The 137,694-nt window shown below is 37.0% G+C and overlaps 19 protein-coding genes, 1 long non-coding RNA gene and 1 other non-coding gene across 43 annotated transcripts; 6 read left to right on the top strand and 15 right to left on the bottom strand.

The window, feature by feature from the left end:
• Window positions 1,832-3,127, top strand: LOC109707327 (AT-hook motif nuclear-localized protein 23). The gene has a single exon (XM_020228501.1). It carries the CDS (start codon window positions 1,931-1,933, stop codon window positions 2,804-2,806), a length of 876 nt encoding a protein of 291 aa, XP_020084090.1. The 5' UTR covers window positions 1,832-1,930; the 3' UTR covers window positions 2,807-3,127.
• LOC109707925 (heavy metal-associated isoprenylated plant protein 4-like) lies at window positions 7,580-9,281 on the bottom strand. The gene is made up of 4 exons (XM_020229464.1): window positions 8,901-9,281; window positions 8,503-8,693; window positions 8,275-8,359; window positions 7,580-8,177 (listed from the first exon to the last, which is right to left on the bottom strand). The coding sequence occupies exons 1-4, from the start codon at window positions 9,031-9,033 to the stop codon at window positions 7,726-7,728; spliced, it is 861 nt and encodes a 286-aa protein (XP_020085053.1). The 5' UTR covers window positions 9,034-9,281; the 3' UTR covers window positions 7,580-7,725.
• On the bottom strand, window positions 10,709-18,039 carry LOC109707924 (AP-2 complex subunit mu). Its single transcript, XM_020229463.1, has 13 exons — window positions 17,750-18,039; window positions 16,440-16,617; window positions 15,574-15,664; window positions 14,944-15,038; window positions 14,690-14,779; window positions 14,568-14,616; window positions 14,299-14,437; window positions 13,569-13,685; window positions 12,442-12,532; window positions 12,227-12,369; window positions 11,761-11,875; window positions 11,165-11,209; window positions 10,709-11,069 (listed from the first exon to the last, which is right to left on the bottom strand). Exons 1-13 carry the CDS (start codon window positions 17,830-17,832, stop codon window positions 10,989-10,991), a joined length of 1,317 nt encoding a protein of 438 aa, XP_020085052.1. The 5' UTR covers window positions 17,833-18,039; the 3' UTR covers window positions 10,709-10,988.
• Window positions 18,917-19,303, bottom strand: LOC109707120 (late embryogenesis abundant protein 18-like). The gene has a single exon (XM_020228213.1). It carries the CDS (start codon window positions 19,301-19,303, stop codon window positions 18,974-18,976), a length of 330 nt encoding a protein of 109 aa, XP_020083802.1. The 3' UTR covers window positions 18,917-18,973.
• Window positions 19,665-23,113, top strand: LOC109708024 (uric acid degradation bifunctional protein TTL). Its single transcript, XM_020229592.1, has 6 exons — window positions 19,665-19,856; window positions 19,977-20,050; window positions 20,148-20,205; window positions 20,291-20,392; window positions 21,327-21,486; window positions 22,394-23,113. Exons 1-6 carry the CDS (start codon window positions 19,716-19,718, stop codon window positions 22,858-22,860), a joined length of 1,002 nt encoding a protein of 333 aa, XP_020085181.1. The 5' UTR covers window positions 19,665-19,715; the 3' UTR covers window positions 22,861-23,113.
• Window positions 25,253-27,977, bottom strand: LOC109708266 (plant intracellular Ras-group-related LRR protein 5-like). Its single transcript, XM_020229938.1, has 3 exons — window positions 27,379-27,977; window positions 25,594-26,507; window positions 25,253-25,503 (listed from the first exon to the last, which is right to left on the bottom strand). Exons 1-3 carry the CDS (start codon window positions 27,902-27,904, stop codon window positions 25,351-25,353), a joined length of 1,593 nt encoding a protein of 530 aa, XP_020085527.1. The 5' UTR covers window positions 27,905-27,977; the 3' UTR covers window positions 25,253-25,350.
• Window positions 36,625-43,475, bottom strand: LOC109707409 (DAR GTPase 2, mitochondrial). Of its 7 annotated transcripts, XR_002215484.1 has the most exons (11): window positions 43,230-43,400; window positions 42,452-42,556; window positions 42,265-42,342; window positions 41,932-42,079; window positions 41,767-41,837; window positions 41,357-41,453; window positions 41,094-41,275; window positions 40,658-40,895; window positions 40,476-40,577; window positions 40,214-40,327; window positions 36,625-38,205 (listed from the first exon to the last, which is right to left on the bottom strand). XR_002215484.1 is itself a non-coding variant. In XM_020228648.1 (9 exons), the coding sequence occupies exons 1-9, from the start codon at window positions 43,398-43,400 to the stop codon at window positions 38,120-38,122; spliced, it is 1,176 nt and encodes a 391-aa protein (XP_020084237.1). In that variant the 5' UTR covers window positions 43,401-43,472; the 3' UTR covers window positions 36,625-38,119. The 7 variants fall into 7 exon arrangements, 2 of the variants coding, with proteins under 2 accessions (XP_020084237.1, XP_020084238.1); XR_002215483.1 differs by lacking the exon at window positions 40,214-40,327; XR_002215479.1 differs by lacking the exons at window positions 40,214-40,327; window positions 40,476-40,577 and having other exon boundaries at window positions 36,625-37,613; window positions 38,054-38,205.
• On the bottom strand, window positions 45,604-49,179 carry LOC109707410 (NAC domain-containing protein 83-like). The gene is made up of 5 exons (XM_020228650.1): window positions 48,545-49,179; window positions 47,330-47,607; window positions 46,780-47,070; window positions 46,153-46,399; window positions 45,604-46,057 (listed from the first exon to the last, which is right to left on the bottom strand). Exons 1-5 carry the CDS (start codon window positions 48,699-48,701, stop codon window positions 45,948-45,950), a joined length of 1,083 nt encoding a protein of 360 aa, XP_020084239.1. The 5' UTR covers window positions 48,702-49,179; the 3' UTR covers window positions 45,604-45,947.
• On the bottom strand, window positions 62,150-66,389 carry LOC109707494 (protein transport protein Sec61 subunit alpha-like). Of its 2 annotated transcripts, none has more exons than XM_020228785.1 (7): window positions 66,243-66,389; window positions 64,851-65,199; window positions 64,294-64,521; window positions 63,594-63,948; window positions 63,384-63,508; window positions 63,119-63,254; window positions 62,150-62,760 (listed from the first exon to the last, which is right to left on the bottom strand). In XM_020228785.1, the coding sequence occupies exons 2-7, from the start codon at window positions 65,192-65,194 to the stop codon at window positions 62,521-62,523; spliced, it is 1,428 nt and encodes a 475-aa protein (XP_020084374.1). In that variant the 5' UTR covers window positions 65,195-65,199; window positions 66,243-66,389; the 3' UTR covers window positions 62,150-62,520. The 2 variants fall into 2 exon arrangements, with proteins under 2 accessions (XP_020084374.1, XP_020084375.1); XM_020228786.1 differs by lacking the exon at window positions 66,243-66,389 and adding an exon at window positions 66,071-66,163.
• Window positions 67,873-72,941, bottom strand: LOC109707493 (probable protein phosphatase 2C 26). Of its 2 annotated transcripts, XM_020228783.1 has the most exons (4): window positions 70,734-72,932; window positions 70,408-70,521; window positions 69,921-70,185; window positions 67,873-68,446 (listed from the first exon to the last, which is right to left on the bottom strand). In XM_020228783.1, the coding sequence occupies exons 1-4, from the start codon at window positions 72,270-72,272 to the stop codon at window positions 68,322-68,324; spliced, it is 2,043 nt and encodes a 680-aa protein (XP_020084372.1). In that variant the 5' UTR covers window positions 72,273-72,932; the 3' UTR covers window positions 67,873-68,321. The 2 variants fall into 2 exon arrangements, with proteins under 2 accessions (XP_020084372.1, XP_020084373.1); XM_020228784.1 differs by lacking the exon at window positions 67,873-68,446 and having other exon boundaries at window positions 70,170-70,250; window positions 70,734-72,941.
• LOC109707286 lies at window positions 73,600-80,873 on the bottom strand. Of its 3 annotated transcripts, XR_002215455.1 has the most exons (12): window positions 79,563-80,873; window positions 79,039-79,183; window positions 78,858-78,913; window positions 78,697-78,733; window positions 78,506-78,607; window positions 78,257-78,410; window positions 78,063-78,141; window positions 77,512-77,577; window positions 77,321-77,416; window positions 77,063-77,148; window positions 76,900-76,975; window positions 73,600-74,095 (listed from the first exon to the last, which is right to left on the bottom strand). It is a non-coding gene; the product is annotated as an uncharacterized LOC109707286 (long non-coding RNA). The 3 variants fall into 3 exon arrangements; XR_002215454.1 differs by lacking the exon at window positions 73,600-74,095 and having other exon boundaries at window positions 75,943-76,975; XR_002215456.1 differs by lacking the exon at window positions 73,600-74,095 and having other exon boundaries at window positions 75,943-76,975; window positions 78,257-78,379.
• On the bottom strand, window positions 81,761-83,902 carry LOC109707059. Of its 2 annotated transcripts, none has more exons than XM_020228125.1 (2): window positions 83,756-83,902; window positions 81,761-82,448 (listed from the first exon to the last, which is right to left on the bottom strand). In XM_020228125.1, exon 2 carries the CDS (start codon window positions 82,432-82,434, stop codon window positions 82,180-82,182), a length of 255 nt encoding a protein of 84 aa, XP_020083714.1. In that variant the 5' UTR covers window positions 82,435-82,448; window positions 83,756-83,902; the 3' UTR covers window positions 81,761-82,179. The 2 variants fall into 2 exon arrangements, with proteins under 2 accessions (XP_020083714.1, XP_020083715.1); XM_020228126.1 differs by having other exon boundaries at window positions 83,686-83,889.
• Window positions 85,833-85,905, bottom strand: TRNAA-AGC. Its single transcript has one exon. It is a non-coding gene; the product is annotated as a tRNA-Ala (tRNA).
• Window positions 91,101-106,116, bottom strand: LOC109707372 (pyruvate kinase isozyme G, chloroplastic). Of its 4 annotated transcripts, XR_002215478.1 has the most exons (14): window positions 105,600-106,111; window positions 104,666-104,926; window positions 104,272-104,437; window positions 103,727-103,861; window positions 103,435-103,545; window positions 103,250-103,338; window positions 102,212-102,274; window positions 101,759-101,934; window positions 101,263-101,365; window positions 100,938-101,113; window positions 100,660-100,768; window positions 100,429-100,547; window positions 91,251-91,310; window positions 91,101-91,154 (listed from the first exon to the last, which is right to left on the bottom strand). XR_002215478.1 is itself a non-coding variant. In XM_020228606.1 (13 exons), the coding sequence occupies exons 1-12, from the start codon at window positions 105,849-105,851 to the stop codon at window positions 100,434-100,436; spliced, it is 1,755 nt and encodes a 584-aa protein (XP_020084195.1). In that variant the 5' UTR covers window positions 105,852-106,111; the 3' UTR covers window positions 99,728-100,027; window positions 100,429-100,433. The 4 variants fall into 4 exon arrangements, 3 of the variants coding, with proteins under 3 accessions (XP_020084195.1, XP_020084194.1, XP_020084196.1); XM_020228606.1 differs by lacking the exons at window positions 91,101-91,154; window positions 91,251-91,310 and adding an exon at window positions 99,728-100,027; XM_020228605.1 differs by lacking the exons at window positions 91,101-91,154; window positions 91,251-91,310 and having other exon boundaries at window positions 100,225-100,547.
• Window positions 95,027-99,301, top strand: LOC109707371 (protein NRT1/ PTR FAMILY 7.3). Of its 2 annotated transcripts, none has more exons than XM_020228604.1 (6): window positions 95,027-95,233; window positions 95,421-95,601; window positions 96,017-96,234; window positions 96,362-96,927; window positions 97,808-98,294; window positions 98,634-99,301. In XM_020228604.1, the coding sequence occupies exons 2-6, from the start codon at window positions 95,472-95,474 to the stop codon at window positions 99,003-99,005; spliced, it is 1,773 nt and encodes a 590-aa protein (XP_020084193.1). In that variant the 5' UTR covers window positions 95,027-95,233; window positions 95,421-95,471; the 3' UTR covers window positions 99,006-99,301. The 2 variants fall into 2 exon arrangements, with proteins under 2 accessions (XP_020084193.1, XP_020084192.1); XM_020228603.1 differs by having other exon boundaries at window positions 95,030-95,207.
• LOC109708184 (protoheme IX farnesyltransferase, mitochondrial) lies at window positions 106,664-110,381 on the top strand. Its single transcript, XM_020229819.1, has 7 exons — window positions 106,664-107,164; window positions 107,713-107,842; window positions 108,075-108,212; window positions 108,319-108,452; window positions 108,891-109,016; window positions 109,106-109,209; window positions 109,709-110,381. The coding sequence occupies exons 1-7, from the start codon at window positions 106,740-106,742 to the stop codon at window positions 110,092-110,094; spliced, it is 1,443 nt and encodes a 480-aa protein (XP_020085408.1). The 5' UTR covers window positions 106,664-106,739; the 3' UTR covers window positions 110,095-110,381.
• Window positions 111,602-113,666, top strand: LOC109707439 (tobamovirus multiplication protein 2B). The gene is made up of 5 exons (XM_020228688.1): window positions 111,602-111,910; window positions 112,674-112,739; window positions 112,843-112,907; window positions 113,091-113,215; window positions 113,311-113,666. Exons 1-4 carry the CDS (start codon window positions 111,632-111,634, stop codon window positions 113,197-113,199), a joined length of 519 nt encoding a protein of 172 aa, XP_020084277.1. The 5' UTR covers window positions 111,602-111,631; the 3' UTR covers window positions 113,200-113,215; window positions 113,311-113,666.
• On the top strand, window positions 115,092-118,862 carry LOC109707438 (myb family transcription factor PHL4-like). Of its 8 annotated transcripts, none has more exons than XM_020228681.1 (8): window positions 115,094-115,838; window positions 116,228-116,822; window positions 116,907-117,057; window positions 117,172-117,248; window positions 117,329-117,368; window positions 118,017-118,071; window positions 118,176-118,251; window positions 118,428-118,862. In XM_020228681.1, the coding sequence occupies exons 2-8, from the start codon at window positions 116,325-116,327 to the stop codon at window positions 118,626-118,628; spliced, it is 1,098 nt and encodes a 365-aa protein (XP_020084270.1). In that variant the 5' UTR covers window positions 115,094-115,838; window positions 116,228-116,324; the 3' UTR covers window positions 118,629-118,862. The 8 variants fall into 8 exon arrangements, with proteins under 8 accessions (XP_020084274.1, XP_020084272.1, XP_020084271.1 ...); XM_020228680.1 differs by having other exon boundaries at window positions 115,094-115,963; XM_020228684.1 differs by having other exon boundaries at window positions 115,106-116,529; window positions 116,692-116,822.
• On the bottom strand, window positions 119,053-121,026 carry LOC109707440. The gene is made up of 5 exons (XM_020228689.1): window positions 120,831-121,026; window positions 119,811-119,907; window positions 119,688-119,742; window positions 119,444-119,584; window positions 119,053-119,331 (listed from the first exon to the last, which is right to left on the bottom strand). Exons 1-5 carry the CDS (start codon window positions 120,975-120,977, stop codon window positions 119,313-119,315), a joined length of 459 nt encoding a protein of 152 aa, XP_020084278.1. The 5' UTR covers window positions 120,978-121,026; the 3' UTR covers window positions 119,053-119,312.
• LOC109707509 (tobamovirus multiplication protein 2A-like) lies at window positions 122,457-125,555 on the bottom strand. The gene is made up of 6 exons (XM_020228821.1): window positions 125,029-125,555; window positions 124,662-124,761; window positions 124,090-124,170; window positions 123,890-123,994; window positions 123,404-123,610; window positions 122,457-122,836 (listed from the first exon to the last, which is right to left on the bottom strand). The coding sequence occupies exons 1-6, from the start codon at window positions 125,307-125,309 to the stop codon at window positions 122,729-122,731; spliced, it is 882 nt and encodes a 293-aa protein (XP_020084410.1). The 5' UTR covers window positions 125,310-125,555; the 3' UTR covers window positions 122,457-122,728.
• Window positions 126,886-134,760, bottom strand: LOC109707507 (putative ABC transporter C family member 15). The gene is made up of 11 exons (XM_020228820.1): window positions 134,671-134,760; window positions 131,365-133,718; window positions 130,746-130,832; window positions 129,880-130,542; window positions 129,623-129,787; window positions 129,099-129,393; window positions 128,463-128,677; window positions 127,920-128,225; window positions 127,756-127,819; window positions 127,395-127,634; window positions 126,886-127,291 (listed from the first exon to the last, which is right to left on the bottom strand). Exons 1-11 carry the CDS (start codon window positions 134,744-134,746, stop codon window positions 127,158-127,160), a joined length of 4,599 nt encoding a protein of 1,532 aa, XP_020084409.1. The 5' UTR covers window positions 134,747-134,760; the 3' UTR covers window positions 126,886-127,157.

Raw genomic sequence — 137,694 nt, 5'->3', positions numbered from 1 at the left:
AATATGTCCTAAGATCCAATAGTGTTTCTTATTTTAAAAGAAGATTCTATCGATTGAGTAATGCCATTATATTTTAACCGTTCCAAAGCATCGATCCTCTAAAAAAAAAGGAACCCTACAGAGAAATGGAACAATCTTTCTCATAAATTTGAGACCAGAAGTTCCTCACTTGTGTTGCTAATTTAATGATTCCATTATTGAAGACCTAGAGCCGCAATCAGCTGATTTTTAACAATTAGAGTACTTGGTTATCCAAATCGGAAGAGAAATATTGTTGATTATGCAAGCTTGGGAGATTGGCTATCCCAACGGGATCGCTTGAACACAAGTTGCTTTATTAGAGCATGTCTTGGCACTATTAGAGGGTCTAATCATGCTGTTTGATAAAAAGACTTACTGAATAAATAATACTACTAATAGAGTAACGTTTTATTATAAAACTATCAGTCGTTGATTTTTTTTCTATTTTTTCCTTTGAAGTAAAATTGAAGGTATCAAATAAGATAGGAAAATGCTATATGTACATTCAAAAGTTGGGTACGTATAAATTTTACATTTAATCCATCTAAGGGTTTAGATAGCCAGCAATTTTGGGCTTTAGTAGTAAATAAGTAAAATTATGATAAGATTAGCGTGAGAAAATAGATCTTTAAATGAAAAGAAAGTAAGATTTACAATTTACAAATTATAAATAGCATTGCGCAATTAGATATGCCATAATTTTTGAGGTTCCGAATTGCATTTGTGTTTTAAACAAAAATTTTAGATTCTTTTCTTTCCCAAGTTCTCCTACACGTTAATTTTAAAAGCAGCTAATGTTAAGCAGAAGGGCTAGGGCTTGGTGGCTTCAATTTTGACCAATGAGTTGCCTTGAAGTAGAGCTTGAATGGTTGGTGGTTAGTTTTGCTTAGGCCTTTTATTTTGATATACCTTACTTAAATGTTGTCTTTGCATGAGTAAACATAGCCAAGCTTCTTTTTTTCTTTTTCTTTTTCTTTTTTTTTTTAGATAAAATAGCCAAGCTTCTTACAATACATAATAGCTGAAGCCAAGCCACAGTCATTATATAGCACCTTACTAATTGTTAGCTCATGCAATTAGAAGGGAGAGAGAGAGAGAGAGAGAGAGAGAGAGAGGGTGAGGTGGGTCCCATACGCCGCATCAGCCTCCATCCCACTTGCCCTCCACTCTTTAACCCAACCCTTTAGTCAACTTTGCCAAAACCCTTGGTTAAGAATCCTCTAAACCCTGGTTTAAGTCATTTAATACTCCCTTGTACACACCACCATCACCCTTTATTACGATACAATATTGATACAATATTGTTCATCAGGTCATAACCTCTCCTTCTCTCTCTCTCTCTCTCTCTCTCTCTCTCTCTCTCTCTCTCTCTCTCTCTCTCTCTCTCTCTCTCTCTCTCTTTCTCCCATTGTTATTATTATTTTATCCATTACATCTTGTCCTGGGGAACCTCGCACCTCTCTCTTTCTCTCTCTCCTCCTGTCCCTTCAAGCCACCCTTTCCCTGCACTCCATCCTCGTTTTTTCTTTTTTGTATATTTCCTTCCTTCCACTATCTCCCATCCTTCCTGTTCTCCACAGCCCCTCCGAACAAGCCTTCCCTTCCCCCCACCCCCCCCTCTCTCTCTCTCTCTCTTCCCAGCTTCTTTATTATTCAATATTACCCATAATAAAAAAAAACTCCCATTTTAAATCGTTTCCTACCCTTTTCTCCCCTCTTTTTTTGTTTCTAATTAAACAAAACCCCTCCTCTCCTCTCCTCTCCTCTCCGATATATATATTTTTTCCCTTTTCACAGTAATAATTTTTTTTTTCCCTTTTTTTCTTTTTTTTTATTTCCTTGGGGTGTGTGGGGGGTGGGGGGAGGGGAGGAGGAGGGTTGCTTTTGTGTGCGTGTGTTGGATGAGGGCATGGCGGGGTTGGATCTAAGCACCGCCGCGTCGAGATACGTGCACCATCTCCACCACCGCCCCGACCTCCACCTCCAACAGCACCACCACCACCACCATCCCAGCAACCCCAACACCAGCAGCGGCGGCGGCGTGGACCGGGACGGCGCCGCCCTGCAGCAGGGCCTGGACCTGGCCGGGGCGGGGGGCGGCGCGGGGGACGTGGTGGCGCGGCGCCCGCGGGGGCGGCCCCCGGGGTCGAAGAACAAGCCGAAGCCGCCCGTGATCATCACGCGGGAGAGCGCCAACACGCTGCGGGCCCACATCCTGGAGGTGGGCGGCGGCTGCGACGTGTTCGAGTGCATCTCCTCGTACGCGCGGCGGCGCCAGCGCGGCATCTGCGTGCTCAGCGGCAGCGGCACCGTCACCAACGTCAGCCTGCGCCAGCCCTCGGCCGCCGGCGCCGTCGTCACCCTCCACGGCCGCTTCGAAATCCTCAGCCTCTCCGGCTCCTTCCTCCCGCCGCCGGCCCCGCCCGGCGCCACCAGCCTCACCATCTTCCTCGCAGGCGGCCAGGGCCAGGTCGTCGGCGGCAACGTCGTCGGCGCCCTCTACGCCGCCGGCCCCGTCATCGTCATCGCCGCCTCCTTCACCAACGTCGCCTACGAGCGCCTGCCGCTCGAGGACGAAGATCCACAGCCGCAGCAAACGCAGGCCCCGATGGCGGCGGACGCACCGCCGGGACCAGGAGCGGGGAACCACCCCTTCCCCGACCCCTCCTCGGGCTTGCCCTTCTTTAACATGCCGCTAAATATGGCGGGCAACGTGCAGCTGCCGGTCGACGGGCACGGATGGGCCGGCGCCGGGGCCTCGGCCGGGCGGCCTGCTCCCTTCTAGCTAGCTAGAAGATCGATCGATGCCTGTCGATGCCTGTCGATGTATGTACGTAGCGACTCTTACTTAAAAATCGGAAGCACCCTAATCCTAATGATATTGTACGTATATTATGGGCTTACTACTATTGGGGTACTATTAATTGGGCGCAAATGGAGCTAATGATCGGTGGATCCATGTGCACGAGATATATCATGGTATGGATGGGATGGATGGATCATCATCAGTGGCAACTCAGCTAGCTGCAGCAGCAAAAGGTTAGCATGCGTATTTGAGGATTTTCATGTACAATTAGTTTCTCTCTCTCTCTCTCTCTCTCTCTATCTATATCTCTGCGGCGTTGTAGTTTGTATGCGGGAAGCAACGCGAAGAGTAGTTGGCGAAGGCANTCTCTCTCTCTCTCGATATTCGGGTTCTTGGGCTTCATGATGGTATCTTTCCCTCCTCCTTTTATTTATCTTTAGAACACGTTGTTTCATGTTGTTGTTGTTGTTGTTGTTGCAGTTGGTAATGTTTCAGCTGTTCTATCTAGTTGTTGTTGTTGTTGTTGTTGTTCATGGCTGGCAAATCTCTTTTCATAAGCAAATGGGGTTTGAGGCTACAAGCCTTACCACTTGTTTATATATTATGATCGCGCCTATCTACTTAGCATTTCTCTTTCTATTATTATCTTTGACATCACTTGCATTTATCCACTTCTCATTATAAAACTACTAGCTATTCTTACTTCTATAATACTACTCCATACTACAAAAAAAAAAAAAAAAAAAAAAAAAATCCTTAACACAACAAATTCAATATCATACATACAGTTCTGAGTGGTGTGGTGTGATGTTTTCTAGCTTTCAGGAAACAATAAAAATCGAAGAAACGAGGTAAGACGCTATTCTATATTAATTCTTTGTGTTTTAGATTCTCTTCGGTCGGAATTTTAATACATAGATTTTTGTCTAGGAGCTAGAAGTAGGGCAATATGGGCTTGGTCTTTCTTTTATCTGTGAGAAGTGAGACATGGGCTACAATTTTTTCCCCACGTGTGCATGTCTTCGATATAAAGACCACAAGCTTTTACTTTCTTCAGACAATCTCCTGGGGAATCTTCACTCTCTCTCTCTTTCTCTCTCTCTTTCTCTCTCTCTCTCTCTTTTTTATATAGGCCCTCTGAAATCCAAGATAATGGTGGTTTCTTTAACATTTTGGAACATGAAATGGCATTGATTGGAAATGTTGGCTCCTTAAAATGTGCAGTATAAATTGATATCTTTTACTATTTTGAGAAACTGCAGTAATTATTATTATTGCATCTCGCACTTGTTGTTGCCTTCGTTTTAGTTAGCACTTGGTGCAAATTCTAGCTTCATAACATTCATTTTATTTTCTTTTGTAGACTAATTTTGTGACCTGCAACCCTTAGTAATGACTTATAACTTTGTCTTATCGAGAACAAAAATTGCTCCTAAGTTATGTTATTAAGAAAGATGATATTGCATTTTAGATGATTTTAGTTGAAACTTACCATTATGAACTTTTATTACCATAATCAATTGCACCTTGCATTGGTGTCTTTCGTTGTCTGCAAATAAAAGATTTTTAGCTCCCTACCACAATATAGTAAAAGTTTGTTTTTTAAAATTTCTTTCCTCATTGATCCGAGCTAAAAAGATGAGGCGTTAGATCCTTTGTTGCCAAGCATGTAAGGCCTAGCTAGTTGTGCATCACCTCATTCACTTCGTTATCCATTAGGTTTTAGCACTTAGCCAATCTCATCAATATGTGTTCATTACCTGCCTTGCTTGCATGATCTATCTTGATTCCTGTAGTACATACATCAAGTTTATATTGCCAAGATGCTTAATTTGGTCCACTTGATTAATTATTAAAAATTAATTCTTATCAATCATTTTATCCTTCATTACGACCTTTTGCTTTTGTCAATTTCAAAGACTCTTGCTTCTTAAGTTGCATGAGCTTAAACCAGTTATACCTAAAGTGACCTGATAAAAATAGTTTAGGAATAGTCTTAACATTGTGCCAGACATTCACAGTGGATATCATGCAAATGACCGATTAGGTAATTAAGACCATATGATCTAGATGAGGATTTGACCTATAAGAATATAATCTTTGAATTTGGTCTCTTAAATGATTATGGCCTGGGGGATTCCATCCACGATCTCATAGGATGATAGTGGGGACATTAGAATAATTTGATAGCAAATTGCGGACGAATTAATAAAACTTGCTATTAATTATTCTGAAGTCCTAAATACAAGTTCTTATCTCATCTAACTTTTCTTTGGCAACAATCTGATACAAAGGCAGAGGGATGTGTTAAGTTGAGAGCTAATCAAAAGACTTGACTGATCTTTTCATTGGCCTTCTTTTTTATTTCATTGTGATCTACACCACGACCTACATGGTCAAATTTATGAATTATCATGAGGATAGTATGAGTTGATAATAAAACCTCCTTTAATTGTGCATAACAAATGAAGTAAGCATGTTCCAATGACATTCAACTTGTTAATGGAGTGTGGCAAGTAAATATTTGAGAAATCATCCTAAGAATTTTTTTTTGAGAGGAAAATCATCCTAAGAATTCATAAGCATTATATTTTGTTTTCTGTTTGGAAGATTCGATCATCAACAAGCCAGCATAACTATATTAACTAGTGTATTGGACTGATGAAAGTTTAGAATTCCAATTTTTTTTGCTTCTTATAATGATGTATGAGTGTTAGGATTATATATGAACAGATTATATACAGGTAGATAACGTATATATACATGTCTAAACATCTTTGTCCACTTGTTTGTGTATGCATGTGCATGTGCATGTGCAAGTACATGTGTGCGCGTGTATGTGTGGCTCCAAGTATGCAACATTGATTGTTAAGTAATACATTTTAACTAACTTAATTATATATTGGGAAAACTTCGAAAACCCCCACTGTGGTTTTGTAGTTTCTCACTTTGCCCCCCTGTGGTTTAAAATGTATCAATTTGCCCTCCTGTGGTTTTGTTTTTCTCTTTTTCTTATCAATTTCATTATTTTTTTTCCTTAAATCAGTAATAAAGTTAAAATTAAAGGGTACTAAAGTGAATATTTGATAAATCTAGATGGATATCTGAAGTTTTTTGTATATAATTTAATGAAATATTAACGAAAAAGCTACCGAAAAGATAAAAACGAAACCACAGGGGGCAAATTGATACACTTTAAACCACAGGGGGGCAAAGTGAGAAACTACGAAACCACAGAGGGGGTTTTTGAAGTTTTCCCTTATATATTTGGTGCCATAAAAAGCACTAGAAATCAGATCCTCTAGTGGTGTTTCATTTTGCATAGTAAAACTTTTAAGCCATGTATTGCCTACCGAAAATTGCACTTTGCCCCCTTGATCAACTAAGTCTTTTATGCCTATGAATGTTTAGAGTTGCTCTTATGAATGTTTAGAGCTGCCCTTTGGTTGGAGGAGCATTAACTCAAAAAATTATCTTCCCAATAGTAAGAGTTTCATTCATTGCTTTTTATGCCTATGAATGTTTAGAGTTGCTCTTATGAATGCTTAGAGCTGCTATTTGGTTGGATGAGAATAAATTACTCAAAAAATATCTGCCCAATATTAAGAATTTCACACCTTGCTTTCCTTCTTGACTTTCCAAATGAATATTTTGCTTCAAACTGTAGTGTTGGCCGAATGATGTGTCGGTTGATCACTTGAAAACTTTCATGAATGTAATATATAGAAGTTTTTGTCATGCTCTATGGAGATTGGTATCTGAAAAACTGGCTTTGAGAATGCCAATGATGATATTGTCAATTTGTCATCATACTAATATGTATCTTTTCTTTTTTGGATTAACGTGCCATTGAAATATCTTTTAGTGAGTTTTGTCTGAATGATGAAAGAGTGTAATAAGCAATGTTGCTTTGTTTTGTCACTCATTAGTGAAATTCTTCAGTATTATAACTTGCATAAGTGAAACACTTTTCTTCCTCTATATTATGCCTTGAAATTCTTATGCTATTTAGCGAAATATTTCCATAAATTGCGTTTTTCATTATAATGCTTTGCAGTAATATATGTACCCTTATTCTATGTATGGTTTAAGTATTTAAATAGTAGATGATATTCATCTAGATGTAGCTGTGCATAATGATGGTAAACATATTGCTATAGTTTATTGTACGTAATTTCGGCAATGGTCTCCTTTCTAGGTGATCAAACAAGAACATATGTGTGAGCACTGATCTTAATTGCATTAATTTGTTGTGCTAAACGTTTTGTCTGTTTGGAATGATATAGATCATAGAGTAACGAAGCATGCATGAAGCTAAACAGTGAGAATTTTAGTTGTTCAAATCTATGATAGGATACTTGTTTCTTCTAGCCTTGTATTTACAATACTTCATACGTATTGCCAACTTTATGTCATCTTGATGTTGGTTACTATGATTAACAGTTAGCATTAATTGGTTTCTGATCCCCTACCAACACTTTATGGCATATCTTTTCCTTAATTTTCGTCGAAATTATCTCTCAGACATCAATAAATTTTAGCCATTTTTGCACATCCTTATGGGTAAGAGACTGTCTAATTGCAGTGAGTTAGCTTCATCGTTTTATTATCAAAGTATCTATTTCTGCCATTTAATTCTACTCTTTTTCTTACATGATCATTTTTAACCATAAGCGGAAATCTGTTATCTTGATTAGGAGGTAATTAAGTTTACTGATCACAAGAAAATAGGGAGAAAATTAAGGCTGGTTATAACAAACCGACCATCTATATATCAACAACAATTATACAGTGATAAACATGCATGAAACAGATAATAGAATATGAACTAGAAAATATCCTTATCAGGTACTACAAATGTCATTAATTCCTCACAGTATCCATTTACTTAATTCCTTCTACATCACAGAACAAGCGTATGGATTCTCTTCACTAAAACACTCAGGTGGATGTGAGCAGTGTACGAATGGAGGATATTGGTAGCTTTTTATGTCCAGATGTGAGTAGTCGACATAGTGAAAGGGAGGGTATTTGTGATTGAAGAAATCTGGATGTGAGAAGTTCATAAAGGTTGGATGTGTGCAGGGAATGAAGTAAGGCACAACTACATCTTTGCTCTTGATTTCCTCTTTCTCTTTCTTCTCGGTGATTTCTACTTTCACTCCGTCTTTCCCGACCTTCGCTTCCACTTTTACTTTCTCCTCTTCCTTCACCACCTTCTTCTCTTCCTTTATAATCTCCCCGTGCTTGCGAGTTGTCGCCCGAATGTACTCGATCAATTTCTTCTCCTCTATTACGCCCGTGATAGTACAAATATGCTTTTCCCGGTTAGTCTTAACGGTGTAAATATCTGTCGCATTACGAGCTAATCAAAGTTAGATCAAATAGGAAGATCATGTTATGTCGAAAAATAATGATGATCATGAAATGTTTGACTGATTTCATGCCTTTGTGCTTTAGTAGCTGCTCTTTGATGAAGGACTCGCATCGTCCGCAGTGCATGTAAACCCTCACATTTATGGTCTTGATCTCCTGAAAGGTTTAAAACATAAACAAATCACGATTCTTAGTCATGCAGCACAAAAAGAGCAATTAATTTGATGAGTTGTCCTTGAAAGCAGTAGCGAAGGAGCTAGATCGAGATTATTTCTGGTTCAGACGGCCGGGACTCCTACCACTTTCTTCTCTTCTTTCTTTTCGACTTTCTTCTCTTCTTTCTTCTCTTCTTTCTTTGGCAGGGGTGATAGAAGCTCGATCTTCTTTCTGGTCTTCCTCTCGATTCGCTCCTTTAACTTCGTCACATCAATGCCCACACCCCTAACTGTTACTAGTCCTTTCGCGGAGTCGATTTCAACCTTGCGGACCCCTGTCAAATTTATAACGAAATTCCTAAACTCAATCAATACATCCCCTACAAACCATCAATGATTAGAAAAATACCATGCATATATAAGGCAACTAAACTTAAACATCAATAGCGGCAGCACCGCCTAGCCAGTTAGAACTGATTAGCTAGGAATTAAGCATATATATATATATACAAGGTAATTAAGCCAAGTTGCGTGCGCATCACCTTCGTGTTGTGTGATGTGTCTCTCGACTACGCGGGCGCATTCGTCGCAATGGATGTGAAGCCTATAAACAATCGTGATCACCTCTTCTTTCTTCTTCTCCACCACAACCTCTTTCTTCTCGCCTTCACCCATGTTAACCAAAAACTCTTTAATTTCCCCAGAGGGGGAGGAGAAAATTAATTAAGCACCCCCCCTCCCCACGGAAGGAACGGCTTTTTTAGGACATCAAATGAAACCCGGAATAATGTGGGTTGCTGAAGCAATAATACATGGAGCTAGCGCAGTAGTAGTGTGCTTCGATCCTCCTATCCATTTAGGATACAAGAGGCCTGTGGTTTTTTTGGGGGGGGTGGTGAAAAGGGTTGGTGCGATTTGTTGAAGGTTGTTCACTTGCTGTGGAGAAGTTCGTACGTACACAAGTGAATCCCAAGAGGCACTAATTGGACCGTTTCTCGTGTACTGGAATGAGATGGGGAGTAAATTTGAAATGGTCCATTAGCAGTAAGTATAAGTACCGAAAATAAAGGTGCCGGGTTTGAAGATCTTTACCATGTGGGTCTAACTGCATGTAGATTTCCCTTTTTGATTAATTGGCGATTGTTAATTCGCAAGCTATATAGCAAAATCCCCAGGGAGAGATTCAATGGGCCGATCGAGGTTTGAATTTCCACCGTAGAGAGATTTTTCTTTTTGCTTTTTATTCAGAATTAAAATCAATTGAGTAGATGTTTATAATTTATTAGTTAGCATTTGACAAAAAAACGAGAGAATTGTTGCAGGTGCGCCCTCAAGTCGGACCAAAAGGAGGAAGGAAAAGTAGCTCCCAACTCAGGAAGATGCGGGAGTTGATATCTGACGGAGTTGATATAATGTTGGAAAACTTAATTCGACTTTCATCAATAAAAGTTTTTTAAGTTAGGCGTGTGGTGCGGTGAAAGCCCTAATGAAAGTGCATCTTTTCTAAGCCGCAACATCGTCCATACATTGTTGGTGAACCGAAAATAAAAGAGTTGAACCAACATCCATAATGTAAAGGCTTATAATTTATTATAACTGATGCACATATACGTACCAAAATATTACATAAATTGTCAACACTTACAGTAATACACAAGCATATATATATATACATCATTATAAAAGACATATAGCAATAATAATCTTGCTAATTTTACTGGCGGATTCCACGTGTGGGTCAGCACTTCCCGCCCCTAAGCATTTTGCTATTTCAAAATATGAAAGCTATCAAACGGACAAAAATACATAATAATAAAGAAAAAAAAAAATCATTTTGTACCGGTCACCTAGAATGCACCTCTTTCCACCATCGGATTTCCCTGTTTATGTTTTATGATTCGTGTACAATGAAATTGAAAAGATCAGTTCGATAGAAATATTCACCCAACACACAACTGCCACGGGTGATAACCAACCCATTGCTGCTTCACACAAATACAAAGACTACACTGCAAGGTGCGCATATTCTGGTAGCAACACGAACCCCATCGACTTTAGCTCTCAACAGCAACAAGAAAGAAAATCTTGTGACAAGTGACTAATTCATAACTACCTACACAACCAAGGGCCCCGAACGCAAATAATTATGGTTTCCAGGGGTCATGCATGCAGATACCCACCCTCGCAGTGTACATGCGTAATGTTGCACATTTGTAGAGGGAATGCATGCCGAAAGAACCCTTAGCTAACAGCAGAAAGCAAGTGAAATACTATTAGAAAGCAGTTCTTGAAAAATTAACTTAACTAACTTCATACTATGAAATCACAGAAATTAAAGAACACGTGTTCAGATCGTTCAGAAAATGCAAGCGGCAAAAGAATATCATACAATAATCAAAGTCGTCACAAAAGGAAGAATCAAATAATAATCAACTAACAAGATATGCCGTCGCATCTACATACGATACCTTCCACTACATAAAGTAAGAAAGAGCAACAAAAGAGAAATTATGAGATGAACTGATTTCTTAAAATAATACAGGAAACTACGCAGCATAATATAAAAGTTAAACATGAAGGTGATCCCTCGATTTTTCTACATGAGGAAGAGTCAAAACATTCGTACTCCCTCAACATCTGATTTCATATGATCCTGCTTTTGTGATATAGCGAACCCACTCAACAGTGTTATACCCACTCTTCTCCCATACCTAGAAAGAGAGATTTTAGAAAATTAAGCAATAAATAGATTTCAATAGCATACAAACAAGCAGGGAGAGCTGCTGCCTTTAGTTTCATAGCTTACCTTCAGAAATCTGACACGTAAACCTGATGCGGTGAACATTGGGACCTGCAAAATCATATAATTAATGAGGGATCCTTGTTTAGACAAATAAAAAAAAAGATGCAAGGAATGAAGCATGATGCATGTTTACACTGTGCAGCAATAAACAAAAAAAAAAAGGAACATTAAAGGAGCTCAATTGCCTCAAGCGATATGAAAAAAGCAGCATAGCTTAGAGGTAAAGATCACACAAATGAACATATGCAGGTAAATAGGTTTCTTTATAAGAAATCCTCATAGACCCACCCAGCTAGGCCCCATTTATAAGGAAATTACTCATAAGAACACTTTCAAATCTGCACGGGATGTCCATATCAAGAGAAAGTTTGATTAATTTCTGTTTGGCAAGAAAATTCTATCCAGATTTGTTAGTTTCTTGAGAAGTGAATTTGCAAAGAAAAACCAACATGGAACAAAAATATAGTAGTACAATTTTGCCGGTCTGCTCTGTGCCTTCTTCTTGAAAATAAAAAGAGGCTATGCTACTAAACACATCAATTGATAACCCTCAAAAAAGAAAAGCTGTAGTAAAAACAGTTCCAAATAATTTAAGAAACCTGAAATTCCATTTGTATTGGTGGCCGGGTCCAGGACTTCTTTTCACCCATGGTAGAGATCAATTCAATTTCCGCACTCATTGTTGACTCAGTCTGTCCTGGAAACTTTCTTATCCTGCAATTTTGTTAACTCTGTTAACTTTGGAGTTCACATATTCTCTAAGTTACAAAGGTAAGCAAAGAAATTTTTGAAAGGCACGATCAGAAATATTGTGAGCAATAGCCACAAATAGAGGTTTATGATAATTGATAAGGTATATACAACAACTTGATTTGTCCACTCTGAAAAGTACATCTCAGATCAACGTGATAAGTTCTTATATTTAAGTCACAAGTCTGAATCCATAAACACTAGTCATCGGCTCTTCGCTGTATGAATTATTCAGTACTACTTGCAAAATTAAATAACTGAAACGCAAAGATAAGAAAATGACAATACAAGTAGAACTAAAATTGAAGTACTTACTTCCAGACTATGGAATCAATAGATGCATTATATTTGGCTCTACCAGATGTTACTTGGAAACTTGTCTTAGCAGTTTGCTTAGGAACCGGAACTTTAACCACGACACCAAGTGCAAACATTTTAGCGCCAAAGACACTCTTCACCTGTGGAATAGGAATTAGAACATTTACATATTCAGAGATAAGTTAGTACCCTTCAAATTGTTATTCACGAACCTTAACATTAACTTCCATTCGTGTTCTTCCCAATTCCTTGATTGTTGGCAACACCCTAAATGGAAGGTTTACACCCTCAGTGATGCGATACCTATAAAATCACATTCATTGAGTGTTATTTTATACCCTTATCCACCGGACATATTCATAGATACTAGAGGAGAATGAAACAATGTTTTAAACATCAAGGTTCACACTTGTCTTTCCGCACAAATTTATTTCGCAAAGAAATTGTGCTTTTACCATTGCTTCCCACAAGATTTAATCTAGTTTTAGAACAAAGTCTGCACAAGCAATGAAATTTGCTACAGGAAATGGCGGAGTCAAGTCTTACATGATAGCTCATCCTGATTCCAAATTAGAATGAATACAGTAGCCACTTATTTTCTCCTTTGTAATAACAACTATCATCCATCTCAGTATCCTCAACATTATATTGGTGGGGTGCTAAACAACAATCCAGATAGATTGTAAGATATGTTGTTATTGCTTCTGTTGCCCTTTGGTAAATAGAGGACAATAATCAGATCTATAATAGCCTACAAATGGAGAAAATAGAAACTTCTCCGACATCGATTGGTGCCAGTTCACAAAAGAACACTTCATCCTTCTAGAATTCTTGCTCTACTCCCTTGCCAAATAAGTATTAGACATCAATAAGAATGGAAATAAGCTATGAAATGATCATGACATTAAATTTTCACCGTAATCTATATCATTTACAGCATCAAACTATGGAAACATGACAGAAACACACAAACTAACCCTAAAAATAAAACACCATGTGTTTCACCTAGTTTGGAAAGTTTACAGTTTACAACTATTGCTTTTGATGTTTCTACATTTTAATATTTCACATTTGATCATCCGACTTGCCATCCAACATTTTAAATTACAGTACCAACCGACTATCTACAAGACATTTGATTTCAATATGAAGTGGTATGAGAGCCTTCCCATTAAAAACAATAGGCCTTCTGATGCCAAAAAAACACTGTAACTTGTTGATATAAGAGAAACGCTAACTTATTTCATTTGCAGAAAAAAGGAAGTTTGGCATCCAACTATTTCGTAACTGAACCAGAAAATAGAAAAGCAAAGAACTTGAAAAAGAGCAGAGGGTGTACTTCATCAGTTCAAATTCACCATCGGGGGGCACAAAACTGACTGTCTTTTCAGAGTTGAACCTTGTCAGATTTACACATTGGTGAAAAGTGACATCATCAAGTTCTATAGTTTTTCCGCTGAAAAAACAAACAAAATTGTCAGATTCATTAGTACTATAGATAAAGTGCTACAATATTTCAAAGTAATTCAGAGCATGTTAACTGTCCTTAACATGCAAACAGAAAGCAAGAATCTCACAAGCTAGACTGCAAGACAACACCATAATGCTCTAATTAAACTAGAAAGCCCAGACAAGACACACNTTTTTCCGCTGAAAAAACAAACAAAATTGTCAGATTCATTAGTACTATAGATAAAGTGCTACAATATTTCAAAGTAATTCAGAGCATGTTAACTGTCCTTAACATGCAAACAGAAAGCAAGAATCTCACAAGCTAGACTGCAAGACAACACCATAATGCTCTAATTAAACTAGAAAGCCCAGACAAGACACACTTTGAACTAGCAATTGCTTTCCTTTTTCAAATTTTGTTATTCTTTTATCTCTTTAAAAATGGATTTGAAAAGATGAGGGCCAACAAAAGGTCCTTCCAAAAACTGTCCAGGATGCCCCCAAGCAAGAAAACAAAACTAGAGCTTCGGCTGTTGAAGAACTAAAAGGGGTATAATACTGAATATATGAATGAACTTAACAAAGTTTACGCAATAAAGACATGAAAGAAATAGGACCTTTTTGTTGGCCTGGACTTCATCTGGGATTCTTTTTCAAGACCTATTTTATCATTTAAACCTAACTTAAGATCAGGCATCCCAGAAAGGAAGCACTTCATAAGAATTTTTCCCGTCACATCACATCGTAGAACACTCCCTGCATAAAAGTAAAAAACAAAAAAATAAAAAGAAAAAAGTAGCAAAGACTTATCAGATTCTTAGAAACAGTAAATTGCAAGATGCTCATATATCATAATAAAGTAACTCCAAACACGTCAACAAAATACCTTTAGAGGACATAAGGAGATTTACGCTTTCGACTATGTCTAAGAAAACCTGCAAAATGCTACCATTAGTTGTCACCTATCATAATAAACCACAAAAAGGAAAAAAAAAAAAAAAACATCACCTCATTTTTCTTATAGACAAGACCCTCTCGCCTCCAACCAACAGCACCAGTGACTTGTAGAGTAGCATTTGGAACAGGCCTTTCAGAGGGCTACAAATTACAGGAAAAAAAATAGTCAATACTTATAAAAAGAATTTAGATGCTTTAACTACAAAGAACCAACTAATAAAAGAGAGTTTTGATGATAAGGTTTGCACAGTGAAAATCAATCTTCACTTCCAATTTACAAAATCTTAATCATTTAACCATCTGACCTTGGAGGAAAATGGTGACCTAACACCTTCCTGAGTGATGTAGAGTTTTAAGATTTCAGGCGAAAGATTTTGAGGGTACCCAAAATCCATAATCTCTGCATATTAAGAAGGAAGTTAGCATGTTAATAGATTTGAAATGTCTGAGACACATTTATTCTTCAAAAATAGAAATGAAGACGCTTAAGTATGACAAGCTGGCATGGCAAGGTTAAGCAAACTTAATCAACACACGAAAAAAAGGGATGAAAATAGAAAGCTTTCGAAATTTAATCAACACAACCTCTGTCTGAAGCCATACATTAGAGATGCAAACTTCAAATGAGATCAATAGTACAATTATCGGGAATTGGCATAAAATAACAAAGTAAGAAAGTAAATTCAAGGAAATAAACAGAACCAAAAATTTTTGAGCCTTAGTTCTAAAGTATCCTTGATAAGCAAATTTGCCAGAAATGGATAAATGACTTATAGACACAATCAACACTTCGAAACATATAAATACCAATAGATTTAACAGCTCAAGTTACTGAACAAGTAAATAATTAGTTACCAAACAAAATTTCAAAGACCCACATCAGCAGCAAAGGAAAGAAGAATAAATGGTCTAAAATTTATGAGTCAAATACATACCATCAAGAAGCTCATAAATTAGAACAAAATTATTCCTAATGGCGTCTTCATCAAAAGCCCCACCAAAGTATGACTTAAATAGAGAAACAGCCTGGCACACCAAAGAGATTTCAGTATTGAGCACTGGGAAAGAACATAGAACATAGTTTTAGACTACAGCTCAGAAAAAAACATAGGAGATAGTTCAGATTACAGCACTCAAAAGATGTATACTATATCTCAACAGTAACTTCGGATTTACTATCTTAGATCAAAATCTTTTAAAATGAAGCTGACAAATACTAGTCAGCTTAAGCATTCAAAAGAAAAAATTACCAAGTTTATTGATGGTTCTGAGTCCATTTCATCTCTATGAGAAAACTAATAAAAACTTTGACTAACTCACCAAATGTGCAAAGGTAACAGATTCTCTATAATCAGATAACAGATCGTCAAGGGCATCAAATGTTTGTAATAGATCAAATGACAGATCAAGAAAGCATCAGATCTTCGTGATTTGAAATGATGAATGGATTCATAATTATTTTCACAGAACAACAGAAACGAGTCCGCTATCTATTTTTGCAATCTTCTAATGCAGATTGTTAAATTGATGACCTCGAGAAAAATTTAGATTATCTTTGTGCACTGTTTGCTTTTTTAAAAAGAGAATATTACACCCATTAAATTTATCCTCCATGGCAGAACAAAGGGACTATAAGAAATGAAAGATGGAGATATCATTGTTCATGAAACAAGAAAACTGCAATTGCTTAATACTCGGGTATACTAGGCTGCAAGTTATCAAATGTGTTTTCAATTCTAAGAACTCATTAAGGCCTATCTGAAAAAAAGAGAAATTTGAATTATTAACAAAAGCTACATACCTCAACAACAAACTTGAAAGCACACGCAACATTCGCATTGCTACTAACAACAATCACAATATACACATTGCTAATTCGCATGTACAGGAAGGAACAACCTCCTATCTGCCGGACTGGACATGTACCAAGTTCTTTTGTCTGCATTATATGCATTCTGAATGCATCCACCATATTTCCTCTAAAAGTCACAAAGAATAAAGATGAAATTAGCAAGAAATTGTAGCAGCCTATCTGTAACATAATAATTTAATCCTCGCAGCAGAAAATAGTTTGACATGGCATGTTGTTAACATGCAAAGATACATAATGTCTTTGAGATGTACAATGATAAAACCTGAACATGGATTTCATTCTTAAAAGCCAAAATACTTGCAAAATCAGCTTCAATCAAGAAAGATTAGAAGTTTCTACAAATCCAGCAACTAAATGGGTATTATATCTGCAGCCACTAGCCCCTGCCTTTAAATTCTCAAAACCTTAGTATGTAATATAACTCCATATCTACATAACATTGTAAATAGCATGCGATATCTACATGAATATCTCAAGTCACAGTTGTAATGTCAAAAAAAGAGAAGAAGAAAAAGATGTGCCACAGGGAGAAGTATTTCATACATTTAAATAGAGTGAAATAATCACTTCTCTTGACAAATATGAATTGTCGAAGCATAACAGGGCTACAGGAACTGAGAATTACCAATAACAGACAAATATGAATTGTGAAGCATGTTAAGGACATCCAGATAGAAAATAAACCAAGTACGAAATCAAAAAGATCTGAATACGTGAGTTTAGTATCTACATTTTCATGCAACACAAACTGATTCAGACAACAATAAAATGCTCAAAGAATCAGGATCAAATTCTTTGATACAAATCAAAGAAAGGGGAAGTTTCTTGAGGAATTAAACCAAAATGAAGGCAACCAGCCCACGTCTAAAACTAGCCAAGCCGGACACAGAACGAAAACATCAGATACGGTAAAATAGAGAGTATTACGAAATTAAGGAGTTAGCTGAAATTTCTAGTTGAGAGCTCAAATGAATTAAGAACGGTATAAACAGGAGCAAATCTGGTAATGTGAACCTCAGGAAACAGATTTTTGACTTAGATCTAACAGCATACACGCATTCTTTTCAAATTCTACCAAGAGATCAACAAACAATCACCAATTCCTACACCTTGAATCTAACCGTCTAGCATAAAAATCTACGATAAATTTGAGTATAAATCGTTGTCGTCATCAGTAGATCGGATCAAGGGAGATTTTACAAAATTAATACCCTAAATAGATCAAGAACCGATCTTACCCGACATCGTCGCGGTAGAGGCGATTGATGAGGACGTCGCCTCGGAGATTCAAGAAGTATATCGCCGATGCCGCTACAGGCATCTCGAAGACGACTCTTCGGATCGCCCTCTTGGATCTGTGAGATCAAGGATTTCCTAAATGAGAGCTAGGGTTTCGAAGCCTCGTTGGAGGAGTAGAGGAGCGAGATCGGGATGGTCGTTTTGGTGGGAGGGTCCGGGCTCTTTCGCTTCGCTCGTTGGACGCCCTTTTTCTTTTTTCTTTTTTCTTTTTTTTTTCTCTTCCCCTTTCTCTCTATTATTTTTTTTTGTTTTTACAAATGGGACCCCGACGATTCTCAGGACAGCGCACGTGCTAACGAGACTTCGTATAGCGGCGCACGTGACTAAGAAATGTGCGCGTAGAAACTACGAAGTAACGTGTTGGTGCGTGTATATTTATACGCAAATCAATTCGAGGCCGTCGTACTGGGACTGGGGCTTTCTTCATGGGCTTTTTTGGGCCTTCGTTGTTGCCACTTATTCCTAAAGCTGATTTGATATTGCGTTGTCTAAATCTATTCTTAATTAATAATTTAAATACTTTTTATGAGATCCATTCATCCATCTTTACAAAATTAAAATAAAACAAAAAAATAAGTGTGAATCACGGATATTTTCACCGATTTACGAATTTGTTTAAAATTTAATAATTAATAATCAAAAATTTTAAATTTAAAATCTAATTACTTCTCGCTTATATCATTTAATAATTAATAATCGAAATTTTGAGTTCGACATCTAATTACTTCTCATTTTATATCATTTAATAATTAATATTTAAAATTTTGAGTTCGAAATTAATCTAATTACTTCTCATTTATATGTGAGATGCTATTTTGCTCTCTCTCTCTCTCTATATATTTCTTACCTTCTCAATTTTTTTTTTTTTAGGAAAGTTCTCAATTCTTTTTAGCTCGAGCATATATGTAAGCGTATGGGATTTCTCTGAGCTAGCGCACACTAATTAATTAGCAACTGTATTAATTATTAATGCACATGATGATAGGATACTGATCGAAGCTACCGCTATTATTTATTTCTCCATGAAAGCATCAGTAGTACATAAGACTGCAAACACAAAGGCCACAGCTCTGATCAAGAGAAAATATATACACATGATACATGATGCATATCCACAGGTCCACCCAGAAAGAACCTAGCTAACAGGCACGACCATTGACGATCTACAGATTCTTCTCCGAGGCAGGCCGGGTGCCGGTCGTCGGGTACGTAGGGTCGGCAGCAGAGCCGGTCCCGACCGGCGAGTGGCGGTGGGGCCCGCTTAGGGGCAGGCGGTGCTCTGCGGACTCTGCGCGGTGCTCCGCCTTCTCCCGGTGGAGCTCCGCCTTCGCCTCCTTCTCCCGCGCCTTCTCCTTCTCGCGCGCCATCTCCTTCTCTTCTTTGGTTCTCGCCGTCGCCTCCTCCGCCTTCGCCTCCGTCTTTCCCGAGTACTCCTTCACCTTCTCCTTGGCCGCGCTGGTCATGTCCTTCGCCTTCTCCGTCGCCGAGTGCATGGCTACGAGGCTACTATAGCATGCAGTATAATTATTGTTTTTATTATCAGTATGCAAAATATAAGTGTGCACTCCCAACTCCTCTATGTGCATTTAACTAGAGAGTGCGTGATGCCACGTCAGCAGACAGACGTCGGACATGCGGAGGGTCCTAACGCGCGGCCTTTCCACGTGGCAAGCATCCCCGGGAGTCGGCGCAAATTGGGATGGTTTTGGCCCGTAGGCCAAAATTCTGGCGGAAAAGTTATGGGCTGTAAAACTATGTTCCAGCTCGGACTTAGGCCTGCTGGATCCGATTGACGCTTGATGCAAATACAAATGCAAATGTGTAGTTGTTGTGTACTTGCGTGTGTGAGACAGTGAGAGAGAGAGAGAGAGAGAGAGAAAAAGAGAGAGAGAGAGAGAGAGAGAGATGGAGCAGCGGGCATGGACGGAGCAGGACTTTTTGAGCTGCTGCGGCAGCAAGAGATTCGCCAAGGAGATGGTGTCGTCCTCCCCCTTCCCCGACCTCGACCACGCCCTCCAAACCGCCAGGCTCATCTGGTTCAACAAGGTTCGATCCTCCTCTTCCCCAATCAACCCCCTTCTTCATCATCGTCGTCTTCGTCTTCGTCTTCGTCTTCGTCTTCGTCTTCGTTCCCTACTCATGCATCCGACACTCCTTGCCCTAAAGGTCGACGTCCATGGCTGGCTCGAGGCCTTCGCCGCCCACCCAGCGATCGGCGCCTCTTCCCCCTCCATCTCCCAGTTCGACTCCCTCCCCTCGACCTCTCTCTCGTCGTTTCTGATCCATTCCCGTACTTGTTCCTCCGAGAATTAGGGTTTTGATTCGGTGATTTACTAGGTGGAGCAAGGAGGAGCAGTCCGCGGCTGCAGCGACTGCAACGGATTCCGCCCTGCGGGTGCGCCGCATCACTCCCTTTTAGATTTTTGGGAATTTGGAGCGATTAGGTTGTGTTCCGTGTTCAATTTGTGATGTTTTGGTAGGAATTGGTGGAGTGGAACGAGAGATACAGGGAGAAGTTTGGATTTGTGTTTCTCATATGCGCATCCGGGAGGGGCACGCCGGAAATTTTAGCTGAATTGAAGGTATAATTAGTGTTAATTCTATTCTTCATTGTTTATCTGTTTTTTTAGGTTTTTATGCGTGTCATACGGTTGATAAATGGATTGTCGATGTTGTTGCTCCAAAACCCTAATCCTTTCCTATGAATCCAATGCAAACTAAAGCAGGCTTCATTGTGTTAGATTTCCAGTCAAGGGGTTGGTGATGTTATTAATTTGAGTATTCAGCCCCATACCTGTTAATTTGATGAAGGCCATATGCATGTGAAGTGATGCTCGTGGGATATATACGCTAAACCTAGTTGACGCTCTGTTTCTTTCGTTATTTCTCTCTTTATTTTATTTATTTTTATGGTTTCTTTCACATGGATAACGACTTTGTTTACTAATTACTATGCACGCTTTGTATGATGCAAAATTTGTTCTTTCTTCTGCGTGTGTTTTCAGACGACTATACTTAGCATTTGTTATCTTTTGCACACTTAAATTCATTTTTCAACACTGTTTTCTGTTATGTTTTCGAATTTCATGTTTCAAATTCATTATGGATATATCCTAATGTGGTCAAATTTGAAGTCACCTATAAGCAATAAATGACGATACTGTCGGCGGCAGCTATTCTTTGCATGGAAAATTAAGCTGGGTAAATTTATCCAAACATATAACAGGTTTTTGCATATAGCATCATTAGCATCAACATAAAGTCCTTCTATTTTCCGAAGTTATGGCATCTAAACTTTTGCGCTACATATGTCCATATTATACGAACTTAGTTTATTTGTTGCTTTGTTCAAAATTAGGAAAACAGATTGTTCGCCTACTATTGGAAGTGCTGCATATTTTTGATAGAATAACATATTGGAATTTTCTTATGACTGCCTTCTCATACTGCCATATGTTATGTGATTTGCTGAGTATGTTTCCATTAATATTATCTACTGAAATTGTCTTGTTTTAGAAACGCTACCTGAATCGGCCAATCGTTGAATTTGAGATAGCAGCACAGGAGGAGATGAAAGTAATTGAATTGCGCCTTGCAAAGCTTTTTGCATCTGTGAGCAGAACAATACCTTCAGCTTCCACAGAGCTTCCTAGTAGTCCATCAAATAAACCCGCAGGTATTTATCAAACATTATACAGATATTATTTATCCTTAATTACCTACTTCTGATTTCTTCATGCTCGATCTTTTCAATTTGCTCATATGTGAAAGTACATACAGAGATGGATGCTAGAGGTGTCGGTTGTGTCGGTTAGCAATATTTTTGTTATCTTTCTACTTCATGTTGCTCCATTCTCATTTTCCTTGTTCTAATTTGTTGTTGCATTCATAACAATTTTTGCATTCCGAAGCCTAAAAATTCTGGCAGCTGCTTTTATTAATCTTAGGTTCACTTTAACATTGTTAATCTTATCTGTATAGATCAAGTTAATCTGGCTACCTTTTACTGTTCCATTATCACAAAATATTGTAATATGGATTCCCGGTTCACTTTAACATTGTTAATCTTATCTGTATAGATCAATTTAATCTGGCTACCTTTTACTGTTCCATTAGCACAAAATATTGTAATATGGATTCAGATAGTGCTGCATCCTTTTTTTCCCCCCATCAATTTCTACCTGATCTTTTTCTTTGCAGTATTACACAAATATGCCCTCTCAATTAATTGAGTATGCATCCCCTGGAAACATGAAGTAGCACATGCATCCTACCATGTTTATAATGTTATATTGCAATCTAATCTGGGAACATATGTACAAACAAGTATTAGAAATGGGTGCACATGCAAGAACTGATCTTAAGGAAGGGTAAGTCTACATTGCATAATGTTGGCTTTTCCCATACTCTGAACTCTGCATTCTGTGAGACACGCATATTGCATTCACTTGTACACATTTTATTCATCCAACAATAAGACAACACAGTTCAGCAATTGCTTATTTGGCATTCCCGGGAAAATTCATCTACTCCTGCCTTGTCACTATTATCCCTAACATCTGCTAATTTGAGTATTTTAAAAGCCCGTATAGGAATGATCAATGCACATCTTTCGGCTGTGCCTAAGGAATCTACACCAGAAGGCCCTCAAATTACAGGTAGTGTCGTTCCACGCACTCGACCTCCCATCACAACCCATGTCTTGGATGTGGCTCGTGGTTCTCCAGCCTCCGGCATGGAAGTACACCTTGAAATGTGGAAGAACGCTCAAAATAACCCAGCTTTCACTAACCGAGATTCTACCAACTGGGTCACTATAGGCACTTCGCATACAAACACCGATGGTCGGAGTGGTCCTTTGATGAGCATTGTCAATTATATCACACCAGGCTTCTATCGGATAAGTTTCGACACAGGGAATTATGCGCCTTCTGGTTTCTTCCCTTACGTTAGCATTGTCTTTGAGGTTAAAGAGAACCAGAAGTCGGAGCACTTCCATGTCCCTTTGTTGCATTCGCCTTTCTCGTTCACTACATACCGCGGGAGCTAGGCTGTTCCTCAAATAAGAGATTCCAAGTACCGTATGTGTGGTTGATTATAGCAGCAGCATTATGAAAGCTGTTTATGTTGTAATGTTATTGGTTTTGAACAGATCATTGGCCTGTCATGGTAGAGCAATTCAGATCACTCTTACTGAAAATTTCTCTAGCTTGCTGCTTTGCCGACGATGCCAGAATCGCCAATTTCTTACGGCACTAAGATTGAGCAGTTTGATTTATCCGCGTCTGGAGAGTAGTTTGTTCTGTTCTGTTCTATTTCTTTGTTCTGTTCTGTTCTGTTCTTTTTCTTTTTTGGGGTGCTAATAATATACTCTCAATCTGCTATATATTAGTTGTCTTACTTTGTCTTTGTTTGCCAATTTTATGCCCAAGCCGCTGGGGAGAGAAGCGGAATTTGCCGAGTCTTAAGGAAAAGGTCAGATTTCGGCGAACAAAGGTCTACATTTGCCGACTACGGAAGGGATGAGAGTCAACCGGCGACTTTAACGCTTTCTCGGCCGGTCGCAAACCTACAAACTTTTAGTACGTTTCGTTCGGAGAGAGAAAAATAATGTTTGGAAAGTGTGGAAAGTAAATTATTTTAGCTTGTTTAAAATAAAATTTGAAAAGGAAAAAAATAAAACGGGTAGCAGGGAGCTAGCTTACTTCTCGGAACTGAAGAAAATGAATAGAGAGGAAAAAGTAAAAGGAAAAACTCCAAATATCCCCATGGTTTCGCACTTTTTCACTTCAGTATCATGTGGTTTAAAATATATCAAGTTAGTATCACGTGATTTCGCACTTTTCATTCTAGTACCATATGGTTTAAAGTGTATCAAGTTAGTACTCTGTGGTTTTATTTTTGTATCAAGTTACCACCTTGTGGTTTTATTATTTTCTTTTTATTATCCATTTCGGAGTATTTTTTCATTAAATCAATGACAAAGTTAAAACCAATTCGTCCTAAAATGAATATTCGATAAATTTAGATAGGGTATCTGAATTTTTTTGTATATAATTTAACGAAATATTAAATCACAAGGTACTAAAGTGAGAAAGTGCAAAATCACAAGGTACTAACTTGATATATTTTTAAACCATATGGTACTAAAGTAAAAAAGTACAAAATCACATGGTACTAATTTGATACATTTTAAATTACATGGTATTAAAGTGAGAAAGTGTAAAATCATAGAGGAGGTATTTGAAGTTTTTTCAAAGTAAAAAATGATTCTAACACAGCTTGCCAAAATGTCAGTGGGCGTTCATTTTCAGCTGAGGAGATCGTAATTTCTACTTTTTAGGATGGTAAATTTCATCAGTAACAGTAAGGTGGTTTCTTTGTATTCTAACGAAAACCAGAGGCCTTATATGCTACATATATTTTCCTACCATCGTTTTCCAGTGGATGGTACTCTGCACGAGCTTCTTTTTAAAAAAGAGGAAAAAAAAAAACAGAAAAGACATGCATAAAATGTTCCTAGAAGAACTAGGCTTTAGTAGACTTTTCTTTACCCTATTGCACCAAATATACCAAATCTCCATTTAGTATTAGACTAGGATATACTCTTTTATCCTTATCTCTGTCCAGTCTATGTTACCTATAATAAACTCTATAATGATGTGATCAAGCTGTATTTTTTTTAATAAAATACATTGGGACTTCAACCTCGGAAAAAAAAAATCATGATCATTAATTCCCATCTTCTTCCTTTTATTCTACTCTTTCTCATTACCACTGTACTAAGCGAAAAGAAAAGACAAACATTACTAAACCCTCCAATATAATCATCCCCACAAAGGAAAAAAAAAAAAAAAAAAAAAAAAAAAAAAAACAAAAAAAAATAAAAAAAAAAAAAAAAAACAAAAAAAAAAAAAAACACTAAAAGCACCATTTATCTTCTAAAAATGTTGAAAGATATTGACGATTCTAACGCAAGTGATAAAGGAAACGAAAGTTGATACCTGAAATTCTAATTTTAAATCTAGTTGCTTTCCAATATTTTAACTTAAATTTATTTCTAAAATCAATAAACAAAGTAAATAGCATATTATCTTTCTATCAAAAAAAACAAAAAAACTCCAAAGACGCGTTCTTAAGTGCTTCAGGATACTTCTAATCTTGCCAAAACAGCATGCTCAGTAGAAATGGCCAAACTTCTTGCTGATGAGAATGACAACTCAAGTTCATCTAAAACTACAACAGAGCTTACCAAAAGAAAGGCTTCTCCAGAGCATTTAAGCACATGGTCCATCTAGAAGCTGCTCATGAGCCTGAAGCTAGACACCTCAACTACAACAAAAGTGCCTATCACGCCACAAACACACAAATGTATATATATATTATAGCTATAATATATATATATATATATATATATATATATCATCATTATATACAAGAAATTTAGCAGTGATTGAGGCGGACAAATCCATTTACACGCACATTTCGACAAAATATAGGAAACATTACAAAATTTATAGACCAAAAAAAAAAAAATAAACTAAGCTGGAGCGGAGCCCAGACCCATCTCTTGATTCTTCTTCCCGCGAGGCTGACATAAGGAGCAAAGCCAATACCAAAATCCCTTTCTTGTTGTTTGCATATAGCCTTTCTCTCTCGCAGCAACTAAATCGGCCATGTACTGAACAACAGCCTATCGAATGAAAGGAAATATCAATATAAGTGTTTCTTTGAGCAATTAGATTAAAGCATTATGATGAGAGAGAAACAAAATTGAAATTACCTGTGCTCCCAATTTGACCACATGCCTTGGCGGCACTTCCAAGGGAGTCTCATCGGCATGAAGCACACGAAGCCTCGCCAATAGCCTAAAGGAGTCCGGCAATACTCTTATCTGGTTATTGCTTATATCCAACTCTTCGAGCATTTCAAGATTCCCAATTGATCTTGGTAATGAAGTCAAGTCTGCAAAGTTCCTCCCGACATTTAACTTAACAAGACTAGTGGCAAGGCAAAGGCTTTCGGGGATTGATTCAACTTCATTGAAGCTAACATCAAGCTCTCTCAACTTGGTAAGAGAACCCATGGTAGTTGGAAGCCCTTTGATTCGATTATAATGCAATGTGAGGATCTCTAAGCACTCTAGCTTCCCAATTGCTTCAGGAAGTGCTTTTAGCTGATTGAAGTCCAACCTGAGTTCGACAAGGGAGGTGCAGGATCCTATAGTGTAAGGAAGCTCTTCGAGCTCATTGGTCTCAACATTTAACCTTTTCAAGTTGGTCAGGTTTCCTATTGTGTCGGGAAGTACGGACAGCTGGTTCGAGCTCAAATCAAGGTTGATTAGATTACTTAGGTTGCCAAATGAATTAGGGAGAGATTTAAGTCGGTTTGCATGCAAATCAAGATCAGTTAAACTAGAAAGTTCTCCAAATGAATCAGGTAAATTTATTAATTGGTTTGAGTGGAGATCGAGCTTTGTTAAGGAGCGTAGGCTGCCGATAGTTGACGGAAGTGCCATAATTCGGTTCTCAGATAAATTAAGATCAGTAACATCTTGCAATTTACCAAGTGATTGTGGAAGCCACTCTATTTGATCCATCAATTTGCCCTTAAGGTCAAGAACGACGGCGCCCTTTTTGGCTTTAGTCTCGATTAAGCTTGCCACTTGGATGAGGCTCAGCTTTTCTGTGTCAGCACCTGTTTGGAATTTGTAAAAGCGAGGCATTAGGAGAGTAAAGATGACTTATTTCAAATATAATACTAGCATACAAAAAGGATAGGGGAAAGAGCAATTGTTCATAGATAAGTATTGCCCCTGATGCAACCTTCCCTCTAGAGAAAGCCCCCCTCAACTATACAGCACTCTGAAATGGGCCGCAAACTTTATTTCTTTCTTAACTTAAGACCCCTCAACTTTCGATTTTGTTTTAATTTAAGTAGTTCTCATAAGATGAATTGAGGATTGCATCAAATTAGCCAACTATACTGCTAAAGTTAGAAACTTCACTCACATTGTAGGTGATGAACATGTCAAATACAAGTATAATAAGTGCCTGGTAGACAAAAAAAAAGAAGTTGAGGGGTGTACTTCAAAGGTTCTCCATACATTATTATCAAAATATAAAGTAAAAGTTCAACCTGGAATTCATTCATCACTAACCTATGGCATATAAGACAGAATGACTGCATCCAATGAATAATTACCCAGGAAAAGAGCTACTTCAACTAATTAATTTAGAATGCTAAACATATAATAACATAGATAACACCTATATTTTATTTACTAATTTATGAACAAATATAGTTGCAGTTATCTGATAAGCAGAATCATATGTTACCTATTAGCTATCTATAAACAACCAAAATCAGTGTAAAAACCTACCAAACCCCCAATTAAAATTTTTCTGTTCACATCAACTCCAATCAAAATTCGCCTGCGACCAATTTTTTTTTATTTTATAAAGAGAAGTTCCCTTTTGAAGAAATCAATCATCACATATACTCATATAAGACTAAAATAAAAAAAAATCCCCAAAGAATAAGTAGTTCCCAGGGATCGAAATCTCACCTTCGGGGACCTCAGATCTCAAAGAGGGAACATTACCACCACGATGATCCAAACCCTTAAAACTACCAAACTCCCCCTTCTTCTCATCCATCTCCTTAGTCAACTCCATCTCAACCCCAGCACCTCCGCGGCCCTCGCCCTCTTCCGAGGAAGAGGAAGAGGAAGAGGAGGAGACCAGCTTAGAGGCCCTCTGGATGAGCTCATCGAACACCTGAAACCTCTTATCCAGCTCCACCACGTACAACGCCTCCTTGCTCTGCTCCTGCGACTGGAGCAGGATCAAGTTCCTCCTGACCTCCTTGAGGACGAAGAAGAGCTCGTCGGGGACCTCCGGGGGTTTCCGCATCCGATCCACCTCCTCCATCCGCGCCTCCTCCTCGGATCTCGCGCTTCGGAGCACGGCCATGGCGGCCTCCACCTCCTCCAGGGACGGTCGCCGGGGAAGGGAGCGGTAGAGCCGCATGATCTCATCCACCACCTCCACCACCGCCGCGGCAGGGGTGCTCGGCCCCGATGGGATCGCCATGGATGCGATGAGAGAGAGAGAGAGAGAGAGAGAGAGAGAGAGAGAGAGAGAGAGATTGGGAGGAAATAGACAAAGTGCGGGGTGGCCCTCCAGAGGGTGACGATATAGGGGGATTTTATAGGATAGAAGATATTTTATTTACTAGTCCCTCTATTATTCGAATATTGCAATTTGCTTCCCCTGTAGTTTTCACTTTGCTCTCAAAACAATTTACTTCTTAAAATTCTTTTTGCAGAATGAAGTTTTTTTTGAGAAAAGGTAGCACGCTACCTGCTTCATTCATTGAAAATATGAATTAGGCTACATGGATGAGGCAGCCAGGGCCTCGAAGGAGGGGCGCGAAAATAAAATAAAAATAAAAATAAAAATAATACTAATAATAATAATAATAATAATAATAAAATAAAAATAAAAATAAAAAAACCGCTATGGTAGGACGTCTAGTAGTTTATGCACACAGCTCCCAAGATTTCAGCAGCTCCTTAAATCTGTACACCGCCACGAGGGGATCTAGTTGGATGTTTCGAAAGATCATATCGTTCCTAGCCTTCCACACAGTCCACCAACACGCAGCCAATTCAGGGAGGCTATGCCTCGTATCTTGCCATCTTTTCTTCACCCTCCACCTATCCCAGATATGAATAACATCGTCTCCCATCTCCGTAGCTTGAATATTCTCCACACCCATTACCAAGATAAACTTAGTGAAGACACATTGTGCGAGTAGATGGTTCACGGTCTCATCGTGTGACATGCATAGCATACATGTCGTATCACCAGACCAACCTCTCTTCGCGATATTTTTCAGACGAGGAGTGGCCGAAATGATTGCTTTCTCAAGGTTTTTTTTAGATTTTTTGTGATTAAGAAACAAAATATTTTATACATAGATATTTATATTAACTTGTTTGAAAGTGTTCAAAGTCTAAAAATAAAATCGGCAAGTTTAATAAATCCGTGCCGTCTTATTCATATGTTTATACATAATTTTTTATTGTCTAATCTAACGTGAATGTATCACCTTTATTAAAGGAGGGTAGAATTTACTATTTATTTTAAATTTTTTTTTATTTTTTTATTTTAGTAAAATTCTCATTTTTTAAAAAATTCACATCCTTCAATTCTCTCTCTCTCTCTCTCTCTCTCTCTCTCTTCCTTCCATTTCTTATTTTTCTTTATATTCCAAATTGATAGCGGTGGCTCTCCCTCTCCCCTCACCTCATCTACTTAGCTGTTTTGAATCTTTTCATTCATGATTTTTTTTTTTCTTCCTTTTTTTTTTCTCTCGCTGGCTGCTCGGAATCCTTCGGCCTCCTTCTGCAGCTCTTCATACATTGTCAACAAAAATAGCATACAGTGTCATTGTTGACTGTTCTATTCTCAATAATTATAAAATATTTATATTACTATATTTTTATTTCTCTTATAAATTTATTTTTTATTTATTCATTATATCGGACGGATTACTTTACTAATAATATAATATTTGATGTGATAAGATGGGAAAGGAAATTAATTGGATTGTGATGCATTTGTCTCTCACGGGTCTAATCTTGAGATAAATTTGTTCGTTTTATACGATAAGAATTAGCGTTTTTGCCTCTCACGAGTCTAATCTTGAGAAAGACGAAGCACGTCGGTTGCTATTAGTTCACTGAAAGCAACAGCCGGTTAAAAAAAAAAAGAAAAAGTTCAAGGACCAAAACGCAATTGTTTGAGAGTAAAGTGACTGTGTATGCATCTTTATCCAATCGTACATGCCTTAATATAATATAATATAATATAATAAACACAATCTAATTAGAGAGAGAGAGAGAGAGGTTCTTTTACAAAATTGGTGGAGAGAAACAGAGCGGGGGACTGAGTCGTGATAACTGATAAGATGTGCTTTAACTTCAAAAATAAACACACAAAAATGAGTGGTGGGGCCCACGATGCCGTCCTGTATTAATACCGCAACGGTGCGCCGATTTAAACTGCCTAGGAACGCTAACCATGACACTGCTTCGTATCTCCTGCCTACCGACCGCTTTAGACCGGGTCCACCACGTCATCCGTGGGCCACTCAGGTAAAGTCGTGGCCTCATGCCAACCCATTAAATTGAATTCGCTTAATTCAGTAGTTTAACCCGTCAATTAGTAAATCGATCCGATTTTACAAATAATAGTTAATTTTTTTATTCAATATTTTAATAATTAATTAAAATATACATTAAATTTTCAATAATCTATATTTTGAATGTATTATTAATTATATATAATATAATAATATTTAAAAATAAGAGTTCGTGTATAATGCTATTAATAATAACACTAAACATTTAGTGCTAGCAAATTTTTCGCCATTAAATCTATCATTTTGATCATTTTGAAGTATCGAAAACTTAATAGTACTAATGATTTGGTGCTGTTAATAATATTCTAATCTAGAATGTATATTTTTTTTAATACGTATAATATGAAAGAATAATAATTATTATATATTTTATGGCATCATACTGAAGTGATTCAACTCAGGGGTTGAACCATTGATTAAATTGGTGCCCTGTGACCCAACAATACTTTCCAATGTTAAACGATTTTGACTTTAAAGTATAGAATTTTTTCAATACAAACCATCCAATTTACCTTTGAAAGCCGATTGGTAACTATTACCTGAATGGTCCACGGATGACTTGGTGGACCAGGCGTGGGCACCAGCCCAGACAATTCTCATCTTCTTGTCCACATGTGGACTCGAGTCTAAACTCCCTGACACCCTTTTTGGTTCAAAAATGGCAAGAAAGAATTGTTGAGTTTAGATTTCTTAAAAGAGATATTCATCAATTTAATTTGATTTGAACTCTAATCTAATCGTCTGCGGATAGGTTAGAAAAAGACGCATAACTTGTACTATCACGTAAAATAGAAATTGAATTTTTAAGTACAAAACGCAAATGCTTTATATTAAAGTTTCCGCTTGTAGAAATCTTATCATAGTACTATTCATATGTTAGCGTCGTAGAAAAGCTACACCCAGCGATAGGGACAAGTATGTTGCTTACAACACAAATTTTTCCATACAAATTCGACTAGTAGTTGAAGCAAACAAAGCTCTTAAATATGCATGTACCCGTCAAATTGATTTAACAAAGGGTTAATGTGCTCTAACCCAACTTGATATCTAAGTTGAGATCCTAATCCTATAGCATAAATAAATCGATGAAAAAACATAAACTATTATTATCAACATTAAATTAAAGGTAGACTAGCTGGGCTAAAGTTGAGCAGAGATGGGAAAAAAAAGAAGAAGTAGAACTATGTAATCTAATATTTATAGCAGGATATAGTAGTTAATTATTATTATCATTCCTATAGCTTGAGTTAGATATATTATTTCCATGCATGCATGTATATTTCGATATCCATATCTAAAATACATCTAAAATAGATTTGCTTAATTACTCCATCCATACTGTGTGGTCAATTAAATGCATTGAATAAATTTTTGTTTAAAAAAACCATGAAGCTTGCAGAATTGTTTTGTTTTTCTCAAAAAAAAAAACATGAATAATATGTACCCTGGTAGAAAAATCATAAAGCTTTCGAAAAGATAAATTAAAAAGTCCATGAATAATGCTCGATAATAGTGACATTGTTCGCGTTTTTCTTCAAGTTACTTGATTTATTGTTGCTGCATTTTATTACCGTAGTACTGCAGAGCTAAAAAAAATAAAAAACGAAGAAAAGTTCATGTTGTTAATTTCCCTCCCTTATAAATGTTCTTTGATCTGGAGACAAAAGGAAAATAAAGAAGACAAAAGAAAATAAGGAAATGAATAAATGGATGCGACATGACTTAGGAAACCTCTCTCAGATATATTGTTTAAGTAGAGATGTTTGAAATATTCCGATAATTTTTCATTAATAACATCTTCGAGAGTATGTAATTAACAGTAAGGTTCAAATCGGAGATGTTCAAGTTTGTAGAACAAATCCTCATTTTTTTTCGCTTTCCATATGCAAGGAGGAAGCACATCATCAAGAAAGAGAAAACGAAAAAGATTCGATTTGATCCGATAATAAGCGAGTGTTTTGATTCACTTAAGATGTAACCAATCAAATTTTGTTCATGACGACTTAGAGCGAGAATTTGAAATCTAAAGATCCAATTTGGACCCGGCAAGTTAAGTTAGTACTTAATATTAAAATCGCGGTTAAGTACGTAGCTGGTAATCTTTGACAAACTACAGTAACGCACGTTTTATAGTGTATAGACCACACAAGTTCTTTTCTACAGGTTGATGTAATCACTTCCGCATCAATTTACGTCAAAAGAAAAAAAAAAAAAAAAACAAATGTCATTGACTTTTTATTTTTTAACTTGTTTTTTGAGTCTTGGGTTTTACTTTGATCGTGACATTGTATTTATCATTCATGATAAGTAATTACTTGATCAGCTATCTAAGTACCAAGCTCCTCTCATATTGTTGACTAGAATTACTAGATCCAACTTAAAGTATCCACATTTAAAGTTTTCAAACTCTCAAGATACCGTCATTCCCCACAAATTCTATTTTTTAACAAGTAAATAATAATAATAATAATAATAATAATAAAACTACCAGATTTGATTCTAACATGTCAACCACGTAGCTTATCATCTATGAAGTTAGATTAATTTTTTATAATATAGATAGTTAACCTGATTTTGGTTCAGGCATACATGGACTAGATACCTATAAATATACTAAAAGCTTGTTTGTCACTGTAGGGTGTAGATCTAGTGGGGAAAAAAAAAGTTTCAGTAGGAGCTCCTCAAAGACACTTCCTTAAAAGCTCAAATTTATCGCCACATATTATTTTTAATTTTATCTAAAAATTATAATTCTTTTTTCTATGGTTTAATTTTTTAAAAAAATTATATATAAAAAATCCAACAAATTATATATTGGATGGAAACAAAACTAATACGCAGCACCGATTGTGGGGCTCTCCAACACAGCGACATTAGAGAGCTCCCTAAAGTTTTATCTGTAGAGTGACGCTACTAGAAAATTACTATATTCCTTTTTTTTTTTTCAGAGTAATTCTTTTTATATATATAGCAACACCAAAGGCATGATATAGAATTCTTCTTGGAGCTTATAAAAATCTTATTCTCACTTTTTATTGCAACAAATTTCGAGTTTGTTATTAAAAAAAATTATTAAAGATTATTGTCAATAAAAACTAATGTACATAAGGTTCTATTTACTTATCCATAACTGATTTTCAGATTAAAAATAAATTTTACTTGAATTACAGTGAAAAAAATAATTGTACGTACTGTTTATTTGATAAACAATTATAATGTCTTAGTTATTCTCACTTTTTTAATCTATTTTGTTGAAACTTTTTATACTAGTATATAAGAGAATAAATTTTTTTATCTTTTCCTGTTTCATAGTAATTAGGATGGAATCATTTACGACAAACTAAATAAAAATAACTACTTATAGTCAAAATAATTTCATAATCTCCCTCCACTCTCATCAATGGAGATGCAAATGGATCCGCATTGGTCGAGCTTCTCTTACGATAAGTTACAAATAAGACTATAAGTAGAGTCAAAAAATAACTCATTCCTACGGGCTAAAAGTTTTGTACTGTTCTAATGGGTTTAAATAAAATAATAAATAAAAATAAATTAATAAAATTTAATTTAATTTTTTGTGAATAAATAGTAATCAGTTAAAAATATAAAGCGGAGGATAGAAAACTCTTTCCACTGTTGAATCTGTCCCGCTTTCGTACTCTTTTTATTCAAACACTAATGATTGAGCACCTAAAATACCTAAAACCGCATGCTCTCTCAGTGCAGAATAATCTAGCAATCGGGTTGTAGGGCGTGACAGCTCACATGGCTTTGGTGCCAGCTTGCTACAGAAAGGCCAATTTTCTCAAAAAAAAAAAAAAAAATCCTATAACCGTCGTTACCAGAGTTTTTATTTTATTTTATTTTATTTGTCTCTAGAGCGATCCAAAATACTGAGGCCTTCTGAAAGTTACTGGACATAAAAATTCAATCTTTCTTCCATTTCATTAGTATCTCCATGTAATGTAAAAATATAAGGCAGTTGAACTCTGAACTGAGATCTGAACTACCAACTTTTCAGGCTTTCTGTCCTTGAGAAAGGAACGGATAATAAAGAGATATTTAGTGTTGAAGAAAAATATGATTTGAGCGAGACAAAATTGATCAAATAATGTGGGATTGTGTAAGCTTAGTTAGTGTTTGCGTACAAAGTGCATCTTTAAATGAGTAATGCTAGAGTCTAGAGATACATCCAAGAATGGGTGTAGAATTTACACTCGTCCTATCCAAGAGTAAGATTTTCTATCCGTATCACATCATGTGATTAGTGGGTAATTTTTCACCCTTCGATAAGTGAGAGTATGATGTGTCGGATTGTTGGCGCTAATCATTAAATCTAAAAGCTTGAATCATTAACAACTATGCAATACCATAATATATAAAGAATGAGTTTTTATTTCCCTTTCTTGCTTAAAGAAAGAAGCAATATTGTTTTCTCCATCGAAAGCTGACCTTCAACGAAATCGATTTGCTCGTCATCTCAAGCAACAGCATGGTTAAGTTCGTGGGTTGAATCTCTACGGTGGTATAGCCTACCGTTTAACTTTTAAAAATTTTAATTTTATAATTTAATCTTTCAATTTACTTGATCAGAACAATTTGGTAGCTCACTCATGAGCGAATATGAACATATCTGTTTACTTTAATGAACTTAATTAGAAGTTGAGCTAGAATACTCCCAAAAGCACCAAGTGAGTGGTGCTTTTGAATTTTTTAGCCATTGGATGAAGAGACGTAGGGTTGAGATGACGGTGGTAGGTGGTGGTAGGTAGAATAGTGTTTAATTTAAAGACTATTAGTAATCAAGGAGTAGATCCAAAGACTAGAAACTTAAAAGCACCAAACAGTTGGTGCTTCTAAAAATATTCTAGCTCAATTCCTTAATTAGAGGATCTCGTGAGTGAGACTTTTGCAACCTAAATCTCGTTGAAGCCAGAAGCAAACGGGCTAGGCCTGGACGCAAAGTGTAAGCCCGTTTGTTGTGGATCTCAAACTCTGATCCTCAAGTCCTAACTAGTATGGGGAAACAGGGCTGGGCCTCCATTCCAGGCCCAACATTATATCTATATATATATATATATATATATATAATTATGCTACTATACTATCAATAGTACCAAGCCCTTGGTACTATTAAGTTTTCGGTCGTTGGATGAAAAAATGTGCAGTTAGGATGATAGTGGTCCCCGGTTAAATTGATAGTGGTCCTTCAGGGTTGAGTGGATGGTTGGTTTAATAGTATAATCTAACGGATGGAAATGATCAAAGGGTAGATCTAACGGTAGAAAACTCAATAGTACCAAGGGCTTGGTACTATCGATAGTATAATAGCCGGACTCTATATATATATATATATATATATATATATATATATATATATATTGTTACCTATTTAATCGGATGTAAATCACTAATCGTAAAATATACTTAAATTTAAGCTACGGTGATTATTATCGTACTAATCCACGTATACCTTAACATTACCACTACACTGTCCTATGCATGACCATTGAAGTTACTATAAAAGTCTCTCTCTCTCTTTCAGCCATTATGGCCTCACGAGGCATGATTGATCAGGAACTTTTGTTTTGTCCATCGTAGCTCAAATCTGAGTTTAGAAACCCACCCAGTTGCAAAGTTCCTGGAGAACAACAAAAACAAGCCAACTGCATCAGCGGCATGCGCACGAGCTGTAGCGGACGAGGACTTAAAAAGAGATAAAGACACAGAGAGAGAGAGAGAGAGAGAGCAGAGGAAAGCTTTCACGGGTGGTTATGAAGTTGGAATGGCTTGCGCGATGAGCAGCAGCAGCAGCAGCAGCAGCAGTACCCTTCTCCTTTTTTGAGTTCGACACGAGAGAGGCAGCAACAGAAACAGAGGGTCAGCAGCGGGACGCTCGTGGGCCGAGAGAGGCCATTGACGATGAATCCGCCGCCCACGCGGCGTGCTGCCAGGCCTCCAATCAAAGACACCAGCCACGGCCGCCGTCCGTTGCGCACTCAGGAAGAATAGATGCTTGAAATTTCCACCACTTGATCTTCTTTCATTTTCTAAGGACGGGTTTTTGGTGATCTTTATTTTAAAACAATCACAGGCGAAACAAAACTAATTGAGCATCCGTTCCGTTTACGTAGTAGCATAAAGTTTGCATTTCGTACCATCAGGGACGCAATTGGCTAAAAATGTATTCAAAATTCCGGATTTGAAGAGGAATAGTATCATGAGCTCATTTCTTAAAAAAAAAATAAATAAATAAACTAAGCAAATAACTTATTATCTCTCTCTCTCTCTCTCTCTCTCTCTCTCTCTCCCCCTCAAGAAACTAAAAAAGAAACATCAATGACTGTTTTTTTTTTTTCTAAAAAAAGAGAAGGAAAGAGGACTTGCCATGAACTACTCGACAACTTTCCCATAAGCAAAAATCTAAGATCTTATTTGTACGTCCAAACAAATTGTCTAACAATATTTTATTTGACATGAGAATTCTTTCATGTAATTAAAATAAGAAATTTAATATTTACTATTTGAAAATTCTTGTGATTCGTAATTTGGCAGGATGGCCAACTTCACCTACAAAGTGATTTGTTTTATCACGAAAAAAAACTTAAAAGTAAAATACGATCTTCTAATTTAAACATCTTATTACACTCCTCACCGAATAAATATTACAAGTTTCTTGAGTAAATCCTAATATTCATGCATCCAACACACAGCCCAACATCAAAACAAAATCCAGCAAAACCAACATATGGGAGAAAGTTATTGCAAGGAGCATTTCACCACTGAACACCAAACTACTGATGGGTGGGAAAGAAAACAGAACAGAATAATAATAATAATAATAATAAAACCAGAGTAAAGATGTATCCACAGTTCAATTGTTTGAGAGTTCAACTCCTTCAATCAAGTTGCTGCTTTTTTCGGCTAGCTGGTGGATGCTGTCACTGTCACCTAGTCTGAATTCTGGAACAGGGAGAACCCACATAAGTAATGAATTCAACTGCATGTAGGCGATATTCTTTTTCTATCATCCTCACTCTAGGCTTAAAGCACAGCAAGTTTGTGTCAATGATGTTTACATTTCTACTTTTAGGCAGGATGCATGTGAAGGGCCAGTTGTATCCTGTGTCTGACATAGTAAAACCTTTCCAATTTTACAGGACAGAGGTTACCAACGATTCAAAATAAACCCTAGATGCCTCTGAAAGAATCTCAACAAGAACCATCCTGCATTTAATTCATGCTGCTTCTTCACAAAAGTTGCACTGTTGCAGAAGTCGACGCGACCATTTGTGGCCATATATTGAAGTAGTCCACTAGGTTTGAGCCTTTAGTCCTGCAAATATTTCTCAAAACCCAACCACTGTCGAAAGAATGGAGAAGAGCAAAGCACTGGTGAAGAAGATAAAAGATTTTCCGATTTCCTTGTGTAGAACCGCATGGAGAGTCGGTAAAGAAGATCCAAGAAGGGTTATTCATGCTATAAAGGTAGGAGTAGCCTTAACACTGGTCTCCTTCCTCTATGTCTTGCAGCCATTGTTCAAAGGAGTCGGAAAAAATGCGATGTGGGCTGTTATGACAGTGGTTGTGGTGCTAGAATTCACAGCAGGTAATTTAATCATTCCTTTATTTGCAGTAGTGTCTAAAAATATAGTTGAGTTTGAGATGGTTTTGGTTCATAGCTAAGTAATTTTTTGTATCAGGCGCAACTCTGTGCAAGGGGATGAATAGAGGATTGGGAACACTTCTTGCAGGATCTCTGTCATTTTTAATAGAAATTATAGCGGAAAAATCGGGCACAGTATTCCGTGCTTCTTTCATAGGAGCTTCAGTCTTCGTAATAGGTATGTTTACGAAATTAGCTCAACTCAAGCTTTATTTTATCAGGGAAGCTATAGAGTATGATTTTATGAGCTGCAGAACTTGCATTTACTTAGCTAATTCCCTTCAACAGGATTTGTTGCGACATATTTGAGATTCTTTCCATACATCAAGAAGAACTACGAATACGGAGTGGTGATTTTCCTACTAACCTTTAATCTGATAACTGTATCTAGCTTCCGCGAAGAAAATGTGTTGCCATTAGCCCGCGACCGCCTCTATACTATCGCTATAGGCTGTGGAATCTGCCTCTTCATGGGCCTTGTCATTTTGCCGAACTGGTCTGGTGAGGATCTCCACAATTCTACAGTTTACAAACTTGAAGGATTAGCAAAATCTGTTGAAGGTTAGATTCAACTCTTTACTGAAATGAACTTAATAGAGAAAGTATTGTTATTACAATTTTACCATCAATCAAATTTTGCAGTCTGTGTGAACGAGTATTATCAAGACCACAACAAGGACAACAGAAATATTGAAGAGAGTACAGCAAAGGAAGTAATATACAAGGTTTACAGGGTGGTATTGGATTCTAAATCCACTGATGAGACCCTTGTAAGTTAACTTGGTGTGAAATGTGTTCCGTTCCTTTCTTTAAAGACTAAAAATGCTACACTATTTTGTGTCTTGGGTAAACTAACTATAGAATATGATATTCACCACAATGATTAACAATGATCAGGCATTGTTTGCAAGCTGGGAGCCTAGGCACTCAAGACACTGTTACAAGTATCCATGGCAACAGTACGTGAAGCTCGGCTCCGTACTAAGGCATTTTGGTTACACAACTGTAGCTCTTTATGGATGTTTGGAGTCCGAAATTCAGGTACCGTACAAAAAATACTATAAGCCACTTTTATTCTTCAGAGTTAATTACGAATCTAGTCCTGAAGTTTGATCCAGATTCCACTTTCAACCCTAACTGTTTTGATTATAACAATTTGGTCCCTGTAGTTTGACTTAATTTCAGTTTCATCGTCAGTTTCATTTTTAACAATTTAGTCCGTGAAGTTTGACATGGATATGAATCTCTTCTTCAGAGTATTCAAATTTAACAAAGCAAAGCCTAGCAGTCATGCTGACGTGGCATTGTTTCTTAGATGATAGATAATCGAAAGGGCTTAATTGTTATGCAGAACAAACTTCAAGGACTACGATGTTGCAGTTAAAACACGAGGATGAAATTAAAATCAAGGTCAAACTTCAAGACCTAAGTTTGTAATTAACACACTCTTTTAACATAATTTTCACCTTCCTCACTGTTAACAAGCCATAGTTGACCAACATCATTATTCTATAACGAATCACACCATCTGACGAATCTCTCCTCGGAGAAAGAGAATAAACCGAGCACTACCTAAGAAAACACGACACACACACACAATGTGTTTCCATCTAAACCAACTAAATCTCTAAATAAAATTCGATCAACTGATTCTGTTTATCTATGTCATTCTTGTCTCTTTTGTTGAAGACACCGCATTCGGTCCGATCTCTATTTCGGGACCCGTGCATTCGGGTTGCTGGAGAAGTGTCCAAGGTTCTAATAGAGCTAGCCAGGAGCATAAGGCATCACCGCCGCTGCTCCTCTGAAGTGCTTTCCGACCACCTTCATGAAGCCTTGCAGGATCTCAACTCCGCCATCAAATCCCAACCACGACTTTTCCTTAACTCGAAAAACGCTCGAACAAAAACCAATGCACTCATGAATTGGATAAATGACAATCATTCCTCTTCAAGAGTAGCTCTCCCTTCAGTAAAAACCGATATCTCCTCCTTACTAGAAAGACACAGCATACGAGTGGCAGATGACCAAACAAGAGAAAATAGCGAGAGGAAGGTTTTAAGGCCAACGAAAAGTAAGCTGGTCATCACAAGCCTTGAATTTTCAGAGGCACTACCGTTTGCAGCATTTGCTTCATTGTTGGTAGAGATGGTGGCGAGGTTAGAGCTTGTTATAGAGGCAGTGGAAGAATTGGGGAGGGCAGCACATTTTAAGGAGTTCAGTGCACAGGACGAGATTGCAATCGATGTTAAATTTGACATTACGAAGCGAAACATCAGTGCTGGGAATTTGCAGGACCATATATAATTTATCACAACTTGTTTATTGTTGTTGGCAGATGATCTAACAGTGCATCCACTCAATGCATAAATCAGCCATATATTTATCTGACTATCTTGGAAAATGCTTATTGCAATTCATGTAATTTACTTAAAATGCATGGAGGTTGTTACAACAATCTTGACAATAGTATGATATACCTGTACCTAGAAAAAGATAGTAGCAATTTGCTAATTTGATTACTCACAATGGACAATTTAACCAAAGTAACTTCGAAAGAAAAGGGTAAGACAAAAGCAACCAACACCCTAATCAGCAGTCTCATTTTCCCATGTCAAACATGATGATCTCATCAGAAGATCTGACAAAGAAACAAATTTTCAGCAATAATATCTCCAATAGATATATTTTCTTATCTTACTTGCATTAACCAATGCAATATTTGGTCATCGGCCTATTATTGATATTCATTAAAGCAATTATTGGGGACCAAGCTAAGGAAATCTTACTTCTCTGGCCAGTATCACGTGGATGATATATCAGGACAATATTAACCTCTCTATATAAGATTGACCCAGCAATGCCTCCCTCGAAAATTCAAACTATTACCCCTACCAAGTTAGAGAAAGGAAAATCTATAAATATCCGATTTAGAAGGCAAGCGTGTTTATTTCAAGCCTCTGTATATTACCTGGGAAAGCATCCAGTGTATAACGGCCAACTCTTCCAGTCCGATATAGGTTTAGCAACTTTGCGCCAACTGCTTTATTTCTATCCTCAGTTGATTCATATGACACTCTAAAAGCCTCATGCAAAGCCATAAACTGAGATTCTACAAGCTTTTCCATTTCTTTGCCTTTCTCTAAAGAACCCTTAAACGATGATATGGTCATGAAAAGGGTTCGGCGAACATCCTTGACGATAAAATCCTGCCAAGATAAAGGAGCAACTTAGCAGCAGTTATGTAGAATACCATCAACCTATTTTTGATTGCCAAAATAATTTTTATCACCTGTCTACGTGAAACCAAAGATAATCTCCAACAATCATCATGAAAACAATTAAAAAACTTATAACTAATTTCTCATTTTGACCTCTGAAATTTGCAGTCTTTTGGTATCACCTACCTGCGTATGATCGGAAGGATATCGTCTTCTCCTCCGTTGCTCATCCTTAGTACCTAAGGGTATTTTTTCATCTGTTGAATATTTCAAGTTCCCCCAATGTTTATGTTCCTCAGATGAATTAAGGAGAGAGAGAAAGTATTGTGAAAGCTTATATTCCCCTAACAGTGAGTCCTTTATAGCTCCTGTAGTTGAGAGGGAAAAAAAAAATTATCGGTTGTACAATTAGTATAGCGGGTAATACAGACCTTAAATCAGCTTGCTACCGGTCAAGGCTAGTTTGGACCCAAAGTCATCATTGGCAATCTTAGGTGAGAGAATTCCTGGAGTATCCAGTACATATATATTGGGATGGCTAGCAATCTGAAAGGAAACAGATTTAGAATACCAGACTGTTGCATTAGTAGACGAAGGGTGGATTTTAGCTTTGAACATGAATAGTTTGAAATGACAAAATGCAGTGCTAATCTAGCATTGCCTGCATTACATTATTTTTTACTTCTTTTTTTCCTCAAGTTCAATTCTTAAATACAGCAGCTTCAAATTTGCTTTTGCTTTTCCTCGAGTTCTTCAGAAACAGTCAGAAGCAATACTGGCAAATTAGTCTAACTCTATTAGGCAGATTAAACACATAATAGACTGTACTTAAAAGACTGGATCAACAAAAGCCAGTTACCTTGTAACTGCTTATATCTCTTGTTTCCCCAGGAAGTGGGCTCACCATTGCATGCTTGAGTTTTCCCTTCTCTTAGAACAAAATTAACAAAATGAGAAACAACAAAATAAAATGCCGAAAGATTAATTTTTTCTCAACAAAACTAAGAGAGCCCAGTGTGGGTACCCATTGCACCAATTCTGCCGATTTGGTGCATAGAATTGGCAATGGCAGATTTTCCAACATTTGGAATCCCAACCAACATTACTGTTGCTGTGTAACTGCTTTCACCACCATTTAGTTCCTTGATCCTAGATCGTACAGTGCTTAGAAGCTGAATAAAACAAACGAATTACTACCTTATGCTACTTGAAAAACTACTGAAGCCTTTACAATTTTCTCTCGGTAATGCTTACAAAAACACAAAATGAAACCCATATTTACTACAGTCACAATGTGCTGTTTCATTCTTCAAGTAATATTGATTAAACTTCTAGCATCTTAAAAGTACAGTACAACCTCCTTGATACTGCCTTTGTTGTGCGCATTGACTCCACGACAAACACAGTTCTGTTTCTCAATGTGCTTTACCCATTTCTGCGATTCCAGTTATATGTTAAAAAAAAAAGAATCAACAGAACTATCTTGTAGTCAGAACAAGTTATATGTTTCGCTAATTTCCTTTCAAAAAAACAAGTTATTGCACCTCTGTAGACGAAGCATCTGCAAGATCCACTTTGTTCAGCGCAATCATATGCTTATTGGAACCGGACCATCTCCCCAAACTCTCAAATGCAGATGTAGCAGGTATCTGAAATTATATTTTATATGGTTAGATAAAAGACCGAGTATCTTCCATGTCAATCAAAAGGTAAACCCTAATTTTGTGCCCACAAAATGCCATCTCAATCCAGAATCAAGAACCAATTGTGCGGGCACAGAAACCCAGCATGGGTTGCTTTTTAAAACCCTAATCACATTTTAACTTAAAACGTAACGGAATTGATTAGAAAAGTTGAGGAAAGGGAGAAAGAACATCCCCAAATTTGACATTCCATGATTTGACGAAATGCCGCGTTTCTTCCGTTTCCGATCAAAAGGTAGAACCCTAATTTGTCGAGCCACAGCAACCCTGTTGATGCAGGCTCAGGAAGTGATCTTATGGCCGTAAAAACCCTGCTCGCACCATTTTCTAAAACCCATCCGAATTTAACTTTCATATAGCTAACTGAATCAAAAGGAGACCTTTTTTTCTTCTATAAATCTGCCAATCAGTGTTGCAACCTCATGCATCTAAGAAAGACAAACCAAAACCCTAATTCGCTGGTCCACCAAATCCCAACCCCATGCAGCATCCAGAACTAATCTTGTGGCCGCAAGAACACATATTGACGCTTCGTAAAACCCTAATCGACACCGTAACCTAAAACAGGTACAAACTGATAAGAGAAGTGGAGAGGAAGGGGTAAAGGCGAGGTAGGTACCCGAGCGTCTCGAACCTCGAGGACGAGATCGACGAGGGGGGCCCTCTCCAGGATGGCGCGCTCCGCCGCCGCCATGTGCGCGCCGTACCAACCTTCCGCGGCGCCCTTCATGCCGAGCTCCCGCACGGCCGCGCCGAGGCGCCGCGAGAAGGACGAAGAGGCCGCCGCCATGGTCGGAGAAACGGAGGAGGAGGATGAAGTGGTTTTAGGGTCGGTGGAGAATCACCCGTTATATCTCAAATATCAAAGAGGGCGAGTCGGCGGCGAAACTGCTTCCGTTGCCGAGTCATTAAGTAAAGTCGGCAGAGAGACAGCTCAATCAGCCGACTTTATGACTGAGTTGGTTGGAAAAGGCTGATGACAAGAGTCTGCAGCGAACAAGCTTCGTCCTCCGACTTCATCAGAAACCGGTGATTAAACAGGTCAAATTACCGAGTCCCACTAATTAATCTCCTCCCTCCGAAGCTCCCCGTGGATAATCCTTGTTGGGAGTTCGAACCCAACCTCAACTCCAGTTCTTCTTTCCTGTAAATTTGTATTCAAATTTCTGATTCATACTTTCATTGGATGATTATGCACTGTGTTAGTAATTCAATCGCAGTGCTCATAATATAATGTGGCAGTTAAATTACTTATCATCTTAATGCCACATCAAAACTTGGAAATGTTGTTAGGAAGGTTAAAAAAAAAGGTTGACCAAGCATAAACACGCAATGGTGAGTTCGCACAGCTCAGAGAACGGCATGTATTCAAACAGCCCTTAATATTTTTTACTCGTAGTTAATCAAACTTAAAAGATTGTGTGGGGCTGTTGGGCCGACGATATCAAACCATTACGGCTGAACTGGTTGCAATAAAGCTGCAAAGGTTGTGCGGGCCAACGACATCAAATCCACTGCGGCCGAACAAGCTGAAACATGCAAAAACATTTTCGGAAGGAAAACTACATCAAAGAAACTGCCAAATCAGTCATTTTCAGCAACTGTGAAATCAAACAAAACAAGGATCAAAGCACGGCTTCTGAACTGTCAATCTTTCCTATATACGTACATGTTTTAATCAATTAAGAGTTCGAGTCATCCTCCTTTTACTCTTGCGCTAAACCAAACAGTTAAACTTCGAATTCATAAAACTCTCGAGTTCCTAAACTTCCATGTCAAGAAAAATGTCATATCAAATTTGATTCATCAATTCCTTTTAGAATGTAATTTTACCACATACTCGAGATTGCTTAACACAATGAGCAAAGGAAGTCCTAAGGAGTCTGTAGACCTCCAGTAGGTTTGCTTTTACAAAGTACGTAAGCGCGAATATTATTTGAGTGCTCGAAAGAGAACGTAGTGGTCGGTTGCATTATCTTGTAAAGAAAATGCTAAGAGAAAGTGCATAAAAGCAAAATGCTGATTTTTTGAGATTCTTCGGCCTCCACGGAGTGACACCATAGCATTTCCTTCTACAGGATGTTATTGAGGAATGGCATCTATGCTTCATCTTATACCCTAAGCCATCAATCTTAACACTGAGACCTCAGCAAAGCACTTGTCTTATTCTTTTCTGACTTTTGAGTAGCATTAATGTATAAAAAGATTGATCTCTCAGGTTAACTTTTAATTCTTTTTGCTTAGTGTGCGAGATGCTCTTTCCACCGCCATTCAATTAGATAACTGATGTGATGGTTGCATCAAATTGCTTGTCAACCTTTGAAGAGATTTTCTCTTATACAAGAATCTGACCAAAAAAAAAGAAAGAAAAGAAAAGAGAGAGACAAAAAGTCTATGCATGATGCGCCCTAAATAATAGGTACAGAAACTAATTAACAACTTGATTTGTTGAGACCTTTGTCATCTTCTTAAGCGTAAAAACTTCATAATTTCACAAGTTCTTTAGGTACTCAATGATCCACTCAACCAGTTGAATTTTTCTCAAAAGATGGCGAATGAAGTGATGATAAGAAATGCCAATTAGTTTAAACAGAGAAAGCAGTATACGACAAACAATTACATCGACCACCTTTTGTTCTTGTTAATTGCCAGTTCTACCAAAATTTTTGTTCACCAATATTAGTGCGACAACGAAGCTTTTGTCTGCCATTTTCCATCCCAAACAGTAGCATTGGATCATAAAATGAACCATGTAGCACCATTCGACAAACAATACATCTACCTGAAAACATTTCTTCCACCATTCAGGATAAGATTTTTTTTTTTTTTTTTTTCTTTTCACTCCCAATACATCAGAAATTTACAAGCATGACTACATGATTCCGTATTGCACACCCCACATTATGGTGCGATACAGAATAGTACTCATCGAAGTTTTTACAATGCGATACAGAATAGTAATCAAAGTTTTTACAACACTCAATAAGACAATCTTAAAGTCACTTCATTCTCAAACCATAAGATAGATATTGCAAGCATGTATACATAACACATACTATTACACAACATTGCAAGCAGCACAATAAAATACTAGCTGCACAACTTCAAAGATACTTGCAAAACTATAATAGGCTAGGTCTCCAAAACCATACATTAAAAGGGGTTGCTCTGGAGTTACTTTATTCTTCATATACCCCAAGAGAACAAACACTAAAAGGCGCTGTCTCAAGAGGCCATACACTACCAACTATATATCTTAACTAACCATTTTAACTATATCTTTAATGGTTACGGCGAAGCCTTGCAGCCATCCAAGCAAATTAAGCAATGCACACATTCAAATCACAAAAACCATAGTATCTTCCTGCAGCCACAAATGGGCTTCCTCTCCTTCACTCGCTTGCCTGCAGATAGCTGGAGCAACCAAAGAGTTCCAAGTCTCATTACCTGAATCATTTATGATATAAAGATCAATAAGCTTAGTAGCGAACCAAAAGATTTAAAGACTAACATGTAGATTGTACTGTTCATTTAAATTATACCATTAGAAGATGCATCCGAATACCGTAGAGTGTTGCAATCGAAGCTATTATGTGAGAAGTCCCCCATAGTACTGTACATGTCTATGCAATGTACAGGACTCGAGAAAGATGGTAGGTCTCCATTACCATGAAGTTCATTGCTAAAATAAGCATTCTCTGTGAAGTTGAGAGAGGACACATGAGAATGATTCCAAAGCATGTACTGTTCTTCCAAACTGGAAACCACATGCTGAGAAACGCCTTCTTTCTGCAGAGAATGCTGCGAAAGTTAATTGATAATGATAGGAATAATATATTTAAATTTAAAACTGTTAGAGACTATAACTTAGCTATTATATTGTCGCACCTTAGTAGTCCCTCATTGGATAATTGAGGAGATAATGTTTCATATATAAGAGCTACCGCATTATTAGTAGAAGCTTGGGCCAAAGCATTTTGGTCCACATGGCACAGGCCTAATAAGTAGCTAGTATGTGTGCACTGGTTTGGGTCGCTACATTTTAGCATAAGCAAGTAATTATTCTGTTGGAAATTTGTTTAAAGTTATTCTTTCTTTTCGTTTCACTACACGTACAGAGTATCATACATTAATGGACAACTTGTGATGCTCATGAATGCATTTTATACCTTTGGGGGATCTGAAGTAGGATGTGGGGTCCCGTAGTCATTTTGATCAATGCCTGCTGCTACCGGCGGTAGGTCAGTTTCCCTCTGAATTTGTGGACTAGCGGTGATAGGGGTTGAGCCGTTACTGATGCTTGATTGATCTGTTACGTGAATTGAATTTTCTTCTGAGCTACTTGAGGCATTACTGTGGCACTCTTTTGGGTATTTTTTAGCTCTGAATTCTCCACAGAAACCGCCTCCTTTTTGTCCATGATCATTTCTCTTCACTATATGGCACAAAGCAAATGCTCCCTAAAGACAACATTGCAACAATCAGCATTAGTTCATAACTAGCCATGTTAGTGACAGTTCATATAGGAAAACAGGTCAAAATGTTCAAGTCCTGAACTATGAGAAAGTGCAGGAACTAATGTGTTTAAGTGAAAACGTTTTTAACTCGGTTGCAATTACACGAGCTATACATGCATTTTACCTATATATATGTATATGTATATACATATATATATATATATGTATATGTAAGTTCGTCAGTCAGAATGAAATTTAATACCAGAAAATTTGAGGATCCTTGAGAGAGATCTTCACAGAGGCGGTATTCATGCATGATCCAATCAGTTCTTTCGCCCCCAGGAGCCCTTCCCCGATAAAAAACTAGGGTTTTCCTGAGGCCATAAATAGAATTTTCGCATGCAATTTTGCGGTCTTTTCCAGTTGCTTTCCAATATCCAGACAATGTAGCTCTGTTTGTGCGGGAGCCATTTGGGTATTTACGGTCTCGCGGACAGAAGAAAAACCACTCCATATCTTTTTTCGGGAGGAATGATTTGTCTGCAATCATATCTCAGATAATAAGAACCACCAAATCTTAATGCAAATTAAAAGCATTTTAATGAAGAATAAATGATTATAGTCATCTATAAATAATTGCAAGCTTCTTTACTAATTCACGAGAAGGCTCCAAAATGATATTTTCTTGAGGATAAAACTCTCTATTCGAGAAAGCACTAACAACTTTTGCATTTCTGGCCAATAGTTTCATTTTGCAATTGAAACAAAAGTTTCAAGTCGAAATTTCCTCTTTTGGAGCGTAGAAGACATATATTCCCTTTCCAGAAAGCAAATGTTCCAAATATGTTGTTTGCTAATTAATGACTGGCTATTGCTATGCGCTGTCGAGATGCTCTTCTAGAAGCCATGCTGAGCCACTCTTTTCAACTACTCTTGATGGCCTGTGGTCCCTCGGCCAATTGAAAAGTGAATTCATCAAACTATAATTTCTTCTTCTCTTTTTAAATGTCAGAAAAGAGGGCTATGCCATGCATGCATGCACTTTGTTGAAATTTGCACAAAGGTCACATCAGGCATTTAGATTTGAAGTTTGGTCAAAAAGAAGGAAAAGGGAGGATCTGCCACTCAGAATGGGAAACTTCGATAGCTCCATGAGTTTTCGACTACTGTTCTTGATCTTATTTGGCCAATCTCTACCCTTTTTCTTATGATCATTTGATTTAAACAAAACTAACATGAACCATGAAGTCAGAATAAGTTGCAGGTGCAAATGTGAGCTAAAGTAACTGAAAAAACTAGCTCAGCATTGGATTAATGCTTGCACCAAGTGAAGCCTTAAGTAAGAAACATGATGAAACATAAATTCAGCAAGAGAGAAATATATCTATAGAAGGACATATGATTCAAGCTTTATAATAGCAACAAGTAATACAATAGTGGCATTTCAACAGGCATTTAGCAGTCACATTTTATATACCTGGTAACTCCCAGGGTTCAAACTTGTATAAATCGATCACCGGAATGACTTCGAGCTCGATCTTCAGCCCATCTACTTTCCGTTTTAAGTAATATCCGACCAACTCGTCGTCGGTTGGATGGAATCGAAAACCAGGAGGGAGTGTCATCGAACTCATATTTGATTTTTATTTTATTTTTTTACTTTTCAAAAGAGTTTTTTTTTTTTTTTTTTTTCCGAAAGAGTTCAAATTGAAGAAAAAGAAAAGAAAAAGAAGCTAGATCTTGGAAACACCCAGAATCCCCAAAAGCCAAAATTTTAAAGAAAAAAGGCAAAATATTGCAAAGTTTGCAAATCTAAGTGCCCAAACTGTACCTATTGAAGATTTGAAATATCCAAAAATAGAAACTTTTCTCAACACGCAGTTTCTCCAGCACCAAACAATATTTCCACGCAATAATTAACCCCTTGCATGGCAAAATCATTCTTCTTTTACTAAACTGAAAAATCCACCCAGAGTTTTAAAACACTAAAAGTTTCGATCTTTACTGGTTTTTGAGATTTTGAATGCGTAAAACACCTTCAAAATCTCAACTTTCTTACCCAAAAATAAAAAAAAACTAGTTAGGTGGAGATATATATAAATAAGTATAAATATATACTTATTGAGCTAAGGTGTTACAAGAGAATGTGTAATAAGGTATTTATAGGAGTGGCGGAGGAGGCGATCGAAGGAGCTCAAAGGTCGGATCTTGAACGTATGAAGCAATTCGAAGCGGTTTTGTGGGCCCGCAAACGCTTAAAGATGTGCAAAACTGTTCACACTTGACCCTTCAATTTCCCGCCAATAATTTATTACCGTTGGTGCCAATTATCTCGTTGCTGGTTTTTTATCTTTTTACCACCAAGGGGTTAATTTTATATCAGTCCATATAAAAGTATAATATAGCATAAAAATTTCTACAAAACTTAAATGATCAGATCTATTCTTTAAAAATTTCTCTAATTTGTAAATATATCTATCCAAAAGTTCTAATTCGTTCATATATATTCCTGTCGTTTGATTTACCGCTAGTTTATGCATTAACGGTGGGTGCACAAATTGACTATATTGTCCTTATAAATTTGTCTATACAAAAAACTATTTTTTTTTTCTCTCTCCCCGCCTTCGCGGCAGCACATGCAGCATATCTCATTTTTGCTGCAATTGAGGGCCTCGTCTTCGATGTTGCCGCTGTCGTAAATTTTTCCGTCGCTATGGATAAAGAGAAGATGATGAAAAAGACGACGAAACTCAACATTGAAATACAAATTATATATATAAATAGTAAAAAAATTATTTTATCCCTTAGCTATATGTGGTTAGCTTTTTTAACTCACAGTTATACCGACCGTTCCTAGAGCGAGTGGTAAAGTGTTTGATGGTTGGTACCCGACGTCCCAAGTTCGAATCCTAGTTGATTCACATTTCCAGCTAAGTTTATTTTTAAATAAAATAAACGAAGCGGGTAGCGTGTTATCTATCTCTCTCAAAGAAAAAAAATTTATGGTTATCTAAATTTTAGTAACATAAGGAATTAAGGATATATGTGTAGACGGGAGGACTTTTGGAAAGACAAATTTGATAACACAAATTTTATAAAAATATATTTGTTATTTGATATCTTCATATGAAGTGAAATGCAATTATCTCACCAATAAAGGTTTTAGTACACCGTGGGAAATTCCCTCCACGTCACCATGTTGGAAAAGGTTCAATTTGTAGCATATCCCGTTCTAATTCATTGTTCCGTGTAAATCTAGCTATGGTACGTACAATTTGATGCATTAAAAAATTTTCGAAATGGTATTGGACAGTTGTTGAATCAAAAACAATCGACACCAACTAGCATGGCTCGAGTTCACATTCCTTTCCACTACTTGAGCATTATATTATAATATTAATTGTACTTATCTTGATTAGTCATCTGTAATGACGATATATCGATTGTGTAAAGAATTAAAAAGTGGAAGAAAATTAAGTCTGAAAGAATTAATGTAAGATTTGTAGTTATATCAAAAAAGCTTTAATTTAACAGTTTTTCTTATCTGTTTGGATTGATTTGGGACGAAATGGAATCAGCCTACATTGTAAACGACCGATCCTTTTTTTATTTTCTTTTTTTGGCTTCCATCAATCTCTCTCGCTGTCATGCTTGCATGAGGAGGATTTTTTTTGTCCGAGAGTAGGTTTTTGTTTTCTCGAACTTCCACACACGAGGCTATGAGAATTCACGTTGGGACAGCGACACATTCACTGTATGTTAACAAGGTTTTCTTTTTTCTTAGTTCCCAGCTATGTTCCAGCTAAACGTCCAAATAAGTCTTATAATATATATGTTCCGTCTATATTTTAACTAAATAAATTCTTTATTACTTTTCATGTTCATAACTAGACTAGTATAAATAATGCTGCAATGTCGCTATCTAAATATCGTTCGATAAGTGCACATCTACGTAATCCTATAGATCGATGTAACTCTATGAATGGCCTTGACTAGTTACACCCTTAATAAGTCTTCGTTAGCTTGACTAGCTAGTACGTACAGTGTGGACTGAGCTTTAATTAGCACAATCAGATCCTTATCAGAAACGCACTAATATTGCGTTAATTAATGCAGTGTTCGATCGCTTTTTAATTTGTTCCCAATGATGGTAAAACAACAAGACACTCGTGGCCTTGGCATTTCCTAAGATCAAAAGGTGACGAGAGGGCTAATATATAGAGTCCTTGGAATATTTTGGCCCACTCTATCCCGAGATTAATGAATGAATTGTCTAACAAAAAGTTGTACTAGCTACATGGCAATTAATTAAGAATATCTTAAACTAGAGTAGTGAACACAAAGTACATTTATGTTTGCTTCTTAGACAAGATATATACTATAGATATTCAAGCTTAAATTTACAAAAGGAATCTTAGTTAGTAGGCACTTTGGTACAAACATATATATGGGTTGTCTAATTAGTACAAAACAAAGCTAATTAAGCATTATACATGCATGCATGCATGCATAGATGTTTCCGGCATCTGTACATGTTATGTACGTGTGGGACTTTGAATGCCATGGCATCATATATATATAGCATCTTGTATCAACTCTTAATTAAGAACCACCCTTTCCCCTTTTTATGCCCATGTAGAGTACAACACAGATTGCTTTAGTAAACATATAATTAATATAAAACTCTTAGCAAGTTGCCAGCTTAATTAGTAGACGTTAATTACCAAGGCTAAAGATGAGTATATATATATGTATATATAATTTTATTTATCATATTTTTGTTGGATAATAAAGATATAAGTTGAAGTGCTCATATATATATATTATTCTCTATGCTGGCTCTGAGTAAATCCTTTATTCAACTTTTTGTGTATTTCCATTAACACTTACACAGCGGATTTTATTTGGGTATATAAGTTGCTACAATGTGCTACAATGTGCACCTGCATTAATTTGATTATTAACCATACACATCTATGTACAAAAATAAAACAAATCAGAAACTCTATTCAACAGATTCTGAATCTCTAGGCCGGGTAGAAGGAGGAAAACCAACTTAGTAGTACTGCTTTTATTTTTGGGCCTTAAAATCTTGTTTTTAATCTCCTCCACGCCGAAAATAGTGTGAGTTTTAATTTGCTGATGAAAAATGACAAAAATTAAGTCATAATATATATAAAGCTTTACGCAACATGTAAAAGAAAGAATAACCATTCGAAAAAATAATAAAAATAGGAATAATAACCATTAAACAAGTTAATTAGAGCCACTCGGAAGTGATTCGTGCCACTTACCACTAGTAAATTATTTGATTAATAGCGTGCCAATTGGGTTTCATTATTCTTACTAATTCGATAAGATCATTAACCCTATACTCCTATAGAGTTATATTATTTTAGCACAATAATAAGGAAAGGTGCAACAAAACAATATTAATGGGAATGAGAACAAAGATGTGAGACTTGAGGAGACAAACATCTCTTTCCCTCTCTTTTCTTTCTTTTTTTTTCTTTTTTGTTTTTATCTTCATGCACTTTCGGCAACTTTTGTCGATGGTGGGATAGATCACCAACGGTTCTCATTTGTCGACAACTTCCCCCGTTGGTCCTTTCTCATTTAATAAACTGCCATATTACCCTTTTTTTTCTGTCTTTTCTGAAAAAGTGATAGCATGCTATTTGTTTTATTTATTTTTTAAAAAAATAAACTTAGCTGATCTTAATTAAACTTTGAACTTAAAACTTTTTGTTCCAATCATTAAATTTTTTGTCACTTACATTAGGAACTGTTGATTGTCATGTTGTTTTTTTTTTTTTTCTTTTTCTTATTTTTAAGTTGAGCCCTTTTTTTTTCTCTTATATGTTATATTTCTCACGTGTTTGGACTCAACTTATTAATTTTGGGGTTTGAATACTATGTGGTCCTTGAATTTTCCTTGTCCATGCTAGCTATAAATGCTCAATTTTCTTTTCTTTTTTTGTTTTTTGTTTTTTGTGAGCCGCTTCGTTTATTTTATTTAGAAATAAACTTAGCTGAAAATGTGAATCAACTAGTATTCGAACTTGGGTCTCGGATACCAACTGTCAAGTCCTTTGCCACTTGCTTTAGGGACGGTCGGTTACGCCAACCAAGAATTAGATATAGTTTTCTACTCGAGAGATTTCACAATAGTACATAAAAATCATTAAGATCACATTTAACAATATCGATTTACATTTTGATCAGAAGTTGCAATGCAACGGACAACGCTGTCGAACCATATTCATCTTTAATTTCATGCTTTTAAAGTTAAGAAAAATCTGACAATTCATTAACTTTTTTCTGAAATATCGATAAATTCACCATCAAGCAAACATCTTGACATATATTTCTTTAATTAACGATTTTCACCATCATTCTAAAGAATGAAAAAAAGAAAATTTTTTATATTGAAAAATTTAGGGCTCTTTCAAGCATTGAATTGAATGTGTTTGGGAAGTGTATTTTTGAACTACTTCACAATCGATGTGAATTGCAAAATCAAATATTTATAGAAAAAATATATACACTTAAGACCAGTGGGGCCAACCAAAAGGCAAAATTATAGTTGATTTCTAGATTTTTTTTTTAAAAAAAAACCACCAGAAAAATGTAGGGAGTGAGAGAAGGCGTGGCAAGACCGGATCCGATAACAAAAATAATCGGATTTGGGCAAAAATTCAGTCCAGAAAATTGGGTCCGACAGATTATTTTATTCACTTGAAAATCCAGGTTAGAACATACATGAAATTTTGGAAAAATGGGGTCAATAACCCTGTTTACATGAATAGTTTATATAAATAGTGAAATTATATTATATTAGGTTATTTCTTATTTTTAAATAGTTTATTTTAAAAACATGTAATTTATCTCTACAGGTTACAACATTTCTATTTTGAATACATAAAATTTGAATTCAAATTTTAACTTTTTGATTTGTTTTTTGAAATTTAGCTTAAAACCATGTTCGACCGTATTTGGATGGGGACCCCTTATTTTAAATCGTGCTCGGCTTAGGGCACAACATATTGTCCAGGTAATAAAATAAAAAAAAAATAAAATAAATCAATTCTGAGTCGGGTCCGGATATTTAATCATTATTACTCTCAACGGTTGAGACGTGGATCCGGATCCGGTTGAATATGAGATTATTGCCCATAAGGCCCAGTCACATTAGTGGGCCCAGCCCATCAAGTCCGGTTCCGGTATAAGTGGGAGTTAGTGGGCCTACAAATCAAAGGCCTTGAAAAATTCACCCGGCCCACGATTTTCTTCTATGCGAAAGTGTCTAACCCCGTTTTTGTTTGAACGTTTCTCGGACACAACAAAGAAAAAAGAAAAAAGAAAAAAGAAAAAGAAACTCATGAATTGCCGTTTGTATCTCCAGGAGCCCCTCGTCTCTTTTGTATCATTACACGAGAGAAGTTTCAAAGCATTTTGCGAATGTTTGAGTCCTTCGTAACATCAAAACGGGTGTAATTAAATACTGCTCTTCTAAACTACACCTAACAAATTAAGTTTTATTTATATGCACCCTCCCTGAATTTGCCATATGGTTATTCCCTCTCCAAGGCTAGTTGTGTCGCACGTATTGGCTTCGCTGAAACTTTTGCTGGTAATGCTGTCGGAGGAAACATCATTTTTTTGTTTTTTTAAGAGATGGGTATCACACTTCCCGCTTCGTTTATTTCATTTAGAAATAAACTTAACTGGAAATGTGATTCAACTAGAATTCGAACTTGGAACCTCGGGTACCAACCATCAAGCCCTTTGTCACTTGCTCTAGGGACGGTCAGTTCGGAGGAAACATCATTGAGGTGAGAATAAATAGCCTTGAATTATGTTTTGTAATAACTCTACTGATTATTAAATACACATATCCTCACTTAATTATATCCAACTAATTATTAAATACTTCCTAGATAAAGCGAACCAATATGTACTACTCTGACTCGGACCACGAATCCATACAGTTCAAGCTAGTTTGATCCGAGCCACCCGAACCATATATTTCACACTTCATATATAAACGCAAGCATCTCTTCACGTACAAGTTGGCCAACCGTGAACACAAGTTACACGAGGTCTCCACACCAAACCATGCATTATACTGACACGTGCGAACCACCACGGCACACTGACCCCAACAGAAAAGTTGCCCAATGTGGAATTTAGTGAGCACGTTATTTTTCCTTCTCATCCTCCTCCTCCTCCACCACCCCCCTCCCTTGTTTATCTTTCACATATATACTTAATTCTTGGTTACATTAATATCTCTTTCTCCTTGTTGCAACTGATTAGTACGTACTTGGCAAGTATTAGTGCCACCCTTACACTGGTGAAAGTGCAGTGAGAATGGAAGAATCCGCAATGAGCCTTGAGGTGAATGAATCCACAATCACAAAGGATTCTAAGGTGGGTGCATCCGAGGAAAGCACGGAAGTTGAATCGAAGGAGGCCGAGATGGAGACGAGTGATGAGTCCTCCTTTGCTTCGAAATTTATGTCCTACGCAAAAACTTGTGATCAGTGTCAGAGTATGAGGACTTCTCGATGGAGAAGGGGGCCTTCTGGCCCGAAGGTAAAGAACTTAAAAACTAAAAAAGAAGAAGGGAAGCTTGTGTTACTTACAAATTATTTTTGTAACTATATTTGTTTAAGGTTAATATATACATGGAGTTAGCTAGCTAGATCATTTGAAATTGGTTCATAAACAATTTACATTGGTATTCTATTGCATACATTACTATATATGTGATACACAATAAAGAGATATATTGAGTGTTTATGCGCCAATATCTATTTACCAATTGCATGATATAATACGTGATTTAAAAAGTTGGCAAAGTTAATTCGAGGGCAAGAAACTAGCACGATTAAGTAATTGTGTCTTATTTACTTTTGAAGATAAACATTTTTAAGATATACATACACATATTTACCTTTTTAAGGATCGTAAAACCAATATAGCTCATTATTGTTGTTTTCTTTTCACTTCTTATCATTTTCTGACTTGAGATTCTTTGTACGATCTGCGAAGCAAGGCCATAAAATTGAGAAATTGGCAAACACAGCAAAAGAAGTTTGATTTCTCTTTTAACTTTCCTTAAACTTTCTTAGTTTTCCTTTAAAGTTGGAGAGGAGGGGAGGAAAGTAATATATTTTCGCACTTTGTTTTTTAAGTTACATATGTTTTCTTTACACTACCATAAAGTTCTAAACTATTTCCATTCATTTAGATGATCTAGATATATGTTTAGATTAAAGAATGCCACGTGTTTTTTGGCAATCGATTAAATAATGCACGTGTTTTTAGCTGTCACGTTTATATGATGTGATAGATTATATGACTACGTGTTTTTTGGATCTTTCTTGTTTATATGATTTTATTCTTGTTGGCTCGATTGTACGCAGTTATATAGATCTGTAATTTTGTCGTTTCTTCTTCTAGCGAACGTGTGGTTTTGTCGTGATCGATATAAAGGTGTGAGCAAGTCAGCTTAGCTACTAATGTCCATTTATTATTGTCGCATCTCTTGAATCAAAATTTCCTTCACAATTTTAGGTATTGATTTTTTTTTTGTCAATATCCTGTATCTATCAATATGCCGCACATAAATAGTTTGAAAGTATGGATTGTTGAATTGCACCACCCTCAAGTGGATGATTGACTACAAGGATAGTATTAGTCTCCAATATGTTATACGGTCGTTACATTTATTATGTAGAAAAAATTGAAGAAACAAAGAATTCGACTTGTTACTTACAACAGATTCTGGATATCCTTGCCTTTAGTTTCATAGGAATTGAAATTGATTGAAGGATTGTTAGTTTTTTTACTGTCTAAGTAAATTTCTTTTATGATCATTATAACTTGGCATGCTACTATTTTTGGCCATAAAAAGTTTGCACTACTATTGTTTTCTTTATCGTGACAATTATCATCAGACTCTCTGCAACACTTGTGGAGTTCGATATCTGAAGGATGAAAAGAAGATGAAGGGGAGTCGCAACGCGAAGACCATCCAAAAGAAGAACAAAGGGCCTTACAAAGCTTTGCTTATTCGAGCTAGCTCGCCATAAGCCTTGCATGCTATAGACTACTAAGTTTCCCTAGCAATATGCATATGTTATATAGCTATGTTGTCTTAGCATGCGAGTGGGGAATTAGCGCGTTACTAATTAAGTTTCCCCAGCAACCTATGTTGGCTATGTTGTGTGTGTGTGTGTTTGTGCTTGGAAGTTTGTTTAAGGAACTAAACTAGTTGCTTGGATCTTAAGACTAGTTAAAGTCGTGTATCAGCGAGTAATGTTGGACTAATGTCATGTATTTATCTACTGCAAGCTCTATTGTTAATTTGCATGCAATAGTTTGCTTCATCTTCTATTCACCAATTTCTTGTTATCTTTTGTGATCCAATAATTTGCTAAGTTAATTTGTGATATAAGAAGCTACCACAGTGGGGGAGAGGGGGTGGGGGGAGAGTAGAAGAGCTAGCTAGCACAATTATTAAGTAATTATTACTTTATATGGTAAAGCATTTTTTGAAGATATATACATATATATAGCTTTGTAAGAATCAAGAAATTAAAAAATCATTGTTATAATATCTTCATTCTTTACTTACCATTTTCGACGTAACATTCTTTGTAAGATTTACAAATAATGACCGTAAAGTTAAAAAAATGGATAAGATTTGTGAAAAATTTACTCAAAAAAGATAAATGTGCAAAGAGGGAAAAAAGAGCACGATCCTCTTTCGACTTTATACTATTTTACTTCTACATTAGGAGAAGGGCAGGGAAGAAGAGAAGCAATAAATTTTAATTTGGGAATTACAAATAGATTAATAGATGTCAAAATAAACATAATCTTAATTTAGAGTCAGCATTCTACTTAATTCTCTCACACATGAACAAGTACCACAATAACGAAGCCATTGGATTTGTTCGTGAATATTGTGTATCTATCTACATAATCACAATAGTTTGTTAAGTATGAAGAGTTGGAGCTAGGGCACCATGAGTGCACAATTGACTCAATGCCTATGATCTCCAAAATGTTATGGAGTTGGAATATTTGTTCACAAACTTAATTTATTAATAGCATCTTCTCAATAAAAAAAGAAAGAAAGAAAGAAAAACTCGATTAATAGCCTAATAAAAGAGAAGGTTCCCCATTCGACAAAACAAACCTTATTAATATAGCCAGATTTTTTCCTATTTAAATCATTGGCTAGAGCACGAGAATAATTAACTTGTAGTCTATAAGGACAATCTCTGCCATTAAAAATATGCATCTATACATTTCTCTACTCCTGCACCTATCACGGAAACAGGTAATTTCTTTTTTTATAAAGCGCACTCAAATAGACACCCGTACGTAGCATTCTCGATCGTTTTAATTAAGCTCTATGATGAAACAATTAAAGTTCAGATTCAAGCAGTAGCTTCTTCTAACTAAGGTTATTTTTAATGCAAATAGTTATGTTAATTCATATAGATTGAGATAAAAGGAAAAAAAACGAAGCAAGGCGGGGAGTAGCATCGTCTATATGTGAACGCTGCTACGCTGACGGGAATAATCTTAACCCTACAAGAAATGATTAAGAGAATAGTTATAATACTCCGGTATGTGCGATCGATCTGATAGAGAATGACACAAAAATAAGTTTAACGCTTTCACTAATATGCATATGGAATTTGAAGAACTATAGAACTGACTGATTCGAATGTCATGTTACCTAAATAATAGTTATGAAGAAATAGTCTCAATAGTTCCTAGAGCGCAGATTGTTACATCATCCCCTTATAACACCAATGTTAATCATTTCATAATTTGTTGTGTTCACCATAACTACACTACATAAATGCCTGTTCAGAAGTAACGCGCAAACTCGCCAATACAAGCCTTCCGGTGTCAGAGGAATCAACTCTGCACCCCTACACGGGAAATAACACGCGCGCGCGCGCACACACTCACACACAACACCCCAATAATCCAAACAAGCACACACACACACACACACACACACACTCTCTCTCTCTCTCTCTCTCTCATGCAAAACATCCAGTCAAATCTCATGCATCCAACGGATCATTTGGACCTGCACCCCATCTTCCAACTCAAACAAACCCCTTCACTCTCTCTCTCTCTCTCTCTCTCTCTCTCTCTCTCTCTCGCTACTACATATATTTTCTCATCCTACTCACCATCTTTCCATCTATACAAAGCAAACCACAATGGAGTACTATAACTTCCTCGGCCTCTCCTCCTCCTCATCATCATCAGCATCAGCATCTTCTTCTTCTGCTTCTTCTTGTTCTTCAATATTATCATCATCTTGCTTGTACTCCTCCTCCGTCTCCGTGAATGGGGTGAAGGTGGAGAAGGATTTGATAGGAGTGTTGGAGGAGAGGGGGAAATACGCGGGGTTGGATGTGAGTCTCTCTCTGCGTCCACCTGCTCCTGCGAAGAAGTGCGCGTGGTGTGGGGTGATAAGCACTCCTCTCTGGAGAACCGGCCCCGATGGTCCAAAGGTGATAAACTAAATATGTAATCATAATTTTGATTAATTTTTATTCAAACCTGCTAAAAATGGCCTTAGAGTACACATGCAATGCACTTTACTTGTATATATTTATATATACTATTATTACAGTACATATGTACATTAATTTGGTTACATCTTAGATCGATGATGATATTCCCTAGCTAGCTAGGGTTTGCATGCATTGGTGTCCAAAACTCAAATCTAAAGGTCTTAAATCTACATGTAATTAAACTGTTAAATATAATATTTTACACTTGAAAGGTCTGTCTTGAAAACAACAATTTTCTGTAACCTTTTTCTAATGTTAGGAACAATGGATATATATGTTTTAGCAATGTTGATTATTCTGATGACATTTGAGTAATCATTTTTTCTATTGTGATTACATTGAGTAATCATTATTTTTACAAAAAAAATTATGAGCTTTATATGTAAACTATTTAGAGATTATATGTATAGATCACTTTTACATAATTTGCATTTAAATTTTAGGCATTTAGATTTTAGCTTTGGAGACCCTGGTGCATCCATGGTGGCGCACGCCATGGTTTTTTGTATATATGTGTGTAATAATTTCTCGATGATATCTTGCTTTCACATGCATCTCTCTATGTTTTCATAACATCGGTCTACATGGAAGGGCATATGTGAAATTCCAAATTAATGAGGTAACTTATAGATAAGAACTTATAGAATAGTACTTAATTAAAAGAAATTAGCAAGCCACCTTTTGAGTTTGATTAATATTACACTTCCTGTTTAACATTTCTGCGAGTGTTCGCTTCCACTGCATCCTCCTTATTTTTCATCAATTCATCTGAGATCTTTCCTTTTGCCCACATTAATTAAAGGGCATTGTCAATTTACTTTTTGCATTATCACTTCTTACCTATAGTCTATAGACGTATTAAAGTATAATTTACAAGTTTCACATTAATTAATAACGAGAAAAAAAAAAAAAAACTGGGACCTTGGTAATTAATTAACATGCAAGCGTGTTGTTTTCTTTACGGAAATTAATTTGTTGTTGAGACATATAAAATTAGAGGAAGCTCTTGCATGCATAGAGACTAGATTAATTTTGTTCATTACTCTACCAGGTTTGGACATTTCATTTGGTTGTTTTGTTGAAATGTTGCGTGGTGCGTACACTGGTACTAATTTTATATATTGTTTTCTTTTTAACTTGTGGTGATCAGAGTCTGTGCAATGCATGCGGAATAAGATACAGAAAGGAAGAGATGAGACTAAACACAAACCTCACTTTGGGTCCATCAAACCCCAATGCTCGTCGCCCTCGACTATTCTATGACTAGTATAGTAGTATAAGCTTCCTTTTAAACTCAGGATAAAAGAAGAAGAAGAAGATGATGATGCATCGCCCAGTGGAAGCTCAGTAAATATTCCCATATATATGAATGCAGTGTTTCTGCTAATTTCTTTTCTTGTAAGATGTTGTTAGATGATCAACTCAGTTTGATGGCTAAAACTATGTTATGAGTACAACTCTGTATGCGTCAAGTTATATGCCCTTGTTTCTCTTAGCTAGCTATTAAAAAAATACAGAAAATAAAAATAATGGGAAAGGTCACAAACGTGAAACTATTCTTTTAAATGTTTGCGCATCTTTAAGATTTGTGTCATCTGCATAATAGATGATAGAATAATCTTACGGTGTGACAATTCTTTCAAATTTTTGTTTGCGATAGATCTATTTTTATAAAAGCTTCTTCTTCTTTTTTTTTCCCTTTTTTTTCTTTTCTTTTGAGTGAGAGAGAGATTGCCACACCTTTTTGAAACTCTACCTCAGAAACTCTCATGCTGTTATGTAGGGGAGAAAGAATCGACTTTCGGAACAATTTCAAAAAGGACATCATTACGTACAAAGGACACTAATGATACTTTATATTTTAAACTCTTAAACCCTAAACCCTAAACCAATTAACCAAGGCCAATTAAACGGGAGCGATTACTATATCAACTTAATGTCAGTAAGAACAAGCTACAAAGGGATTTCTTGTCTCAAGCTCTTGAAAACTATTTATCTCAGTAAGAAGAATAAGAATACTAATATCAACTGCATCAACTTCATGGGTACAAGTGGCTACACAAGCATACAGAATTTCAATTACAAATGTATATATTGCCAGACCAAATGAACAATTAGAAAATCATTATTTGTATTTATCCTACTTGTGAATAGTACTAGGGATCTAAACTTCATACTAGTCCCCCGTCAGAAAAATCCTGTATCTTTAGCCATCTAAAGTTCGTAGCGCTGTCACACCAAATCACACCAAATCAAGCCCAGTATGAACCCTTCTGTTGTCAACCCGAGTTGCACAGTAGCTTACCAGTCCAAAGATGCATCACTAAATATTCAAACACATTCGTGGTGCGAATAATATGGAGGAACAGAAATTATTATATGAGAGGCAAATAGGAACATAAATTTAGAACATAGCGAAAGTTATTAAAGCCATCGAATATGATTTTGCTCGCATTGAAGTATGAATCAATCAACCGTTTAGCTAGTTTAAAAAATGCAGTAAACATAAGAGTACAAGCCTACAACCAACACAGAAACTTCTTCCTGCTAATTCTAATTATAAAAGTAAAATACAAAAAAAGGTAACTAATCTCAACCACAGGAAGAAGAAAAGGTAGTAAAAAATGTTATACAATGATCATAACTTTAACAGTGTACTGTTTAACTATGGAAATACTCTATATTTCTCGAGAAAAGATTTGCAAAACGGTGAGTTACTTCAAAAGGAGAAGAACTGTTAAGACAAAAAAAAATCTCTTTCTATATCAGCTTTAGCAAAGCCGCTGAAGGCTTGACATCTTAAGCCCTCCCCCAAAACAACAGCCTGTGACCATTAGAAGCCAAAGAAGCCGAGTTCACTTGCTTTCTCCTTCTCAAAGGTCTCAAAGTACTGATAGATGATGGTCACGGCAAGTAGAATACCGGTGCCAGAACCAATAGCGCCCATGAAATCAGCAAGTACGGTCAATGCCCCAATGCACATGCCACCAAAAGCGGCGGCAGTGGGAATGTACCTGTTCAGCTCCTTCTGCAGGTTCGACTCCCGGTGACCTGGCATCACCATTTGTTGTTCCTATAGAGTGTAACTAAAAATTAGAACATGGGACTAAAAATTTGGGGAATTAATGTTGCACTCGCAAACTCACAATTAAACACAATTAGGTTCTTCCTTTGGTTGGCTATATACAGAACAAGTCAGTTTTGATGTTGATAAAGCAAGTGAAACTTGAACTTATTAGAAGCTTGATAAAGCAGGGAAACTAAAATTTTCGGTCCAAACCACATTGTCCTCTGTTGTCTTGCAAAAGCCATCGATCACTTAAAAGCAACTTCTCAAAACCTCATAAGATATAAAAAAAAGTATTGAAGAAAACAACTCGGAAAACTTAAGGAGACATAACCCAAGATCTAGGGTAATATAACATTTATACCTTAAGCTGCTTTGCCACATCTCTTGCTGATGATCCAGAGACTTCTATCCAAGTCTTCGAGAAAAGTGCACATGCTGACAGCATGAAGATTATATAGAATAATGCATGAAACGGATTTGCGGTCATATCAGCCAAGCTGCGTGGCACGATGCCAAAGATGACAACATTACGCAAAAAAATTACTGGAAATAATTTAAAAAAAAAATCAGGATAAAGGAAAACGAAATTATCATAGAGAGGTTGAACTGTTGAACTGGCAAATCACCTAGATGGGGCTGTTATGTAGTAAGCAAGACCTCCAACCGGAATAGATTGACCAGAATACTCGGAGTCCTTCCATTTGCCCAGAAGATTTACTAAGAAATTGCCACTGTATTTCCTGTATAGCAACTGCAACAAATACGACAATGCAATACTTTTGCTTTAGAACAAGATTAGTATAGTCCCTGATTAGCAGGATATAGTGTTATGGTACCTGAGAAATGAAATATAGGTTAGAAACCAATGCAGACTGCAAAATGATGGGCATATTGGAAGTGTAAAACAGCTTAATCGGGTAAGAGCCTTGCTGTCCACGGGCATTCTTGGATCTCACAGGTAACACAACACGAAAACCTTGGAAGTAGATAACAATAAGGAAAACCAGAACTGTAGCAAGTAAATTTGTCACATTTGGAAGGTTTTGGCGGTAGAAAGCCTCACGAAGGGCTCGAACTTTATCTGACCGAGTTATAAGAAGATGGAATAGGGCGATAACAGAACCCTCAAATTCAGCACCACGCCCACTGTTGATGGTTGTGGGACTAAATGCCTTCCAAATGATATTTTCACTGTATTACAAAAAAAATGAAAAAAATGAAAAATAAGTATCAGTCTTGTCCGGATTTTAGCATCTATACTGCCGCAGATGTGCGAAATTGTATAAGTACTCCTGTAAAGTTAATATTTGCACGCATCTCCCTGAAACCATTTTATTTGCTTTCATGCACCTGCCAGGGGTCTAGATGTAGAGACAGTTTTTCTTTTTAGATGCGGCGGCAGGGGCAAACTCATGATATGGATAGACATACAGTTACCAGCTTTGCACAGGTAATTTAGCATATTGACAGCGGTATATAAGCGAATAAACCATACTATATGATGGAGACAAGAATGAGAAAATTTCAAATATTTACCAGATGTTAGTGGCAATGAACAAGGAGATACCAGATCCTAAGCCATATCCTTTCTGGAGAAGCTCATCAAGGCAAATGACAATGATGCCAGCAACGAAGAGTTGAAGTATAATAAGAATAGCATTCCCAGTTCCTAGTTGGCTGACACTGCCATACATTCCAGATAGAACATATGCAACAGCCTCCCCAATGGCAATCAAGATGCCCAGTAATTTTTGCGCACCATTTCTGAAAAATATACACAAAGCAATAACTAACATCGCATATGCACAGAAAAATTGGTTTTTAATTTTTTATATACCAATTGTTCCGCACCATCATATTAACACTAAAACAATCAAGGAACAAAAGTTACTACCATCACCGAAAGAGGTTCCAAGGCAGATAGTAACAACGAAAAGAATAAGACATAGATTTAAAACTATGCTGAGAAGATTTTCAGAAAGTAGGACACTTCTAACAGACATGCCAGTCATTAGAGAAATTTCTAGTTGCAATATTAACATTTCGGCTGCATTCTAAAATATATGGCAAAATGTTTGGCAAGCAACACTTACAGCAGAGCACGATCCTCACGCACACTGTTGTCAACTTCGATGATCTTTGACCCGACCAACAGTTGCATCACCAGTCCAGATGTTACAATCGGAGTGATACCCAGCTCCATGACAGTTCCACGGTTGGATGCAAGAATAACACGCATCCAATAAAAAGGATCTGCTCCCGTAGTTGAGTGTATGCCATATAAAGGAAGCTGACTGCAGACCAGAAAGATGAAAAGCGAGATCACTGTGTAAATCACTTTTTCCCTGAATGGAATTCTTCGATCTGCACTTTGAACTTCAGGCAAGAATGCCAGAAAAGGTCTAACTAGGTGGAGTACTCTGAAACCTCCAGCCATTTTTCCTGAAACAGGGAAAAAGCACCGATAACCATGAATTAGTGTATAGATACTCAGAATGGGAAAAAGTATTGCTTAATAAAGCTTCAAGAGAAAAGCACACTCTGAAAACTTGACATGCAGTTTCCACCGTCGTAAAACTACTTCCCTAGGAGATTTAATTTTCAAGATTCAGAAATATTTTCTACTCAGCAGAAGGATGGATAAAAGCCAAAATTTAAGAAATTGGAACTTCATTTTTCAAATGAAACAAAGAAAAACAGTTCTATAAAGAAGAGCCTAGCGGATAAATATTAACAGTTTATATACTTAAAGTTTCTTCCAATCTTCTTTCCTAGGGTTTTCAGAGATGACATCAAATAGGACACATTTAGTATGTACATCGAATCATCGATTACTGACTTTTAAACATGATGATATCAAATCCCAAGCAAGAATATTAAAGCCAGGGTTGACAATTGATCAGGTTCAGGTCATTTGAGATTGAATGTCAGCATTGTCCTAAAAGGCACCAACAAAATCCCCACAGTAACCCAGTTCACCCTGTGAGCCTATTACAAAGTCGTGGACCAGAAAAAGATGAAGCAACAATACCAAACGAGGCCTTAGAGAGGTCAAGGAGCAAGTCAAAAATTTTCCTTAGAGGGTTGAAGATTCGTAATGCAATTTATGCATCTTCTAAAAAATCCAGAATCTATTTGGTTGAGATCATGGGCACAGGTAATAAAATCTACCTTTCACGTATTATCAGAACAACTACAAACAAGAAATCATAACAATCACATAATTCTTCCCAATGAAAACATCAAACTCTCCAAAGAAGTCAGCAAATTGACAGCATTATCAAGAGAATCGTCCAACAATAACGACGTAAACCTAAGTTCCTCAACAACCGATTAGCCGATCCAATCGAGAAGATCGTACAAGAAATTTTAGGTCAAAATCAGCGACAAATCACGAGATCGGATCGAATCTAGCAAAAGAAAAAAGAAATAGATTCAGATCCAAATTAAACACGATTTAGGGCATAAGGAGGAGAATCACATACGCGAATCGACGATCTAGGGCCCCAACGAGGGGGATTAAGGGGCGGCGGAGGAGAGAGGTCGAGGAGAGGGTCGAGGAGAGGGAGCGGCACGAAAAACCCTATTTCGCTTTTATTATTATTTTAATTTAATTAGTTCGAAATGAGGGAGTGGATTTGGTAATTTTTGGAATTTGTTATATTAATTAATGCCCTCTTATTTGTTGGTTTCATTACCTCGTGGGCCTCGGGGAAGGACGGGGTGTAACGCGTGACATATGCAACGTATCAGATTTTATCCACACTGTCTAAACATCAATAAAATGTAAAAACTTAGGTAACTTATTATCCCGATTTCATTATTTATTTTTTAAAATTTATTTAATTTGAATTAGTTTGATTTTAAATTTTAGTGTGTTATTTATCTTCATGAATTTTGTTAGTATATTTCATATAACTTTCATAACTGTAGGCTTATTACAATAAATAATTAGTTTAAATTTTTGAGTCAAAATATTATCAACTAATACAAATCAACCAAATTAAAGGTGGGGCAGTAAAATCAAAAAATTGAAAGTTATGTAGTCTTAATTCAAATGGTCTATATTTTAAATAAGTTGTATACTTTATTACATAGATAAAATTATGAATTTTAAAAATTTATTTACTAGGAACTAAAGGGGTATTTTTGGTTCAAATTATGAATAAAAATCTGAATGGAAATGGCAATAATATTTAAAAGATCATTGCTAACTGTGCACTTTAAATGAGTATGTATGTTTTGCATCTCTCATCCAAATGTTAATTGTTATATCTCATCAATTTTTGCATAAATATTAAAAATATAAAAATCTCTATGAATCCTAAAATGATGAAATATAAATCATACATCCTTTTTTGGACTACACATCTAACATTTTCCATTGAAAAAAAAAAACCATTCCACATAAGCCATAACAACGACAGTTTCGACGGGTGACCTGTACCAGTACTATTGCAAAAACAATATCTTCCTTCAATTCACTCTTTTAATGACTGAAACAGTTAGCGCGCTACATTTTCTCAAAAGAAAAAAAAGAAAAAAAAAAGACCTTCCTTCAACACTCCTGTTTTTTAATCCCTTCTGTGTACCACAATCACCCACGGTATATCAACAGATATAGTCCAGGACCCTATAAATCTTAGGATTAATTTTATATATAAATCCCTACAAACATAATAAATTACAAATATATTTTAATAAAATTTAACTTTCATATATTATTTCTGCAAAAAAATCTATTATTTTTAAATATATTCCTATCGTTAGAATTCGTCAAAAAAAATTTATTAACCATAAATAAAATATTTAATTCTAGTTAGTTAATGAGATGAATTGACTTTTCTATCTCTCTATAAATTAATAATTAAAACTTTTGAAAGAATATATTTGTGATGCCAAAAAAATTATTTTATTTTAAAAATAAATAGTATTTTAACGATAACAAATCAGGAAAACATATTTGAAAATATTATGACTTTTATAAAAACAATATATAAAAGTTGAACTTTGTGGAAATATATTTGTAATTCATTATATTTGTAAGGACCTGTATAAAATTAACCCTAAATCTTAATAATCTCCTAATGCATCGACAATTCTATTTAAAATGACATAAAAAAAAACTGAACAATTTTTTTGTATCTTTTATAAGTCTCTCAACTGGAGCAACTGCAACATATTACAAGGCTCATTTCCTACAAGAAATTGGAAAATTTTTAGATGTTTGTAAGAATGTTCCCCCAATAGAAAAGAAAAAATATTTGCCACAGCACTTGATGCTGAGCATCCCCCATTATCCACTGCTTATCGAAATATTTTCCATCTTTTATCCCCAGTCCACAAATAATCTTTTCAATTCCGAACAAAGGCTTTTTTGTATGTGATCTTTTGTAGAAAACAAAGCTGCGTCCTGAATCATTGCACATTTCAATTACCTCTTCGACAATAGAAGCCAAGTTCCGCATTTGCCATATTTTCTCAACATGTTTGCATCAGCTATACGCCGCGGGCTTTTGTGTATCACAAAACAGTATATGAGCCGTTCTAAGTTTTCGGGCACATCAAACGTATTTCCCAGAGGACTTCCAAATTCTCCCTTCAAGTGAAATAACCATAACTGTAACATCATCATGGTACTTCCGTCGGTCCCCTTGAGGTATGTCCAGTAGTTCAAAGAAGTCCATACCTGTAATTGAGAATAGTCAGTCAATGTAAGGTCCTTCAGAAGGGTAAAATTGCATGAATGGTCCCTGTTCTAACCAGGTGTTGCTTATTAGGGCTTGTTTAAGTGAATAGCTCTGCAAATCACAGCATGGCGCAGTAAGGAATGCGTGTCTGCGGAAGCATCTCATGAACGCCAACAATCACTTGACTACATTGGATGGAATGACAATTGTGGAATTCACCAAATGCCTCCGATCACCTGTGAATCTGTGATGCATGTATACACGGTACCGCGCACCATACGTGGTTTCATCTTTCATTCCTCCAATACAATGACATCCGAGCTCACAGATTACACANCATGGTACTTCCGTCGGTCCCCTTGAGGTATGTCCAGTAGTTCAAAGAAGTCCATACCTGTAATTGAGAATAGTCAGTCAATGTAAGGTCCTTCATTGTTTAAGTGAATAGCTCTGCAAATCACAGCATGGCGCAGTAAGGAATGCGTGTCTGCGGAAGCATCTCAATGCAATGCTTTTACATGCATGCGCATGAACGCCAAAGTTACAACAGCACCTCCAACAATCACTTGACTACATTGGATGGAATGACAATTGTGGAATTCACCAAATGCCTTCGATCACCCGTGAATCTGTGATGCATGTATACACGGTACCGCGCACCATACGTGGTTTCATCTTTCATTCCTCCAATACAATGACATCCGAGCTCACAGATTACACACCGAAAGTAGAGCAAAGAGTTGGAAAGTTATTGCAATCCATTAACCCTTAACCCAGGGTCTCAAAAGACAAGGAGAATGTTAAGGCAATAGCCCATTTCACCTCACTAATATTCAACACTTAGTAGGGCACTGGAAGCTTAAAAGCACTTCAGTATATGCACTACAGGGGCAAAGCCATCTATAAAAAGCAGCAAAACTTCCAGGACATGTACAACTAAAAAGTTATCCATAAAATAAACCAACCCAAGCCGACTTATGCGCAACCAATAAACAGGCCCCATAAGTTCATTAAAGAAGATATCATTTTTCATATTCATCCTTTCCCAAGAAAGTTCACCACCAAAGCCCTTGAGCAAGATAACAACCGGTTTTCGGACTAATACACATATGGTCCAAGGCAATGAAACGCATAAAACCCAGATAGACGTATGCTTTTCAAAATTCCTATTTGTTACATGCCTAATCATATTTAGAAAAAGAAATCTTTCTAACTTTACACAAAGGAAAGGGAGCTGCTAATTATGATCACATAAGCAAGCGACACACTACCACGCACTTCATGAACAAGATCCTCAAAGGATTAATCCCAGAGATTTTGTTCAAATAAGTCTATTTGAATCATTTACTTGATGAGACTATGGAAGGAAACCCTTCCCTACGTCCGAACCACCGTCAAGCAGATGACCAGTAAACAATGTTTCTAAACAGTCAGGAACTTACTAAAAGAAAGAAAGAAAGAAGAAAAGCTTACCAGCTTTCTGAGCTGCACGAAAAAGCAGCTCCTCAATTAGACTTTGTGCAGGGTCTCCATCTGGGAACCTCTCCATGAAATTTTCGACATGTAAAACAACTTCCTTATTGCTCAAATACTGATATAATCCATCAGAAGATAGGACCAAAAACTGATCATTTGGGCGCAGCTTATAGTGGCGAAGGGAGGGCGTGCAAGTTATGTAAGGCGCCGTTCCAACAAACTCATTCCGAAACATTTCTAACAATCCATCATTCCACTTCGGCTGCGGGCGACATTAACATCTAGTCAGTCCGTCCTCATACTTTGGATGGTTAAAAATGTGAATAGCTAGAGAAGGTTAAAGAATGAGGGCGAAAAAAGACCAACTATATGGGTGGTCAAATCGAACAAGATCATTATTAGTTTAATGCAGGAAAAGAAGGTTGAGAATGTCCTACAGAAAGAAGCATTAAAAAAAAAAAAAAAAAAACTATAGGACATTAACCTGTTTGAGATACCCAGCCCCAAATGCGCGGGTGACCTTTAGCCGTCCCTTCACTCTTTCATTGACAATGCATTGATCATCATCAGGGTGCTCTCTCTTAATCCTGAGCACCTCCTTCAGAAGCCCAAATGCATATTACGAATTAATATCTTCACAAGAGCTAGATATAAGGTCATAATATGCAAAAGCTAATATTCATTGACATAACGTTCTGATTTTTTTGTATGACATACCATTGGAATGTTTGCGATCATGAGATAGAATCTCTCTATAAAATGATCTGACAGGAGGATAATGCCATAATCTTACTCAGATGAACTCGTTACCTCTTTGATGCTTGTGCTGTGATCTGTTGACAGCTGCAGCGCCCCCAACTCCGTCGCTTCTCTCCTCGACGCCTCGTCGATCTCAACATCGCAGTTACGACCCCCATCGTTACATCCAAACCCGCCATCATCCATTTGCCTATCGACACTACCCCAATCCCTGCGCTGAGCCACGATGGCGCGGCTGTCACCAACGTTCATGACGTACACGTCGTCGTCGCGCATCAGTGCGACGAGCAGGCATGAGCCCATGAGCGCCATCTCCGGATTGCAGTCCATTGCCCGGTCTGTCATCTCCAAGAAGGCGAGCTCTGTGGTCTCCAGGGCTCGAGCCAGGGCTCCGAGAACCAGCCCGTGGTCCGCCACTGCAGGCGCTGCCTTCCGCCGCCGACTGCCGCCGCTGCTGCCGCGATCGGCCACAACCCTGCTGGATTCCTTGGCCTTGTCGTCGGAGGCGTATATCCACCGCGGGAGCCGCACCTTCCGGCCGTCCTTCCTCCAGCTCCCGATGCCGTACCGAAGCTTGGAGAGGGAGAAAGCAAACCGACCCGATCCGGAGAAATCGAGCTCCGCATCGCCATCCCCATCGGCGAGGAACTGCCACAGGGGCTTGGAGACGACTCTAGAATCTTCTAGAACGCTCCCTCTGGTACGACGCTCGTCCTTCTCGAAGCTCGATTCCTGAGGTAGCGGCTCCTCTTCGTCTTCCGCCCAGAAGAGGCCACGGAGCTCATCGAAGACGGAGCGGTAGAGGTTGGCGACGAGGAAATCGGGGGCCTCGGGACCGTTGAAGCCGTCGTAGATCCCGACGAAGAGCCAGCGGTGCTCCTCCGACACGACGATGTGGACACGATCCTCGCCGGCCTTGCCGTGGGCCCACTGGACGCTGCCCTCCGCCGCGGCGGAGCAGTCGGCGGCGGCGGCGTCGGGGAGATCGCCCTTGCGGCCGTTGAAGCTCCGGAGGGGGACGACCCAGGGGCGGTTCTTCTCGGAGAGGCTCCGCCCGAAGAGCGAGGGCTTCCGAAGCCTTCGCGGGAGGCCCCGGCGCTTCTTCTTTACGATCGGGCCGGAGAAGGGGACTTGGTCGAGGGGGCCCGAGAGGGCCCCCCGCTCGATCGGGCCGGAGAGGAAGAAGCCGCGATCGAGCGGCCCGGAGGCGGCGGCGAGCTGGAGGGGGAGGGCAGAGAAGGAGGAGGAGCTCCGGAACCCTGAGGACGCGGCGGCGGAGGCTCCGGAGCCGTAGACGGGGAGGGTGGCGGAGGAGTTGGCGGACACGGAGGCGCCGGAGATGGTCTTGAAGGCCGTCTCCACCGCGGCGGAGCCTCCCCCTCCGCCGCCGCCGCCGCCGCCGCCGGTGCAGGAGGAGGCGGAGGAGGAGCGGGAGTGCGCCGGGGAGGAGGAGCGCACGTAGCAGAAGGAGTGGCCGAGGGTCTCGTCGAGGGGCCCGGGGTCGAACCCTGCCGCGGCCCCGTCCCCGCCTCCGACGCCGCCCCCTGAGGGCCTCACGCACGAGAAGAGGCGGGATGCGCCGCTCCCCATCGCATTTGAATCCTCTCCTCTTTACAAAGCTCTTCCTCTTCTTCTTCCTCCTCCTCCGCGCGTTCGCTCCTCGATCGACGTTTTTATTTGTTATTTATTCAAATTCTTCTCTCTCTCTCTCTCTCTCTCTCTCTCTCTTTCTCTCTTTTGTGCTTTTTTTGGTGATGATAAAAAAAATTAATATTTGGTAGAAAAGAGGAAAAGAGAGTGTTGACTGTTTGAGCTTTGTCCGCTGGTTTTCTGCTCGGCTGAGAAATTCTTCGGTGTAACCGAGTTGTGTCACTTCATTACACGATGACCTGGCGCAATTTGGTGACGTGGCAGAGACAGATACACAGGTCAACGTTGTCTCTCCCCTACGCCCCTGGATCCCGAGAAATCTACGAAAATGGCATCCGAGTTGAGGGGCTGTTTCGTAATTTGCGGCGAGAGCGGAGAATCGGAGAATAGAAGATGGGGGCGGGCCAGCTAACCTACCGGCACCCCTACGGCACGTGTGAACGCATCCCCACATCTCTTCAGTGTAACAAGTTGCATGTCACGAACCATAGGATGACACGTGGTCCCAACTCAACTGTACTTGTGACTCGCATCATGCCAATCTCACGCAAGAGGAATGATGCCAATTGCAACTATAATGCAATAATCTCTCACAAAAAAATTTCTTAAGATTACCTACTGTCTCAAATCGCAAGTGACAAAAAAATTTAGAAAAAACTTTAAAAAAACTCTCCCTCTGTGGTTTCGTACTTTTTACTTTAGTACCTTATAGTTTAAAACATATCAAATTAGTACCATATGGTTTCACACTTTCTCACTTTAGTACTATATGGTTTAAAGTGTATCAAGTTAGTACTCTGTGATTTTATTTTTGTATCAAGTTAGTAACTTGTGGTTTAATTTTTCTCTTTTTATTATCTATTTTGAGATTTTTTTTTCGTTAAATCAGTGACAAAGTTAAAACTAAAGGGTACTAAAATGAATATTCGATAAACTTAAGTAGAGATCTGAAGTATTTTGTATATAATTTAACGAAATATTAAACCACATGGTACTAAAGTGAGAAAGTGCAAAACCACATGATACTAACTTGATACCCTTTAAACCATATGGTACTAAAGTGAGAAGTGCAAAACCACAGAAGGAATATTTGAAGTTTTTCCAAAAATTTAATAATTGAAATTTAAATTTATTTTTGAAAAAAATAATCAAAGCAGATAATATGCTACCTTTCTCTCTCAATAATTTCTAAAGATTATTAATATGAAATTTCTAAATATTATTAATATGGTAACAAACTTATATAAATTTTCATATTTTAAGTATAAATATATTTTAATAATTAATAAGATCGACACTATAAAAATAGATAAGAAAGAAAAGTCCGGCTGTGATATTATCGATAACACTAAGCGCTTGGTGCTACCGAGTTTTCCACCGTTAAATTTAACCCTTTGTTTATTTTTACCCGTTAGATTATACAATTCAATCAATAACTTATTCAACCCTAAAGGGTCCATTATCATCTTAATCGTATATTTTTTTATCCAATAGCATCAAAAACTTGATGCTATTGATAATATTTCAGTTCAAAAAAAAAAAAATGAAAAGATAATATGTTTCTCTCGGCGATATATGAAGCCCATGATTCTCTAGAGTGCATAATCTCATATAGTAATTTAAACACTGCTATCTAATCTCAAAAATTGGATACTACCAATCTTAAGAGTGTAACAGTGTAGTACGTGGCCGTTGCACAGAAGATCACCATCTCGTTCTTTTCGCGTGCCGCATGAAAAATGTTTCCCTCCCTCCACCTACGTCTGAAAGAAATAAAAGAAAACGTACTTGGCGCCCTCAAAACTTGAAAACAAATTTACGAAACGGCTCCCAACCCGTTTCACGTGAACAACAACAACTACACGATATGGGGTCGCATTGGATTCCAACAGCCTCTCTGCAAGTCAAATTCGGGTTTCAGACACGCATAATAGGATAGGGCCGCGTCTTCCGAAATCCGTTTCCGTTGTTTCCTCTGTACTTACGCTTCGTTTCCGAGGGTAAGGTTAAATTCCGGGAAACGAGCGGGGGAAACGACAATAAACTCGGAACTCGACTCTCATGGAGCGCTCGCGCTCTCTCTCTCTCACATCACATGCAAGCAAAGTCTAAAACGTACGACACCTGCTCTCCAACACCCCAACCAATTACAAAACATTAGTTTATAGGCAAATAGGCCCCTACAAAGAAAAATAGGCTCAAGTGACTCACAATGATACCACTTGTCCTGAGAATGTACCCGAATCAAGTAAAAGCACTGCTACATACACAGACCTAAATATGGTGTAAATATTTTATTTTATCATTCACCAATCTTATTAATTTATCTTTCAATATTAAAATTTTTAAATATATAAATTTTTAGATGGATAAATGTAAAATATACACCCTAGTAATAAGATGTGGAAATTGAAATTATTGGTACGCAAACAATAGTAGAAAAAAGCGACTTGTATACCAAACAGTAAAGTATAAATCGTACACTTTTTCAATCCAAAAAATTAACATTTTTTAATTTTCCGTATTAAAATAATTGATAAGATTAATAAAGATAAATTAGTAAACTATAAAATTTATACCCAATGAATATGTGTAGAGATAACATTGGTCATTGGTTTTTACACCATTATAGTTAGTAGTACCCGGTTCTTAATAGCTTTTGGTGGATTCTAGTGTGGCCATAATAGAGTCACACTCCATTGAAAAGGAAATGAGGAGGCAAGGGAAGGAGGGGAGGCAAGAGGCGTGGGTCCGACGAGGCAGCGTCAGAGTCAAAGGGGTTGACCGGGCAGGAAAGTGTGGGGGCCTACTAAATTGGAGAAATTATGGCCTGCATCCGGCGTATCGGAACGCCTGATTCATCGTACCCAATTTTTATTTTTAATAATAATCAATATTTTAATATAAACTTTAATAAGACAGATGCAGTTTACACAATTTAAAGGATCTATAATTTACACCCATAAGAAATCAATATCTAAAACTTATTTTTTTTATGTATAGTAAAATACATCTAACAAGTTAATTCTTAAAATTAATTTTGAAGTGTCATTGCATTTAGTATAGCACATGAAATGTACATGTACACCTGGTGCAGGAAATAATTTCTCTCAGGGAGGGGATTTTGATATAGGAGGTGTGCAAATGGGAACAATGCTACTTTTGTCCGCATCCCACCAGAAACGTTTGCCAAAAGGTCCAATCTATTATATTGGACTACTATCAGGGATTGGGGAATCTTGGACTTTTGCTGGTCTCCTAATCTAAAATAATAGATACAGATTGAAGACTCCAAAAATCAAGTACTTCTTTATGAAGGAAACACGACTTGCTTCAAATCTCAATACTCTATAAACTAGTCTAGTCCAGCTAATATTAGTCCGAGAATGAAAAATAGAGTTCTATTATGGGTCTTTTAAAATGTCATATTTATATATTATTAATGCATTGAACAATATAATATAGCAGAGGTGCTTAATTGGTTGATACCCGTAGTTTGAGAATATAACATAAATCATCAATAGTCTATAAAAATGATACTCTTTTAGAGAGATTCAAAGCATTTTTTAAAAATATATAATAAAAAGAAGATGCTTTTGCAAGACACGTAAATACGAAACGGAACCACAACTAAAACGAAAACATAAATAATTCAATGTAATCCAAAATGGCAAAAAAACTTAACTACTGAAAACCCATCTGTCAGCACCAGCTATAGTACAACTATAATCAATGATTTCTAATTGTTTTGACTAATTGATTTATACGAAAAAAAAAAAAAAGAAAGTTTCAAAAGATTATATGCAATATAGAAACATCTTTTGGATGCTCTGAACCACATTCCGTGGTTTACTCTTCAAACCTTAAGACTAAATGTGATCTAATTTCATACGTAGGTAAGAAGATGCATGAAGTAATACTAGTGCGTGTTCCTTGAAAAAGAATGTTAATTTGGCAAATGTTCAGACAAGTGTTCAGAAAAGGTAATGACAAAAAAAAGGAGCAAATTTCCTTTCCCACCTTTTTTAGTGACCGCTTTATCTGTACCTACTTCGAAAAATTTGTCATGTGCTAAATTCCCGAAGTTCAGTTTCTACAAAACTTAAATTTCACAGCAACCCAGTGACCGTTCACATATCATTTTCCAACTTCATTTTCATGTTGGAGCCTACATTGCATACGAAACTTAAATGCAACAATGAATTAATGATGCCCGTCTCATACTGATATCTATATCATAGTTATCTAATGTCTATGCTACACTCTGCGATCAATACCACAAAATTTCAGAAACCGGCGATAGTTAGACTCGCTGCTAGGGTGGTAGTTTTTTTTTTTTTTTTTTTACTTCCAAATACGTTCACTCTTGGTTTCCCTTCAAATAAACGAATTTCCCTAACTTATTAACAAATTAAAATTCAAATCCAAAAAACGCCTAACTAATGGTGAGCAATTATGCCTTAATTTATTAACCAATTAAACTGCAAATCCATAGAATATGAGAGTCATTAAAATAACTAAGCAGATAAGCTGAGGATCAATTATTTAAGTTAAAACATTGACTAACCTTAAGATAATCCAGCACGCTATCCTTGGACAGAGAACAGCCTCTGACGAAGACGGATAGAGCTTCAAATCTCCAGCTGAAAAAATAGATGTGAAAGTCATAAATAACTGAGCTCAGGATATATTATCTACATTTATAACTAAACGGTAACATAACTATGTACCTCCTTGCAAAAGTTAAGAGATTCGCATGCTTATCTCAGACATGATCTATCCAGCAGGCGGTCTTAATACCTGTTTGATCCAGCTTCTGATACAGTTTCAGAAAAGTATGAGCCAGGAGTGTAACAACTATGATTGAAATTTGGAATGAGCATGTGGGGCACATGAAAGCAAAAGTTCTAATTCCAAGCATATGCTCAGACTATTTCTAGGATGTGATATAGCACATTTTAGTAAAAAATATACTTCAAACAACTCACCTAAATAGCACTGATAAAAAAGCTCTAGCAAAGCCAATCCAGCCCTTAAATTTGCCTAATTGATTGATTAGTCCCCCTCACTGAAGAACATGACACCTATAGAAGCACCCCACTAAATTGCGAAGTATAAAGGGAAATTGATTCACTTCTATAACTAGAAGTTGCCATCAAGGAAGCACAAAAACACGGACCTGCAAAAAAGAAGACTCAAGGAAGGCTTCTGCGACGCTTCTGCACAAAATGGTTTAGCTGCAATTCTGTGAACATGCACAACTTTACTATGATCAAGTTTATTACTATAAATTCATTTAAATACTATAAAAAACAGCATAGTACAAAAATTGCACATATTTTAAAAAAGCTTGAGTGTCTGTGGAGAATATTGGAACAGTCCGTTGTTAGTAGTTGAAAATTGATTCTTGAAGGTCATAAAATTGACAATGTCTAGCTCACGGAATATATCGCCATTAGTGAACCATTGAACTGTTAGTGGTTCTCCTTGTATAATGGAGCTATAATCACTATACAAACTGTAAAATAAAGTTGTATAGCTGATAACTAACAAGATTGCATTATCAAAAAGAGAGCTAGTGGAGAATGCATTACATGAGAACTGAAATTTGTAGAATTAATCTTTCTAATCCTGTAGCATGTATGAGAGAATGTGAGGTTAGAATTAGGCCCAACAACAGCGACAAGAATTCGTATATGCAAATTATTACTGTACAGAGAAAGAGATTACCTATAATAAGTTAATACTTTAGTCCCTCAATAGAAGTTCCCAACACTCGGCCATCACATGCCAGCACTCACTAGTGCATCTGAGAATGTTAACCAAGTACATATGAGAGATTAATACAAATCCTATGTTTTCATATTGTGATATTAGAACTGATGAAACTTGCAAAATATAAAGAGATAATAAACATTACTTACAGGTGTAAGGTCCACCAAACTGTCCCACATAGACTGCAGGACAAAGAATGGCAAGTTTTATTCCTCCCATATGAAGGCCATGGAAGGTGGTGACAAATGTTGATCCTAGGAACTTGTCATTAACTAGAATCAGGTTTGCATGAGTGTTACATCACTTGGACAACATGGCAAAATAAGTCAAAGATATACCTAAAAGTAAGGCACTAAAAAGTAGAAAATATATAGATATTCAAAAAAAGTGGATCATACCAGTTGTGGCTTCTTTCATGTTAATAAGTTTGCGGCATAACCTCCTAAGCATAGTTGTATGTTACGCAAGCAACATATGGGGAAAATCATAATAATGAAGAGCTGCACCAGAATAACTCTTAACCGATTACCGTTTTACAAATGTTTCAAAAGTCACCAAGAAAATAAAAAAAGATAACATCATTGCTGACCATTTCATTTTCATCAAGGGAATGACAGTGGAGAAATCTACCAATATGATGTCCGATAAAGCCACAAAATAAGCATGCAGAAAGCACAAAAAATAAAAACAATGAAGATAAGCGCATACAACATGAAACCAAAAGAAAACATCGCGAGGCAGGAAACATACATACGCTTTATCTGGGGTGCAGACCTGAAGAGACATGAAAGCCTCTATCAACAGCACTACTTGACATTGTTTGTTGAAATTGCAAAGACAAAAAAAAAAATATGCATGAGTTTATTATCTATGCCATTAAGTTGAAAAGAAACTTTAAAATTTCAATGCAGACAAGAGAAAATGATTTTACATCCTATTTTTCTCCTCTCTTCTCTCATTTTGTCCCAATCTTCTCAAAGCATCAATTTTCACCATGACGCTAAGAGAAAAATGGGCATTGTTCCCATGGCAAACAAACACAATTGCAGCATCAACAGTCAATCTTTTTGCCCTACCTACACCAAAAACAAGATTATTTATTTTGACTATAAAAATTTCAAGACTGTTAAACAACAAAGAAACATTGCTTTCTAAACAGAATGGCAAGAAATCCATCATTTATGTTAGCATAACTCACTCATTTATGAATCCTTGGACAAGAATTTTCTGTGTTTAGATCTTTTGAGATATTAAAGAGGACAAGGAGAACCCTCCTTAGTTCATTACTCCACAAATTATTCACATAATCATCAACTATTGACATCTTCTTCCAAACGAATGAAAGATTTTTATTCTGATTGGAGCTAAAATGATCAAAAGGAAAAAAAGCAAAGTAGAAGATGAACCGATTTTTGGAAATTAGTATGTCCCACTAAAAAGGAATGAAGAAATGACCTTTCACAAGGGACATCTGTCATATTCTCTTAACATAATAGTCCTCAGAGTTTCTGTCCATTATAAAACATAAAAAGCATCCATAAGGAGCAAAGTAAAAGAATCTTGATGATATTTCGTAATTATACATAAAGTATATAGCCACGACACATTGTGTTCCCTAGTGCGATCTTCTTATTCTTGATAAAATCTCAAGGGGCTGTTTGGTTCAAAGTTTGTAACATTCTAGAAATGTTGTATATTCTATACTTGAAACGACAAATTTGTTACTAACGTATCAAACAACTTGTGTTGGGAGGTTGTTAAGAACTAGTATATTTTTATTAGTGGATTAATAGTGATTCCCACCTCCTAACTCATGATAATCTAGTATTCCTACCATCAAGGAATCTACAATGATTTACTTCTTCACTAACACCTTTAACTACTACCCAGTTAGAGTTGAATGATAATAATTTGAATATTTTTAATAGAAAATATGAAGGATTATGGAAATATACAAACCGCGAACCAAACGGACCCTAAGTATAATATTTAATCTCAATGGATCTACAGTCACGAAATGATAGAAGGAACTAGCAGAACATTGCTTTTGGAATCAATCCTTTTGGGAAATACAATCACTCACATGAACTTCTAATTGCCTCCACAACAAGTGATTCACATAGTTTTATACTGCCCAAAATTCAAAAACTCAAAGAAAAATCAAGAGCGTATCCATCACAATTACATGTATGCAATTCCATAAAAAGAAGAAGAAGAAGAGCATTTATTTTAATATAAACAAATCAAGAAAACACAACGACATCCTACATTGCAGCTTATCAACATCAAAAGACGCAATTAACAGCAAACGTAGAAGAGATAGGGCAAACGAATCACAAATTACACAACCAAGTACAGTAAGAACCGATCTGAGAACATATCTTCCGCGAGAAAAGAAGAATTACAAAGATTACGTTCAAACTAATACGATTAATTTAACGTAAACGAATCAAAAGAACACCACAACATCCTGCATTGCAACTCATTTTCATCAAAAACGCAGTAAACACATCAACATAGAAGAAATCGAGCAAATAAATCACAAAATTACACAATCGAGAACACGAAGAACCGATCTGTGGACAAAATCCTATGCAAGAAAAGAAGAATTAAAAAGATAAAGGAGAGAGATCAAAGGAAAAGGGTCGATGGATCCCTCGATTTGGACGGATAATCGTGATCTTTCGCTTAGGGTTTGTAATTTCCCACCACCTCCATCGCCGAATAGGCGACGAGCTTCGTCGCCGAGGAGACCACTGAGTAGCTTTTATATGCTGAGGGGTTAAGGGGATCGGATCGGCCTGGTATATATAGTCCCCGAGGTTACAACGGTCCATTCAACCGGCTGGAAACCGGTTTAGTTTAAATCCAAAACCGACTCCGAGAGGTAATTCGACCGTTGTAATATATATACTTGGTGATCAAAATTTGAAAAGCACATTTCACTTCTGTTCGAGATTTCAGTTTTGGGTGGTTGTATTGGTCAAAACTGTTAGCTTAAATGGGCCAATATCCTATCCCTTGATGAGAGGCTAATTTGGATCGAGTCACGTTCAAAATGGCATGAGACTAAATTGAGTCGAGTCATATTCAAAATAATGTGACACTGATAAAGTTGAGTCTCAATCAAGATTCGTAGACATTATATCCATACGCTTTAAGATACCGTTTGGTTTCGATATAAGCAAGAACTAGTTATTCCAGGGATAGGTACAACTATGGGGATAAGAAAAATAGTGTTTGGATAAAAATTGGGTTGTTCCCGAAAATAAGACCAATTTTAGATAGTTTTATATAGAAAATAGAGGTGTTGGTGGAAATAACTGAGAACTACTATTCTCGGATAAAAAATTAGCGTTTAAATATAAAGGGGGAGATAAGGACCTATTTCTATTCCTATCCCCTAACCAAACGCTGCCTAAGTAAATTCATTATGTATTTCTAACGGCTCGAGCTTTTGAGATTAATGATTTCGAAAAAAAATTGAAAAACAATTGGCCTTTCGTTTTGCAAGTAAACATATAAATTCATCGAGTTTGTCTGGCTTCACTTCTTTGGCTCCACTTCTGCTGTGCACTAGCACAAAAGTAGGGCCAACATTCATTCCACTCTTGAGGATCGACTTTATTAACGTTAAAATAGAAAAGCGAAAACGAAAAAACCTTTCCTGCCATGTACTTCGCATATTTCACATTATTATGAGTGTAACACCCTTTAACCCCATCTTCAACAAGCAAAAAAAAGATAAAGAAACACAACAAGGTTTTATCAGCAGGAAATTAGAACAGCCGTAAACCCAGCTGATGACACGCAATGGACGATTTCGTTGGCCCAACTCTGATCGGGTCACTTGTCTCGCCAATCGGAGAAGACTGATATTTTGAAATAAGGGGCTCCGAATATTTCTTACTGTCAGCTAACACTCCAGGCAAGGAATTCAACTGTACACATTGCTAGGCGTTTAAGTTTACAAACCATATTATGAAACAGTAGTAAGCATCAAATCCAAGCCACCACAATATGAAACAATAGCATCACAGTATCTTCAAAAGCAGAAGAAAAGTTTCATTGGCTAACTGCCGATATTCTCCAAAGAACAAGGCGAGGGTTGAGCGTCGGGAGATTGAGTGTACGATATGGAGATCAGCTTCGATCTATATTCTTCTTTCCCTCCATTGCAGTTACTGTCCACCGAGTTGGCGTATGTTGAGCTAACTGCTGTTTGGTCCGAGTTAAGGGTCTTCCCTGGAACAGATTGTGAGATTGCTATTAAAGACTTGCGTGTGCTTTCTTGAGCAAACTCAGTCGCAGGTCCAGTAGACGCCATGGAAATTTACAAGCCTGCAATCATCAACCCAGAGTTAGAAAAGACTCCCACAATACGGTAAGATAGATGCATGAATTGCAAAATAAAAGAAACTTGATGGAGGAAAAACACATTTATATTTCGTTCTGATTCTAATCAGTTGAGCAAAAACATACATAAATCTAAAGACATCATTAAAGAAACCCATGAGATGTACACTCATTTATCTTTCAGTTACATGACTCTTTTGTGATCAACCAAAATAGAAACATCCTTTTCTGTGTTCGTAACTGCTCACAGCAAACTAGAACGGTGATAATTAAATGTACTCCAATGGATTTTTTTTTTTTTTTCCCGTGTCTGTGCGTGGCTATGCCTTGTGCGTCGCTCTTTTACAAATGGCAGCAATACCCAGACCTCATAATTGAACACTTAAAATGTTAGGAACTAATACACATTTACTTCAAGAAACTATTTGCACGCATATCAGTCCCGAGCTTTCTATAGAATCGCTTCCCCTTTTGCTCTGCTTTATCCTTACTAATCATAAATCACAAAGGAGTTACATCCTGCGGTGAACAAAACCTAGCCCCAGTTAACACAACATTCTCGCCTGGTACTAACAATATATAGAAGCCTCTAGAATTCCCATATATTCTTTAAACAAATATAGAGGCTACAAATTCGCACAATTAAACCGGGAGCTTTCAACTCTCACTTCCAGGTCAAACTTTATCTGCAATTGATTGCCCTAAGTATGATATTGCACGAATTCCCACTTCCGTTTTTTTTTTTTTTTCTTAACATTTGTTTCGATTAAAACTATCTCCTGATGATTAAACAAAAAGACTCCTCCCTCGATTCATCGAGTTTTAGAATCCTATTCAACTTCATTATTCACAATTTCTACACAAGCCAAGGTAAAAATATAGGCAGAGAATCTTACTTACTCTACAATAACAAGCACTCGTTATTTCTAGAAGTAACTTCGATTTCTACTCAAAGTACAAAACAGAAAAACTATAAAATGACAAAATGCCCTAATTTACTAAATCAATGACCCCATGAAACAAATCAATCTCTCATCATCCCAACAAACCCTAAGCGACACCATGCTACCTCACAGCAGCAATAAGGAGGGGAAAAAAACGAAGTAATCCACCACCACATCTACAGCCACAAATTAAGAACTAGAAACAGGAATTTAGGGTTTGGGAGCAAGAAATTGGCACTGTCCATACATGGCATCGGAAGAAAAATGAAAAAAAGTACCAAATTAATTGATGAAAACGCCGAGAATATGAACAACGAATTAGAGGAGATCGGAGAGGAATCACCAAACCTTTCTTTTTTTACTTCTTATTTTTTGAGGGGGAGGTGATGAGAGCTATGAGAGGATGGAATCGAATGGAACGAAAAGGGGGAAGTGTATCGAATTGCTACGTTGACCTTTTTCCTAATAAATCAACGTCTCATCTCTCTCTCTCTCTCTCTCTCTCTCTCTCTCTTCTCTCTGCACCAGGCGGGCCCGCCTCCCCCTTTCCTAAAATTGGATAAGGACACGCCACGTACTCTTTTTTTTTTTTTTTTTTTTTACTAACTTGATACAAAAATAAAACCATAGAATACTAATTTGAAAACTTCAAATACCCCGTGATTTCGCACTTTTTTTATTTTAGTATCATATACTTTAAAATGAATTAAATTAGTACACTGTAGTTTCGCACTTTCTTATTTTAGTATCATGTGGTTTAAAGTGTATCAAATTAGTATTCTATGGTTTTATTTTTGTATCAAGTTAGTACCCTATAGTTTAAAGTGTATCAAGTTAAACTCTATGGTTTCATTTTGGTATCAAATTAGTACCGTGTAGTTTCATTTTTTTCTTTTTATTATTCCTTTCGGGGTATTTTTTTTGCTAAATCTGTGACAAAGCTAAAGCTAAAGGGTACTAAAATTTTTTCGATAAACCTAGATAAGGTATCTGAAATTTTTTTGTATATAATTTAACGAAATATTTTGCCACAAGGTACTAAAGTGAGAAAGTGCAAAACCGCAGGGTACTAACTTGATACACTTTAAACCAAAGGGTACTCAAGTAAAAAATTGTGAAATCACAGTGTACTAATCTGATACACTTTAAAGCACAGAATACTAAAGTAAAAAAGTGCGAAACCACAGGAGGTATTTGAAGTTTTCCTTTATTTTTTTTTTTANGTTTAAAGTGTATCAAGTTAAACTCTGTGGTTTTATTTTTGTATCAAATTAGTACCGTATGGTTTTATTTTTTTCTTTTTATTATTCATTTCGGAATATTTTTTTCGCTAAATCAGTGACAAAGCTAAAGCTAAAGGGTACTAAAATTTATTCGATAAACCTAGGTAGGGTATCTGAAATTTTTTTTGTATATAATTTAATGAAATATTTTGCCACAGGGTACTAAAGTGAGAAAGTGCGAAACCGCAGGGTACTAACTTGATACACTTTAAACCACAGGGTACTAAAGTAAAAAATTGTGAAATCACAGTGTACTAATTTGATACACTTTAAATCACAGGATACTAAAGTAAGAAAGTGCGAAACCACAAGGGGGTATTTGAAGTTTTCCTTTATTTTTTTTTAATTTGAGATAAAAATGTAGGGAGATCCCTCAACTACAAGCTATTTTGACATGGCTTCTTTACCTTGCATTTTTTCATTAGTTTGATACCTTCTCAATTTTTAATTATTTATATTTTAAGTTATTCTCTTAAAATAACACCAGCGTATTTTAATTTTTTAAAACAATTTAAGGTAAATATGTACGGAGATCCCTCAACTACAAGCTATTTTGACATGGATTCTTTACCTGCCATTTTTTCATTAGTTCGACACCTTCTCAATTTTTAATTATTTATATTTGAGTTATTCTCCTAAAATGAATTACAAATTCATTAAATAACAGCCCCTTTACCTTATTGAGTTAACAAAAACTTACCGTTCTATCGATTAAAAAAGTGTTTACAACAGTTAAATCAAAACAAATTACCATTAAATTCTAACAAAATTACTAATTGAATTGATAGAAATAATTTTAACGAAAAAAAAAAAATCAAAGATCGAGAAGGTGTAAATAAAAATATATATATACACAGTTAAGAGGCCTATTGCATTGGCCTATGGTAAAAGAGATCGTTCCCATTTTCGACCCCAAAATAGGTAAAGCTAGTGATCATGTATCAAATTTTTCTGCATTCGAACGATTTTACTGTAATATTATTTTTTGAGAGATAAGTAGCACGCTACCCGTTTCGTTTATTTCATTTAGAAATAAATTTAGCTAAAAATGTGAATCAATTAGGATTCGAACTTTCGTAACTTAGCTAAAATTGTGAATTAATTAGGATTCGAACTAAGAAAAAATATTTTTAAACCTTATGTGGAGATGCGGGGTATCGATCCCCGTACCTCTCGCATGCTAAGCGAGCGCTCTACCATCTGAGCTACATCCCCACATACATTATAATCTTCTTAAGATACCAAAAATATTTGATGTAGTTGGTTTAATGTTATAACAAATGGATGTGCTCTTGGGTTCAATAGCTTTTGTCATGTGTGTGAAATACAGGAAAATTCCTCATCTTGAACTAGTGAGTCTGTGAGTGTTAGCTCTTTCAATTTTTTTACTTATTTCCGAACTAATTCCCCCCCAAAAAAAATGTCACAAATAGCTGGTGGAATATAGTAGAGAATTAATAAGCAAGTGGTAATATCATAATCTAACTTATTTATTTATTTATTTATTTATAAACGTATGGATTAGTCTCTATACTTTCATCATGTTGCTAGTTGATTCTTGTTTGTTCTAAATACAAAATATTTTAATTTCTGATTTTTTTTCTATTGAAAAAAACAACCATTATATGATTATATCCTTTTAACTTATAAAGTAAAAGGCATATTTTGGTGGTTTTCACTGTAAGTGGAATTAAAAGGCGCTTTTTAATTAAAGTTATATGCTTTTTGCCACTATGAAAAAGCTCAGTAATCATTTTTTCGTAGACAATATAATTAAAGTACTTAATATTATTGTATTATAAAGTATAGGACCAAGTTGTATTATCTGGCTATTCGTACATTTTTGCTCTTTGATTATTCATGAAAAAGGACAAAGCAGATGTAATTAATTATCAGTGCGTGTAGAAATTTTTTTGCAACTAGCCAATATTAGTATAAACCAGTTGGGTTGAGGAGATAAGATGAAAAATACTACAATTATTTTACATAAAAGGTCAAAAAGAATAATAATTATTTACAAATTTTAATAAGATTAAAATATTTGATTAGATTTGAATGGTAACAGTTGAAATAGAAATTACTGTGTAGTCACTTTGGTTGTGTTTGGTTGGAAGTCGGAATCGGTATCGAAATTGAAATAAGAATAAGTTGGAAATGAAATCGGAATAATTCATTATCTCATTCTGTTTGGTTCGCCACCTGAATCAGAATCGGAATGAACCATTCTCATTGTTGGTATTTGGTTCAGATAGATATTAAAAACGTAATCAAATTAATATTTAAATTTTATCTTTATAATATATTAGTTTAAATTCAAACTAAAATTTAAATACTAAAAATATATAAAAATTTTTTAAAATAATATCTAAATTTTAAATATATTTATTCAAAAAAATTAAAATTTGAAATTGAACGGATAATTCAAAATATAAAACTAAATTTCAATTTATTCAAATTTAAACTTAAAATTATAATTTCAATTTCAATTTGAATCCATAAATTTAATTTAAATTTTAAATAAATTTGAATAAAACTTTAGATTTTAAATTTAAATTCAAATTTATAAATTAGATTTGAATGCTTGATTGAATTTTAATTTTTAATTTAAGTTTAAATTAAAATTTAAATTTATAAATATAATTTTTAAACTTAAACTTATATTTTAATTTTAAAAATAAGCTTAAAAGTTAAATTTAATCCAAACAAATCCAATCCGTCCGGATTCAATTTTCAATCCGATTTTCTAGGCCGGATTGAAAAAAGAGATAATTGAAGAAATTCTCATTCACCCGGGAATCGAAATCAGAATGAAAATCTCGTATACCAAATACGGACAAACGGATTTGTTCATTTCGATTTCAATTTCAGAGTTAAAAAGAGACAAACCAAACATGAGATGAGTTTTGGCTCCCTTCCGACCCAATAAGTTAGCGGGTTAAACTTCTTATGTTAAGAAGGGTATTCAATACGATTAATCATAGTGATTTACGATTAATCTTTAATTTATATAATTTGATTAAAAAAAAAAAGTAATTCGATTAGTTTAGATGTCAATCAAGGCCCAGACATAACTCGCGCCGATTCGATCTAATCGGGTCGGGCAAGGATCAAAATTGTAAATTTTTCATGGGGTCAAAAAAGTTTGGACACCACTCAACTATAGGCCTGAACTTTTCTTTTTCTTCATTAACTTTTGAATTGTAATTAATCAAATCCACAATTCAGTCACCTTAAAAAGGTGTTTAAAATGATTAAATTGAACAAAACCATAACAAAATCGCTATTTAGTTGATGAAAGTAATGTACATGTATCTATAATTGAAAGGTCTCAATCAAACCCCTGTTTCGAAATGACCTTCAAAATGACCGAGAGGCCATTATGAAATTTATTTATTTATCCTTTTACTTTTCCATGGAAACAGATATAGAAATCATATTCCAAATTTCCAATTTCCAACAAGGCCTGTAGTGATTTTCCAGGCGATGTCAACATAATATATATATATATATATATATATATATATATATATATATATATATATGATATGAGTGCGCTAGAATGCTTATGGAGCACGGAGGACTCCGTGCTTCCACTTTGTTTTCGATATTCAGACTTTCGAATCGACGATCGCTCCGTTAAACTTGATCTAAAGTATTTGAAGTATCTAGAAAATAAATTTTACATTTTCTATATCATTTACCTTAATCGAAGTGGCTCAAAATCAACGGCTGAAAAAAAATCTTACAAAATATGATGATATGACATTAAAATTTTAGATCAATATTGATTTGTTTTATATGGTATAAATAATTTTCTATCAAAATTGCATGTGATTTGGATATTTCTACACCGTTAAACTTGCAACCAGCTCACACGGCCATTAAATTATTGATTTTGAGCCCCTTCGATCACTAGGCAAATGATATCGAAAAAATCACAAAATTTATTTTCTAAGTACTTCAAATACTCTAGATCAACTCTAACGGAGCCGATCGTCGATTCGAAAGTCCGAACATTAAAAACAACTTGGAAGCAGGAAGGACTCCGTGCTTCCATAAGCATACCAGCCCACACTCTCTCTCTCTCTCTCTTTCTCTCTCTCTTCTCTCTCTCTCTCTCTTATATATTATATATATAGTCCAGCTATGGTGCTTGTAAAAGCACCAAGCACTGGTGCTTGTAAATTTTTACCGTTAGATCTACTCCTCAGATCATTTTCAACCATTAGATTATACTATTCAACCAACCATCACTCAACCCTAGGCGCGTCCACATCATCCTAACCGTATATCTCTTAATCCAATGGCTAAAAATCTACAAGCCACCAATAACTTGATACTTTAGAAGCATACGAGCTCAATTCTATATATATATATATATATATATATATATATATATATAGAGTCCAGCTACTATAATCTTATGAGTACGATCGCCCTCGTACTCATAAGTTGTTTTCGATGATAGAACTTCCGAATCGACGATCCATACCGTTAAACATTATCTAGAATATTTAAAACTTTTAGAAATTAAATTTTATAATTTGTCAATATCATTTACCTTACGATCAAAAGCTCACAAAATTGATAATTTTTAACGGTCAGTATGAGATATTTGCTAGTTTAACGGTGAAAAAGAATCGAAATAGATTAAATTTTTGATAGAAAATTTTATTCACTATCTAAATAAAGATCAATAACTCCGATCTTAAATTGAAGGATCCAATCATTTATTTTTAAGATATCATTCAATTTTAACCGTTCATTTTATATCCGCTCGATGGACTTTATAATGATTTTGAAAAATTATGAAATTTATTTTCTAGAAGTTTCAAATACTCTAAATCATATTTAACGGTGTGGATCGTTGATTTGAAAAGCCCAACATTGAAAACAACTTATGAGTACGAAGGGCTCTATACTCATAAGAGTATAGTAGCCCTTATATATATATATATATATATATAGGACACATCATGGTTCAATGTACATGACCAGAGACTAGTAGAAATGCACCAAAAGCACTAGGGAGAAAAGCACTAAAAGCATTAGGAAGAAAAGCACTAAAAGATTGTGCTTGATAAAAACCTGTCCTGATGAGTTATCATCTTATTATTAACTTACGCCATGTTGGTTTACACTATGGAAGCCACTAAAACTCTAGCCACCAATTTAACTATTTAGAGTATCCAAATAAATGATCTCCTAAAAGAGCTTTAATAGTTCTCTAGTACTATAAAAAAAAAAAGGGGGGGGAAAAGAAAGGAAACAGGCCTACTATATTGTCATATCACCTCTCTAGTAAAGCTTTTACCTCTCGCTCCAATATACATAACAACCACTACAATTGATCACCCCTAAATTCCTAAACCACAAAATTTGCTTCATGGGTCATTTTCAGAAACCAAGAAAACACTTAAAGAAACCACCACCTTGTAACAATCATGTTGAGTTTTCCTTTCGACGACACTTGTCGGCCATTCGATTGTACAGTTAGCAGTAAAGTGACCGCTCGTGGGGCGATCAACGGTGCCCCGGTGGCTAAAAAGTTTGTGCAAATAAACATGCATACGTAGATCTGCTATTTCTACCATTAGTTGTTGCTTGTGGAGGTGGTATGGCGGGCAATCAAAATTGGGTTAAACCCAAAAACCATTCAATGATAGGGACCTTCATTTCAGATGATGAGATGATCAAAGAGGAATTAGATGCACTTATCCTAGATGGAACCTAAAAGGACTGAGAGTTAGGTATGTCTGTTAATAGCAAAAAGCATGCCTAAGAAATCAAATAATATAAAATAAAATCGTAAAGTGTGATGTTAAGAGTCTAGAAAAGCATATATAGTAGTCTATTTAAAAGACAAAAATAAAGGAAAAATAAATAAAAAAAGAATCGTAATGATCGAAATGGCCTAATTTGCACTAACGAGAACGATTTTGGCATACGGTAGGATAAACAGCTATCACTCTCAAGCATTTTAAATTACTGATTACTTAAAGGTGTGCGGTAAAATACACAATATATGCATCTAAGCTAAATGCATGATGCGAAAAGAGTATAGGACTCAGCATCGGATTAACTTTGTTTCAAGCAATGTGACTCAAAAGGAGAGGTCTCTGTCCTTCAGACTATGCAAGCTTCCACGTAGCAGGAACGGCACAAGCTCGAGAGGTCATTCATGGATTGAAATTCATGTAGTTCATGAGGAATTATAAGAAAAAATGTTCCACATATCCTGAAAACAGAATTGAGACAGAGAAACAGAGAGAGAACAGTAATTACCACTCATCAGTGGCCCGAATGGGCTCTAGGGGTTGACCTTTCTTTTGTTAACTATTACTGTTCTGCCTGTTGAAATAATCATGTTGGGGCTCTGCCATAAAACCTTTGACAACACTTTTTTTATGAGTGCTTCTCTTCAGATGCCATACATTGTAGTAGAAATGGTAGAATGATAACAACTGTTCATTAAAGAGACCGATGAGTGGCGAGAGGAGCATAAGCCTGGAATAGTAGCCCAACATTCTTGTGACTCACAAAGGACAAATTCTATTTACCTTGAGATGCTAAACGCAACAAGCACCTTTAATTCCGATTTAGCCTCTAGAACAGCTTCTCTGCATTAGGGGAAGAAAAAAAAAAGGTGTCAATCGCTAGACGTGTGTCACTAAACATGCGCACATCTAGTGAGATCTGTTAAGGTAATTTTAGTTAGAAAGGGGGGATGAAAAAGGCTTTTCGATTGCAGATAATTTCAACCAAAAGCACTTATGCAGAAAATCTAACTAGATGTAAAAAAAATAAGCACTACAAATAGTGTCAACATCAGGATGGATAATGTTTTAGGCCGTGCGACGAACTGATGGTGATGTTAATTTTTCTTGGAAGTGGAAACGTGACAGAGAGCAGAAGACACGCGAGCGATAAGCCAATCACAGGTGGAAAGGAGAATTTGATCTCCTTCTCCACTTATACATGAATATAAAGTATTGAAAGAAATACAATGTTATAAAGATTTGAAGGCGACAACTGAGACCAGCATTTTTTCGATGAGGCTGAGCACATTCAAAACACTTTGCTTCCCACTTTCCTGCAGTGTGCTGGCCATTGGACCATAGATGAAGTGGCAGCACCTAACAAACACTCAGCTACTTTAGACTAGCTAAATATGGCCATTGAGCATTTGTTAGAGCCAACTAACCTGACATTTCGTTCGGATGATACGGAAAAAGAAAGGAGAGAAAGATAGATTATTGTGTTTAATTTGGAGAGCAAATAGAAAGAGAAGAGAAGGCACGAGAGGAGAGAAAATGTGAGAAAAAAGGGTCATCTAATAGTGCAATAAGTGGTTTCTTCTTGTTTTGTCACTTTCTTCGCTACCAAGGTTTACAAGGTAAATTGCATTAGAACTCTCCACACGAAAAGTTTAATCATGTACATTAATCATAATCAATGGCTCGTTTTTTGCCATGTGCTAGAATCCAATTCCCACCAGAAACATTAGGACAATTTGGCACTCTGGCACACAAATTAATAGCCCCACCACAAAAGATGATGTAACAGTGTGGGCACTATAAGGTCTAATAAGAACGAATTAGCTAGGTGGGACACCTTGTTAAAGGTAATAACATTCATGACATGTTTTGATTGTCGCAATACTTAAGTTTGAGAACACAACAAGTATATAGTTCAAGCTCACAAGATTCAATATGGTCTTGATCCTTGTCATAAGGACGCATGATTTTGGATTTGATAGATGAATCTTGCATTAATATGAGAGACAAGCATAAAAAAGCTTTATCCATAAATGTGGGGTGAATTGTGTAGAACATACCTCCCTACTCCTAATTTAAAGTTTGTTTAACTATTTATCCTTGTCCCAAACTGACTCTGCTTCTTCAGAAAAAGAAAAAAACCGAACTGCGAGAAAATTTAGCTTAATCTCAAAATAAGTTTGCAAATTAAACAATTTTCTTTTTCCTCTTTGCAGTACATGCTATTCACATGATACATCCGCATCTGAGTGTTGCGCTCCTGTGCCTTAGTCAACTTGGTCACCATAATAAAACCACACCTTTTGCATGGAAGGCGCCACACCTATATGTTTCTAATTTCAATGCCATGGTGACGGGGCCAGCAAGATATCTATTGAATTTTAACTAGATAGTGTTGTTTGACTTGGATTTTTTTGACCCATATTTCTTTCAAAGTTCTACTTTTTCTCCCCATATTAGCTGGCTAAGATATCATTCATAATGTCAAGTACTTTTCTCAGGCAAAGTTCTCACAAGCATTTCTGTTGAAGATGGATACACAATAAGGTGTGCAGTGTATTTTGATATATAGTTAAACAATTGAATAAGGCTGTATACCTGCTTGTAAAATAGTCAGAAAATAAAATTCTTTTTCCTTTCTGTTGTGCCTCCCTAAATATAGAAAATTTAATTAAAAGGAAAACAAATGAAACAATTATCACTAATGAATCAAACCAATTAGCTGTTGTAGAAAACAGGACTTGCCATTCCCATGAAGAGTACATCACGATGGACAACTAAAAAAAGAACAAGTGTGTTAATAAATATTTTCCATCTTTCCAGTAAAAATGAAAGAGGCTATAACAGTATAACATGTAAGCAGCATAACTTTCACTTAACACAATTTATCTTTGATGAGTTGTGATGGAGAATTAACAAGATAGTATGCATATAAATAATTTTTGTGTCCCTTCTTTCCAATAAAGTGAAAGAGGTTATAACAGTACAGCTTTCAAGCTGTAAAATAACAAAACTTAGATGACATGAGAAATGACTTGGGAGCTGTATTCCACATTATTAATACTGTGATACTACAGAGGAGATCATATTGGACTCCAGGGGGCATATCTATCCTAGAATTCTATCCCATCAATCATGTCTAGAATCTACTGACACTTCCTCTTTGGTTAATGAGAGGACTAGGGAATTCACAGACTTCGAAGGTTTATTTTGATCTTTATGATCACTTGGAAAGCTCATCATTCAGAAGCCCACCATCTGCCAAGGGCACTCAAAACTCCTATTTGGCCTTTTCTACTTTAATATTAGCCACTGCTGTATTTTTTATGTCCCAATCTGCTTTATGATGATATAACTAATGAAAGGTTTGTGATCGGTTCATGTGAAAATGCAATCATCAATAGTTTTAGAGTTGAAGACTCACAAATGTACAGAAAAATGAGGATACTTTTGATGGATGAATAATGAAATAATCGATTTAACACCTTTATATCCTATTGATTTGTGTTACAGAATAATGTTATCTTTACACAGTATTTAATACTAGAAGCACAAATTTTTTACTCAAAATTCTATGCTACAAGCTGCATATTATGAACTATGGCTTGTATCTAGAACTAAAAATTTTGTTTCAAGACTGGAACTTCTGGAAATGGCAACCCACTTGAGGTAACAGAAAAGGTGTATTAGGTTATAAACTTATAATCCACTTATGGTCTCTCTCTCTCTCTCTCTCTCTCTCTATATATATATATATATAAATGTAAATTCCAGATTAGAATATGACGCATAGGAAAATGATTTCCAAAATTCATCTCCCATAAGTGAAGAAACAAAGACACGCATTGCTCAAAATCGTACAAAATAGTATCAGGTCCTCCTTGAATAATTGGCAAGAAGGACAAGAAAGGTGGCAAAATAATTAAATAAAGCATAAAATTATGGACGGCACATCTACCGGAGGGGAATAGCATTTTGGAACCAATTCTTCACCAACTAGACCAATATCAGAGCTATAACTCTCTTTTCTAGCTGAATTCTTCTTTATATGCTTGAAAGGCTTAAACATACACCTAAATTTAAACAATCTTACCCCTACTTTTACTGCACACAAGTAGAAACCGGTTTATATATCCATTCCCTCTCTTGACTAGTAAGTTTGGGTTATTGTGTTCCTTTCAACTTGGCTATAATTGTGCAGCTAGCAAAATTCTCACTGTGTACTGAGATTAGCGAGAGCAGCATCCATTTGGCTTTTATTCGCTGAAATTCCTATGACAAAGCTTGCATGGTTGGAATAATTTCACTCATTGTCGTGATAGTTAGGCAAAGAGCCTTACACGACTAAGCATATTTGCTGCTTCAGCAGATTTGAAAAGCATTTTTAAACTAACAAAAGAGAGCCCATTTCGACGTCAGCGATTGAGACCTTTCATTATATGGATCCAACTAAGAAACCAATATAATCCTGAGAACAAGTACCTCATAAATTGATTTTTCTTTACTCCTCTTTTGATCTTTTTCTGGTCATGTTGGTGATGGTAACATCATGATCCTACGTACCACATCAGGTCTCACCCATCCACTACCTCCCCTGTAACTCTATAAAAGCATACCTTGCTCTCTCCATCTCCTACTATCTCTCCATCAATTCTTCTCATTATTTTCCTTGTTTTTAAGCTTCTTGGATTTCTCTAACCATCGGTTGGTAGAGCTGACGACTCTACCGCAACCAGAATGGTTAGTAAATTTTAGCAAAATAGACAGTAAGTTTTATCATGTAACATGTTTCCCTACATCTAAATCATCTCTCTGCGTTACAATTCTTATTACATAAGTAGAACATAAAAGATACTATAGTACTTGCTTACTATTCCTTCCTTTAGTATTAAATAAAAACCATGTTAGTACGATGGATATTTTGCTGATTCAACTGAGTTGATGAACTTGCAGACAAAGGAGAAGCAAGGAGAGACGGAAGAGACGAAGGTAGGAGTTGTCGTAATGGAGGTAGATGAGACGAGAGGTACAGAAGAAGAGTGTGATTACACTCTTGATGGCGCTGTGGACTTCAAAGGTCATCCTGCATTGAAGGGAAAATCTGGTGGATGGTTGGCTGGTACCCTAATACTTGGTAATCCTTACTCTTAATATATCTTACAAGTTATTAGTAATGGAAGGTGAATTTCTTTAGTTCTAATTGCTAATTATTTGCTTCCTTTTTTGAGAGTAATTGATGATAGGAATATTTTTAGTATTGCTTAGTACAAATGATTGGTACAAGAGGAGATGGCTGTAGAGCAATGATCTAGAAGGTCTTCATGTGGAAGTACTTGATCGAGGGAACCTCTTCAAAAGTAGATTGAATTGCTTCTAGTAATAAAATGTTTCCTATTCTTGATGATTTCAATGCTAAAGTTAATCATAGAATTACGATGAGCTGATGAATTTTAAATGAATGATCTTTGGCATGCCCTTACTCAATACGTGTAATATATCGTCTACCCTTACTCAATATGTTCTAATTCTACATGTATTTTGGATTTCAGTGAATCAAGGACTAGCAACTTTAGCATTCTTTGGTGTGAATGTTAACCTTGTGCTGTTTCTGACGAGGGTGCTGCAGCAAAACAATGAGGATGCAGCCAATAATGTTAGTAAATGGACAGGCACAGTGTACATGTTCTCCCTCGTTGGCGCCTTCCTCAGTGACTCCTACTGGGGAAGATACAAAACTTGCGCCATCTTCCAGGTCATATTTGTGCTTGTAAGTGAGCTATCACAATCATTTAGATGCCAGCTTACTTATTTTTAATCTAAAGTTAGTTTTTGTGAGTCGTACAAATGTTATTGGTAATTTTTATCGCTGCAACTCCTTTTCCTCTGAATAACAGGGACTGGTGCTACTATCATTGTCTTCGCAAATGGTCTTACTCAGGCCCACAGGATGCGGCAATGAGCACAGCACATGCAAACCCCACTCAAGCATTGAGATTGGGGTGTTCTACATATCCCTTTACATGATTGCCCTTGGCAATGGGGGTTATCAGCCTAATATCGCCACATTTGGGGCTGATCAATTTGATGAGGAGGACCCAAGAGAGGCCCGCTCAAAAGTGTCTTTCTTTAGCTACTTCTATTTAGCCCTCAACATAGGCTCCCTCTTCTCAAACACCTTCTTGAGCTACCTTGAGGATAAGGGCAGATGGGTTTTGGGATTTTGGGCCTCAGCAGCTTCTGCCTTCATTGCCCTGGCCCTCTTCCTTGGTGGGACTCCCAGGTATAGGCATTTCAAGCCAGGTGGGAATCCCCTCTCCAGAGTTTCCCAAGTGGCGGTCGCGGCATCGAGGAAATGGAAGATCAGCATGCCGCAAGGCGACGAGGATCTATACGAGGTGGACGGGAAGGATTTTGCAAAAGCCAATGCAAGCAGGAAAATTCTACACACGGAGGGCTTCAAGTAAGTCCCTACACACTTCACTCTTTAGGGCGTTTCCGTTAGTCACTTCAAATCCAGCACTAAAACGGACTTGTATGAAACTCTGCAAGTGGCCCCATTGCTCCATCATTGTCTTATAATGGAACTTTTTGCTACCTAGTAGAAGATAATTCCAAGCATAGAAAGAATATTCCATGATAGAGACTAGTCTCTGTTATTGGATCATCTACAATGGAATGGTAAAATGGTTTCCATTACTCCTGGGTGCATTGAATGGACATTTTAGATCCTCATGGCATGCTCCTATGGAAGTGTATGCCTCCTCATACGTCCCATCAAATGATACACACAAGAATCACATCGTATAAATTCTAACCACCATCTAATAATTACTGTCCAATTGCTCTCGTCCGTGGTTGGATAACCATTTTCATGTCTACCTTTTTAGTGGTGTATAACTAAAGAGGCTTCTAAGATGATAAGGGTTTGGATACAATTTAATTGGAGGATTTCTATTCGAGAAACAGATATAAACATCATTTTGTTGGAACTCTGCTCAAAGTACTATAACAATTGTATTCAGTTGGTGAATAGCAAGTATGGTTGCAAACAAGAATAGCACCAGGAAGAGTAAAATTCCACCTTTATCAGAAAAAAAAAAAGAAGAAAACCATCTTGAGGAATAGAACAGAGCAATGTCATTGTTCTAGCTGAGAATTCCAGAATTACAACTATCCTTGCCATCCCTTCCAACACAATAACCTAAAGTGAATTTTTATACTGCCTTTTTTTGATTAATTTGTGAGCCTTGCATTCAGTCAAATAAATTGCTTATGGGTTAAATGTAAATCATCATTAGTTTTATTAAATGTTAATTACTTCCCATAAATATTTTTGCTAGGTGTTTGGATCGAGCCGCATACATGGATCCCTCAGACGACTTCACCATGCACGGCCAATCCCTCGTCCGCAACCCTTGGAAACTCTGCACTGTAACACAAGTGGAAGAAGTGAAGTGCGTTCTCCGCCTTCTCCCGATATGGCTATGCACCATCCCCTACTCCGTTGTTTTCACGCAGATGGCCTCCCTCTTCGTCGTCCAGGGCGCCGCCATGCACCGCACTTTCAACGGTTTCGACCTTCCCCCTGCCAGCATGTCTGCCTTCGACATTCTCAGTGTTGCAGCCTTCATTTTCCTCTATCGCCGCCTGCTCCGCCCACTCATTGGTCGGATAACAAACAACCCACGGGGTCTCACTGAGCTCCAAAGGATGGGTGTTGGGCTAGTGATTGCCGTAGCAGCCATGATCTCAGCCGGCACGGTCGAGCACTTCCGACTCAAGCAGGCCCAAGCAGGCGGCGGCAGCAAGCTAAATATACTATGGCAGGTTTGAAGCAACCTACTTCATGAAATCTAAGTCTATAATGTCTTGCTATTTGCACAAGAACCATCAATTTCTTGCAAAACTTCGTCAGTTTGGTACTCAATCTTTCAATTTTAACAATTAGTCATCAACGGCGGCAGTTTGTTGCAATCTACTTTATTCAATATTTCCTGCCATTTCCAGACTAAAAGAATTCGAACAACTACCTTTGCCAATATCTATACATATTAAATGATGGTGTTCAAAATATTTTCTATCCTTCAACAGCTAGTTTCTCCAATATCTATACTCCTATTACATGATGGTGTTCACAATATTTTCTATCCTTTTTCTCAACGACAGGTGCCGCAATATGTTCTGATAGGCGCATCGGAGGTGTTCATGTACGTAGGGCAGCTGGAATTCTTCAACGGGCAGACGCCAGACGGGCTGAAGAGCTTCGGCAGTGCACTCTGCATGACATCCATGTCGCTTGGAAACTACTTCAGCGATGCCATCGTCTCTGCCATAATGCAGGCCACCACTGCAGGGGGCCGCCGCCCCGGCTGGATCCCTGCTGACCTTAACAGGGGCCACATGGATCGGTTCTACTTCCTACTGGCCACACTCACTGCTGTTGATTTTGTGGTGTATGTCGCCTGCGCAGGGTGGTACAAGTGCATGAAGATCGAGAGCAAGTGCGGGGACAACGAGGATGAGACCGTCTCAGATTGATGATGAGAGTTTTTCTCGTCGCCACTAAGAGGTGGATTAGAGTATTCTCACGTGATTAGGCACGTGCTACAGAATAAGGATTGAAAAATCATTTGTCCAGTAAGTAAAAGAAACCACAAACGACCAGTGGCAGTTTTCCTAGTCTCTCTCTCTCCCTGTACTTGGGCCAGGCTCTAAATTTATCAACAGGGCCAGAGCAAACCCTAGGACCAACCCGCTCTAAAGTTCATTGTACTGTACATTTTTTGCCACCTCCACTAGCTATAAATTGCTCTTTTATCAAAAGTATCTTCTCATACCAAAAGCTTCAGATCAATGACAGTCGCAAACCTCTCAAAACAAATTTTCAAAATGCTTTTACGAGATTTCCCTCTAATATCATACAATCATTGACTGCAACTAACAATAACACAAAAGTTTCTAGTAGTTAAAACTTAAAAGATCCATTTAATGGCTTAGCAACACGGAGGACCATGAATCAACACCTGCTAATTTCATACTTCTGCTAAATTTGAAAGCCATTAACTGTGCGATAATATCAAGTTTCAACATGCGGCGCTAAGATATTTCAATTTTCTTTTGAGAAACCAACCAATAATTCACACGTCTGTGAAGATATGCTTAATTCTTAAAGGAAGGAAATGTTACTTACCCTAATATTTTTTATCAATAAACTGAAATGATTCGCCCATTTAAACCATACACTTAAATGACCACCATAATTATCATCCACAAGTTTCTCCCAAATAATATACAGTTTAACTTAAGCACCACATGACGGCAAGGAAAGTCTCGAAGCAATAGACAGATAAAACATTTTATGATCAACTGTAAATCCAACACCAATCCTCTCGAAATCAGTTGCTAAACACTTGGTTAAAGCCAAGTTCGAACAACTAGAAACTTACAATTCAAAACATAGGGCTGATCCAGTGGTAGCACAACTTATCTTTTCCATTGCGATTTAGGCTCCTGCAACCTAAAATCACCTCTCTAGAAGGTCTTCTAAATGTGTAGATATTCTAGACAAGGGAAAGCAATGTAGCATGAGATCAGTGAGTTGCTACAGAACATACTAGCATGAGACACTTATAACATGAACTAAAATGTTAAAGCAGTTAGCAGGATACAATATTGTCTGGTAGGTTGAGGAAGCCAAATGAGAATTTAAACCTTCAGATGTATGCTTAACAGGGAAAAAAAAAAGAGAGCATATTACTTCTCATTCAAAACAATGTCAAAAATCAGCTTATAAAGAGCTTTATTATAGAGCTAATTAAAGACAATCATGTGAGGATACAATATCCAATAAATAGGAAATAAATAACAGCCCTAGCTAGCAAATTCCACACTAAATATATAAATCCAAATAACAAATAAACCATGAGCAAAAACTCATCAAAAAATTCACTACTTCACGTACACGTGTTAACCTTGGACTTTGCGGACTTGGATGTGATGGGTGGATTCCTGTCTCCAAATCGAGTGTACTCCACTCTGAACAAGAGTGACATAATCTCCCTTTTCTAGATATTTTACACTCTGTCTCATCATATATTTAAGTCAGAATTAGAAAATTATATTAACAGAAAAAACAGTGCAAGATGACGAAATGTGATAATTAGTTGACAAAAAAAACATATAGTGATATTACCATCAAACAGTTTATTGCTCTAGAGAAGGTCTCTTCTGCATCATTAGAGAATTCCATGTATATAGGCAGCACACCATGATAGAGTGCCAGCCTCTGCTTTACTCTTTGTCTGCAGGACAGATTTACTTTAGCTTTAGTTGCCGAATGCCATTCTTCTAACTTCTCATTACCGGTAGGTGCTATTTTATTTGTGCGAAGAATAAAAATATCATGAGTAAAACAAAAATTTGATGATAACATTTGCAGTATATAGAGAATGGTCAAGTGAAAGAAATTACTCATTTGTGAATGCAAATATTGTGGAATAAGGTCGGTAGTGGCTAAGAAGAACAGCCATGGAGCCAGTACGTGTGAAAACAATAATAGGTTTGCCAAGGGTGTTTGCCATTGTAGTTGCATGTGAAGCAAACATTTCACTCAAAACACTTTGGGAAAATTCTCCATCACTCAGAGCCTTCAGAAGACAACAACCCACAATAAGGACAGAAATATCTTAATAACTAAATTAACCTCCAAATATTAACTCGTATGAATGAACACCACTAGGATCATCAAAGACAAAAGTCACAAGTGAAAGCACAGAACAAGGTATGCTGAACATACCTGCACAGTATTAGCAAGAATTGGTTGAGTGATTTGGGATGCCGACGTTGATTCAGTTCTCAGCGCCACATTATGCATCACTTTAACAGCTTTCAATGGATACCTAGAAATGAATTAAATGATAATCTTACAATTAATTCATATCATGCTGGCAGCACACTTAATCAATCAAATTATAGCCTCTTAATTATTGCCACCATTTCAGGGAACAAAATATGGATATCACTCCAGTTGTCGCGAACCATCAGCATCCTTTGTTCTTAAATCTTTAAAGATGTTAAATGATTGATGATAATTTTCCATATGAAAAATGACCATGCCTAGTTGCATAAAAAAGGATGCGGATCACTCTTAATGGGCAAGAACAAATTAAACAAAAGCTACAGACAATCAAGAAAATATTATATTCTCAAGCAACAAATAGATCCACTGTTTTCGTCCTTAATGAACAGAGAGCAAGCATTGACAGTTCAAATGAACGAACAGGAAAACTTACTTTCCATGAGCAGTTTCACCCGATAGCATTATAGCATCAGCGCCTTCTCGAACTGCAATAGCTATATCTGACACTTCAGCTCTGGTTGGAGTTGGATGGTTTATCATGCTCTCTAACATGTTTGTTGCTACAATAACTGGTTTTTCCGAGCTCCTACACCTTCTAATGATATCCTCCTATTAAGTTAATAAAGAGGATACTCATTTCAGCATAAAAATCAAATAAAAAAGCTAGGCCCTGATTTCTCCCTCCAATAAAGATGAGTAATAGAAGATTTTCCATGGTTGTTATTTCTTTCAAAAAAAATTGCCATCTTATTTTGTTTACAGAGAAAGAAAAGATCAACTTTGTCTAATCCAAACAACCATCTGATTAATGGGACTTGCAACCAGACATGAAGGTCCGATATGCATTTTACTAAGCACATAAAAATAATTGAATCAAGTTATTCACCTGTAGCAAAGGAACTTCTTCTATTGGAAGCTCAGCACCAAGATCCCCACGAGCTACCATTGCCTACAAACATCTTAAGCAGGCCAATATTTAGATTATATAGAGGACATGCAACAGACCACAAGTTATATTCCTGCAGATTCATCACCAAAACATAGATATCTTACCGATGCTCCATGTCTAACCAAAACAGAAATTGACTAAATAAAATAAAATAGCAAATAACCCAGATTCCTCAAGCCCTTTCAGACCATTCCTGTGCAGTATGATTAACAAAATAATCATCCTAGTTTATTCAGTCAGTCACACTATGATGAATCAAAATATGTTCTTTGCTCCAACTGTTGGCCAAGTTAACATGTATGCCAATGAAGGCTCAACTAAAAACAGGTTTGCATTTGACTTCTTAGTCAGAAATGTTAGCAAGCCTTGGCAAAACTACTTGCCTTCAAGAACATTTGTTAGCAAATGAACATTAAGTCATTAAGACTCATATTTGCTCACAACAAATTATGTCTGAGTAAAGATCAATTACCTATATGACATCAATAATCAACTAATAGAAGTACTCTGATCTTCACTTCCTATATTGTATTCCATTATGAACATAAAGAAAGAAGAGCGAAGAAATAACCCAATAATACTTGGGTCGAAAAAGGCTCTGCAGGATAATCCAGGCACATAGATATTCTTCTTTAGTTGTATACTTTTACTGAAAAATAATTTTCAAACAAAACTCACAGAGGGTGACAGCATGCCACATATAAGTATATAAACGGAGGAAAATAAAGGAGCTATAGACTATAGTTTCATGCCGTATAAGGTAAATTATAATGCTAAAAGTAATATAATAGTCATGGCGATCTAAAGAATATTTTAGTAAGAGCTTGAATCTTAAAAGGAAACTAAAACATGACAAACAAAAACTTCTAATCAATTCTAAATAAAAGATCATGCATGGATATTGCATTTTGAAATTATCCTTCTTCTAAGAACAAAAGCATAGAAGTGCATGAGAGTAACAAAAAAATGTATTACCCCATCAGAAGCAGAAATTATCGACTGTAGATTTTGTATTGAATCAGCACTCTCAATTTTCGCGACTACATGAATATCTGCATGGCAACCTGGCAGACAAAAGGAGAGAATAAATATTCGTGATAATTTCTAAATTGAAACATTAAATTACAACCTTCATTCTACAAACAAAGCCCAAATATTACCTTTGAGATAGTCTTTCAATTCATGTATCACTTTGGCATCTTTAACAAATGAAACAGCATAAAAGTCAACTTTGTTGTCGACACCAAATTTGATATCTTCCCAGTCTTTTTCTGTAAAAACATCAAAGAATAATCAGAAAATTCTTATACAATTCAAAATACTGTTAAAAAGAATAGATTGAAAACTGAGAGTCCAGGACATATTAGCACAGCACTTTTTTTTTAAAATTGAAACATTGAAAGGTCGGGATATATAAGCATTGTATGTTTTCAATTCAGGAAAAAGACAAACCTGTTATAGACGGCAAGTTAGCACTTTTGCCACGCACATTCAGATGCCGTCTTGATTTTAGTTCTCCACCATCCACTACTTCGCACGTGACTGTATCAGCTGTTTTAGACTTCACAGCTAGTGACATCATACCACCTATAACAATAACCAAAAATACATCAAGTACGATGACCTGAAAGAAAGTGAACACGCTCCGCTAGATCTATTTAGAAAAAACCATAACAATTGGTACATTTATCTTAAAAATTTGAGGGTGAAATTAGATTCATTGCTTATTAAGGAGAAAAAGATAAAATATGTTTCATTTTGCTTGTGACTGTTACAACGCACACCACACAAATAAAAAAAGCACCTTAAAGAAAGTGAGACAAAAACCATCTTCAGTAAACAAAAATTAATAAGTTTCTTAGAGCATTCTTTCTTAAAGAATCTTTACCTCGTATATGTAATTATGCCATCCTTTTCTAGTCGATTCTCAGTAATATATAGTAAGAATAGTACATCATGTATGAATGAAAAGCCATTTGATAAATTTCAGCACTCACCATCAATCAAGAGTATGTCACCAACTTCAACATCATTTACAAAGTCATCATAATTTACTCCAACAGTATTTTCAGAGGTTACTCCTCTTTTGATCGTGAAATTGAACTCTTGACCCTCCTTGAGCAAGATAGGTTGAGGCACATCCCCACTTCTTACCTCAGGACCCTAAATGGCAAAAGTTAGAAAGGAAGAGTCTATATGCAGAAGCAATACTTCCCAAATCCCAGTAGTTGTATATTACGTAAAACAGATTGTATAGACTTAATATCTGAAAGTTAGAGAATTATCATTTCATAAGGAGCTATATATAGCATAATATGCAGGCAAAAAAATCACAAGTTTGAGAGAAAGTACAAGAAAATATTTGAGAGATGCTTCCAATTAGCAAAATACCTTTGTGTCCAGCATTATGGCGATAACATTGCCATTTGATTGGGCATTGTATTCTTTGACCAAATCAATAACCTTCTGGTGTGATTTGTGATCCCCATGAGACATATTAAGACGTGCAACATTCATACCAGCTTCTGCTAACTTCCATATCATTTCACGTGTATTTGTGGAAGGACCAATGGTGCAGACTATCTTTGTTTTCCGACGAGGATTTAAAGCTAGTTCACATGACTCAAGCCCAGGAGCGGGGTTAACCTTTTCCTGAGCAATAATAATCATGCATCCAGAAAACTTGGTGAGCAACATGAGCAAATAATACTAACTAAAATAAAATAAAAGAAGTGCATATTGATAACAACTAACTGGCTCCTATATTTCATGCATCTAATGTTCCAATAATAAAAGAATATTGAACGTAATTCTTATAATACTCATGTGGTAGAGAAACTGTTTCTCTGCTTTCAATGTTGCAAATTCATAAAAAAGAAATGATTTTGGCATCATAGTGTTGCAATCTGGACCCAAGAAATCCCTCTAAAAACTCATTTGATTGATAAAAAAAATCCAGCACTTCCATATAAAGCTACTCACCCAAGCACTTATATACAATTATGTCCACTACGAATTCCCTTCTGCCTCTGGGCTTCTACGAGAAGGCCTGATCGTGACAAAACTTTATCCTCTACTAACAAAGATTCCAACAGCATTCCCTTTAGATTTTAAAATTAGGGTCTCTTGCACCATTTGCCGCAATCTAAACTGATGAAAATTCCCCTAAATACTCGTTTCATTGATCAAGAGACAAAACATTCCCATACAAAGGTCCTCTTTCAACAAATTTACAATCAACAACCTAAAACAAAAAAAAAAAAAATAAAGAAATAACTGGAGATTCAAATAGAAGCCAATCACAAGGCACGATCGATAAACTCACCGGACTCACGGGGCCATTGGACGTGCCGAGACTCGTCATCGTCTTCCCTTCCGTCTCCGAGCTCTTAACAGATCTAACGGCGAGACCCCTGTAATCCGATGGCGGCGGCGGCCCCGCCGCGGCACGCCTCACCGCCGCAGCTTCCAAGAACGCGTGGCTCAGCCGCCGCGAGAAGGCGAGCCCGCCCCATCCTGCGCCCGTCGACGAGGGCCGGATCCGCGTGACCCCTCCGATCTCCATCGCACTTGCCATTAGAGGAAGAGGAGAGAGAAAGCAAGTCAGTGAGGGGAGAGGAGAGGAAAGGGGTTTAAGGGTAGGTTTTAGCGGAGACCCTGTGGTGGAGAACGCGTCGAAAGAGAGAAGGTCGTAAAGAGAGAGAGAGAGAGAGAGAGAGAGAGAGAGAGAGAGGTGAGATCGGAGAGCTCCGGGGTATTCGGAGCAGGGCTCTGACCGGCGAAGGAGGCGGAGGGTTTTGTTTTTGTTTTGTTATCTTCTGAAATTTTGGCCGTTGTCAGTTTCCACTAAAAAAAAAAAAAATCTTCGAGGAATATACCAGAAAATTCTAAATTTGGAATTCGCAATTGGACGGCCGGCAATTGTTAGCCTTATTACAATTCCGGGTAGGATTTGTGGGTACCATTTGTAATGCGACAAATATCACGGTGCTAGTTTCTTCTCCTCTAAACTGTTTATTATTTTTTTATTGTTATATATATATATATAATATAATGTAGTGACTAGATCTTTGCATTGGACTGGGCCCAGTTTTGTGCGTGATTAATTTTGATTATACGAGGCCTATTTCAATTCAAAACAAAAAAAAGGTTTTTCAAGTCCAAGTCTAGTTCGAATAACTTGGACAAGGCCCTGTCAAGCATTGAGCCATGCTCTCGAAAGAAAGCCCGTCATTCGAACACTTTTGGGCTTCATACTTTTAGGCCAATATTGACTCAAAACCGGGTTCGCTCGAGCCAATCCGGTCCGATCCCAGCTCAGTTGCAGCTCTGATAATTTCGTCCATTAGAGGAAAATTAAAAAAATAAAAATATATATATAAAAAAAGATTAAAAAAAAAATCCCAAACGGCCGTCTAGTTGCTTCCTTCCTCGCTGCGCCGACGATCCTCCTCAGATCGCCGCCATGTTGAGAGTCACGGCCGCGAGGCGACTCTCTCCCTTCCTCCTCTACTCGCGCCTACCGAACCCGAACCCTAACCCTAACCCTAACCTCTCTTCCTCCTCTCCCCTCCTTCCTCCTCCTCCTTCGACCCCTTTCCCCTTTTCCTACCTCGGCGACTCCTTACTCGGCCAAAACCCAGCTCTTCTCCCCGCTTCGTGTCTCCGATGCGCGTCCTATCACCGGAGCATCGAGCTCGATCGGCCGGCCGTGGGCGGCGGAGAAGCCCCCGCCGCCGGTTTCGCCGCCGCATCTACGGCCGAGGCGGCGGCGGTGCTCGGATCTCTTGAATCGGCGCCATCTTCGATCTCTCAGAAGGTCAAGGACGCCTCCGACGCCCTTCGACACTACGGACGCTGCTACTGGGAGCTCTCTAAAGCGCGACTCAGGTTTGATACTCTAAATCTTCGTAATAGCATTTTCACATATCGTCCTCCTTTTGCTCCTCTGCGTATATCTTATTTCTTGGTCAATTATACGTCTCCTACTTCGAAGCAAAGAAGAATGTTAGAAACTTAGAACTGTTTGATATAGAAAGGTGTTAAGCGGTCTATTTGCATCAATTTTGTTTGATTCATTATTGAAATCACCTTAAGGCTTGGTGCTGTTACTCTCCCTCAGTCTAATGGCCGCTTCGTGCACATCTGAGATGCTGATACTTGTTTTCTTTTCTTTATCTAGTTTGGTTGTTTATGTATAACAAAAGCATGATTTATTGTCCAGAGCCTAAGAAACGCTATCCTTTTTTTCTTGCAAGCTTACCGCCAGTATGATCGATCATGCTTGTTTACTTTTGCCAACAAGGTTACAAGAATCGAGCTGCCTGCTCTATGCGGAGCACCATCTTCTGCAAACCTTTTTCATTTAGCAATGAATAAGTTTTATTTGTTTTATTGAACTATAGCTGGTTAGATCTGAATTTTTGTATTCTATCCAGCATGCTCGTTGTTGCAACTTCTGGAGCAGGCTATGTTCTTGGGAGTGGCAACATAGTAGATGTTGCTGGACTCTGCTGTACATGTGCTGGCACAATGATGGTTGCGGCATCTGCAAATACTCTAAACCAGGTATGATAAGAGAGTGATGAGTTGCTCTCCTTGATGACCTACTATAGCTATGTTATATCTGATCTATCATGTATTGTTTTATTTCTTATGATCTCTTGAAGCTCAATTATCGTGTCTGCACCTTGCTAGAGTTTCCAAAACTCTTCTGCTTTAAGCATTTCTTTTTGCCTTTTATTTTCATTAATTTTATCCATTTCCTAACTCTTTGTTCGTTACTTGTCTTACATGTAAGGTGTTTGAGGTAGAGAATGACTTTAAAATGAAAAGAACGAGGCTGAGGCCGCTACCTTCGGGGCGCATTTCTGTGCCTCATGCAGCCTTATGGGCTTCTAGTATTGGAATTGCAGGGACAACTTTATTGGCTTGGAAGGTCTAAAAGCTTCTCTTTTGCTAGATAACTTATGCTTCCGTATTCACATCCATTTATTTATTCGGAACTTAATAGTTGCAAAATTTATTTGACAAGGATGCTGCAGGCTAATACTCTAGCAGCAGGTCTTGCTGCTTGTAATCTTGTCCTCTATGCATTCGTGTATACTCCACTAAAGCAGATACACCCTGTAAATACATGGGTTGGAGCTATTGTTGGTGCCATTCCTCCACTTCTTGGGTAGCTTTCTCCTCATTTTAGCTATTGCACCTTTTATTTCAGTTACATTGTGCCTGCAATCCTCTTTCACTGTGAAATATTATTGTGAAATATTGTGGCAATAGCATGGAGAGTATGCTGGTAGATTTTTATTGCAGGGTTTAGTGGTACCATTTTATTTTAACTGCTAATAGCATTTTAATATAACTGGGCTCGTAAAAAGACGACATTTATCACATGCATTAAAGGTAAATGCTTCTGTATTCTATTTCTAAATATTGGTATATCTGGCAGTGATGTAATTTAAGGACTACATTGTTCTTGTGATTTGCTATATCTTGATTATATTTTTGACAAGATACTTCTAAATTCCGCATTCAAGCATCATGTGAACACTTGCTTTGCTTGGAAAAATGTATGCAGACCCTTATACTTTCCTTTTTTATGGTTATCCTCTAGATGGGCGGCAGCTTCAGCTGAGGTGTCAGCCAATGCAATGATTCTCCCTGCTGCTTTATATTATTGGCAGATACCCCATTTTATGGCCCTTGCCTACCTTTGTCGTAACGATTATGTTGCTGGAGGGTATTTTACTTTCTTTGCTGCTCAAAAAATAGAAAAGTTGCACCGCATGACATTGCCCTGTTGTAATAAACTTTGTTTACTTTATTTAGGTTTCGGATGTTCTCTTTTGCCGATGCTTCTGGTAAGAGAACGGCATTGGTATCCTTCCGTAATTGCCTCTACCTGCTTCCACTGGGGTTTCTGGCATATGATTGTAAGTCATAACACCTTGTATAGCTCTTCTTTTTCCTTTGAACCCTTTGCAGATAGGTTGTGGCTGAAGCTTACATAGTTACTGTTTCTATTTTATCAGACCTGTTGTACATTTTGCCATGATAGCACTTGTTTAAGGCATTCCTGAAGCTTTGCTGGAGTAGCATCTCTTTGAATTATGGTTACATAGATGTTTTCCTTTAGCAGTGAACTGTTGGTTTTTGTGTTCTGATTTGACGTTGCATGATTATTGGTTTTGATTATGATTCACTTTCATTTCTGGAATCAAATTATTTTGCATATAGTCCACTCTTTCCCTTTCATGTAAGGGTCTTCAGAATGCACCGTGGAATAGCAAAGGCTGTGAAAAATCAGAACCATGTTTGACGATATTTGTGGCTATATCTCTTTTCAGTTTCTATGAATTTGAGTAAATACTTCTCTTTTCATTTCTATTATGAAGATAGCCAGCTGATTCAAAACATCATCCATCCATGCAGGGGGTCTCACTTCCGAGTGGTTCGCCCTTGAATCATCACTCCTCACATTATGTATAAGCATTGCAGCTCTCTTATTTGTCCGCGAGAGAACCGCCAAGAATGCTAGGAGGATGTTCCATGCTAGCCTCTTGTATCTTCCCGTTTTTATGTCCGGACTGCTACTGCATCGCCTACCCAACTTACAACACGAAGACACAATCACTGAACAAGCTAGAATAGATGAGGTTCTCAATGAAGGTGAATTACTCCATGAAGATGAGCACGCCAGAAGCAGTAATTCCAGAAATCGGATATCTCGTGCTCAATCTCGACCACCTGTTGCCTATGCATCAGTTGCCCCTTTTCCTTTCTTGCCCGCTCCCTTATATATTCCCCATGATTTGTGAGTTGCTCGATTGCTATGTAAATTCCTTTTTGCACTTTAAAGGTTCTTCTTTTCAAGATAAAGAAGAACGGCTTGTTGTAGAGGCCGGTTTAATAATTTTAATGAGGTGAGATCCATGCCTTCTTGTAAACAGAAAGAGTTTCTTGCTCGCTCCAAGTATTACATATTGCGCGAAATGAACATGGATGAGAACTCTATTAGGGGCGTTTGCTTGTAACCCCAACCTGTGGTCCACTTACATTTTGATGATTTGTTTAAACCTGATTTTTGTGCTTGAGCTATTACTAATGTGTATGTCATATTCGATATGTGAACGTCTTTCTTGTCATTTTATTTGATGCATCGCAACATGACTCAGGGATTTTCTAATCGATTCCCAGTAATTTCATTGGCGATGTAACAACACTTTCTGTGTTTTGAAACCGAGCAGCAGCGGTTGCAGCCACAATCTTGGCTCAAGGTGTGTCGTGATGGCTTTTGACAGGTGAGGTGAGGGCTATAGGGATGGAGAGCAGGAGAAACCATGATTGTCGCTGCTTCATGCTTAATGCGACGAGGGTGGCTGCAGAGCTGCTGATGCTATTTACGGATGGGTTCCGAGTAATCGGTGGATTAAGGATTAATGTAACAGGCTAGTTCTTTCCGAATCTCTGAAAACTTATTAATGTCATTAGAAAACTATGTACTCTTATAACAATTGCAATAGCCAGCAAGGGATTTCAATGTGGAGCTTCGACTGGACTGAGCAATGCGCAATGCGTGGTAATCTTTCGATCGAAGCCGCTGCCGAAGGGTATGCGAGTGAACACCTTTTTGACGCACTCCTCCCCCATCGTCCTCACACCTTTACAGCACTCCGGGCTAAGTATCTTTCTCGTCTCGAAGAAAAACTCGAAGATGGGAGTACACACACCCCGCTGTCCGTCGTAGGGGAGACCGACATCCACTACCGAGATTGATAGGTATCCGTGGCCGGGCGTAGTGCCGGTTGATCTGCCTCGCCTCCACAACCGCCACGGTATCGCCAACAGCATCGTGTCGGATTGCGCGAAACATGCTGCCATGTAACAGATGGGGCCATGCTAAGCTTTTTGATGTGTTCATAGTCAATATTTTGCTAGCTTAAGAAGGGCCTCTTGACGGTATAGAGCTACGAATTTGTGGAGTTGGATCTATCATTTTGATCCTAACAAGTGATAATTTGATACGGGTAATATAACTGATCACGAGTTATTTGTCTGAATATCTAAAACTCATAATTAAAGCTATTAGAAACGCTTGGCAAATAAGAGTTCAAAGCAGCATTATGTTTTCATAAAAGAAGAAATTATCCATAGACCCTTCATCACCAAAGTTTAAATCTTAGGATTGATAAATTCTTTCAATTTGAGCCAAAAAAAGTAAATTTTTTTTTTTTTTGAGAAAATAAGAAAATTAGTGTGGCTCACAGATGAGTGATGAGTGAAAGGTTTGTATAAAATGAACGGGTAGCATTGCTTTTCTTATACGATTTGAGATCCAAGCCCAGTCCAAACTGTATGGGCTACTTCGGGCGTAATCTACGGACAAAAGTAAACATCCTGGGCTTCACCGTCACGATTTATGCTCGGCCCAGGAAATCAAGTCGCCCGTCGCAGTTGAGAGAAAGAGCGGAGAGAGAGATGGCGACGAGCGGAGGCGGAGGCGGAGTCGGCGGTGGCGGTGGTGGGGGTTTTCGGGAAGGGAGTGCGAAAGCGGCGGTGGCGGATCAGATGATGCAGGCGATACAATCCACCTCCAATCTTCTACATCTCATGCAAGAATCCTCCCCTGCACAGGTTTAGGCATTGTCGCCCTACTTCCTCCCATTCCCATTTATTTGTCACTGCATTTCTTATTGCACGTTTTAAACCTCATGGCCATTTCGAATTAACATAGCTGGGGATCACGTGTTCGATTTTTGTTCATTCGATTGATCATATCTCATTCATATATTCTGTTTTATCTTCTGGAATCTGTAGGATTTGAGTATAATAGAACTGTAACTAAGGAATGAGAGGGCTTTGAGTTGCCCTCCAGATGACTGAGAAAATGCCTCAGAGAAAGTACTTTTATATCAAGTTCATATTTGGGGAATCGAACCGTCCAAAAAAGAGATGAACATTGAACACATCTATGCTAAATTCTTGGCATTTCAGTTTTTGGCAATTTTTTGGGATCACGTAGAAGGTCGATTATAGTTGTTATGCCAAAACAATGTATTCATCCTCCATCATCACAGATTATATTACGAAATGTTTCGCTTATATTTTTTTTCTCGATCAATTACTAAGTTCATCCAGATATACTTGTACAGCACTCGGAGAAGATACATACATGCACTATTATTGAGATGTACCTTATCTCTTTAGTGTTCTTCGGCATGCCGTCGATTGAAAACGATAATTAAATTGTATTAATCTGTCAAAGAAAATTCAGATTCGTCGGTTAAGTGTGACTCGCGTGGAAGAATTATTATTTGCGCCAATAAAGCAATCATTTTGTGAATTCTGTGTTGATGCCGTTAGATGTCTAAAAATCTTTTCTTTGTTTTACTCACAGGCTCACTTGATAAAACTGCCTAAGAATCTCTTGGCCAAAGCATCTGTCACCAAGAATACTGGGCAAGTATGTTACTGTTCAACTATGCCTATAATATATATTTTGCTAGAATTCTACTTTAAGCCCTAAATTTCTCGTCATTATGTCATTATGGTACTTCGGCTGTTAGGTGTTAGAGCATCTACCTCGGATCATTTCCTCCTTGGATGCCTATACAGAAAGCAGTTTACAAAGGTGGGCTTTCTCATCTCGATTTTCTTTTATGTAACAAACCATTGCTATAGAATCAGATATAATTAAGCTCGCAAAGTGGACTATATGCTTTAATTATTATGGCCATTACAGCTAATATGAAGATGTTTTATTTAGCACTTTGATCTGGTAACTCTTTTTTATTTCCCCTTTTGGACAACTCAGTGCTTCGCATCTGAAGACGGTAACCCAGATTTTATCAAACATGGAAAGTTCGCAGCTTAGGTCTCTTTTTCCAGCTAATCGGCGGCAAGAGGATCAAAAGGAGTATTAGCCAAAGGATGAACTAAGTATGCTTCTTGTTTCTTTTGTCTTGTGGCTTGCAATTGTTAATTGGGACCAACCTAAATCTGACCCTAATTTCCCTCTTTTTCTGTGTCTTTAGGTAAGTAATTGTATATATTGCTCTTATTGAAGAAAGCAGTGCTTTTGGTACAACCCTCTCTGTTCAAGATTGCAACTTGTTTTTGATACTAATATTGGAGGGGTGTTTATAAGTTTTCACCGCCAATTTTACGGTGACGTTGAATGTTTATATATATTGTGGGGATATACTGATACATTATAGGAAAAGTTGTATTACCTGATAAGAGTATATTATTTATTTCCTGCGCTTTTCCTCTTCGCACCCATGTATTTCCTGATAAAAGTGTGTTATTTATTTCCTACTCCTTTCCTCTTCAGACCCATGCTGAAGTATTCGGGATAATTTTGCAAAAACATCTTCATGTTTTTTGTTTTTGTTTCTATTGTTGATTAATCTTGACTTTGATTTTATTTAGCCCACTTTAAATATTGAAACAGGCTTGAATTGATTTTGATTCGAGCCCGCAGAGATGGCTTGACCAAGCTTAATTCTACTTTTCTACTAGGCTTGAATTAATGAATCTACAATTTTTACATAACATAATATGCGATTACATGCATATATACAATGTGTCTGTAACTATTCAGTATATAAACATATAAATGCCTGGACACTGCCTAAGCTTGTTGATTTGGTCCAACACCAATTGAAATTTGTCTTCGAGAAGATTTATACAATTGATTTAGGCCTTATTCGGTTATGCTTGCTTATTTATTTCCTAAATAAAAACAGTATGAGATTACATGCCTTCGGGCCATCAACTCATCGAGCTACACATTTAGGTTTTGTCATGTCGCAGTTAGAACTAGTTTTCAAGTGTCACTGATTGCTAAGATGTTTTGCTTGCTAATCTACATCATATCATATCGCGACCTCTGTTTTTGCTATCATATCTACAGAACTCAAGATTTCTCAGGTTTAGGGATACACAAATCTCTATAAGGATACATATTATCTTTCTACTTTTTAAGGTCCAAATATGAAAATCACCATGTTTGGTCAATTTGTTGGGACCCTTTTGACAAGGAGCAGCTACAGACGAGTATCCTTGTCCTGAGAAGCATTTTTTCTTTCTTGCCACTACTCAAGGTAGATGTTTGTCTGAGTTTGGATTCCATCATTCTCATGGTTGCTGATTGTTAATGACCTTGTGGCTTGTGTGAGGCCTTCATACACTCTGCAGAATCAAGAAAAGAAAACATTTTTGACCAAACCTTACAAATTTGTATCCTTTCTTTCAATGAGATTCTTCATATGAACCACAAAATTCAATTTCAAGAATAGTCAAACTATACAGTAAAAATGTAATTTCTAGATATTGCAATTGCAGTTCCCTCCACTTTGCCTATTGGTCACCACCAAGTTATTTAAGCTTTTCAGATACAATGATCAATATGTTAAATATGTAATGTTCCCCTGTTCAAAAAAATTCAATTTCATTAAAATTGAACTTTATAGTCATTGTATTCCGCTGGCTCACCTTTATTTTATTCAACTGAATTGAATATGGAATCTGTACAATTCTTGCACTATTTTATGTTGTAGGAGTTTGGTATGAGTTACAAAACAGAGTTTCTTTATCTCACCGTAGATGCTTTAGTTGATTAGTTCAAATAATTTGATTAGGAACCAAGTCAAAGTATATTGATACTACAAGTACTTCTCACTTAAAGATGATTTTGCTTTTTCTTTTTTTGACTGTTCAAAGATGATATTGCTAGCACTACACATTAAAAATAAATATACCTACCAGGTGCAACCCATTTTTTATTTTTCTCTTCTTTTTCTTATAGGTATTGATATTTTTCTTGTAGCTCACTATAATTGGTCTTACTACATGCTTTAAGCAATGTAGACTTCATTGAACTGATTTTCTTGTGGACTGGTAGAAGTTTTAAAACTGTACAGATTTTTTGTACTGTTGGCAGAACTTTATGAAATTGAAGGAAGAATAATCTAAAAGATAGTAAGAAAATGAAGAAAAAGAAAGAAGAAGGTGAAGAAACCTGAAGTAAAGAATAGAAAGTACATCTTGCTCACTATCTCATTCTTTTGTTGTATTTACCTGTTTCAATGTGAAGAATCAGAACTGTCCAGCATATATATAGGCCTGTTCACGCGGAACAACTAAGACGGCTCAGAGTTTCATCTTTCAATGCGAGTCAACTCAGTTAAAACTCATGATTTATGCCCACAATCACACCATCAACTGTGAATCTATTCAGCTATCTCACCTGCTTTCTCTGAAAGCTTGGAGGAATGAAGAATATGAATAAAAGCTATATCTGCTCAACTATTCTGCTTCTAGTTGTTCATTCTGGTAGGCTGCTTCTGGTGGAATACCTGTTGCCAAGTGGCCCAATGAGCATCCTGAACCCCATATATATTTTTTCTTTCTTATTTGAATATGATGAGGGTTATTTATTCTGCCTGATTTTTCTCTTGCTTGTCGGACTGTTCTTATTACATCTGTCTTTTCCTCTGCAGTTACAGAATCAATACTCCTTCTACCGGGTTCCTTTCACACATGCACACTTGAATCACAAGTAAATCAAATGCTTCTACTGTGAAACTTATTTGATTCTATTCTCTTTAACAGGAGCACTCATTAACTGAATTACATGAAGCTCAGTAGTAGACAGTTGCAATATATATCATGTAGCATCGCGAGGTTATCAAGAATCAGCTTTTATTATCAAGTACTTTACACACGGCAATCCTGAGATAGTTCTGAAATTCTTCAGTTAAATATTTGCTGATTCTCATCAAGAGGAATAAATTTCATAATTATTGTACGATTGACTACTGCGTTTTGTCGATGTCTTCTGATAGTGAAGTTTACCTGATGATTCAGAACTTGATCCCCTATTGAGAATAAAGCACATTTCATGTATCTTTTTAATTTGAGTTAGTACAATATTTTTACTCTTTAAAGAATGGAGAGTCCTTATGCTTGGATTTGAGAATATGAACACGGAAAGTATCACGAAGCGTCATCATCGTTGGAAGAAGGAATCAGAAGCCTGTCAAAGATGCACTTGTTTAAATCCTTCACGTTGGCCATTCAGAAATCTCTACTACATCATTTCTTTGGAGAAGGAAACTGTAATCCATCATCAACCTTTCTTCCAATGTCATGGGAAAAGATAGAAACTTTATATCCTTTGAATGGAGAAGTTAACGACTGCATATATATTCCACCACCCAATTCTTTGCATATGGAATTTCCATTAACAGGTATTGCGAGCAATGATAATCGTCAGTCACATGGTGAATTGATTCTAGATCAATCTCATAACCAGAGTTTTCTTTCTGAGTTGTACCATGGATTCCAACCAACTCCTGAAGATCAAACCATTTATAGCAAAATGAGCAATCTTAACTATGGTTCATCTATAGATTCACAAGGTTCTGCATGTAACTCCTTTGTGACTACTAGTCAAGCTCGAAACAACAAGAGGAAAGGATATGATGTTATTGGGAAGAATTCAGATTTGTCGATCCAACAACTAAGACGAGTTGATCTTGATGTAAGCTCTGGTATATTTTCTACTAGGTTGTGGTCAAATTTTATGTTATTTATGGGTTTGTTTTTTTTTTTTATACCATCTTAGGCCTGGATATATGGGTCAGGAGCAGGTAAAGTTCATACTAATAACAGCACACAGTTCAGAGGGGCAGTAACTAACAAACAACGCATTAGATGGACTCAAGAACTGCATGAGGAATTTGTCAAAGCTGTTGATGGTCTTGGTGGGCCAATAAGTAAGTTACCTGATAGTATGAGCAGTTTTTAATCCCTTTTTTTTGGTTATTTTCCTGAAACTCATAACTCGTTCGCCCCTACTTAGTCTTACCTAGAAAGTATTGTAAGTGCAGAAGCAACGCCAAAAGGAATTTTAGGGCTTATGAAATCTGAAGGGTTAACAGTTTTTCACATAAAGAGTCACTTACAGGTGATTATTTGAAGAACCTGTTGTTTTTCCCCCCCTTTTCCCTTAAAAGTGAAATTTTCTGATTAAGTTTTTGTTGGCAGAAATATCGAATGGCCAAGTGCACTCCGGATCTTCTTGAAGGTATATTACTAACTTTATAGCATGGGAGATCTGTCTTTGTTTGATTTAACTTGTAATCAACCCTACCATAATAAATATAAACAGTCAAATACTTGTCTCCCAGTGATCTAACTTACAATCACCCTCACATAATAAATCAAAAAGCTGAAAGAATGACTGAATTTCGTAAAAACATGTTCCATTGTTCTCTCTAATAAATGAACAGAGCATATCTTTGGTAACCTTTCAGTTAATTCCAAACCAAAAAGCTGCTAATTGCACGTTAAGGGATTCTCTAACTAAAATGTTTTCAAGAGGAGGATTATGTTAAAGAATTATTATTATTATTAGTATTAGTATTATTATTATTATTGAGAGAATATTTTAGAATAATTTGTTACCGATATAAAGCAAGAGAAATCATGCATCCTATAGTGACCTAGAAAAAAGAATTTCTTACATGAAAGTCTGATGCAAAGTTAAACATCGAGGAAAACCTCAATAAAAGAGGGCAAGATAACAATATTAAACAAGGATGCAATATCATTCTTTTGAAAACTTCTCTTAGAACAAATAAAGAACATATAATTGCTCCAAATGATTTACAGTGGAGTTTCCTTGCCTTTTTTTATAACCTATATATAAATGATAGACCATTTGAAATAACAGGGAACAGAGCTAGGAGGACTAGCAATGATGGATCACCTGAGTCAAGCCTAAGAGGGTAAAAAAAAACTTCTTTCAGGTTTACTAACTGTTTTTTATTTCTGCCTGTATTTTTCATGCCTAATTCTTTCTTTATGGGCTTTATTGGTTTTGATCTTAAAGATATGGAGAATTTCATATTTTAGAAACATTACGCATGCAAATGGATGTCCAAAGAAGCTTACATGAGCATTTGGAGGTAAAACACAAAGAGATTTAATTCTTCCAAGTATTTGATCTTCTACATATCAAAACTTATTAGAGGTAGCATCTAAACATTATTTTCTGAGAAACTGCCGTGATTTTATCTTATATTCCTTTATTATATCAGTTACCTTAATATTTATGTAAATCTCTCGCTATATACTGGAACAGTTCCAGAAAAAGTTACAGATGAGGATTGAAGAGAATGCAGATTACCTGCAGAGGATGTTTGATCAGCAAAAAAGGAGGTGTGCATCCTTTCAAAATCAAAATTCAGCGAGAGCAATTGATCAATTCTTTGCAGAATTTTCACCAGAAAGGGAATTGAGTAACTATGACTATGGAATTGAAGGGAAATATCAAGAACCATGAAATAGTGATTAGATTGTGTAAGATGTAATGATGTAAAGACTAACAAACTCATCTGTAGAGATAAGTAAGAAAATATAGTTGGAAAATCCGGGGAATTATCAAGTATCTACAATCTACCTTGTTGTAAGTTTGTCTGTGCCCCAAAACATGAACGAGAAAGATGCTGCTGTTACCTTGCTGAACTGTATTTCTCTTTTTGAATTGCAATGGGTATGTTGGTAGGTTCTAGATAGAGTTAACTGATACATGCGTACCGAGTTTGACTCAGCTAAAGAATGCACTAAAGTTGAACTACACCCAATAAATTCAAAGAACAAAATGAAAATAGCAATAAATTATGGTATAAACTCTGTATATTTAAAGTTGAATTACACCCAATCTGAGAACTCTTTTTTATTTTTTTTTGAATTTTTAGAGATAGATAGAGAATCACAATGCAGCCAATCAGATACATTTCAAGGTAAAGATGATCTCCATCACATCAAAAGAAGTATCAGATTATCTTCAGCAAGTATACAGTTACATCTAGTTCTCCCAATTAAAAAACAAATACCGACAATGCTTATCTCATAAACTAGAAGGCCAAAAGAAACTACAGATCAACATATAGACAACAAGCAATTCCAAAGATTTTCCGCATTAAGAGAGACTCGCATCATAGAATCTGCTTGCTTCAGTTGCCATTTACCATTCAATGAAGCATCTGCAATAAAGAGTTAGATAATGCGATGTTCAAACAGATCAGAAAATCAATTGCATCTTAACATTCAGCATTATATTGTTCTCTTTCCAAACTAAGAATCTACCAGTGTTACCTGTTTGATTGCTTCCCTCCAAATTTTGGCTCTGGGTTGCTGTCAACCTTCATAAAATGGAAGCCCATTACATCTCTAAATTCGCCTGTTCCGAGGCACCGGTTACAGTATTCGAGCCCGCTTCCGCCACAAACATTGCACCTGTCAAACATTTTCAAGTACTTAATTGTGTAAAACACGAACAGGAGATTTCAGACGCGGATCCACCGTGGAAGAAAACTAATCAGAAACTCCTTGGCCTCACCATTTCGGCCATTCGCCTTTCGGAAGCATAACAAGATGAACAGAATTTGTCCTGCCTGGAGATATTGGTCATTGCGATGAGAAACGTGTGTATTAGAACATAAGGGAGAAATTAGAGAGAGACCTCTGCCCCAGCAATGGTGACAGCTTATTCGCCTGCTGCCGTTGCAGACAACACAAGGAGGATCCGGTTTCTTCTCTTTCTCTTTCCTAACATTCGACTGCAACAATGCCAATGTAAAAAAGCAAGAAAAATGTAATCATTTGGCTCAACAGAGTGATGAAAAAGTCCCAATGATTCTGGTGCTTTAATGTATAAGGAAAGCAGTCAATGTGCACTAGGCTATCTGGTCTAGCTGTCTGCCTGCTGATGGATCACTTGGAAGGTCAGGAACGGTACGATCTTTGGAAAGATTCTGTTTAATTCCGTGTTAGCGGTCCACAAGATTAAACAGTTGACGAATCTATGAGAACAATCTCTATCTGCAAATCGGCGCTGCTGTCATCGCTAATTTTCAATAATGGCTTCTGTAATTGCTAGTGTTTTTTTTTTTTTTTTTTTTTTTTTTTTTTTGCTGGGCGGCACATCCAAACCGATGCCTTTGTTGCCTCACTTTTTTAGTCTAATTCATCATTTCAATAAATAAAGCGGATATTATGCTATATTTTTTTCAAAAAAAAAAAAAATAATGATCCACCTGTTCAAAAATAATGTCATCTTACTGAATTTCCACATCATGTGATAGCACACACTAACTGTAACCCTTACGCAAGAACGAGTATGAGTCATGACACTATGAGCTACGCGGTAGCATACTGAAAGGATCCCTCTCGCAAGATAATAAAGGAACTGTTGAAATTCCAATCCTATCGATACGCATATATTTCCATCGAACACAAGCAATACCTGCATTCTTGCGCACGCATGCACGTGCCTGAATCGACGGACTAGCTAGTGCCCACCAAATGTTTGTGTGATTGCGTGAACCAAGGAAGAGAGTCTAATCTCTTTTCGTTATGGGATAGTGATTAATTCCGCCACAGAAGATCTACTGATACCATCAATGGCGACGAAGTGAATCTACAATCACGTGAATTTGTGGGGCGGGGGGAGGGGGGTGTGTTGAGGAGGGGTTTTACGAACCTCGGTGCGCACGATCCACGAGGGTCTGGAGACGCCGAAGCGCGGCGGAGACCCGTTCTTCGTCGGGGGAGCGCCGGGGCCTCCCGCCGAGGCCGCGGGCTCACCGCGCGGCGCCGGAAACGCCGCCGCGAACGCCGCGGCCATCATTGTTACGTCGGGCGCACGCGGTTGAGGGGGAAAGATACGAGCAGCAAAAGCTAAAAGCATTACCAAATGGATATGATATTATCTCAAATTAATTCTATTCTTTCATACAAGATTAGTGTTTGATAATAATTTTATCTCGTGTCCAAACAGTATAGGTTAATTGCATATTCCTCCCTTTAAATATATTAAATAGTAAATATATTTTTATAAAGTTTAATTTATTATTTTTTTTACTGTAAAAATCTAGTGATATTTATATTTGTCTCTATGATTTGTTACTATTAGATAATTAGAGTACTGTTTATTTTTTAACAGCAGTTAAGTAAAATAATATTTTTTTTGCTTATAAACATATTTCTCTAAAAGTTTCAATTGTTAGAATTATACAGAAATATCCTCACAAAAATATTTTACCCAATAATATAATAGGGGTAAAAAGTTAATTTAATTTATTCACTAATCAGGGTTAAGTATTTTACTTACTGTTATCTATATTTTTCTAATGGATACTACTGGCAGATGTATATTTAAAAACGATATTATTTTTATAAAACTAAAAATAAAAAATTAAGCTTTTAGGAATATATATCTACTATTTGATATGTTTATAAGTAAGTGTACATAATTAACCCAAAAAAATTTTCTCACCTGAGGTTCGGCCACCAGGTGGGGCCTTTAGCATAAGACAAATAATGTAATTTTCGGAAACAGCAGCTCATATCCTTCTCAGGTTCTAGTGAGTATCTGAAAGCTTGTGGGCCTCTCTCCAGTCAATAATCGCTGCAACTTTTTCTTCTTCTTCTTCTTCTTCTTCTCTATTGGTCTAGTGCTACGCTTGGATTCCTCACATACTTAATATTTGAATGAAGTACTATATTCGAATTTCAAGTTATGTTTCCAGAATAAAATAAATTATTTTATAAATAAAATGTGTCATTATACTAAATTATGACTAGAAAAACTTTTCAAATAGCAAAAATTAAACTCCTTAGTTATAATTATACTAAAATATTTTCATACCTAATAAATTATTTTTGAATAATTTATTCTATTCTTAGATAACTTATCTCGACATCCAAATAAAACCTAAAAACCTTTGGATGAATGGACGTAAGACACATCTAGTCTGGAGGTACACATGCACCACTGTTCTAAAAAATTACACTTTGTTAGAACTCTTGAATATTTTATTTTCTCTACCAGACACCCCGGTTAAAAAAACTGTTATTTAGTTTATAAGGCGCGCTGGATCCGCACGGGATCCCCACGGACTGTTCTCGAGTCTCTAGTAATTTTGTACTAGATGATGACTTACTACATTCAGAATTTTTGGACAAAATAATTTTTTCCCCCTTTTCTGAGCTAGGACAATACTACTATTTGATTGCAGTTTATCCTTGCAAAGTGCATGTCATACAAGCAACCATTTCTATTATCTTTAGGTAGCAATTATAATTCTGCAGGAAATGTCCCAAAATAGAAGCCGAACAAGCACACATGAAGTTCACAATTTCAGCTTAGTGCTTGAGATATTTGCAGCAACAACAGGTAAAAGGAGCATGGGTACATCCATCTGTGCAAGATACTAGTGTGCAATACCTTATTCAAAGTGCTGTTAGAAAATGAAAGTCTTTGAAAACTGGACATCAGTTTATTCTACACATCAAACTGAACAACAGCGTGTACACTTTCTCACAAGCAGTTTCTCGCAAACTATGCTCACGATAATCAGCTTGGGCCACCAAAGCCTCTCACAGTATAGTACAGTGGCTTCTCTTTTCCGCTGGAGGCGATGTGTCTTGTTGACCCCTGCTCCCCCCTGTTGGGTTGTATGTGAACAGAGAGGTATCTAGGCCGTACTGGTCAAGAAAAATAATACACCAAAACATAAAAACATTGGTAAAAATACAAGAGAACGAATGACTAAAGTTTCGTATGTGGCTACCGCACTAGAACGTCAGTAATAAGAATTAGAGTTGCACAAAGTGCCTTTCAGAAGCTAGAAGCAGAAGCTTCAGACAGGGTCATCCGCTTTTGCAGATGAAACAAGCTCCTTTATTTGCAGAATGCTCAAGCAGAAAACCTATTCTAAAAGCTTGGGCCAACTAAGCCAAAAAAATGAAGCAACCGCCAGAAAGAACTTATTTGCATATATACCTACTGCAAATATGCATGATGGCGCGAATACCCACTAAAAAGTTGGCGTTTGCATGTGAACCACTGAGAATCTTGCTCACTTATTTTCAAATGCAACCATACTTGAGTATCTATGCAAAAGCAGTTTTTGCACATTAAAAAGGGCATGAATGCAAACGAGTATGGTTTATAAGGGCGTGCAAAATCTTACTTTGCGGAGCAATTTATGCAATTAGACATATTTGTAGGAGCATATATACCAAATAACAACCAAGAACCAATACAAATACCTTTTCCCTCATTCGTTGGCTCCAAGTATCATTCCGGCTTGGACGTTGATCAAGAGTTGGGACAGGTGCTCCAGTAACCGGAGCCGCTTGTTGATGTATCAAAGGCTGCCTAATGCCAGATCTCGGGGCAATATATTCCTCGTCACTGTCATAGGAAGCAGGCTTGTTTGCTGCTATCACTAAAAGAGCTAGCAAGAAAATCAATGCCTGCAGACAGGACAATAGTTACTATGTTACCCAAAGGAGTTGCATATACAAGAAACAAACTGATCATGCATATCTATACATAATATCATTTGACGTTTCATGATATTTCCTAGAGTTTAATACACATCGTGTTAAGAGAAATCTGTAATGTGATACTGATTGTCTGGCCTAGCATTGTGGAAGTTGGGCTAATGACATATGGAAGATTATGACATTGATTGCAGACAAAACTAGAAAAGGTTGATAAAACTCAAAAGAGAATACTGAATCTTTTCTTACCTCCAAAATAACAGCTCCTAAAGTAACCCATTTTGCTATATTCCAGTTCTCCTTTAAGAAGTGATATATCATGTCAAAAGTCCCAGTTTTATCAGCTGGAATTACCTGCATAAGAAGTTAATTCGAGTAGTTAGTAATTAAGAAAAGCATGGCTTAGACTAAAATGAAATTGAGGCAAAAAAATAAAGAAAAAGACTCACATCTTTCCAGTTGCTGTCGAAGAATATGATCGCTGCCACTGCCAGCTCAACTAGAATCAACAAGATTACCAAGAAAGAGTACTATATGCGTTAAGGAAAAATACAATTGGTTATCAGTAACAACATCGCTGCACACGTGAAGAGAAAAGGCTGACAAAGATCTATGAAAGCTATGCTAACTAGAATAGTCAATCGATGACTTAATTCTGAAGTAAGAGCTGTTCGAAAAAAGCTGCAATCATGCAAAATCAGAAGAATAAATCTAATTCAACGAACATACAAAATCATAAGTAACCAATAAGTTAATTAGTAGATATAACCCTAATTCTCCTCAAACAATGTCCTACAGTACTCGAAAGTTCATTATCTGTTGTTCATTAATAGGACTCATCTCTAAAATAGCATATGACATGTGACTCATTCCAAGATTGGCTAACAACAGAAAAAATAAACAAAACAAAGAAGTAAAAACATGATGCCAACGTTCTGGCCAATCTTTTCTTAGATGCAGACGCAAATGCAACAGGAAGTGTAAACAAAAAGCATTTAGTTACTAGGATTTTGAAGGATACACAAGATAAGCAGCACCTGTTCCTTGCAAATGCTCCAATACAACCAAAGAACGATATGACAAAGATAATTACTCCCACACCGATGAATAAATAGATAAACCTACCAAAACATCATATTAGTGGCAAAATTACTACATAACCTATAACCGATATTTGAATCAATTAATATATAGTAGTTAATCCAAAACCTATAACTACTGAAATATCCTAACTCTGCGATTACACTTATAAACACTTACTCCGAATTCATCAAATGGCCCAAGTATGATGCACAAGCATGCATTCAATGCAATAAACACCAAAATTGCTACTACTTATCAGAGTGACACAATCATAGATCATGAACTTAGTGAAAAGATAGCAATACCACGCTTTCGGAAGCTTATCAAACAAATCATTCGATAGAGCGACAGCGGCGAGCATGGGCCGGCCAAGCTTCAAGAACTCTGCATCGCCGCTCACCGGCGACATTGGATCCGGCGATATCGGATCATTATCATCATCACCGCCGCCACCGCCGCCACCCGAAGAGATCTTCGTCCACTCAATAAGCAAGTATAGCCCATACCCTACCATCGCCAATCCAGTGATCGCCAGCAGGAAGTTGAGGACCTTCAACAGAGACTCCCACAACACTTTACACGCCATGATCGCTACCTCCTCTTAAGATCGAAAGCTTCGATTACCAGTATCCAAATCTGATTCTCATCGACCGAAACCCTAGAATTGTGAGAAGGTGACAGGAAAAGCTCCAAAGGAAGAAGACGAAATGGATCAGAATTTGGAGTAATTGAACCACAAAATCGATGTTAAATGCGATTTCACCGAATTTTTTGAACTGGTGATAACAACTGGTCTCATCCCGGAACGGTGTAGAAAAGGAGGGAGAGGGAAAGGGAAAGGCCATTCATTTTTTATTCTTTTGGCTTCATCCCGTTGTTTTTTTATTTATTTTTTTAGTTGAAAATTATTCTAGACGCTCGCAACGTAGGCTGAGAAAGAGACAAGGCCAAGCCACCACGTGGCGTGCGGAGAAGTTCGATATGGCCGTGATGGACGGTGATAGAGTGGGGCGCACGGGCGGTGGAGTCTAACCTTACGTGGACCGCTTTCGACTCCCTGTCGCCTTGTGTTCGTGTTCCAGTTCCACCGATAAATAATTTTTTATTTTAAAAAAAGCAACACGTAATATTGTTTTGACTTTTCACGAAGTAAGCAGCAAATATATAGAAGTCGGCAATGCATGCGTTTCGTGCCGACTTCCTTAAAAGGCATCCCGGCCAACTCGGCATTTCAAGCGTAGCGTCGCCGACTTTTCCCAAGATGCGACTCGGCAATGTATGCGTTTCGCGCCGACTTCCTTAAAAGGCATCCCGGCCAACTCGGCATTTCAAGCGTATCGTCGCCGACTTTTCCCAAAACGCTCGCAGGTCGCATCTAGTTCGTTTTCTTGTTGCCGATTCATTTTTACTGTCGCTTGGTCCACCGCCGTTCCCTAGCTCTTCTCCTCCCGAGCGGCGGTGAGGAGAAATTATTGCGCGGACTCGGTCCGCCACGTCAGCTGTGGACCGTAAAAAAAAATGCATCCACACTTCATAGCGACCGATTCGTCTTTGATGTGCGGTGAAGATTGAGAGGAGATGGGCGATGGAGGGCTTGTGCCCTCGCGGCTCACGGATGACGTGGCAGGCCACGTTCAGTATAATAAATTTTGGCCTGTGTATCTCCCCCAGGTTTGCTCCCTGATTCATCTCCACTCACTATGAAACTGCTAAATCGTATATTATATTATTATTGTTTCAATCTATTTGTAGGATTATGGTTTGGGATAATGTTTGGCAACAAGCAGAAACTTTAGATTGAAGCTTATGCGATGAGCTGAAAAGAACTTTAGGTGGATTTGGCATTGTTTCTGGTGCAGTTAACTTGTTATTTTGGGTAAATAGTTGATATGAGGTGTGTTTCAGGTTATTATCTAATGTTTTATTGAATTAGCTCCATTGCAGATAATTAGTTGCCATATGGTTGCTGAACTATCTTATTTTGGTAAGTTAAATCTTGTATTTTAACTAAATGCTGGTTGGATTTGCACTGTGTGTTTAATACAAATTTTGGTTTCTCTCTTACCCAATTTCATATTTTGGTCATGACATATCCGAAAGATTTAGTACAAATTTAATTGCTTGTGAAAGATAAGTAGAGCCAATAACTGCAATGCGCTGGATAGTAATTACTTAAAACAGAAGACTTGTGTAATAGCTTCAATATTAGAATTCTATTAAGGGGTGAATGTTTGTACTGACTACAATTTGTTCCTTATTCTTATTCATCATATGGTAGGGTTTTCAAATCAGAAGCCTTATGTCATATGACTCTGGGACTGCCTCATAATCCGAGAGAGAGAGAGAGAAATAGGGCTCCTGTGTAGCCTGATATCGCGTATATCGTAACCAGTCGAAAATTCATGCGCGACATACACCGTACCCAGTAGGAAATTCATGTGCCTCGCGCACTGCGTGTTGTATTGCTAAAGCCCCGCGATCTCATTGAGTACTCCTTTATTAGCTTAGAGAATGCGGAATCCTCTCTCTCCAGCAATTTTGAGGGACTGTCATATTCTAGGACCCGTCCTGCTCAGATAAAAGCACAAAATGAAGCAACATCACCACATATGTAAAGTAGAAATATATTATGTTTGCTTTGTAGTTTTAATCTTGTCACTTTCTTTTTTACCTTCACTGAGAACGAGAATGAGATCGCTGTCAATAACCGTGTGAATTCTATGAGCTATTGTAAGCACTGTGCGGTCTTTGAATTCCCAACGAATTATTTCTTGGATGATTCCATCAGTTGCAGAGTCCACTGAAGCAGTTGCCTCATCAAGAACGAGAATGCCGCTCCTCTTCAACAGAACTCTTCCTAAACAAAACAGTTGCCTTTGCCCGACGCTCCAATTCTCTCCATTTTCAACAACTGCAAGAAAATGCACGTAAATCACCTTGCTAGTGATTTTCTTGTTGATTTAATTTAATTGGTTATGCCATGAAATTTGTGGTTTATACTTTACACTATTATATCCAAGGAAAAGTATTACCTGTTGAATCAAGCTTCTTTTCACTTTGGCGTATCAGGTCACCAAGCTGACACTTATCTAGTATCTGCAATAAAAAGATTTTCTTTTTCTCATTTTTAGATTTAGACAAAATTTGCCTTGCATGATGTTATGTTTGGAACTGTTGGCAGAATTTATTTACTTGCCTCCCATATCCGTTCATCTGAATATTCATTCAGTGGATCGAGATTTCCTCTTACTGTGCCTGCAAACATGGTCGGGTCCTGTGGAATGATGCTAAGCCTCGATCTCAAATCATGAAGGCCTATCTTGCAGATGTCGACATTGTCGATCTCTATTGTTCCTTCCCTTGGTTCAACAATCCGGAAAAGAGCTTGAATTAATGTTGACTTCCCACTGCCGGTTCGTCCCACAACACCCACCTTTTTCCTTCCCGGAATTGCACATGTTATGCCCCTTAACACTGATGGGAGGTGTTCTGCATATCTAACCTGTATAATCATAAGAAGTTACGCTAGAGTACAAAACATGCAACTTTGCTATATGTTGTTATTTTTTGTGCTTGGTTCTTTTGATTTTTTTTTTTTCTGAAAATATACATTTTTACTACACCATATTAGTAAGACGTTTTCTCTACATAAATGCATTTATTTTGGCGTGCACCATACTTGTTATGGATGCACGCACTTGCATGCATTTGAACTCTTGAATCAGAAGTAATCTCTTACCTCCAAGCTTTTAATGCATATAGTTCCATCTTCTGGCCAATTGTTAGGGGGCCGGCAATCTTCAATAAGTAAAGGAGCCTCACTAGGGATCCTTGTGTACTGCAGTATCCTTTCAACTGAGATCATTCTGTTTTCTGTATTGCATATATTCCAAATGATAGTTGCTAGTTGTGAATTAAGATTCAAACCGTACGTCACCGCCAGTCCAGCAATACCTTTGACACAAAGAATCAGAAGGTCAGATCTAGCAGATAATGGTAAACATATGGATACCTCTACAGTATTATCTATTTACACATATGCATCGCTGCAAGAATCTGAATCTTCATTATGCCCTTTGAAAACTGGTTTTTCAATATGAACCCTGGCTCACACACAGAAACGCCCCTATTAGAGTAAAACTTTTGTTAATACAGAACCAACTTCCCGTCATCAGTTGGATTACTCCCAGCTGAAGATAGTGGTATTTTTGTGAGAAAATGCACTTTCAAGGGATTTATATGAAAAATCAATATTGTCAGAGCATATAGTTGTGAATTGATAATTTTGCAATTAGTTGGGTTATAAATGTAAAAGCTCCTAATGCAAAAGTGTAACTACGTGGTTGATCAAGGACGTTGAGTATTTTAAACTCACTTGGGTTTATAAAACCTTCAGGAAGGCTCACAAGCAAAACCAGAGAGAATGCGAAAACAAAATTGGAAAGCAAGTTCAGTCTGAAGGAAAGCCATTCCATTGCTGAAATGTTGTGGAACCATGGCCTGGAGTGGCTGTCAATGAGACCAAGGTTTACTTTGCTGAAGTGGTCTTCCTGTTCGAATGCTCTAATAGTTGCAGCTCCAGAAAGGGATTCTGCAAAATGGTGAAGGATTGGAGCTCTTTGAATTCCTGATAACCTCGCCAGTTCTCTTGCTGTTGGTATATAGTATCGCTGCGAGACGTTGGTAAGCATCAGTTATTCAATTTCCAAAAATATCACTGGAGAAAACCAACTTAATTAGCTTTTTTGTGAGTTACTAGGTAGTGCAAGTGCTTTGTGATAAATCTGCTGATACTAAAATTAACTGTACAGACATTAATAACTTGAATTGTCTATTCAATTAAGGTAAACATTTTCAACTGTACATCTAAAGAAATATTTGCTGTAATAAAGCTCTTACTTGATAAAAGAAACAGATCACAGTCACTGGAATGAATATGGCAAAAACAGGCCATGCAACCTGTGACATCACCCCAATGGTCCCCAGAATTTGTATAATTGAAAAGGCACACCAGCCCAATTTTCCTGCTATGTCCAAGTCTAGGATGCTTTGATCAGTGGAGGCCTATTAAAAAGGGCAGAAGACTATTTGTAAGTCCTGTCTAAAACTATATAAGGGTATGCACGATATTGTGCAAGAGTTGAATAACAACTGACCCTATTCAAGATTCTTCCTGTTGGTGTGGAATCAAAGAAGGACATGGGAGCACGAAGGATGCAGTGGAGCATATTCCTGAAGAACTTTTCCGAAGTCAAAAGCCCGGCTACTGCTAAAAGCATTGCTCTAGTAAATACACAAAAAGAGCTTCCAACTGATAGAAGGATGTATACTAAGAAGAGTAAATTGAGTCCCACTACGGGGATGGTTGCTGTTGTTGGTGGAGAAGCCCATGCCATCCAGTAGTTGCTTGCCACTTGGAGTATTTGGAATAAAGATTGCGCAATGATTATTATGGGGACTAATGCACCGCCTCGAACTGCAGTTAGGTACAACCAATAAACCTTCTTTCCGATTCCTCCTTTTTCTCTTTCTTCATCTTGCATTAACCTCCCTCTTTCATTGATGTTTTGACAAAGGTCCTGTTCAGATTCTTGTTTGTTTATACCTTGGAGTTGATTATCTGTCTCATTTTCTCCGTCACACTCATCAGTGGATGCATTTTCTACGGTTCTTTCGCTCATAATTCTGCTTGAATTTTCGGCATTGAGAATAGATTCAAGAGCTTGGCTGTGAGCTCCTACTAAAACCTCGAAGCCTGTGTTTTGTCGAAGAAGATCTTCAAATCTTCCTGCTTGTGCAATTTTCCCACTCTTCATTACCTATTATGTTTCACATTCATAAACGACACTATTTGATGAATAAGATCTTTCTTTCAAATGTGAGAAAGAGGACTTGTCTATTTCTTATATAAGCTTTACTTGAGTAACTTGATTTTTGTAGATGTCCTCTAAATTGTTGCACAGTATATAAATGGTCTTGTCAGCTATGAAGGATTGTGAAGATATGTTGTTGTCATGCTTACCAGGATAATGTCCGCAGCGGGGAGAAACTCAACTTGGTGGGTAACATATAGTATAGTTTTCTCCTTAAGGATTCCCATTAGGCAATCCTGCATAACATACACAATTTTTCATATTAGGTTAGCAAGTATAAAAGTTGCTTAAAATGTCGAGGACGAGCATTGTTGTTAGAAAATATGATAGGAAACTAGGAATTATACACTAGGGACAAGATGCCAGCAGCATTACTTGTGGATAAATTGAGGAAAATTCGTTCAAGATGGCAATGACTTCTTCAACCGGGTATAGATAATAGACTGATGACGAGATAATATTTAGCTAAAGGCCGTCAGGTGAAAGCTATTAGAAGGGCTATAACGACCCCAAAAACAATTCTTACACAATAAAAAAAAGAAGCCGTTTGTATAGACCTTCCCTATGTAGAGCGAAATTGAGGGTCAAAAGAAGTACACAGCCAAAAACAATTGATTTTTCATTATTGGAAGTTGAAAAAGGACCAGTTCGTGATCTCAAATTTGTCATACTGTTGTAGACTAGTGAAAATTTGAACCAAGAAAATCTAAGAGTACTTAATGCAAAAAAGGAAAAAAAAAATGCATTAATTGGCAGTTGACAGTTCACCTTGAACAAGTGGCCCCCAGTATGTGCATCTACTGCACTGAAAGGGTCATCCAGAAGGTAAATATCAGCATCCTGATAAACCGCCCTTGCAATTTGAATCCTTTGCTTCTGCCCTCCACTCATGTTGATTCCTCTTTCGCCTATCTCTGTCATATCCCCATTCGCAAAGAGCTCAAAATCCTTCAATAATGCACATGATTGTATAGTCTTCTCATATTTGTCACTCTCGTATGGCCTTCCAAAAAGAATGTTCTCTCTTACATTCCCAGATAAAATCCATGGTGACTGAGGGACGTATGCTTTGCTACCACTAACTTTCACTGTTCCTCCCTGTTTCGGTATTTCCCCAAGTATGCATGATAATAAACTAGACTTCCCTGATCCGACAGTGCCACATATAGCCACTTTCATTCCTCTTTTCACCTTCAATGTTATTCCATCAAGTGTTGGGAATGTCGAATCAGCATCCCAACTGAATTGCCCGTTATCAACTTCCACATCGAACTCTGTTTGATTTCTTGGAATCGCAACAACTGAGTCGTGTTTTACTTCATCTTCTTGGAGGTATAAAGCCACTCTATCAGCTGAAACTTTCCCCTGGGCGAGAACCGAAAGCAAGTCTGGGAGACTAAAGATTGGATCTTGAAGCATTCTGAATGTGGCTAAGGCAGAAAGAACTTTACCGGCTGTCAAAGGAATACCCATCAGTATACATGAACCAAAAGTTACAGCCGATATGAATGCGGGTGAACCCCAGAATATAAACGAAGTAAATGCTAGCAATTTTTGAGATTTCCACAACCAATTATACTCTATATTCCTCAGGCCCTCTAATCTGTGGAGATACTGCATATCCCAAGCCTGAAGTTTCAATATCTTCATGTTTCGAAGAACTTCCGACATTGATTTCATTCTATTATCTTTAGCCTCCATAATCTTGGATTGGAATTGCTTTTGTACTCTGGTTAGAGGAATATTACAAGTCATTATTAAAAGAGTTGCAGCTAATCCTGCAAAAGCCCCCAAACCAAGATCTTTGTGAAGAACAGATATTGCGAGTGAGACTTGTATCGGCAGCATCCATATGATGTTTGCATACCATATAACATCTGTGATTCTTTGAATATCTACACTCATATAGTTAATAACTTCTCCGCTGGTGTGATTTTGTCTAGATTGGCTTGATAGTCGAAGACCTTTTTGGTATATGTGGGATATTAAAGCAGCTCTTAGGCGCATACCAAGCTGTCGAGCTCCAAAAATCCATTGTCTTTGAGTGATAGTCTCCACTATTTTGGCACTTAAAAATAGGACCGCAAGCATGTACCCTCTTTTGACCCCGTGCTGTCTCTCACCCCCTAGGAACTTAACAAGGTCATCGATTAGGGAAGGTCCGACGTAAGAGGCACATGCTGTTACTACTGCAAAGCATGCATTGATTGCTGCTTTCTTCCTGATAAAAAGGAAGATAGCTTTGTAGATTGATGAAGTTTGTAACCCGTTCTTTTGTCTTACATTGTTTAAGATGTTGCTAAAGGAATCGGAGAGGAATGCCGCCGAGTCTTTTATGTCAATGTCTGGTACTTCATCTTGGTCTAAAGGCTTCTTATATCCAATAGAGAAAATGGGGTTGATCCAAGAGAAAGTGACGAGTTGAAGAAGAGTTGCTTTTCCGTAAGGAGATTGCCTTTTGTTTTCTGTGTGCTCTTCTGCTGATCCATTCAGCAGTGGTTCTGTTATGCTGCGATTTTTGAAGCTTATCCCTGTTTTTCCTCTGACTGATATAATAAATAAATATGTGCAAGAAAGGAGCGATAATATATCAGTGTATTCTCCAACTCCAAAGAGTGAATTGTCCATCAAAGCAGAGTATAAATCAGTAGCGATAGAGAAAACTGATTGAAAGAAGCTGCAGATCCACCAAGCTCTAACAAGCAGAGGAACTTTTGTAGTTTTTGTTCGCTGAAAACTGAGTATTGCTATCAATAGGAATACCCATGAAATTGACTGGATTATTTCGGCTAGAACTGAGAAAGAGTATTTGCAACGGTTTCCATTTCGGTGTAGCAGCAAAAACATTAGCCTCATTGAGTGACAGGCCAATATTAGCAAGCAGCATATTTTACTTGCGCGGTATGACGTATCAAAGCTTATTTCTTCGGGTGTATGCTCCTCGGCAGAACGATTATGCGTTACTTTCTTGAATCTATGCCTCCATGCACTGATCCTCTTGTGCAGAAGTTGAACTAAAAAGCTACCAATGAAGGTGAGATGAATGAGCACAAAAAGGTTCATCCAGAAACAAGAGGATGTCAACTCTGACCATCCTCGCCAAGTTTGAAGCAAGTGAGAATCTGCACGACATGCAACCGTGTTGTGGAGTCAGGAACTAAGAAGGTTAATACATGTTAGATATCAAATGGTAATTTGTATATCTACCATCTGATTCTGCTACATGATTATGTAGTAAGAGGGTAAGTACACATTTTTTGCAGGAAGTCGACTTGAACATGTGAACAAGTGCAGCTAAGAAATGGACAAAAACTAAAGCCTCAAACTTAGGGCTGCCACAGTCTCTGAGCAGCAGAGTACAATCATACAATTTACACGACTTAAATTTCCAGCATACTTATTCAGTTATTCTATCAGAACGTGCTTTACTGTTAAATAAAATTTTCAAGTACTTTTTACTGTTTAATTCAGCCATTATAAGACTTGTTTTCTATCACTCTGCGGCGCTAGTGCCGGAGGATTAGTGAATAAACTATACCTGCAAAATATCATTTTTCTTGTGGCTTTGTTTTGTTTTAATTTGTAAATAGTAGATGTTATGAGTTAGTGTGATCCTCTTTTGACTTGATAAGTGAATAGGCATACTTTAGATTAAGGGTAATGCAGCTCTCATTTTAGTCATGTCATTCAATCTATTATTCGTAGATATCGTAATCTTAAGTTTGTGATTCATGGTTTACTAGAGCATATAAAGAAACAGAAAACTAGTGTCTGATCTTTAATATTTTCTCATTTCGTACGTTGCCTTTTAAGCCTTTGTCGCATAAAAATGCAGTAAATAACTGTATCTGTGACATTTATGACGTTGAAGTTTCATTCATGAACAAGTAGGACACATCAAATGCATGCAAAATTCTTCTTTAACGTGATATATATATGAGTTTTTAATTGCACCCATTTCTTTCTTTTTCCTTCTCTTCTATTTCTTTATGAGTATAATAGTCATCTAGAATAAAGAGGTCAAATATATATATATATATATATAATCTCTTCAAACTACAAACATCAACTTACTTGACAAATCGATGATATCTTCGTGAAACATTCTGAGAGTTTTGTCGAAGATTTTCGACAATCGGGCTTTTTCCATTCATTGCACCAACGAGAGAGAGAGAGAGAGAGAGGGAGAGAGAGAGGGAGAATGGGGAGAAGGCGACGTAATATAAAGAAGTTCGAGGGTGTTTGGATGTCGCAGTAACAGGGTGATTAGAGAGGTTAATTAAGAATAAAAGGGACAGTTTATTTAATGAATGGGATTTGTTTTGGAGTGGAGGTGTCCTTAGAGAAAAAGAGAAAAAAAATTTTAATACGTTGGGATTTTTCTCAGCATTGATGTGGGGATCTCACGTAGCAGTTTCGTTGGAACAAGTGGACTGGGATAAGGTTTTTTTTTTTTTTTGAGAGATAGGTACCATACTACCCACTTCGTTTATTTTATTTAGAAATAAATTTAGCTGTAAATGTGAATCAACTAGGATTCGAATTTTGGGTTTCGGATACCAACTATCAAATCCTTTGCCACTTGTTCTAGGGATTGGGATAAGTTGTTATTGATAACTGCTTGTAATTTGAACTTTTGTTAATGAAGGGAACTTGCGAATCGTGAGATTGGAAATGGGTGCTTTATTTGGAAGCATAGGTGGGTGTTTGGTTCTACGCTGTGTGGTTCGATTCAGTTCAGTTTATATGCACGTTTGCTTTTTAACCTGAACCAAATGCTATTAATAGCACCAAGACATTGATGCTACCAAGTTTTTGGCCATTGGATTAAGAGATGTGCGGTTAGAATGATATGGATCCCCTAGGGTTGAGTGGGTGGTTGATTGAATAGTATGATTTAACGGATAAAAATGATCAAAAGAATAGATCTAACGGCGGAAAATTTGGTAGCACCAAGTGCTTCGTGCTATTAATAGCATAGTAGCCGGACTCTCTCTCTCTCTCTCTCTCTCTCTCTCTCTCTCTATATATATATATATATATAGCTAGGCTCCTATGCTTTCGAAAGTACGGAGGCTCCGGTGCTTGTAAGTTGTTTTCAATGATGGGACGTCCGATTTAGCGATCGGTTCCGTTAAACATGATCTACGCTATTGGAACTATCTAGAAACCAAATTTTATAATTTTTTGACTTCGTTTGCCCAGTGAACTAGTAGGCTCAAAATGAACGGCTGAAAATAAAAATCTCATAAAAAATAGTGATAAATGATTCAAATTTCAAATTGGAAGTATTGTTCTTGCTCTTGATGTTAAGTAGAATTTTTTATTAAAGTTTCATATAATTTGGATACTTCTACACCGTTGAACTTAAAAATGTGCCACATCGGCCATTAAAATAGTCATTTTTGAAATCCTTTGATCGCTTGGTAAATGATGTCGAAAAATTATGAAATTTGGTTTCTAGATAGTTCTAATAACGTAGATTATGNTATATATATATATATATATATATATATATATTGTTTCTACTTGCGTAGCTTTATGCAGAGTTGAGCTCCTCTGAGCCTATGATTTTTAACCGTTGGATCTTAATATCCCTAGAGCACTAATAAAAAACATTTGGCACAAACTGTTAATAGTGCTATATGAATGATGATCTGACGGTTAAAAAATTATAAACACAAATGACCGAATGCTTTTAAAAAGGCATAAGCTCAACTCCTTTATATATGCTTTTTTTTTTATTTTCCTATTTGAACCTAGACAAGTAAGAGAGGCTGAGCTGGTTCCCTGAAGTGGAAAAATAGCTCATTTATTGCTCTTGCTTTGCGTCAAATTGTCTCAGATTATTGCTAATTTGCGCATTTGAGTGTGTTTACTGAAGTTTCTGAGTACCAATTCTAGTTCGCTAAAAGTGATCATAAATATTAAAAAATTTATTATCGTGCGCGTCAAGTAGTCGCCAAAATAACCACTACAGATAATACCAAATGTAATCATAAATATTAAAACTTTTATTATCTTGGGCGTCAAGTAGTCGCCAAAATAAGCGCTACAAAAATTCTACGTTCGTTGTATTAGAGAAAGGCTATATATGATTAAAATTATGGCTTTGATATAGAAGGTCTTCATCAAGTGCAATACTTAATTTCTCCACTTCACCAAAGATCAAGTCACCTGCCAATGTATTAGTTTTGAATATAATTGGTTTAGTTGTGAGGCTTAAATCACACATTTTGTCTTGTTCTGTTCAGTGGAATTCAGAGTGTGTTTGGTACTCAATTAATTAAGCGTGGCATGCATTTTAATAGTCTCTTTTGTGTACAAAAAGATAGTCACGGATGAGGAAAGCAAAGTGACCACACATGGTTCTGTGCACATGCAATCAAAAACAAAAAATAAATAAATAAATAAATAATAGGGAAAATAGTGAAGCAGATCACTTTTGAAAGTGCGATGCACGCTGGATGGATCTTTTGTTCGTTCTATTGGATTCCACGTGGGATCTCACAACTTAAAGAAAGAAAAAAAAAAATTCAAATACCCTTCTGTGGTTTAGTATTTTTTTTAAATTTAGTACCGATCTTTTGTTTCATTTTAGTATTCTATTGATATTTTTTTATTTTCATTATCTCCTCCGTTAACATTTTTATTAAACTAGCGATAGAGTTAACTAAAGCGAAAAATCGGTAAACGACTCGGAGCTATCTGAATTTTTTTCTATATGTTTTAATAAAAAAGTTAATTGCGTAACTATGAAAGGACGGAAAGAGAAAAACAAAATCTCTGTATATTAAGTTATTACACTTTAAATTATAGAATACTAAAGTAAAAAATTGTTAAATTGCGGGGAGTATTTAAACTTATCCCAATTTAAAAAGGGGAGGCTTTCTCAGAACCAGTAGTTTCTAATAAGTGAATTATAAAATTGGTTTGATAAAAGGAAAAGAATGTTGAAATAATAAATGGGTTTTAAATTGCTTTTGTCTGTAGTACTTTGTAGCAGGATAAATGAGATCAGCTAACGTTAAAATTCTATTAAAGATCGTATTCGATGCAGCTAAGCGAGCATCTTCTCACGGAATATAAGGTTTTCAT

This window comes from Ananas comosus, linkage group 3 (assembly GCF_001540865.1).
Source record: "Ananas comosus cultivar F153 linkage group 3, ASM154086v1, whole genome shotgun sequence".
NCBI classification, from domain to species: Eukaryota; Viridiplantae; Streptophyta; class Magnoliopsida; order Poales; family Bromeliaceae; genus Ananas; species Ananas comosus.
The sequence above is the reverse complement of the archived record's forward strand: the minus strand, read 5'-3'. Positions and strand labels throughout refer to the sequence as shown.

Coding starts and splice junctions, on each gene's coding strand:
- LOC109707327 (XM_020228501.1), top strand. CDS start 1,931: ATGGCGGGGTTGGATCTAAGCACCGCCGCGTCGAGATACGTGCACCAT.
- LOC109707925 (XM_020229464.1), bottom strand. CDS start 9,033: ATGGGTGAAGGCGAGAAGAAAGAGGTTGTGGTGGAGAAGAAGAAAGAA. Junction 8,694..8,900: donor ACACATCACACAACACGAAG/GTGATGCGCACG, acceptor TAAATTTGACAG/GGGTCCGCAAGGTTGAAATC. Junction 8,178..8,274: donor GCAGCTACTAAAGCACAAAG/GCATGAAATCAG, acceptor GTAATGCGACAG/ATATTTACACCGTTAAGACT.
- LOC109707924 (XM_020229463.1), bottom strand. CDS start 17,832: ATGCCTGTAGCGGCATCGGCGATATACTTCTTGAATCTCCGAGGCGAC. Junction 16,618..17,749: donor CTCTACCGCGACGATGTCGG/GTAAGATCGGTT, acceptor TGTGACTTTTAG/AGGAAATATGGTGGATGCAT. Junction 11,876..12,226: donor ATTGATTCCATAGTCTGGAA/GTAAGTACTTCA, acceptor ACAAAATTGCAG/GATAAGAAAGTTTCCAGGAC.
- LOC109707120 (XM_020228213.1), bottom strand. CDS start 19,303: ATGCACTCGGCGACGGAGAAGGCGAAGGACATGACCAGCGCGGCCAAG.
- LOC109708024 (XM_020229592.1), top strand. CDS start 19,716: ATGGAGCAGCGGGCATGGACGGAGCAGGACTTTTTGAGCTGCTGCGGC. Junction 19,857..19,976: donor GGCTCATCTGGTTCAACAAG/GTTCGATCCTCC, acceptor CTTGCCCTAAAG/GTCGACGTCCATGGCTGGCT. Junction 21,487..22,393: donor TCCATCAAATAAACCCGCAG/GTATTTATCAAA, acceptor GTATTTTAAAAG/CCCGTATAGGAATGATCAAT.
- LOC109708266 (XM_020229938.1), bottom strand. CDS start 27,904: ATGGCGATCCCATCGGGGCCGAGCACCCCTGCCGCGGCGGTGGTGGAG. Junction 26,508..27,378: donor GAGATCTGAGGTCCCCGAAG/GTGAGATTTCGA, acceptor AATTCCAAACAG/GTGCTGACACAGAAAAGCTG. Junction 25,504..25,593: donor TGGTCAAATTGGGAGCACAG/GTAATTTCAATT, acceptor TTCATTCGATAG/GCTGTTGTTCAGTACATGGC.
- LOC109707409 (XM_020228648.1), bottom strand. CDS start 43,400: ATGGCGGCGGCCTCTTCGTCCTTCTCGCGGCGCCTCGGCGCGGCCGTG. Junction 41,276..41,356: donor GTCCAAACTAGCCTTGACCG/GTAGCAAGCTGA, acceptor TCTCAACTACAG/GAGCTATAAAGGACTCACTG. Junction 40,896..41,093: donor ATCCTTCCGATCATACGCAG/GTAGGTGATACC, acceptor TTATCTTGGCAG/GATTTTATCGTCAAGGATGT.
- LOC109707410 (XM_020228650.1), bottom strand. CDS start 48,701: ATGAGTTCGATGACACTCCCTCCTGGTTTTCGATTCCATCCAACCGAC. Junction 47,071..47,329: donor AAGGATCCTCAAATTTTCTG/GTATTAAATTTC, acceptor TGTTGTCTTTAG/GGAGCATTTGCTTTGTGCCA. Junction 46,400..46,779: donor CTACTTCAGATCCCCCAAAG/GTATAAAATGCA, acceptor CATTCTCTGCAG/AAAGAAGGCGTTTCTCAGCA.
- LOC109707494 (XM_020228785.1), bottom strand. CDS start 65,194: ATGGCTGGAGGTTTCAGAGTACTCCACCTAGTTAGACCTTTTCTGGCA. Junction 64,522..64,850: donor CGTGAGGATCGTGCTCTGCT/GTAAGTGTTGCT, acceptor TATATTTTTCAG/AAATGGTGCGCAAAAATTAC. Junction 63,949..64,293: donor TTCATTGCCACTAACATCTG/GTAAATATTTGA, acceptor TTTGTAATACAG/TGAAAATATCATTTGGAAGG.
- LOC109707493 (XM_020228783.1), bottom strand. CDS start 72,272: ATGGGGAGCGGCGCATCCCGCCTCTTCTCGTGCGTGAGGCCCTCAGGG. Junction 70,522..70,733: donor ACAGCACAAGCATCAAAGAG/GTAACGAGTTCA, acceptor GGGCTTCTGAAG/GAGGTGCTCAGGATTAAGAG. Junction 70,186..70,407: donor GGGCTGGGTATCTCAAACAG/GTTAATGTCCTA, acceptor TGTCGCCCGCAG/CCGAAGTGGAATGATGGATT.
- LOC109707059 (XM_020228125.1), bottom strand. CDS start 82,434: ATGGCGTCTACTGGACCTGCGACTGAGTTTGCTCAAGAAAGCACACGC.
- LOC109707371 (XM_020228603.1), top strand. Junction 96,235..96,361: donor TCCAGGTCATATTTGTGCTT/GTAAGTGAGCTA, acceptor TCTGAATAACAG/GGACTGGTGCTACTATCATT. Junction 98,295..98,633: donor AGCTAAATATACTATGGCAG/GTTTGAAGCAAC, acceptor TCTCAACGACAG/GTGCCGCAATATGTTCTGAT.
- LOC109707372 (XM_020228606.1), bottom strand. CDS start 105,851: ATGGCAAGTGCGATGGAGATCGGAGGGGTCACGCGGATCCGGCCCTCG. Junction 102,275..103,249: donor TAATTTCTGCTTCTGATGGG/GTAATACATTTT, acceptor AGATGTTTGTAG/GCAATGGTAGCTCGTGGGGA. Junction 100,769..100,937: donor ATATTTGCATTCACAAATGA/GTAATTTCTTTC, acceptor TCTGTCCTGCAG/ACAAAGAGTAAAGCAGAGGC.
- LOC109708184 (XM_020229819.1), top strand. CDS start 106,740: ATGTTGAGAGTCACGGCCGCGAGGCGACTCTCTCCCTTCCTCCTCTAC. Junction 107,165..107,712: donor CTCTCTAAAGCGCGACTCAG/GTTTGATACTCT, acceptor TATTCTATCCAG/CATGCTCGTTGTTGCAACTT. Junction 109,210..109,708: donor GGGGTTTCTGGCATATGATT/GTAAGTCATAAC, acceptor CCATCCATGCAG/GGGGTCTCACTTCCGAGTGG.
- LOC109707439 (XM_020228688.1), top strand. CDS start 111,632: ATGGGCTACTTCGGGCGTAATCTACGGACAAAAGTAAACATCCTGGGC. Junction 111,911..112,673: donor AAGAATCCTCCCCTGCACAG/GTTTAGGCATTG, acceptor TTTTACTCACAG/GCTCACTTGATAAAACTGCC. Junction 112,740..112,842: donor TCACCAAGAATACTGGGCAA/GTATGTTACTGT, acceptor TTCGGCTGTTAG/GTGTTAGAGCATCTACCTCG.
- LOC109707438 (XM_020228681.1), top strand. CDS start 116,325: ATGCACTTGTTTAAATCCTTCACGTTGGCCATTCAGAAATCTCTACTA. Junction 117,249..117,328: donor ACATAAAGAGTCACTTACAG/GTGATTATTTGA, acceptor TTTTGTTGGCAG/AAATATCGAATGGCCAAGTG. Junction 118,072..118,175: donor CCTGAGTCAAGCCTAAGAGG/GTAAAAAAAAAC, acceptor TTGATCTTAAAG/ATATGGAGAATTTCATATTT.
- LOC109707440 (XM_020228689.1), bottom strand. CDS start 120,977: ATGATGGCCGCGGCGTTCGCGGCGGCGTTTCCGGCGCCGCGCGGTGAG. Junction 119,743..119,810: donor TCACCATTGCTGGGGCAGAG/GTCTCTCTCTAA, acceptor CAATATCTCCAG/GCAGGACAAATTCTGTTCAT. Junction 119,585..119,687: donor AAAGGCGAATGGCCGAAATG/GTGAGGCCAAGG, acceptor AATGTTTGACAG/GTGCAATGTTTGTGGCGGAA.
- LOC109707509 (XM_020228821.1), bottom strand. CDS start 125,309: ATGGCGTGTAAAGTGTTGTGGGAGTCTCTGTTGAAGGTCCTCAACTTC. Junction 124,171..124,661: donor ACAGGTGCTGCTTATCTTGT/GTATCCTTCAAA, acceptor TAACGCATATAG/TACTCTTTCTTGGTAATCTT. Junction 122,837..123,403: donor GCCAACGAATGAGGGAAAAG/GTATTTGTATTG, acceptor TTTCTTGACCAG/TACGGCCTAGATACCTCTCT.
- LOC109707507 (XM_020228820.1), bottom strand. CDS start 134,746: ATGGAAAAAGCCCGATTGTCGAAAATCTTCGACAAAACTCTCAGAATG. Junction 128,226..128,462: donor TATGCATTAAAAGCTTGGAG/GTAAGAGATTAC, acceptor ATGATTATACAG/GTTAGATATGCAGAACACCT. Junction 127,820..127,919: donor CAGATGAACGGATATGGGAG/GCAAGTAAATAA, acceptor TTTTTATTGCAG/ATACTAGATAAGTGTCAGCT.